This window comes from Aplidium turbinatum, chromosome 7 (genome assembly GCF_918807975.1).
Source record: "Aplidium turbinatum chromosome 7, kaAplTurb1.1, whole genome shotgun sequence".
NCBI classification, from domain to species: Eukaryota; Metazoa; Chordata; class Ascidiacea; order Aplousobranchia; family Polyclinidae; genus Aplidium; species Aplidium turbinatum.
The window spans coordinates 1904640-2048818 of NC_137478.1; the positions used below are offsets into that span (position 1 = coordinate 1904640).

The following is a 144179-nucleotide window of genomic DNA, read 5'->3' on the forward strand; positions in this document are numbered from 1 at the left end:
GACCAAACCAACAATACAAAGACAGGTTTAAATGATATTAGTAAAATAAAGAAAATAAAAGTGTCAAGCGTAATTCAGCCATAGATGTCGTAAAAAACTCAAACCGATGCGTCGATGTTGTAAATTTCCCCAATGCTTTAGAAGCATGCTCATTGCAAATGACATTAGCATAATGTTGGCACACCAATTGTGATACTGTGACCATCGTATTCCAGCAAACTTTTTTAGGCCATCAAGGCTGTGATAAAATGTTCAAGAAGAAGGTATAGCCAAAAACATTTTGTAAACTATTTTCTGGTTTGTTGCTTTTGTAGCGATCCATTATTTCATCGTATAAGTTTTCCTGCCTCTTACTAAAGTTTCTGTAATTTTCCATGCAACTGCTCCCAAAGAAAATAGAAAAAAGGGCGCACACAATAAAATGGTTTGTTCGTCCTTTGACGAGAGCTCTATCACACGAAACCAGCTCTATCACACGAAACCAGCTCTATCACATCAAACCAGCTCAGTTAGACCAGTTCAGCTCTCAGAAAAACATTAAAATGATTGTTTAATTAAAATGTAATAACTCGTGATAATGTTTCACTATCCTGTAATTTCATTATTCTGTACTGTTTAAATTCAAATTGTGTTATAGACCTACAACATTATGCGAACACCTTCTGATAACTTAAAATTATAATTCGAATAACAATTGTGTGGAAATTATTTCATGGAGTCAGATAGCCAAACTAGATAAATTAGATAGATAGAAATTTCATCACCCAGTCAGACAGCCTTACTATTAATTCTTATCAACAACACTTTTATAAGTTACGTAAAATAAATGTTAACACATTGGTTACCCCGCACGTAAGTAGGTTTTTAAAAATAAAAGTAAGTTTAACAAGATAACCAAAATTATGGAGACTCTGGTAAGTACATTATGCTACAAAACTTTTATTTCTACGTCAATAAAAAAAAAAAAACACGAGCTCACAATTATTTTGTAAAAACATGTCACCTTTTATAATTTCACGCGTCGGTTTTTAACAATTTTTCTGTAGCGTATTGTAGCCTACTTTTTTAAAGCACCATGCCAGCAATTTATTGCTTGTTAAACGTAACTGATTTTTCTTGTTCGCTCAATAAAGCGAATCGTTCAACGGCAGATTACTCCTTTCAGCAGCCGATGTCGACAATTTATTTAATTTTATGCCGAAACGCCAATTGCCAATGTAATGTTTTTAAACGTTGCTTAGATAAAGCCTACTAATTGCCAACAAGTTGCCTTTGCAGGGAAACATAATTATGTAATTTTTTGTAGAATTATTGCAGTGTCAAATGTTACTTAAATCCTTAGCTCATTTTAATATTGCCTTAACCTAAATATGCAACTAGCATGGGAGATTGCCAGGTTCGAGCCTCAATCTCACTTTTTATGCAGACGTACACGTGCAGGCACAGCTCTGCAAAGCGTTATGGTGTCGCTTCCAAGCAACCATCCGTGAGTTTGTGCGTCTTTTTACTCCGACAAGGAGCAACTCCAAATAGGAGAAATCATTGTGAAGACTTTAATTCACAACTTTGCCACCCTTATGTTCTCAGCTGAAGCATCAGTTTGTATAACTCTGTGGCGCAAAGACAGGGGAAATTATGCGAAGCCGCCCAAAGAGGTTGTAGTCTTCGTGTGCCCCAATTTTTTTTTAATATTACTAGGAGCTAACATGATTTAAGAAACGTTGTTTCTGTTTTTTGTTTATTGCACTACTGAATGCACAGGTTTTTTTTTACCCTGTAATGGAACTTTTGTGTAAGCTTGCTTGGCATTTGGACATATATTTTCTTTTGTCTCTTGAGAAGACAGAATCGCTGTCACGTGTGCTGGTGCTGAGATCGACAAAACAGCACTATCCATCACACTTAACTTTTACTCAGCAAAACCATCCATTGATGACATCACTCGCCTCGACTCAACTGACACTATATAATTTCTTTCATTTGTAATTGTGTATCGAAATATGGCTGATCAACGTTGGATAACCGTCTTGTAGCATATTGCTGAAAATCTTCCCGACAACCCATAGGGTTGACTGCAAATCTTAGTGTTCAGTGTTCACGTTGGGTGAACAGTTTTCGATGTTTTATTGTGTTACTGTATAACGTTTTTTTTTCGTCAACAGTGCTATTATGCCACCAATGATGTCACACGCTGTGAACAACAGTGATGGACCTTCGAACCCCAGAAATGTAGCTAAACAACAACCTCATCAATCAGTGACGTCATCCGCCGAACAGTCGACGAGCAGCTCATGTGATTAAAAGCTGCAAAACCTTGCGTTTACGTTGTATTTTAATATTGTAATTACGTAACTTTTTACTGTAGTGTTTGTGTATTTTTAACAGCGCCAAGCTGTTGTGCTGAGACGAATGGTCTTAAGGATTGTCCACTCCAGCATTCGTCCATTTGTTTATTTTGAAGTCTGCAGACTCGCAGCAATTTAGGTTATTTTTGTTTGTTCTAAATACATGTGACTGTTTAATCATCCTATGTAGTTCTTTGCAGGACAGTACAGCGACTTCCAGTATAGCCATCTCAAGTACGCCTACTTCGGAAAGAGATGCATCTCAGCCAATTGACAATTCTTTTTCAAGTCTCTTGTAGGCTACAAGCTGGCCAACCTGCTTTTCAAAAGCTCTTGCCTATACACTGTAGGTTATATAGCTTCATCGCAAGAAAAATGCAAATATTGCATTAATACGAAATCGTTGTCTTTTTCTCCACTGTCTGCATCTTTTCCAAGGCAGATCCAGTGGCTGTCTATTTCAACCTTTCTCTCTTTATAGGTTGTCTGCTAAGCGTTTTTGTTTATTGTGTATGGTTGAATATGACTGCGAGTGGCATGCAAATGCGCGCATCTAACAGTTGGCATGGCATGTTACTAACCTATTTAACCTATGTTGGGCAAGCATGCATATGTCCACGAAACATTACTTTCCATACTGCATGAAACAACCGCATGGTTTTGAATCATGTAGCCTACTGCATCTTTTTTATTTCTGTGTTTTGTTTGCAGTTGCTGAACGACTGTTCAAACTTATGCACATTTACGATTTTGTGAATGGTATTTAGACCTGTCGATGCCTATGTTCTTTTGTTTTAATTAGTTTTGTTTGCCTTTCAAATCGTATCTTTACATGTTGTACAGGTCGACTTATAAACCAAGTCGCTCAATATTTTAAAGTTGAACTTGTAATCAATTTGCTTTGCCTTTTTCAGAAATCTTACACCACATTCATTCATGAACACCAGAAGGACGTGATTATGCGTACTGCCGCCTGAAACGAAAAAAATGCTCCAGAGCCACCTGCACTCGACTCTCTAGCGCCTCTCAAGGAATACAAAAAGCCAAATGCCAACAATTAAATGCTACGACGACCTCAATGATCTCCAATTGCGATGATCTCTAGTAAACAAAAAGGAGACAAGGCTGCTGCTGCATTTGCATCAACTCAATCGGCATGGTCTGCTTTTCAACAGAAAAAGCCAGACAAACAATGAATGCCTGCTACGGTTTTCAACGGCGCTTACAAAACAATTAATGTTTCTACGAGGTGGACTCTTCAACACAGCACAAACTCAGACATTCCTTTGCGGAAGGCGGTGGACTCTTCTTATACGGCACAAACTCAGACATTCTTTTGCGGAAGGCGGTGGAACCACGCAGAATCACTTCGCGACACGATATCACAAACACAACACCACATTATTATCATAAACACTAAACATACCTATTTCATACTATGTCTGTTACAATTGTGTTAACGTTTTTAACTCCTTAAATTTGAACTAAACTTGGTACCCTTGGTTCCAATTTAGCCCAAATTTGGGGGGGCCTCTGTAGCGATCCATTATTTCATCGTATAAGTTTTCCTGCCTCTTACTAAAGTTTCTGTAATTTTCCATGCAACTGCTCCCAAAGAAAATAGAAAAAAGGGCGCACACAATAAAATGGTTTGTTCGTCCTTTGACGAGAGCTCTATCACACGAAACCAGCTCTATCACACGAAACCAGCTCTATCACATCAAACCAGCTCAGTTAGACCAGTTCAGCTCTCAGAAAAACATTAAAATGATTGTTTAATTAAAATGTAATAACTCGTGATAATGTTTCACTATCCTGTAATTTCATTATTCTGTACTGTTTAAATTCAAATTGTGTTATAGACCTACAACATTATGCGAACACCTTCTGATAACTTAAAATTATAATTCGAATAACAATTGTGTGGAAATTATTTCATGGAGTCAGATAGCCAAACTAGATAAATTAGATAGATAGAAATTTCATCACCCAGTCAGACAGCCTTACTATTAATTCTTATCAACAACACTTTTATAAGTTACGTAAAATAAATATTACCACACTTTAACCCTATCTGAATACGACCTGTTTTCGTACGCGGAAAGCACGTCACGGGCTATCTTGGCTGCGTGCTAATTAATCGCTAATAACGGGAGCTATGAAAATCAGAGAGCCAAAATATTTTACAAGATAATAGCCATGTGTATTGTGCATATAGAAATTAAATTTTTATTCAACAAATTGATTGAAGTAAAGTGTTTGAGAAGAAAAAACGTCCGAAAGTTGCTTTTTATTCTATTTTCCCAAAAATAGCTTCAAAATTGAAATATTTGAATTATAGCGTGCTAAACTAAAGTAATGCTAAACTAAACAAAAAATTATATTTGCTCATAAACTTAAGACATTTTTAGGTCTTTTTAAATTTCAAAGTAATTGCGCTAGCATTCATACTGCACTTGCATTAAATTATATCACATGTAGTTATTATACTAACTTATCTAAAACCTCTACAGCCTGTTTCACCTAAACGGAGGATCATCAGAAGGTCCTTATTTTTTACATATCTAGCATTGTACGAAAATGTCTAGCCACCTGAGGCTAAATGCCTAAATGCTTATAGTGAAGGGCAGAAAGGTAGAAAAATTACCGGTGTAGGTTTAGAAAATTGGCAAAAAACAAAAACTAAAAGACAAAAAAATTCACATTTCTAGCATATTTCCTTCTGTGAAATATTTCACTACTAGAGTGGGGCGTCCTCATTAAGCCCCGTGTCGCTACAGATAGGAATTAGCTTTAACTATAAGAATTTTGTCAAGTTAGTGGCCCCTCCAAAGACACCCCATACCGATTACTGACTGGCCACTCTTGAATGGTTGCCCCAGGTTTTCCTGCTCGTGGTTGCTCACTTCATTAAAATACAAATCTTACAAAGCTAACTCTTTCAGTTAATCCCCTAATCATCCCAAGAATCAAGTTCAAACAAACTAATGTGCGCTGACAAATTGAGGTGTAAGAAATTATTACAGTAATCACAGAGAAGTAGCAAATCAAAAAAAACTGAACCAAGCAAATGTAAAACAATGACAAAGAATTCTTACTGGTTGTCCTGTCCTGCTGTTCAACTTTTTGCTGGAGCTCATAGAAAACCCCGTCTCAGCATATTCCAATTTTAAAGCGGCTGTTGAAGAGCTTTTTGAACCTGGGTGATCGGCAATAGACAATAACAGCGATTGAAAGACAAAATTTATATTGGAAGCAACTTTGAAAAAGGAAATGTCAGATGTAATGTTATAGTTATTATCTATCCAGTTGGCATTATTGATTTTATCATTGTTGTATACAGGTATGGTATATCCTTGTTATACGAATGTTATGTTATTATTTCAGTGTTAGTATAGTTATGGCCACCTGGAGATGCGGCCTGATTTGTCACATTTTGCAGATTTTGATTACAGCTACTGCTAGTGCTTGACTGACATTTTTTTAGATGTTTTTACTTTTTGACAAAAAAACTTTTTGTTGCCTTGGGGAAGCAGTAGCAAATGAGAAAAAGTAAGTTGAAAAACGCAAAATCAAACTGTTATTGAAAATTAACAGTCTGACTAAAATCTTCGAAATCAAATTTTCTTTGTTTTTTAACATGTGAGGATGTTAAAACCTATTGTGTCATTTGGGGAAAAGAATAAAGAAAGCGTAAAAATCTAATTTTTAGAAAAATTTATACGTTTGTCCAAAGTTAGAAAAACCTGGAAATTTCTGCAAAATGTGACAAATCAGGCCGTATCTTTAGGTGGCCATGGTATAGTCATGATGGTCAGTTATAGCTAATGATGGCACATGGCTATAAAGATAAGGAACAGTGTCAGCGAATAAAATTAAAAACCCGCTGTAAGATCTGGTTTAAAACAATAAAACAGTGACCTACCTTCCAAAACAACAGTGATGATAGCTTTCTTCAGTTGGTTGACAATCATCTCCAACTGGTCGAAATCTTTAACGTTGAACACATTCTTTAAAGTATCCGTTCCAGTTGCTATCGTCTGAAACGTCACAATTAGAATTGAACTATCCAAATATAGGTTAACCGGACAACCGTTTAACCGGCACAATTTTTGCTATTTGTTATCCTGATATAATGATATAATTTTGTCGGTTAACCGAATAGCATAAAAGTGATGTTGTGACACCTTTTAGCAACTTTAGGTACCCTTGTCTGTGACTGTGACAATTGAGTTTTGTGACTCACAAACACAAAAGACTGAAGTTATTATTTTTGTTGATGCTTGTATTCTTGGGCGACTTCCAGGGTCAGAGGCACCGGGGCTTCCACGTTTGAAAAGTTTGATTTATTTTTAACATTGACAAATAAGAATTTTTTCAATTCAATGAGAACAATGTACAATCGATCCTTGTAGTTAATGATGGTAGCCGAATTTTTTTTCTTGATGATGATGCACTCTAAGATTCTGAGATATTGAAATTGATTTTAAACATGTTATGAGTAAAAACCCTGTATCGTGGGGCTACTTTGTATGATCAAGAAATGGCAATAAAAAATATCTGAAATTACAAGTGCTGTTAGGCTAAGTTGGATTTACAGGAACTCCTCCTCCCTTGTTCACACGATTTAACAATGTATGTGTTGTGCTTCATAAGAAATGCGTTGCAGATACAATAAATGTTGAAATGCGTGACTTTTTCATTCACATTGCTTGTGTGGATATTCACAATAAACTATGTGACGGTTAAATGATTTTGTTAGCCGCTATTTGTGAAGAGCATTTGTCTGATAATCACCGTACATTATCCGGTTAACCAGTTGTCTAAAATATAAACATCCGGGTATATCCGTTATGCGGATAGTAAAATTTATTGATATCCGGACTAATCCTAGTAATCGACAAATAGCGACAGATGCAAAGGTTTTCTCAAATTTACCACAAAAGCGTTTAAACATTTTTTCTAGTTTTGTATGTCAGCATAGCCCCGTGCAATTATTACTAAGCAAGAATATTTGCATAAAAACTAACTCCGAACCTAAACTCATAGTTGAGCCAAGTTATTCTTGGAAGCTCGTATGGAAATAGTATATCAGTGCACTATTGACAAGTGGAGTGAAATGAAATGCGTCAGTCAATGATTAATCAGTCTTTAAATGTCAGTCATTGTGGAAGCGCACGTGAACGCCTATTTTTGTGTGATATACAACCATTAATGCCTTGGAAAACGTATTTCTTCACATGTATCTCCAAGGGTTTCAACGTGAAAATAGTTTTATGTAGTCTTTGATGTAATCTGAATCTTTTTACAATTATTTCCTGCACGATTTGTGTTTTTTATATTGTATATTATTTGTGTTGTGCTTTTTTTGGGGGGGGTTTTGGGTCAAAATTTGGGGGGTTTTGGGTCAAAATGTGGGGAAGCATTGGTGTAATGTAGACTATATTTTGTTGATTTGTAAAAATATTTTACTTGTATTGTTTAAATGCCACTACAGTGGTATAGTTCTGCACAAAAAACATTAAGCCTACAAATAGTAGCGTGACGCAGGTCAGACAATTTACAAGTCGTGTATAGAAAGAATATTGCTAACTCCACTTCTCGCCATGGGAGTATTAACTGTATTTTATGGAATAATACAGTATATCATGATAATTAATCAATCCAATCAAGCTATTGTAAATGATGAATTGATGATGTTACTTTTACCTTAAGTTCACCTTCTTGGGCTTTTCCAACACCAACAGCAAAAGTGGTGATGCCTAAAGATCTGATGTAAGATGCACTGCTATCCAGCAGATCGTGGTCGCTGGATCTGGAGCACCAACAGATGAAATGAATTAATATTTGAAACATTTGGAACAAAGAAGCAAGAGTGTAGCCTATCAATATGTGCAACTTACGCTATTTTGGTTGTTCTGAGAGTAAGTTGGGTCATACAAATGTGTTATTAAATCTTCTGTAATTTACCAGACAAAATGTTTTTCAGTCAAACTTACAGTAACACTAATTTTTGCAAAAATATTAAAAAATTATCAAACGTTATTTTTTATTGACTCACCGACTAGGTGTAAGCCTAGAAACGACGAAAGATTACTTTTGATCAAGGTATCGATGTTGATAAATTTATGTTTGTTAGCCCAATAGAAACTTTACTTCGAATAAATACTAATTTTGATAAACATTACACTATGACTTGGGTTGATCTACAGTAATGTAATGTTCTCTACAGTACTTTAACATCAAAGTTTTAAGAAACAAACATTGCGAGATAAATAATATTGTTTCAATGTTGTAATATAATTGCTTTGAACTGCTTAATTTTCCAAGTAGCCTACAAAGCTACTGCAAGGATAAAGTAACGTTGTGCGCTTTCGCCAGTTTTGGAATATTTACCAAACAAGCATTCGTTTACTGCTGAGCTAGTCAAGAATGCCATTTTGGCTGAAAAAAATATAGTTTTTCATATCGTACTTGTAAAAATTCCTGATTAAAATCACTTGCAATTTATTAATTATAAAACTATGCAAAGCGACATTTGAATTGTTAAGCAAACATTTTAAAACTGAAATATCTTAAATGAACCAAACTCTGGGTTTCGTTTTGAATCTTTATCCTCAGACTGAATAATTCTTTGACAGGTTGTTCCTGGCAGTTGCACATACTTGTAAAGGTTTTGAATCACTGAAGCAGGCCCGGTTACCGAGGTTTGCAAAGTGAAATTTTCCAATTGTCGAAATGTTGTTGTCTGTAAATTACTCCATCCACTAGGTGCCGTGAATGGAAATCAGTTCTTGAAATGCGCTGCTCAAGCGCACACCTCGAGTGTTGAACCAATGCCGCTTGGAAAGGGAAAAGATTTTATATAAAACTCAATGATGTTACTCAGCTTCTTCTCATTATACAGATCGAAGGCATAACCGAGTGGTGAGAACCATGATGGTAAGGCGTCCGAAGGAACGCCGGTTCGACACCGCTCAAGAGCGTAATGCGGCCGTGCTTTAAGCGGCAAAACACTTAAATTAAATGGATGCCAGAAGGTGAAGACTATAAACTTCCTTCCTTCTCATTCAGACAATTTAAATCTCCAGTAACCGGGCGCTAGAATAAGATAAAAAATACAATGTTAAAAAATCATATAGTGACGTCATACATTCCGTCTGTAAGAAGAATCAAAACTTTCGGAACCGAATCGAACCGATCTGAGTCCATGAAGTCACTTGCTGTTTTGTTCAGCGCATGCGCAGTATATGTCGTAAACCCGGATCCTTTAATTTTGTTTACTGCCAGCTGAAAATATTTTCGTAATCTACATGAACAAGTAAAAATACAATTTTTTCATTTATTCTGGCAATCCAGAGAAAAGAGAATAGACAGAACTATTAAATATCATAAAAAATTGTTAGAAAAGTATAAACTAAACGTTGACGAGGGATAATTAGAAATTGATTAATTGAATCTTTATCGTCGGACTAGGAACACTTCTTTGAGAGCCTATCCTGGCCGTTTCGCATACTAGAAATAGCTTTGAACCGCTGACGCAGAATCAATATAGCCTATATAATTTTATTTCCCATGTTAAGGCCACTTTTCTGGAAAATAAGCTGGGGTTAAATTCTGAATAGATTTTCAATGCTGAATTTAAAACTGATGCTATTTTTTAATATGACTTCATCACGAGATGACGCCTAGAGGATTTTTATAATTTTGGCCGCATCTTAGTAATGGTAAAAGGTATATGGCTGCAATTTGTGCCAAAATAACCGGAAGGGTCGGTTTCCTATTTGCATTTAATACATTGTTCCGCGCAAACTGAAGCAAAAGTAGTTATTCAGAAAAAATAGTTGTTTAGAAAATTGTTCATTCAAAATCAGAAAACCGACACGCAATCGCCTAATATGATCTACGACCATACTGTATATGGTAATCACTCTGCGACGCAGAATGTGGCAAAACTTCTACCATTTATGGCGTAATAATATCATCTGGGTGTTGAGCATGAAGTCCAATTCTCATCGTTGTAAGTATGCTTGAAGAGCTGCCGGAAGTGTTGGGGAAACAACTGGAAAGACCAAGGAAAGATGCAAATATGATGGAACAGGATACTACGTTGGAGAATGAGGAGAAAAAGAAGCGACAGATGACAAGGAAGAATATTCCTATAAGGCGGAGAGTGGTTAACTGGTTATCCTGTGTAGTTTCGGAGCAAAGATTTGTGACCAAGACTATATGTACACTGACAGATCGACGCTTCACTTCACTGCAACAAAAAACCTACCAACTGACTCCCGAAAATTCTGAAGGACCTGAGACATCAAAATCAAAAAGATTTTGTCTTGAATGCTTAGAACAGCTAAATCGAAATTAAGTTCTTTGATACTGGGAAGCTATGCTATGACGAAAAATTATAGATTGTATTGAAAGATATGTGTTCATAAGTCGGTATTTCAACGAAGATACCCGAACAAAAATGACGAAGCCATGCATGTGAACTCATGTCAGAAGAAAACTTCTCGGTGGTACCGTTATTAGTTTTAATGTTGTTTTTTAGACGGAAATGAACAAAAATATATTTTTTTTTAAATAAATCGTTTTCTGTTGCAGTTAGCGCTTAGCAATGTAGTGAAAGCAGATAGGAAACTGATCATTCTAGTTATTTTAGTGCAAGCTAAAACTCTACAGTTTCTGCCATTGCTGAGATACGGCCAAAAGTGCAAAAGTCCGCTAGGTGTCACCTCAAGATGTAGTCATGATGAAAAAATAACATCATTTTTTAGTTTAACATTGAAAATCTATTCAGAACACGACCTCAAATCATTTTTTCCTAAAAAGTCGCCCAAAAATGGGTTAACTTAATAAACATATATAACAGCAGAGTGCAGACAATGTAATACCGTTTTAGCCTAAAGACCTCATCATTGCTGATACTTAGGTACAATGAGATGACCGCATGTGTGTATCTTCCACTATACTGTTCAATATATAGGCATATACTCCAGTTGGCAATATATCTGCTATCAGACAGGTTTTATTGATAAGTTAGGTAGCCTACACATTATATAATTATAAAGATATTATACATATATTAAATTCCAGATGGCTCACAGCAAATTTTGTTTGATCTGAATACTTTCCAAGAGGAATTTTAGTTTGAATGTAAGGCTGGTCATCTAATTCCCTGCAAGTAATGAACAAAATAATGTCATTTCAACTTTTTCAAGATCCTCGTTTTATATTTCCAAATAGGAATTCGGATGACGCAGCATGACAAATGGATGTGAATTTCAACTTCCTTTTTTGAAAATTTGTAAGGGTTATTACAGTTGAATCAACCATAATAACTATATTGCTATTTATTATCGACTTAATTCTGTGACGTCACTCATAGGTCTCAAAAAGGGATTTGAAGATCACAAGCCCCGCTGTCGTGGTATGAAACCCCCCCTGACCTGATGCTATACTGGGTAATGTAACGACGTAAAAAACAAACAAAATCATAAACTTGTAAAGAACCGGTGTGGCAAGATTGTATTTGAAAAGTGGAAAGTAGACCCATGGCCACCTGGAGATGCGGCCTGATTTGTCACATTTTGCAGATTTTGATTACAGCTACTGCTAGTGCTTGACTGACATTTTTTGAGATGTTTTCACTTTTTGCGGTTTCCTAATGACACAAAACTTTTTTGTTGCCCTGGGGAAGCAGTAGCAAATGAGAAAGTGTAAGTTGAAAAACGCAAAATCAGACTGTTATTGAAAATTAACAGTCTGACTAAAATCTACAAAATCAAATTTCCTTTGTTTTTTAACATGTGAGGATGTTAAAACCAATTGTGTCATCTGGGAAAAAGAATAAAGAAAGCGTAAAAATCTAATTTTTAGAAAAATTATTTAAACGTTCGCCCAAAGTTAGAAAAACCTGGAAATTTTTGCAAAATGTGACAAATCAGGCTGTATCATTAGGTGGCCATGGTAGACCACAGCAAAAAGTTTATAAAAATCTTCAATGTGTATCCCACCTAGTATCTAATATCTAGATGTGTATCCCTCATGGAAGTTAGTAAGATGAGCGCATTATATTACTAGAAAGTTTGATTTTTACTTTGTATAATTGCTAAAACTTTGGTAGAGAGTTTTCTTTGTTGAACCATAGAGAAATAAAACAGAGTATTCTTAGCGGGTTTAACATACTTTTTTACACACAAAAAATCCATCACTTAATTTTCTTTCTATCATCTTCTTTTCGCCATTTTTTACGTCACTTAAACCGTAGCTTGTGATTGGTTGGCGGTTTCATTCTAGTCAAGTTTAGTGGCAGAATTTCGACTTGTTAAAGTGGCTACCGTAAACTACAGGCATTGAACAAACAATTAACACAGTTTGTTCAATTTGTTCAGTTTGTGCTTTTCTGTCCAGAGTGTCGTTAGTCGTTACAGTTATAGTGCAAAGTCAAATTTATTTTAGGATTTTTCATTTTATGTGTATTGCAGATTTAATTCCTGATGAGGACACACGTAGGGGAAGGCGGGGCAAGTTGTGCAATGGGAAAAGTTGTGCAAGTCCCCGTTTGAAAGGAAATAAAGAGCGTAATGAATCTTTAACGCCATTACTATATTTTCCCTATAAGGCCTTTGAAGCACGTGGATCGCAGTTATCAGTTTTTTGGGCAGGTTAGGCTTCATCAACGATATAAGGTGTTTAGGTCTTTGGATCTAAATTCGGATGCAAACGAAACTTTGATTGTTTGGATGCACAGTAGAACTAGTCAAACTGTAGCAGTGGGGGTGAATAGACATATGATGTAGTTGTATTTTCGCAGGAAAAATTTTTTCGTACATTTGTTAGTTTTCTTGAAATTTTTTGTTCTTTAAAAAAAGTGTGAATGAAGCAAGTTGTGCAATTGATGACGGGGCAAATTGTGCAACTGTTCCTGTAAACCGCCTTTGTTAATTTACAAATGTTGTAGCCTATTAGCCATTTTTACATAGTTTCAAAGTTTGGAGATAAAGAATGAATGTAAAAATAGCTGATTTTTTACAATTGTCTGTACGTTTGCTGGCCGTAATATGTTGCTCAACTTGCCCCTAGTGTTGCTCAACTTACCCCATAGTGCTACACAGCTTTCCCCATGGTGCTGCACAACTTGCCCCGGAAAAATAATCCCGGTCAAGTTATGCAATCGTTACTTAAACTTAAATACAGTGCAAAATAATAAATATAACCAACCAGTTTTTGTCTTAAAACTTGGCTTATTAGCATGTTTTTGAAATGCAATACTTGAGTCTTCGAAAAAGTTGGTGAAATAAAAAGATTAGTTTTAAAAAAAAGACTGTTCAACTTGCCCCGCCTTCCCCTACGTGTCAAAAACGTTTGAGTTAATATTAATTATGTTATATTTTTTGTGTGTAAAAAAGTATGTTAAATCTGCTAAGGTTACTCTGATTTATTTCTCTTTGTATAATTGCATGATACAAAAATTAACATAAAAGCGAACTATTTAAAAGGATGAGAAAGTTTCTAGAAAAAGAAACGTTACATATAATGCTCTGGTAGTACTAAGAAATGGAAGCTGTAAACAACGTACAAGGTTTTAATAGCCTACCTAGTGGGGTAATATCCCGAATATTCTACAACCCCAACTCTAACAGATCCATCTGAGATATCAAAATTGCTGACAATTTCTTTCACCCATCTCTTTACAATTTCGAAATCGTCTTCTTTGACAGAGCCTGAGCCGTCTAATGTGAATATCAAATCCAAAGAATAGGATGGACATTCTGAAAAGGAAAATCAGAGTAAAGCAAAGACATATATTTTTGTGGTACATACAAATTCAGGGTTGTTAATTTCTTTGTTGGTATCATTATTTGGCGATTATGAAAGAGCTGAGTCAACTACTTCTCACCAGCTTGAAAGAGTCTGGCTGTTTACCTCGAAAACCATCATGGTTACCTCGTCGATTTATTGCCATTTACTTGTCAATGTAGCGTACCTTCATTTTTTTAATTGTGAGTGTGTAATTTGGTAGTTCGATAATTTAATTGCAATTATTGGTAGTGTGTGCTTTGTTCCTTCATTGTAAAGGTGTTATTATTATTTGCTACAACGAAACACGTTACGAATCAAACTAGACCTATACAGAAGACTGCAGTGAAATCTTTAGCAGAAAGTTTGCTTGGTTGCGTGACAGACGCATAAATCTAAGCAAACACATCTTTTTATGAGTAAACAAAAACGTAACCTATATAATTAATCATTGCTACTTCTTTTTTTAGTTACCGTATAAAAAATATTTGCACTCAAACACGATACATACATGGTCGTTTATAAATTGTATGCTATTGTGATGTAAGTTTATTGTGTCCTATTGTAGAACCTCACTGGAAAATACAGTAAAGTTATTTCTCTTATTAGGATTTCATCACATCCAAAGCTTTACAATGACGTAATGTTGAGAAAAATGAAGTTTTAATTGTTCTTGGCCTGCCTTTAGGACTGTTTCTTCAAATCAAAATATTACCACATATCGGCCGTCCAGAATACAATCAAAATAATAAAACTCGTAGTTAGCAACTCTAGATCAAAAAACTAATCAAGAGGCATCTTTCTTCAACCGTGAACGTGTGTTGAAATAAAGTAATTCGTGGGCCTTTCTAGTAATTAAAAGCTAACGCCAAAGTTTTGTTTGCAGAGAATAGGCATATATAGTTGATTTTTTTTTGCTTACAAGTGCAAGCAAGCAGTAGAGCGTATACAATAAACCAAAGCAAACTTTAACCTTTATTTTACTGCGCAAATTTCCACCGGTCGGATATTAGTAAAATTTACATATTTTGTTAGTTTTGTGACAAAAGGTCGTTTTCTAAAGTTTTACAGCCTAACATGTTTTTCTCGGAAGTTACGTCACGTTCCATATATGTGAGACATTGAATAAGGTTATTGAGAACCATAAGTGATGTAGCCCACCAAAGCGTACATCCTGTGGTAGTTTAGCAGCAACAATGTTTGCTGGTGCACGTTGCTCTTGAACTTTTAGTAGACACAAAGTAGCTATTCGTCGTCAAAAGAAAAATCGGGTGTTATTCCAATCCTCCAGTTTTTAGTAAATCTTCTGTGCAGCAACAACTGCAGCATTGCTATCAAAAGTGCCCGATAACACTTGCTGCAACCCAGGTTAAATGTTGGACGGTGGATTGAGAACCAGAAGTGCATGGGAGCGATGTTCCCATTCATTTGTTATAAGAGTTAAATAAAATGAGGCTGTGATGCTTCGTTTGCATCTTCAGTTACTCGGCGTCTGACTTAGTGACCTGGAATACGTGACTATGCGACTTGTAATCTTCGCAGCTGAGTTGTGTTGCTACAACATCACACCGCCGGCTCAGAATGTCTTCCATAGCGCCACCAACACCTTCATTATCACTCTCCTGACAACGAGAGTTTCCTGCTACTTCAGGCAGTAATACAACAACATTTACTGCGGGTTACTCGCATTTTCAACAGTTTTGTGACCTTTTGTCACTTTTGTTACTCGAGTGACTCTTTTTGCACCATACAAAACATCCATATTTGTCAAGTTCACTTTAACATTTTTAGATTAAATCTTGCTGCTACTATGCCTGAAACAAACTGTTCAAGTAAAGTTGATTCTTTGCTGGAAGAGTTATAAAACTAAAGGTTTCGAGGTCAGCAAAACAATGCAGAACAGTTACGCAACAATAACATACAGAGAACAATCATGCAGTGGATAAAATGTGGTTTGAGTTTGGTGAATAAGACACCACCTCGGTGGTCGTAGCTTCAAAACTGCTACTTCTTTGCTCTAAAACACCACAAAAGTCTTTATCCTGATTCAGGCCGGGAGGTTGAAACTTAACAAAACGTCTACAGTAAGCTGCTGTTGCTTGACAAAGGGAGCAATGTGTTTGAGTTGACTTCTACGCAGAGCCTCTATCCCCACATAACAGCCCTTTATCAGATTTCTTTGCACATGGGGATGGAGAAGGGATCTGATGTGTCTGCTAAAAATGATAAGTAATGGCTATGGAATAATTCCTAAACCATACTAACTTTTATGCACTTATTCTTGCACCTAGTTCGTAAAGCACAATTTGATAAAATTAGGGCTCTTAGAAATATTTTTTCAAGCCAGTGCAAAACAGCTCTTCAACATCACACAAATTGCATGACAACATTAGGTTTTTATCTTACATCGAAATGTTTTCCTTTTGTGGAACAATGACAGGAAAAGGTTAACTTGTAGTTAGTAAACCTCACCAGTATTAGTCGTATACGGATCGGGTATCCAGTCAGAACTTGATTGTTCCTTATTGTAACAGAAACCTGGACTATGAACGGAAAAAGTGCATGTTTGCGTTTTCGCTGGAGAGCAAGCCTGCGTGTTTAAACATGATTAAGCAGTGAATGAATAGTTTTCTTTATACACAATATACTTTAGAGTTTAGACTAAGGATACGTGATAAAAAATAGTACATAGTGTAGATATTTTGCTACCATTCTTGTTTTCTATGAATTTAATTTTTTTTTAAATTTGATACTTGGCTAGTACGGCTCCCAGTGTTTATAAAACTATGCAAATTACAATACAACTTCACTTGCAATTTATACACGTTCTACGCATTCCACACGAGCTATAATGTACATGCGTCAGTTACAGAACCAAACAATACAAGGTCTGGAGTTTTCCGGCCAAGAATTTAAACGTTCCACACAAGACTGAACCGAGTTTAACGATAGAGCAAGCAGCCTGCGTAATGCTCTGGGTTGCGGCAGTGTGGCGCATAGTGATGAGGATTGAGGAATTGCATACAGGATTGGTTATATAAACTATGATGTACTATACTAATGTACTACTATGTAATATACGAACTATAAATAGTATCAATGCTACAAAAAGTGCTCAATGCCGAGCAAAAATTCCAAGGAAGCAGAGCGAATTATATCAAATATAATGACAATTCACCTAACACCTTAAGTCACTACCTGTGCCAACCGCCCGTTTACACGCGGCATTGTGATGTCATTTGACGCCCCATGACATTACAATGCCCCAAAAAGGCCTATTATGTTGCCAATCTTGAGGCCTGAAACGTTTCACCCTTGTTATTGGTATCATCAGAATATTCTTATTCAAGTAGAATTTAGAGATTCTATTTGAAAAAAAACTTCTGATATGTGAATATTGAACGATCCTAGTTTTCTCACAGTTAATTTTCCATCTGGAGAATCTTCAACTGTAACACCGAAAGCATCCCCTTTTGCGGCGACATTAGGAACGATCGATTGACAGTTAGAGGTGAATGGTTCATTGAATATGTCTCCAATAGCACAGTAACTGATGTCTCCAGTTGCTAGGTGAAAAAAAAATTCATAAGCTACGCTTGGTTGATCCCTTACGATTATTAAGTGCAAGTTGACAACATACAAATAAATATAAACTTTAATAAAATACTGAAAGTTATCCTACCTTTTGTTGTAAAATATCATTTTCTACAAGAACGATCTCTGCGTTGCTTTTATCGTTATCGCAGTTGGTACAAAGAAAGTACACTTAAAATAAAGCAATAAGGACAGCAGCTGAAGAGGGACTAGGGGGTGTTCTTAAGCTAGGACCAAGAACGTGTTTAGGGTCTGAACTTTTCCATGAGCTCGGACAGTTAATAAAAATGTCGCGTATATTTTTGTTACAGTGCATTTGTTTGGAGGTGTCTTGTTTTAGGGGCGTGGGAATGCCATTAGTACCAGGCCTAATGTATAGCCTCTTTATGGGTCTGAATAGACAACGCACCAGGTCGAATGCAATAATAAACGGGAAATAGTGGCAAATCTTGTACGGTTAAACAAAGTGGGTATGAACAGCTATTCGGTTAGTATGGTTAGACATAACTCTGCAGCTGACAACGTACAAGTTCAAACAGGAAATCTTTTCATACATAATACTGTGCTTATACAAGTTAATATATTTAAAAACTAGCTAAACGACAACAATCGAGCTTTAAATGTCAAAATGCCACCCCAAACTACTGTACTGTAACTTACTTGAGCTGTCAGTAGCATTGCCTTGAGCTAATCGATCAGAAAAATCCAACGTTTTTGGAGCGCCTACGACAAGACTGCAACAAAAATTGCCTTTGTTGAATATGCATAACATTTGGTTCTCAGGTATAGTATATCTTATGTCCTAACAGTTCCTCATGCACACTTACCAATTCATTCACTGTACTTCGATGGATTTAATTGATCATTATTTCCATCAAGTGTTAAACTAGAAATAGGCATCAAGAAATGTAATCTAACGTTTTGTTGACATATTTTAAATTCCTAAAACTTGTAACTTCAAATGTGTAACAAAGTTAACTTTTGATTAATTCATTCACTGACGCAGTACAAGGTTATACAGAACTATTTTAGATACATACAGTATAGTAATCCAGTTGCTACATACAGTATAGTTGAAAAGCGACATATAATAATAGCTGTAATTCTTCTGCAACATACTGTATCGTGTCATTGATAAATTTAGTCAAGCTGTAGTGTTATGTGGTATTGATTTTAAAGTTTTGTTTTTTGGTTGCCGAATATAGTAAAAATATCTTATTAAAAATAAATTAAATATATGCATTGAAAACAGAATAATGTTTCAAGAATGTCTCTTACCCTTGATCAGGTCCGGAACTGATAATAAAGTCGTAGCCGAAGAATGATGATGCTTTCTCAGATGGTACAGGACCTTTCCAGGGTTCTTCATCAGTAGCTGAATGACTTCCGTCTTCTTTGGTGAGAGGAATATTTACAGGAACCTTGTTCAGTTCTTGTTGTAAAGGAGATAACAAAAATTTGATTGATTCTTTTTCTACATTGATGTTGAAGGAAGACACAGATTGCTTGAATACTGTTATCATAAGCATTGTTAGCACAATCTTGTTCATATTTAAACCTTTGTTGCTTTGTTACTATATTATTGCACTATTTAATCTGCAATATATTGATTGTCGTGAGACACGTACAGTTTGTATAAGATAACAACGATTGCATTCGTATGTGCGACAGGATGATCTAAGAGGAGATTGAGTTTTCTAACCCGAGGACCTGATTATGCAAAGCAACAAAAATACTTCAATCATTGATTTGTTTCCTGGTGTTAATTGAATGTAAGTTCCAAAACATCACACAGATAACATGCGGTAAAACATAAAATTTTCAATCTACGGATTACTTTATTTGCAATAGCAAAAACATTTTTTATATACGATAACGGTCTCTATGGCTGTCATGATGCGGTAAATGCAAGGTTTCGATGTTCAATCCAAATTGAACTAATACTGATAAAAATAATGTTTTTTTTATATCAGCGTGGTATCCGTCGCAGATATGCATTGCACCTCAATCGCTTTACAAAGCGGACAGTGTCAGCTCAGCAGCTGTATATGCAGCGCCAAGAAGGCTGCATTAGTATCCTGAATCTATTCCTTTTCCTGAATGCCCAGCAGAAACAATATTCAGTAGCAATTTCAAAATGTCTAGACTTTGGTATGACTTATCAGAGTATCGAACCGTGCGTACCGATTTAAAGGCGGACACACTACCCACTAAGCCAGCGAGCTGGTTGATGTCAAGCAAGGCCTAGTGTTCTACGCGGCTAGTGAAACCTCTGCTGTTTGAATCCATTGTTTAGCGATCTCTGTTGGTTGGTTAAGAATAACAAAACTTCACCAGCCTACGTTATACATTTATTTCTAATCTTTTTGCGACAGCAGTTTAGATTATCTCTCTAATTTTTGCAACAAATGTGTTGTCTCAACATTCACTATAGAAAGCCTAACGGTCAAATTTTTTCTCGATTAACTTATACACTGGTCTACACGATTTTTGCTCTATGAACTTTGAAAACTGATTTAGAGTAATTTCGGGGTGCTGAATCCGAATCTGACCTCAGATTTGTCCTATCACATCATGTTTGTGAGATATGATAACAAATTGTTACTTTTGTCAAAAGTGGAAGATTTGACGTTGCGTTTATTGCACATACTCATTGTGCTATATCCAGAAATCCAGGCCATGTGGTGCATAAGTAGCTGAAATACACTCCCCAACAATAATTTTGATACCAATTTTTTTTCTAAGCAGCATTATTAACAAACCAATAATAACAAGCTAAAAAGAGGCTAAAAGTATAACTGACCCCCACCTCCGTCAATCTTTTGCATAAAACCACAAAGATTTAAGCAAGCCTATGGCAATGCTTGTCCAGTAACTTTATTTAAGCTGTTTTGGCCTGTCTAACACTAACCTTTCGTTATAGCACTGCATATGTTGGTGGTAAACGCAACGCCAAACCATCCACTTTTGTCAAAAGTAACAATTTGTTGTTATCACATCTCGCAAAGCTGACGTGATAGGATTAATCTGAGGTCAGATTAGGATTCATCACCTCAAAATTACCCTAAATCAGTCTTCAAAGTTCATGGAGCAAAAACAATTATTTTTTTGTAGACCAGTGTTATCTTTGTTATTCGATGAGTTTTTCTAACATTGTTAGGTGTATCAGGAATTAAAAACGTTGATTTAAAAACGTACTCACTAGCAGACTGCACCTAAAAATGCCGAGCAGTTAAGCGCTACTTCTGCAATGTATTAGTATTGGAATAGCTTTTAAAAGTGTTTTGTTTTTCATGTTAGACACCCAGCCGTTCCCAAAATAAAGCTTGATCAGCAAATGGTGGTTTTCCAGCTGTGAAATCGCTTTTTACGTTGATTTGACGTTTACAGAAATTAAATCAATAATGCAACAATACTGCTATATCTATTGTTTCGTTCTAACAAACTTCATAAATGGAGTTTGTTTGAAAGAAATTTGCATAAAAAGAAATTTGCATACTAAAGTTAAATTACGTCCATTAGCCACGTAAAATCAAATTTACAAAACAAAAACAAAACTAATTTTAGCATACAGCATAATAAAGCTTGCGAGGTATTTCTGGGGTAAAGTAAATAAGCTCTGAAAGCTTTATTTTGAATGATTTCAATGGGATGTAAAATAAATTTATGAGCCCTACTAGAAAAAGCGAAATATGTTCTGATAGGTCGATCAATTTCATACGAAGACTACACCTATATCAGACTACATTAATAATAGACAACAAAATAATGGTAATTTGCATTTTCTTTAACAAAACATTCCGGCGGCTCAGAAAGCAACACATTAACGTTTGCTGATCAATCGCTAGTTAACCCACCACCAGTTAAAATCTTATTTCATATCATAAACTAAAACATCTTTCAAGTTACTATAAAAGAAATAAATGAGTGCAGTGCAGAATACCTTGTGTTGAAATTGACAGAAAAATTAAACAAAAAGCCTTGTCTGTGTTCTTCCTGTTAACAATACAGCGACACCTGAACAAACTTGTTTTACAATTGGCAGCTAATAAAGCCATCGCCAAGTGTTCACCTGCAGACGAAACCACGTGCACTGCAAAGTTTATTATAAGTCAACAAAAATTTTTCGATTTAGCCTAACTCCACTTGTCTAGAAGTTCTAAACAACCCTTTCAAACAAAATAATAAAACAATTCTGATGTGGTTAACAATACTTGTTGCACGAAAACACTTCGCAAACGTTTTTTAACAAACACAAGTTTTAATTTTGCACATTAACGATGTAAGTGCAATACAGTAGCCTATCACTCTTGCTTAGCCTCTTCGGTTTACGCCTAAAAGAACTTAATTGACAATGTTGGAATTCAGCCAACACCTAAAATAAATACTACAGTCGAAATACAATAACTTGTTCACCACTCGGCCAATTGAGTAAGATAATATCTGCAATTCCTACATCTGCAATATCTGCAGCTAACCAATATCTCTGACAACTATCCAGCGTTCTGTAAAACCACGTGCAATTTGGCTTTAAGTCTTCAAGCGCGAAGTTGCACGTTTCTAAACATAATCCATGATACAGCGTAACATGATATCAAATTAACGCAAATGTTGCCTTGGCTGATTGTGCTCAGGCTCAAATAAGTCTTCGGCAGGATGCGCTCACATCTGTTTCCCTCGCATTTTGTTGGGGAGTTGTCCTTCAGCGCTTTTTGGTCTTTCGTTGAGCTTGTCTAACCAGATAACCAGTTAGTAGCCTACCTTCGCTACATTCTGGTAGCCTTTCGCCGGTTTCCAGATCAAGTGACGACAACGACGTGAGAACTAAACCTCCGTCTAGATTGTACTACGGTGTCCAGTTCTTAAACAGTTCCCACTCGGCCACGTCTCAAGGCAATGAAGCTGTTATTTACTGTAGTCTTATTGCGTTCAATGCAACAACACTAAGGAGAAAATACTTGGATTTTCCGAGTACGCAGAGACGCATGAATCCACCAGGTTGATATATAAAAATAATGCTCTTTTTATATAGCGTTGTATTCATCGCAGAATGCTTTGCTCTTCAGCGCTTTGCAAAGTAGACAGTGTCAATACAGTCCCATAGAGGCGCAACTGAGTATATTATCACCCGAATTCATTCCATTGCTCAGTGTCAAGCAGCAATTAGATTCAGTACCATTTTTAAAAAGTCCTTGGTAACCCGACAAGTTACCGAACCCATGCCTACCGATTCAGAGGCGGTCGCACTAACCACCAAGCCACCAAGCCGGTCAATGTTAATTGTAATGTTATGGTTTCATTTATCGTTGCTCTACAACTGCTAATGTCTTTTAGCGACAGGTATCATCTTAAATTTGTATTATATTTATTTTGTATTTAATTTGTATTGTCATTTGGATGTCATCAGTCACATTATTACCTGACTATTCCTCACTGCGTTATGCAAGAAAGAAACACAATAGGTACCGTGTTTAAAGTCTTTGGTATGACCTGACCTGGAATCGATCTCAGATCTACCAGTACCAGAGCTAACAGGAATAATCACTCGGCAATTGGGCTGGTGGCTGTCGCAAGCAAAGTAGAGTGGATGTGGCTTTGAAGTAAAATCAACATATAGATAAACTGAACAACTTTCTGAAAGAACAAACTCTTGCACTTTTTCATTGCTTCTGTGGCAACAATTAAGTTGCCAAATTGCTATTATACAAGGTTCTTCGGACAACGTAATCTTGTTGAACAGCCGTGCAAGAAAAAGTAGAAAATCTTTTGAATTGTTGTGGAAAAAATCAGTGCATTAACATGAAAACGAAATATTGAGTGGAAATTCAGATGCGTTTCTAGTGGTCAACTTATTTATAGAACAGAAAGATGCAGATTATAGACATGGACTGCATTGCAGATCAAAGTTGCTGACAAAGAATAGGCTATCTAGTCAAGTTGCAAAGTCGACAAATGAGACAATGTAAGTTTAAAATAATTTCTCCGGCTCTGTTTTAGGCAAATGCTCAATCAATTATATCAATAATTTACTTAATCCTGAGCAAACAACGGAAAACCTTTTTACTTTTTCCATCCACTTCCCTGTATAAAACCAACTTTTCAGCTTAATTTATAATTACAACCAAGTATCGCAACCAACTTCAACCATAAGACCAGGGGTCACCAAACTACGGCCCGCGGGCCAGAACCGGCCCGCGAACTGATTTCATCAGGCCCGCCATGTGCTGCGGAAATTACAGCTGCACTACAATTCTGTACATGTGCTTCCCTTGGCATTAGCAAATTCTTTGGTATTGCCTTTTTGTGTAAAAGACACTTCTTTGTTAAAATTGTTCGTTCTTATAGTTCGTTGTTGTATGTTGAATTTGTACATTTTCCCACCTGGCAGCCTACATGTTGGTGCTATGTTTTTATCATTAGGCCACCACAAATGGCGACAGCCTAGGCCAAATTTGGAAAGATGTAATGCTTTTTCAAGAGCACGATGCCCTGTAGAGTATCACAGCAGGGGATAACTTTACCAGCAACCTTTCGATTTTCATCACAACTTTGCTATTCCACCGCTGACTTTGGTATTTATTGTGTTCAATTCAAGTCAACGGAGATTCTAAATAGTTGTATAATTATCTTTTCGCAATTTGCATCCGGCACGCAGCTTTTAATCTCGCAGCAATCCGGCCCTCAGAGAAAAAAGTTTGGTGACCCCTGCATAAGACGGATACATATTTTAGGTGTAGCCTACATTGTCAGTCGTGACCCTTCAAAGCTTGATGTTCTGATTTATTTAACCATTCAATTCAAATTCAGTTTAATCATTCAATAATTAATTTAACTTAATTTGTGATTCAAGTTGGCCTATCGCCAGTACCTTCAACCAGAATACGGTTGCATTATTTACTAATGTTTAGGTGTACAGCTTTAACCATAATTAAAAACTTTTAAAACTACTTCAAGGACAGGTTCTCATTAGGATTCGTAGTGCTTGTGGGCAAGAACCCACTTATTTTGAATTTACGGTACTTTGTTTCTTGCAACTTGCGTGAACTTTAGTTGAGTTTGCGAATATTTATGCTGCTGAGAAAAGTTCACAGTCTGAAAAGATTGAGAACCACTACACCATCTGTTTCCAAACAATGTTTTTTTTCTAAAATATGAAGTCTAAAAGAAAGAGTAGGTTATCCATTAATATTCCTTTCCTAACCCTTTATGTAACTCTGCCAATGTTAAATTTACAAGTCTAATCTGACTCGGATCTTATAAGTCTAATCTGAGCGTAGCTCGTAGCTGATGTAGTAGTAGTCCAGTTTTAATCCGGTGATGTCCCCGTTACCGAGGGTGGCCGGATTCACCTCCAAACAAAAAAATCCTTTTCTTGGTTCAACATCAAGCCATGCTGAAGGTTGATTTTATGCAACCTTAACTGCAACCTGCAACCTTAACAAGCCTTAACTTTCACAGGAACTCTGCAATCAATCGTGTCAGCAGATCTTACATCATTGGTTCAGCTCAATGCAAGTGAATTGCAACAATTGTAACAAAAGTAACGTTGAGTGGAATACAGGTTTGAGAATGCTTTTCTTCACCAAAACGCAAAGTCGTTAAATAAGCAAACTTTTTCTGGGATCACACATGAAGAAGGAATTATTTGTTTATCTTAAACTCTTTGAGAAGAAACTTTAAAATACAACTAAAGGTATTTGCATTTCTGTCTTTTAATAAAAAGATAAAGCTTTGGTAGAAATTTCACTTTGTGGCACAAGAGATACGAAACAAAGTAACACCAATGGAAAAGGTAGAGTTTCACTTTGAGCAGCATGATCACTGCTTACTTCACAATGTAGATACGAACGACAGCCTGATACTGCAAGTTCGCTGTGGTAATAGCGAATTCCAGTAGCTTTCGGAACACAGTTCCCTGGTCATGTGCTATGACGAATGGTGTTGAAGTCAGTGAGTCGTTCTTTAATGCGGGTCTTTTGTTTGGCTTGAGGCTGCTGTCTGTTGAGTTTCCGTGTTGTTAGGCTTTATTGCTGTGAAATTTTGTTGATTCAGTTGATTAATAGATTAAGGGACGTAGTTCTTCCCTTTCAGCAAGGTTCTTGGTTTTTGGATTCTGTCTACTTATGAAAATGGCCTCTTTGAAGCGTAGCCTAATTGTAAGGCGTCATTTTCTCGTTTCTAGCACTAGTTGCTACGTTCATCTGATGAAATTGAAAGTAAAATTAACAACAAACAAGATGGTTTATTGCTTCACTGACGTTTCGCGCACCATGACAGTGCGCATCCTCAGAGCGAATAATATACAAAATAAAATTTCACCAGGTTATATACTGCAGTGCGATTGAAGGCAAGAAAAAATAAAACACGCAATATTTAAAAAAATTGGCCAATGATGTGTGAGCAGTTACTTTCCACGTTAAATTACGTAAAAACTTCCAACAATAAACATAAAAATTCGAAGCAGTGACGACCAACAGAAAAAAGTGCGATTGAAGGCAAGAGAAATAGAACACAATGTTTTAAAGATTGGCTAATGATGTGCGGTTACTTTCGACGTTAAATTACGTAAAAAACTTCCAACAATAAACATAAATTCGAAGCACTGAAGACCACTGGAAATTCGAGACACAATTAGATTGCAATAACGTTTCCAACTGTGTTTAAGTAGGCTTGAAGCATGCACGTCGAGACAATAATGATTTATAAGGTTTTGGTAAAAGGTTTCCGTCGTTCCGGTTGAGTACATTGCAATGTTTGGATGTGATGTTGATGAAGCAACTTTCTGCGGTGGTGCGTTGATAATAATTACTTTCATTTTTCAAAATTTTTGTTTCTGACCAGTTAATTTTGTGATCCTCTTCTTAGTCTTCTAGCATGTGTGAACAAAGGGCTAACTTTTCATGTTCCATGTTTTTGACAGCTCTTCGATGTTCTTTGACCCGGGAATTTATACTACGTTCAGTTTGGCCAATATAAACTGCGTCACAGTCATTACACGGAATTTCATAAACAACACCACATTTATTGTGAAAAGGGGTAGGGTCTTTTGGTAGTGATAAAATATTGCCGATAGTTCGAAATGGTTTCATAGCGACTTTAACTCCGGCGCGATTCAATGCTCGTCTTATTGACTCAGAAACTCCCTGTATGTATGGAATGGTGGTGAAACTGTTATAAGTTTTGCTGTTGCTTTGTTTGACCTGACGTTTGGTCGAGAAATGAGTGTGCCGTTCTGTCATTTTCTTGGGAAATATATTAAGTTTTAAAGTGTTATAAATTTGTTTGTTTTCGTTTTTCTTTTCTTTGCAGAGGTGACCAAGTTGTTGGCGCGGTTTTAAAGTGTTTTGGAAATAGATATTTTGTGCTGAAGTGGGTGGTGTGATGTGTATTGCATGTACCTGTTGGTCTGTGTCGGTTTTTTGTAAATCTCTGTGGCTAATGTACCGTTGGTTTGTCTGATGACCTCACATCAAGAAATGCTATGCTTTGGTTGTTTTCAACTTCTTTAGTGAATTGGATGGAGTCTGATATGGCGTTTAAGTGTTGATAAAATTGATCTACTGCGTGTCTTTGTAAGTTTTAGAGTGCCAACCTTGAACCTTCACGCTAGGAGTTATATAGAAGTAATTGACTGGCAGACCGAAGATATCACTGAACCTCCCCACACCAAGAACCTTAGCAATGAAGATTTGATTACTATGATCAAAACAAATCCATCCACGATGAGTCTTCTCACAGTTGAAAGTTTCCCCTGTTATAACCAGGCTATGTTAAGCTTGTGACAGAGGCTTCAGGCTCCGTTTGTGGAGAAGATAACAGAGATGGTTTCATCAGGGCTCGATTAGAGAGCAGGCGCAAAATGCCAAAGTTTGACAGCAAGGCTGATTTCAAAGTTTAGAATTTCAATGAAGGTTACATTAAACAGGTCATTCTGGGGTGAAATTCATATCTCTTGGACTTCCCAGAATGACCTTGGGCGACGAAGGTATTGCATCCCCGGTGTATCCCCTAAAAGGTTCACATGTAGGACTGCCTCAACGTGGCGTGAACTGAAAACATTAATTCTACGAGCTTAACGGCTAAACGTCCTATCCTACTCTGTTGCAATTATTGAAGGTATTTTTAATTTCTAGATGAATACTATACTAAATAAATCTTCCATCTGTATTTACTATTATCAAGAGGAACAATCGTACCCACGACAGAAGGCAGCATAACCATATAGCCTAACTGTCAAACGTTGGAGCAAATCGAAAAAGAAGTGTGTAACATGGAATGGAAATGCGAAAAACTGAATTTGGCGGCCATATTGGATTTGGTGACGTCATAATTTGCTCACGCTGTCATCATATGTATTTCTAGTGTTTTATGACATGAACGAGGAAAGCTTGTTAAAAGAAAATTGGGCAAGTATTGGCAAAGTTATGGCGAATTTACTGTATTGGGCAGTCTTGTAGCCGGCAAGGTTCGGATTTTTGTCGTTTTTGAAGGGCGTATCGGAGGGTTCGTGAGCGTCAAAAAAAGTGAACTGGTAAATCCAGGTCTTTGAAGACTTTATTTGCTTTACGGTCCGCGTCGTCGCTCACAAAAAGGAAATTCAAAATGTATTGGGTTATAGCCTATATGGTGTCTGGGATGTTTGTCTGTTTTGCTGGTGTCGTCGTCGTCTGGGTGGTTGCTTAAGAAAGTTTTTGGGGTATCCTTTGTCCTCGATCGTCTTCTCGAATTCCATCAAGTGTAGTGTTGCTCGATTGGGTGAGGAACATCTATCTTGTTTTTTCTGCATTTCGTTTAGGAGTATGGTCTTTTTATACTTGAAGATAGGGCCGAGTCGAAGTGTGGGGGTAGTTTGTCTTTGTTTTTTCTGGTAGAACTTCTGGTGGATTGTGCCGTCTTTGTCGATCTTTGTGGCGAAGTCCAGTAGTAAGATGGCGTTGTCTGCTGTTGGTAGTTCCATGTCAAGGTTAATAGCTGGGTGGGCTTGGTTGAGAGCGTTTTGGCTGGCTAAGGCTTCTCTGTTGTTGACTGTCAGCAAGAATGTGTATCGTCTGTAGAGGGTGAGGTTTGACTGGTTCCGCAATGTCTGCTTTTCAAGGGTGTCCATGAAGAGGATGGTGAGGACTCCAGATACGGCTTTTCCATTGGTAGACTGTCAACTTGACTATACAAATTCTCCTTGAATGTGAAACCGTTAGGAGGGTGATCTCGAAGAGGGAACCGATCTCCAGTGTGAAACGGGCTGCAGAGTTGTTTTCTTCCAGTGGACAGTTTTTGGATCACGTTGTTGATCACCTCCTTTAGAGGGTCAGAGATGTAGCCTACATTGCTGTCACCAGGGCTGGATTTAGGGGAAGGTGGTGTTAGTTGAGTCAGTGGGTTAGTTGAGTCACCATTGTTTTCTGACTAGCCAAGCATGACTTCGTGAAGATTAATTGCTAGAAACAATAAGCATTATGGGTAACTGCGTCCATCTTGCTTTAGCAGCCGTGCAAGTTATACAGGTTATACAGTCAGCAAAATACCATTTTTTGGACTAAAAAGTAAATATTTTCAGCTCAAAGTTGATTGGGATGCTGAAGCTATGCTTGGCGTAAGCGAATATAGCGTCAAAGTTTCATATAGTTTATAGCTATCTTAAGCATAGTACATTTGTGTAAGACCGATAAAGCTTTACGTATAGATAATATGTTCAATAATTGTCACGAGGAAGGATTGGGGTTGGTTGAGTCAATAGCTGCAGGGCTAGTTGAGGCAGTGACTCAACTCACCCTACCTCAAGTTGCAGGCTGCTGAAATCTTACTTCTGAATTTGAATTGCTAAACGTGCATTATTAAATCAGTTACTTGGACAAAATGAGCTATTATTTGATTAAAATTATTCATTAGGCCTACTTTTCTATTTAGTTTTACACCCTCAGGCTCACACATCTCATTAATTACAGCCTTTGGACAGGGCTGTGTGCCTGTGTATGGCCCGTTTAAGGCCTACTACAACAGAGCATTGAGTTTCTGGCAAATAAATAATCCTGGAAAGGTTTGTAGTATATATGATGTGTCTAGCATTACAAACCAAGCCTATGAAAATGTTTTTTCCCACAAAAATATTGCTGCCGGTTTTGAGACAACAGGGATATATCCTGTGTACAGAGACATTTTCACTGACATAGATTTTGCTCCATCAGAAATGACCAACCGACCTTTAAAGTTACGTGCTGGGATTTAAGCTGAAAACTGTGCTTCAGAAATCAATGAACACACGGATCAGTTGTCCGCAACCTTCAAAACACCCAATGTTAGTGCTGCACATCAAGCTTGTTCCAGCGTAACTTCTGCTCGGAATTCAGCTAGTTCAGAGACCACTTATGTGTCTCCAATGGAAATACTTCCAATTTTGCCAAATTTGGTTCGCGAAGCAATACAATGTGGCCGCGGGAAAAGCATGAAAAGTATTAGATTTCACGTCACTAATTTCGATAGAATGTGTGAAATTTGGGTCTAGGCGGTTTGAAGACTTTTTTTAGAGAAATGGCGTGAAGTAGGGCAAAATCGAGAGAAATTAGGGCCTGGTTGCAGTAAAGATCTATTTTTATTTTCTTAGAGAAACAACATAAAGTCGGGTAAAATAACCGAGGAAAATTTGGGTCTGGTTGCAGTGAAGACTCTTTTTTCAGGGAAAGACTGTTGAAACGGGCGAATTTGGGGTCATGTGGCCCGCCTGGTATTGTTAATAATTTTTGTGGCCCACAGTACAAAGTAGGTTATTCCCCACTCCTGAATACAATAAACGTTCATTGATGGTATAGCTCAGAGGTGCCAGATGGAGGCGGTGCTCAATATAGACCCAAAAAGTTATGCATCTCATGCATGCCATTGCGCCTCAACTAACCCCACCCACTGACTCAACTAACCCTGCTTGCGGGGTTGGTTGAGTCAAACGGTACTCTATGTTTGAGGTAATAAAAATGGCAATTAAACATGAGATAGCATTTTGATAAATGGATAGTAGCAAGCATACTTCATTACCTTTGTTTCACTTAGAGTTTCATAGGTGTATCTACAATAGGTAAAAAAATATAAGGAAAAATCTGAAACAAGACTCAACTAACCCCGCTTTCCCCTACCAATAGGCAGAGTAGGCAGTTGCCTAGGCCGGCAAATTATTGAGGGCGGCAAAATATACGAAAATATTACATTGATAATACTGTACGTGAATATAATAATTCACAACAGATATATTCAGATATATAGCAATTAATAATCACATCACACACATTTGTAAACAGTGCGGCAAGTCATGTATGGCAAGTCATCACCCCTAGAGTACTTCACGCTTGATTGGTTTTCAACAATATGGGTTGCTTAGCGCTTCTTTTAGTTATCTGTCTCGCTTAGTATGGAGGACTAGGCTTTGTCTGTGCAATTTTTATTAATCTTTGTTCGGTTTATTTCACTGTTAGTAAATTTAAAGGAGCCTAGAAAAAATGTTTTTAGTCAATGTTAGGTTGATGGAAAAGTTGCAGGCTATTTTGTGTACTTGCCTTGATGCTTAAAGCATGTAAACAAGCCAAAAAGTAAGACTAGTTTACGAAAGAACTTTAGTTTCATGAAGTTTTATGAAAATGGAAGCATTGAGGACAAACGAGAACAAGTGCCTGTGTTGTATCGAAAAATCGAAAATCACCATCGAAAATTTTTTTTTTGGTGGGCGGCACTTTTCTCATCTGCCTAGGGCAGTGCTACTCAAACGCCGGTACGCGTACCGGTGCCGGTACGCGAGCACTTGGCTGCTGGTACGCGGTCAGTTAGGAGAAATTGTAAATTGAGCAATTTGTTTTATGTTGATCAGAACGTCTATAGAATAATTTTTAGGCAGCGATAATGTTCAATCTGCTTTCCCAGCTATAGACTGTTTGGTGGCCCGCTACTACGACGACTTCCAGTTACGTCACATCACAACGATTGGATCTATCTGCTGATGAAGGTTTGCGAAAATCTTTTGAATCAAACTCCCTTGCAAGCTTCTGGGTCAAAATAAAAGCAGAATATCCGAAACTGTGTACCATGGCTATTAAAACACTGCTTCCATTCCCTTCTACATATCTATGTGAAGCCGGCTTTTCTACCATGAGCTGTTTAAAGGGAAAACACAGAAACGCGTTGGATATCCATGCTCCTCTTCGAGCAGCATTGTCTTCCATTGAACCGCAATTGGATAAGCTGGTTGCAAATAAGCAAGCGCACACTTCGCATCAAAATTCGAAAGACCATTAATAAAAGTGTTTTTTACTTGTTTTTTTGTGTATTTGTTACAAAAGTAATAATGACTTTGCTCTTGTCTTTTTTTCGCAAATTGACCGGGACGCCAAGTGATGGAAGGTGCTCAGCCGGTACACGGCATAAAAAGTTTGAGTAGCACTGGCCTAGGGCAGCACTTAGGCTAAATCCGGCCCTGGCTGTCACATCCAGACTGAAGGGGAAGTTGAATTTTCTCGGAGTGTCTCGTGGCATGTCCCTGAGTTGGTTGAGTTGTTTTTGACCGTTTGTAAGGTGTGCCGGAACGTCCTTCAATAAGGAGTTGGGTAGAGTACAGAGTAGGTGTGACAGTTTGGCGGCTGGCCCGTTTGCACTTGAGAAGATAGGACGAATCTTGATGTCATGTCCTTTTTCCTGAGTCCTGATCATGTGGTGCAATCGTGGCATATTTGAGTTGTTGGTGATGTAAGATCTGGTCACTTGCTGTTAACTTGCAAGTCCAAGTGCATCTGACGACAATTGTCGTCCGAGACAGTCGCTCTTGCTGTGCGAAAGACGATAATTGTCGTTTTCTTGATCGCAGCTATTCATGGCACTTTTAATTTCGCTTTCCTCTATTCGCTTTGTCTGGAAGGCGCAATTATGACGTGTGAAGAAACATAGATGCATTGTTCACACTACAATAACGATTGCAGTTTGACGGAAATCATTAATCCCTAAATCACTCTATTACAATATTAGTTAGGTAGCTTCTGCACTCACCTACAATATAACCACAAATGCAAGAATAAAAAGATTTCATCCTAAATGTTTTTTTTTCTAATATGGCTTCCTTCTGGTGTATAAAATTCATACCACATCATGCGCGTTCAGTCAGTGTGAAGTCATTTTGATATAATGTTGCAAGCAGTTTCAAAAATATTTTGTTGTGTTCGAAAACATATTTTGTGACATATAGTCAACAAAACAATAGGGTTTTGTGTTGCTGCTATTGTTAGAACAAGCGTCAGAAAATGATACAGTTTGAATATTTCTAAACTAAACTCACGTGTACTTTGTTTAGTGTCCTATAAATGCTTAGAAATTATTCTGTTCTATGAACTGATGTATTTTTTTCTTCATAATAAACAACTAGTTGAATAATTTCACAATGGTAAAGGTATAATCACTTGAGAGTAATGCGATTACACCAGAAAACAATAGTCCAGCCGGAGACTTCTCCGTAATAGTCGATGAAAAGGTAAAGCAATAGAAGCAAAAGGAAATTGAACAAAAGCGTATTGTGCTGCGTCATGGGGGTTCCCCAATATCCTAGCAAGCAATAATGCGACGAAAAATACTGCGAGTGATCAAATTGAATACGCACAGTAAGGAGTGTTTCGAAAAGTTAACTACGCACTTAACAGGTTAAGCTTTCGTTTTATGGTTTGCGCTTTTGTGATCCTTGAAGTTTTGTATAATTTTGGGTCGCTCAGGTGTTGTTGGGCCGCTGCATCGTATCGTTCTGTTTCAATGATACAAAATTCACCGCCCTTATCGCTGGGGAGAAAGGTCATGTCCTTTGCTTGCTTTTGATGGTCGAGAAGTCTTTCTATGAGAGGTTACTGCGGATGTTTGATTTTTGATGTTTGATTTTTGATGATTTTTGATTGTTTTTTGATGTTGATGTTAAAAGATGTTTTCAAAATTTCTTGGATCTGGATTGACGCAATTCGCAGCTTGTGTTCTAGTTACAAACTCGCTTGCGGTGGTTTGTGAACATCGTTGTTGCGAGGAAACCGCGGTATTCTTGTCGATGGATTGTCGTCGTCATTGGTAGGTCGGCGCTTATTTTCAGTTCGTTCGTCTGGCTGCTTCTTGATTGCAAATTTCAAAACAAGATCATATGCGCAAGAAATGCAGGGATAGCTACACAGGCAGCAGGTTAATTTTGATTGTTTGGTCATTTGGGTTAAGTTGTTTAGGTTAGGTTGTTTAGGTTTGAAATAAACTGTTTTCTAAATAAAGTGCAGAATCTAACAATCAAAAGAGCAAGAATTAAGAAAATATTGTCACTGGGTAGCGATAAAGAGGTTTTTATGGGATGAAATGATTGATTGAATCTTTCCTCGGACTGGGAAAGTTTCTTGCATAGCTTAATCCTGGCAGTTTCGCATACTTGTAGAGGCTTTGAATCACTGACGCAGGCCCGATCACCGAGATTGACAGAGTGAAACTTCCGATTGTTGAAGTCTTGTTGCCGGAGAATTATTCTATCCATTAGATGCCGCTGAATGGAGAGCAGTCCTTAACGTGCGTTGCTCAAGCGCACACCCCGAGGGTGGAACCAGCGCCGCTTGATCTTGCAGCTTCTTCGTTCCAGAAGTCACGCGCTAACCAACTGAGCTATTTCGAGGTTGGATTGAAATGTTTTGGAGCGGACTTTTCCTGCAACAATTGGACAAAGGGATGAGCAAGTCTGAAAGATCACTTCAAATTTCAGATTATCTAATGGTTATCAAGTCAGTCTATAAGTCTGCACATAGACTGTACGTAGTGTGGTGTGTACAAGTAGGCTACTGTACAACACAAGCGACGTAAGCGTTATTGAGCAAAAGATTCAAAAAAGTTTTGTAGCAATTATAAATTATCAACCTGTAAAGATTCAGATAGCCAACAAACTGTGCATAAAAATTGACCATTCATTGTTATGTTAATTGATCACAGCTTAAAAATCGCAAGATCAAACAGCGCTGGTTCGACTCTCGGCGTGTGCTTCAACGTTTTTCAAGGAATTCTTTCCATTTAACGCCACCTAATAAATGAAATAATTAACAAAACACGTAATTCATAAACAATGCATCAACAACAATTGGAAAATTCACTGTTAAATTCGGTAACCGGGCCTGCATCAGTATTCGAAGCCTCTCAAATTATTCGTAGCTCTTATTGTCCACAGCCATTCTCCAAACATTTAAACATTGATAAGTTGTAAAATACAAGTTTTATAGGACAAGCGAGCTCAAAGTCATCTTTGAATTCCATTTTTTTGTTTGCAGATGAAAGAAACGTTCTGGCAATTTTTTTCTGTTACTTTCCAAAAATTTTATAAACACTTTTATCTGCAGATTTGTTGGAACGAATGAAATGTCAGTTCTATTCTAAAAAAGTTAAGTTTTAACTTCAGTGGTAAAGTCCGTAGACATAGCCTACGTTAAAGAATTGTAAACTACATACTGAGTAATAATGTTATAGTTTTATTTATTGTTGCTCTATGCAACTGCTAAGGTCTATAAGGGACAGAGCTCAATTTTAATGTTATACCACATGTTATCACTTTAATGTGATGACATCGTAAACTCGATATCAAATTAAAAATGAAGCCTGTCTCAAAAAGACCTTAGCGACAATAAATAAAACCATAACATTATTATTATTACAGGAATTGCCTAGTGACAGGCCGGCTGCGTAGCCGAGTATTGAGAGCCCTAGTTCGACGTTCGATAAGACGCCGGCCGCCGGTTCGACACCGCTCAAGAGCTTGTGGAGTGTCTTTGGCAAAATACAGGCGTGCCGTCGTTTGCGGAGTGTTGCAGTCAATTTACATAATAGGAGCATTAGTCAGTCATGGTCAAAACAAACCAGACAGCAAATCATCTGTTTTAAAAAACGGTTGATGTGCTGTTTGGGAAAGACCGTTTTCAGCCACAAAAAGTTCGCTGTAAGTTGCATGGAAATACTGAAACCTTACCTACTTAAATATCAACTGCAGTTTGTTGTTTGCCTTATCCAGGCTTACAACCAGTGGTTGAAGGTTCAGATTAAGTGGACAAGAAGGCAAGGAAGCCAATCTTCATGTCCACCTTCAGGCATACCTTTAAGTGTCCTGCCAAAGACACAGCCGCATGCTCTTGAGCGGTGTCGAACCAGCGCCCTTTCGATTGCCGTTTTAGGGCTATCACAACATGGATATGCAGCCAACACTTGCGACTGCAGTTGATCTACCTTGATTGACAAGAACGAAAAGCAGAAGCAGTTTGATAAATTGCAAAGAGCCTGATGCAAGTCCACGTGCGGTCTCATTGTGATCATGTGAGTCTACACTATGACATCATAAGTGAAGACTAGAATTGAAGAACCAATAACGAATAATGATTTTCAGCAACAACTCAATTGCCTTTGATGTTGCCATTTTTGGCCATCACTAAAACGGAAGCGTGCATTATGTTTCGCCCAAGCTCGAAAACAGTCAGTTGAGTTCATGACATAACAATGAACCATATCGCTGCAGGTTGTGCGTCTAAACAAAGGGTTGAAGAATATGTTGTTAAAATTGTTCGCATGTGAATAGTTTAACGATTGATCTTTGTATAAGTTACTGAAGCTGATGTTTCAGGGGTCTGTGCGCTTCCTGCTGGCTAAATGATGAGTTGAGCTTATTCTCTCTGTTATCTTGATTGTTGCATCACAGCACGATAAAACGGTTGTTTGTTAGAAATAGAGCGCTGTCGCGTCACTTCCGGTGTGACGACAATCGCGTTTGAATCATCAGCATCATGTGTTCGATGCATTTTTGTTTCAGGCATTCTGCGTACAGCTTCATAATGACAACCTCGACACAGAAGTACAGTAGTTGACGAGTTATGGGAGTAGTCAAAGAAATTGCATTTGAAAGCGCGAGTCCAATCGAGTCAATTCATTTCTTTCGCATTCGACGAGCAACACAAAGGGGTTGTCCACAACGTTGGAATACAAAACTTCTTTCGTTTTAGGTAAGTGAAATATTTTTTGTGTTTGTAAATATGTTTGCTTGTATCATCACTTTGCAACCTATGAGGCTCTTTAGCTATAAACATATGCAAATGTGTAGCAACTATTAAACTAAAGATGAAACTTTTGCTGACATTAGCTTGTGTCAAGTCTAAAACACCTTAAATAAGCATTTTGTGCTTCCATTCAACTAAATCAACAAGCATCCAAAAGTCATCAACCAATTATACAATTGATGCAGCTCTTTTAAAACGTTGAAAATTTGATGCAAAATAAGTTAAGGGTTAATTTCATTTCGAAGCGTTGGTGGATTACTAGTTGTTTTGAACAAAGCCACTTTGGTTTTGTTTCTTTCCATACAACCTTAATAGAGTGAAGCATTCAGTTGGTGTCGTCTGAAAGTTATTCCAATCAACTTTAACGATTTCTGTTCGTGTTATTTTGTTTTTCAAATGTGTTAGTTGTCGAGTTAATGTTGAAGGTAGAAACATAAGTCAGCAGCGCGCACATACCATGTAACATTTACAATTCTTTTCAAATAGTCTGTTGACATTTGTGACGTCAACAGTGGACTGTTTTGATTAACAAACAGCTATGATGCATCATCTGTGGTTGGCTGATTGTTATTGGAAGATAATTTATTAGAATTCTGTTTGCTTTCGTGTTTTTGCAATGGCTTTTTGTCAGCATCCTTTGATTTGCAAAGAATGATCACTGTTCGCATACAATAAATGCAACAAACTTTCATTGTTATCAAGAAAATTGTTATTGTTATCTTTCATTGTTGTCTTCTCTTGCAAATAAACTTTGGGGGATGGTCAATGGTAGATTCATCTTTATTATCTAAATTTCTTAATCATAAAAGACTCGGTTTTTTTGCAGATTCTAAGTTAAAAAAAAGAAGTTGTGGTTCATTTCCAGCATGCTGAGAATACGTGCTTCAGACACAACTCCGCATTTACCTCTCCGTGTTTGATTAACAGAATAAATTTCAAAACTTCATTTCTCAATGATCAAGCGGGCGTTCATAAACAGCCTATACCAAGGAGAAAGTAAGCCTCGAAAACTTTCTAAAAAAAAGCTTTCTTAGTCCCTGGAGAAATACTGTAAATAAGCTATCCAGGGATGGACAGTTTGGCGTCCCAAGTTCTATTGAGTGGGGGTTCGATTCCATGAGGGTAATTATTCCAAGATCGTTTAACGTAAAAATCCCACGTGTTAAACAGTTGTATAGACCTTTAAGAATATTCTAAGAAAAAAGAAGTTGTGCCTGCGAACATTTGGTGCATTGGCCCATGAAGTAAGAGAAGGGTCCACAAAGGATACACGCTAACTTACATGAGCGAAGTAGTGAACAAGTGGAAATACAACATTACGGTTCAGTTACAGATGCAAAACAAATTGCTAGTCTGTAATTTCACTGAAATCAAGAGAAACTAAAGTTTAAAACAGTCGGCCTCTATCTGCAGTTAGTGGCCTAATGCCTTATTAGGCACTTTTGGTTTCAAAAATTATTAATAATGTTTTAAATTCATCTCAGTTTGACTGAGTATAGAGCTTCATGTCGCTGACAACATGTCGCGCTAAAGCGTGCATTGTCATAATGAACACAACACTGACCCCAAAATGAAAACCATAATTTCCTAAACAACTGAATTGACATCAAGAGACAGTGAGTAACAAAAAGCCTTGTATGTTTCGTCGAGAATGTCACTTACGCACAGTTTTGTAAAGTTACGAAGTTAACTCAATAACAAATAAAAGGATTCCTATGCCAGATGTTTAACAATCGCTTCGAGTTTCATGCATTTGTTTCTACAGTAAATCTACAGTGGCTTTGTGACGTAGAGGAAATGACGAATGCGCACAAATCAAGCGCGAGCACCAATTAAGCTTATCAGCCACAGCGCTGCTGCACCGTTCAATATGCTCCGAAGAATCACAAAACAAAAATGTGATGCAATACCATACAGCTGATGCAATAACCTACTCATCTGTGGTATGGCAACATTGTTAGCAGGGTCGTTGAGAGGATAATTTGGGTCCGGTACCAATGTTGCCACACCAATGAGGTTCCCGGGTCTAAAACCAAGATACTTGAAACAAGTAAAACGCAGTTCATCGTATGAATACGCGGTGGTTTCTTCATATTCCTGGGCCATTTGGAAATGTTGTGGGCCCCTAAAATCAATAGGGTCCGCGTTCAAAAGTACCGCTTGAGCCTCCCTACCAACGCTAGTGATTGTGAGATCACCATCAGAACAACAATAAGTGACGACGTGGTCACTATAACTGTGGTAACTTTACAAAAATCGAAACTTCAAAATGCTTGTTTGGTTGCAGGTTTCCTGGAACATTGCCAAAAGGAAACTTCTATTCACTGTTGAACGAAACTGACGTTTGCTAGGAAGTCGTCACATCGCGATGCAAAGTGAGACGTTGTTGTACATGATTGTGATGTGACAATAACTGATGTGCTTACATGATATGAAACTTTGTATGAAATTCTTTATAAGTTACCAGTAAATTATTTCTAGGATGTGAGAGAGCTTCATATATTTCCATTGTTCAATTTAAACCACTTCACGTTTGTGAGGTCGTCTGTCTTGGAAAATAGAAAGTCATGTGTAAATTGTGAGTTGAGCCTAATGAACACATCCAACTGATTGTCTTCTATTTGACTTTGTTTTAAATTTAAACATTAAATAAAAAATGAAAATTAATGAAACTGCGATTTTGAAAAATTTTGATTATTTAAAATGTTTGTTGTTTGTTTAGTTCCATTTTCCAAGACGACTTTGATTTTCGTACGAACAATCTGTCTGTCAAACTTAGGCTAAAAGTTAATATGGATTGTGTAGTTATGTATTGCAGATACGTCGGAGGATTGGTTCTGGTGATGAGGACAAGGATATGCGAAGAACCGAATAAGATCTCTACTTTTATTTATTCTTTCTATTTCTATTTTATATTTTCACTTCCTGTAAATCTATTCAAATGATAAAATATCTTTCAGCTTTATTCTTCATTGTTACTTGCTAAATTCTTTAAACTTTAAGCTATTTTCACCTGCAGCTGCTGAATGCGTTAACTTTTATCTTATCTGATTTACTTTTGTTCACTTTTCTCTTCATCTTCGTTTTTCTATTGTGTTTTATTTATTGTGCATTGTTGATGAAATAAAACAAATCGTGTTGGCGGTCATTTTATTCTAAGGCTCGCGTACCGGCTAGGTCAATGTTTCGGCACAAAACGGCAGTTTCATGTTACATGTTATATGTTGTATGTTTGATATGTGTTTGTATTGCATGCTATATGTTCTATGTACTAAATGCTATCTACATGTGATGACTATCCTTTTATCAATTACCAATAATTTTTATTACCGAGAATGCAATTAATCTTACACCTGTTTTGGTGGGTCAACAGAGAGGGGGTCTTTACTTGGGTGCGGTTGGGGCCTACGATTGGAGCGGTACAATTGTCAAGTACGATTCTTCCGATGACCAGGTACCTGACATCCCAGACTTCGAACAAGTTCAAGATGTGCTCAATGACCGCACAAAGGAATCGTATCTTGGTTAGTTCAACTTTAATTGTTTATGCTTCAACGATTTACAAAAACGTTGCTTAAACATGCCCTTTAAGATGGGACAAGCTTTGAGATTTTGTTGAAAAGGGTTTTTTGTGGCAACAACTAATGTTTGCGTGGTTTCAAACATGTTTTTAAAGAAACAAACATGGCAATGTTTGAAAATGCGTCTCGGCTAGTTGTTTATGATAAAAACGAAAAGTGGAGGCTCTGTTTTAACCTCTCGGTATAGTCCTAAAGACACAGATAAATATTGGATGATAATAAGATGGTTACTCGACTTTAACGATTAACAGAAGACGCCATATTTTAAAATATTTTAAAATATTTTAAAATGTTTTACCAAGTTACTATGATCCAGCTTACATTATTTTGCCACTCATTGTCAGGATACGCGATTACAAGCGGTTATTTCGACGGGAGGGCGAATATCAACAATGAATACGTCGCGATTGGAGCTCCTCGCTACAGTCTCAAAGGAGCGGTAAGCTTCTTCAGAAATTAAGCTTGTAGAAATCAACAAAAGCTTGCTTTGCCTGTCAACAAAAAATCACAAAATCACCATGTTAGAGCATTTCATGTTTTCAATGTACTGTTGTGTAAATTTATTTCATAGCATCAATTTTTGTGTTAGTGATTTCTCTCTTATTTCAATGCTCAATTGTTCTTTCTGAGAACTTTGTTGAATGTGCTTTGCTGTTTTATATTGGAATGAAAGTATCTAATTCCCAGTTGCGCAGCAGGACTGTATGGTTAAAAGCTAAGCTTCTGAATTGTTTTGCTTTCTTGCAACTGCGAGAAGAATGTTGCGCATAGCTCGAAGATGCAGGTTTTTGTGTGACTCTCTGAAAGAGTGCAACCTTCTACTTGCAATTTTCAAGTTTTGTACCACCAATCAACTCTTTCTCGTAATTTCTTTTGCAAAATGCTTTTCATATTTTGATTTATGTACTTACAAATTTGTATGCAACCATTTTTAAAAATGTTAATAACAAAAGCATTTTTGTTTAAATTTTAAATTTTATAAATTCTATAAATCTTGTCCAAATTTTATAATTTATCTTGTCTTTTTCTTTTCTAAGGTTGTGATTTATCGGCCACAAGAAGAAAGTGCTGAATTTACACAAGCCCGCACTATTTACCCCAATAATCAAAATAGCCAACTGGGGAGCTACTTTGGGGGTGCACTGCTCGCACTGGACCTTAATAGAGATGGCAGAGACGACTTGTTAGTGGCAGCGCCTCTGTACAGCAGAAGAAACAGTTATGACGATGGAAGGGTATTCGTGTATATAGCACCACAAGGCGGACAAAGTCATTCGATATGGGTCAGTGGCCATTAATTTTATTGTTGAACTTGCGTGAGAATTTGTTAATTTCAGACATTGATTTTATAATTTAAAACGTAAATTATTATCATTGATAGTGTTTTTATCATGTAGCCTCAAAACCGCAAAGCGTTCAACCATATTGACAGCGTCACATTACACAGACCAGATCCATACATTACACACACAACTATTGTGTTTGGTGCAATAGACACATCATGCTTGAAGTATGACTATTTAGCTCCAGCTAGTGGTAAAATATTTCCAAACTACATTACAGAAAGCAAACCCACACTGTTACCAAATTATCAGAGACTTTAGGTCAGTGGTTCTCAACGGGGACGGTACCGGAGGCGTTTTGATTTAACAGGGGGGGCGGTATGATTACCTCGGCTTAAGGGGGGCGTTTTGATTATTAGAGGGCATTCTGGTTTAACCCATCTACCGCCCAGCGTAACGATTTCTTCAAAGAGCTCTCATCTTCGTGGTAGCATTTCCTACCTCATACCTGGTGGAAAAGGGATTCAGCTGTGTTGTTCTGCTACATACCAAACAGCAAAACCCACTTGACATATCCAGAACAAATGATCTTCGAATGTTTCTCACTGGCTTTACACCGGATGTGAAGTAACTGGAACCTTCTCACCAAGCCCAAGGTTCACACTGACTACCAAGAGGCCTATACTGTTTTCATGCTCGCAAATGTATATTTGCTTTTCATCAAATATAGTTATTAGTCTCTAAAACCCTTTCAGCCTGTTTCACCCTAACAGGGAGATCATCAGAAGGTCCTTATTGCTTATTCTAATAGAAATAGAATTCCATTTGAATGAAGACCTTCTGATGATCCACCTTTTAGGGCAAAACAGGCTGTAAGGGTTTTAGAGACTGGTAACTAGCCTATATTTGATGTAATTTGCTCTGCTTGGCTTTTTGCATAGCATTGAGCACATGTGTAGTATTAATACGCTAGTATTTATTGTTTTATATTCGCTTTTTGTAATTAATCGTTTTTGTTAGGGAAGTGGTAAAATTTTGCCAGTTCATGAAGGGGGCGTTGGGCCAAAAAGGTTGAGAAACACTGCTTTAGGTCATAGTAATTATAATCTTTATTTAGTGCACGAATGAATTTGAGTTGCAACACGGGGAATGAAAGGACCCAGTTCAGTTTATTTCATAAGCAAATCACAAAAATGGACATACAAATGCACATTGATAAAAATTTAATTGTTTCCACAGGCACAGCAGTAAAATATTAAAAAACACTTAGTTAGCTGCCTTAAATAATTTTGTAGTAGCAAAATAAATTATTCTTGTTTGCAAATTTAAGATATTGGTCACAACAACATTTTCATGACAGGCAAATCCCAACAACCCTCCTACAAACCTATTCAAAACATTGTCTCCTGGAACAGCCTCCCAAGGGGGGCGCTTTGGAACTGCAATGGCTTCTGCTGGTGATCTCAATTCTGATGGCTATAATGACGTCATAATCGGAGCGCCCTACGCAAATGACAACAGAGGAGCGGTGTTCGTATTTCACGGGAGCTCCGATGGCATCGACACAGAGTATAAACAAGTTAGTGACAATTTCTTGTATGACGTAAACACATGAACGGAAAAATGAAAAGTTGTATAAATCTGTTCAGAAGACAATTAATTCAAACACATGATGCGTTCTTTTTGGTGTAAAATAAGCAGAAGTGGGCATCCACTACTTTTAAAGTAGCGCGTTACCCGCTACACGGACAAAAGTAGCGCACGCTAAGGCTACTTTCTCTGAAGTGACATTAGGAAGCACTTTTTGAACACCTTTTCAAGCTACCCGCTACTTCATCAATAATTTTTTTAAAAACTAGCAGCGCTGGTAGTAGCCCTACAAAAGTTGCGTGCTACTGCTCACCTCTGAAAATATGCTAAACTATTACAGGCTGTTAAAGGTGGTAAACAAGAGTAAAAAAAATTGTTTGCTTTTGTCAAGGTTTTCTATCCCATTTCTGTCGACCAAAGTTAATGAGATCTTTTGAAAATGATTTTCAAGGAAACAAACAAATTTGTTTATGATGCAATCGATTATAGGTGATTCGAGCATCAGAACTTCCAAACACATATCTTCGATACTTCGGTTTGTCTCTTCAAGGAGGCCAGGACTTGGATGGGAATGGTTATCCTGACGTTGCAGTTGGAGCTCCGAAAAGTGACACAGTTGTCATTTTCAGGTAATACAACCCCGATAGCTCAGTTGGTTAGCGCGTTACTAAGTGAACGAAGAAACTTCAAGATCAAGCGGTGCTAGTTCAACTCTCGGGGTGTGCGCTTGAGCAACTTATTCTAAGGACTGCTCTCCATTCAGCGGCATCTAATGAACGGAATAATTCTCCTGCAACAAAACTTCAACAATCGGAAGCTTCACTCTGTCAATCTCGATAACCGGCCGTCCGCCAATGGTTCAAAGCCTCTACAAGTATGCGAAACTGTTAGAATTGGGCTCCCAAAGAAGCTTTCCAAGTCCAAAGAAAAGCAATCAATCAATATATGAAAATACCATAAGTTGTTTATAAAGTACTATAGATACGTGATATTTTTATAGCAATAGATTGGAAGCTATTAAAATTGATACCTCCGCCTACAGTAGTAATATGTTACTTAGCCCAAAACATTAGTTCCTATTGTACTGGTATATGCAAATACAACAGATTTTCAATCTTTAAAAAATAAGCAATGGGTTGAATCGAATGACTTCCAAACTAAGGTAAATTTTTTTTATATTTTGTTCTTTTCAAATATTCAACTTCGAATTGAACTTGGAATTCAATAGATTAATTGGAGTTATGAAATACCTACTCTCAAAGAATGAGAAGGTGTAAAGACATATGGAAAAGAAATATAGACTTAGACAAATTTCAATCAAACCTATTGTAGTTTCATTCAGTTTGTAAGAATTTTTCTGTGTAGGTAAACTTCAATGGGAACAACGTGCATTGAATAGAAAAATCAATAAATGAAATCATTTCTTTGTATACATTTGCAAAGTTTTGTTTCAGATCAAGACCGGTCGTGAACTTCCAACCAACGCTGGACTTTAACCTGAACAGCGTCAATGTCTTTGATTGTCTAACAACACCTGATCGCGACTGTCTCGTCCTCACAGCCTGTCTGACCGTGACCGGGTCCAGGATCGAACCCTTCATTAGTAAGTTCATTCACTTACAAGTATGATAGAGTAGGCTACTACGTAAAAAAATCCATGGAAAAGAAAAATATAATATAAACAGTATTATACAATAAATGCTGGCTGCTAATACTACAAAAAGTGACCAATACCAACCGAAAAATCCAAGCAGAGTAAATTACATCACAGTTAGTTAGTGGTTTACTAATAACCTCTACAGCCTGTTTCTTCCCGACTAGAGATCATCGGAAGGTGTTTAGAATAAAGACCTTCTGTTGATCCCCAGTAAGAGTGAAACAGGCTGTAGAGGTTATTAGAAAGTAGTGACTGATTTTGATGTAAACAGTATTATATGCTTGATAGACTTAGTTGGACTGACTGGTTTCAAATAATGTTATAATTTTATTTATTTGGCATGTTCGATGATTTGGCTGCATTCTACCTGATATATTTTGTATCCGTATAAATCTTCGTATCATCCAGAAACGATCAGAGGCAGTGGAAAATCTAGGGAGAGGCGATTGAAGAGGTCCCTGCACACACACTAAAACACAAAAAAATAGCTTTTGCAAAGTCAGATTGATGTAAACCGACACATTATTGTATTTGTTAAGATCTCATCCCCCCTAAGGCTACTTGCTGAATCTGCCCCTGATCAAAGGTTGACTTTATTACTCATAGTTGTGTTTTGTTCGAAAGTATACATCACAATCCTCATTCTCGGACAGGTGTCGACTATGGGCTGGATCTGGACAGCGGTGTTAGTGGAATTGCAAATAAAAGAGTTGAGTTTCGCGAAAGATCTGGAGTTAGTAGCATCATCAATGGCACACGAAACCTCACCAATAGTGTTAGAAATTGTTGGAACGCCACAGTGTTTGTCAAAGTAAGTTTCCTAGTGAATTGACAGTTCATTTGTTTTTTATTTACTAAACAAAATTTAATGCTTCGGTCATTAAGTGAATCCATTGCTTTAAACTTTAATTGGTGTAAAATTTTAATTACAGCGAAACACAATCACAAAACTTTCAGTTATTATTTGATGTAGCCTTCTCGTTTTGCAGTTTTGATCATATAATAATTATATCAATATCATTATCCTGTTTTAGAGTTACGAAAATATTGATTAGGCCTGCTGTGTGTTTGTTGAAATGTGTAATTAGTGCTTTTATCTGACCGTTGTTTTATTAGCAATCAATTCCCGACAATGTTGCACAAATTGAAGCAGTTTTGACTTACAAGTTATCTGAGAGCCATCTGAGGAGATCGTTGTCTTCTGTTCGCGATCCGTAAGTTAACTAAATATTTCTTGTTTTGTATTTGTTTTTTAAATATTTTTAGTATCTTTTGTCTTTTAATATCTTTTGTTTTTGTTTTGGCAAAAACAAAGAAAAAGAAAATCTTAAATTCGAGGACTTCACACAAAGTTGCTAATAAACAAAAGAGGTTTCATGAGAAAAGAGTGTTCGAAGTACCAACAAAATATGGCAACCGATTGCTGAAACTAAACATAAATAGAACAAAAGTAAACCGGTTCGGAATTACCGCACGTCCCAAAGTCATTACAGGTTTTGAAGAGACGGTTAACTAAAGACATAAAACGCCTCCAATTGATGAAATATTAACAAGTAGACCTACACACTATCAGTCACCACAATACCTCCACGTGTTATTTGAACAAACCTTCTTATAAAACGTCTGATGACAATCGATTGTCTATCAAAGTTTGGACACCGCTGGGCCATGATTTGTAGCCTATATCTATATCTACAATTCATTTCAAGTAAAATTACAAAAAATGACCAAACGTTTTTCTTTAAATGAATGCAATAGTAGTAAAGAAATTCAATCTAGAGGTTTGACATTTTAAATGATTTAAAAAGTTTACTTCATGAGTTAAGTGTGTCGACGTAGTCTAACTCTAAATCATATCAAATAATCCTGACCAGATGTCAAATTGAAAATCTTAATTATTGTGTTTGAATTTCAGAACCATCTCAAACCAAGTGCAAGCCACCTCTCAGATCTCCAGGGACTGTGGAGATGATAATGTCTGTGACTACAATCTCGGCCTTGATGCTCAGCTTCGCTTGCCTCCTGCTAGATTGTAAGTCGCTTTAAAAGACTCTTCTATGATGAACTATTAAGAGGATGGGGCGGCTGAACATATTGCCATTGTTTTCAGTTGCTCCCTGCAGTTTTATTGTCCAGATAGAGGCTCATTGTTGATAAGTTTCGTTTCGCAATTGCTGTGCAACAACAACACTTCAACGATCGGAAAACTTCACTCTGCCAATCTCGGTAACTGGCCCTGCGTCAAGAGCCTCTACAAGTATGCGAAACTACCAGGAATAACCTATCAGGGCTTTGTCAGTCCGAGGATAAAAATTCAAAACCAAACCAGCATTGTTGTTCACTCGCATGTCCAGAACAAACAAATTATACATAATAACATGTTTGTGCAAAGTGCATAATGTGAGGTGAGTCCCACACTTGATCCAATCCAAGATCCAAGCATCGAAGGATGAAAAGATAAGGTTCTCATTAGACTAAGCCTTCGGCACTAACGAGAGTAGGGTGACCAGTTCCTTTCTCTCGGCCACCTTTCCTTCAGCAACTACGCCCACCCAATTTATTACACCCTGGGTAGAGGTGAGCGGTGTTTTTCAACAACCAGCTTAAGCCGGGAGTCGAACCAGGATTGCATAATTGGAAAGCGAGCGCCTTATCCGCTGTGCCATCCCACAGCTGTGCATACTGTAAATGGTTCTAACTAAATAATTATGACTGTCTTCCTTCGGTGATATCAAATCATAAATGGCATTGTCATGTTTGATAAATGTCTTTGCTTTCTAGAAATTTTTGATAAATGTCTTTGCTTTCTAGAAATGGCAGGGACATCACCAACAATGGACAGACGCTGATTATTTCACAAGAAACTGCCTTCTCTCCCATCATAATGAAAGTTAACCTTACAAATACCGGGGAGAGTGCGTACAGGGTCAGTGTCGTGGTTAACTACACCGCGCAACTCAGTTGGAACAATGTAAGTAGGATGATGTAATAAACGAAGGAATGATGACATTATAATTGTTAGGCAATCCCAACTTCATAATTACACAAAGTAAAATAAGTAATAAAAACTGAAATCGCGTAAACATAAGCAAATAGATTATATATTTTAAAATAAGCCTGAAGGTAAAAAAAATTATTATTTTTAAAGAGTTGAATGCTTTTTTGGGACATTTGATTTGACGTCATACCTAACATTTGTGTTTAATTTGCTTAGCTCGGACGATATCAAAGTTCAAACAAACCTGCGGGATTCCCCTGTGTTGATGACGCACAGAGTGACGTCAACGGTGACACATGGAGAGTGAAAGTGTTACATTATCGTTTGGATCAAAACCGAATCAACATTATGCCTGAAGACTCCTGGGTAAGTTGGTAGATCGTTCAAGCCTGCTTCAGCAATAAATCCGCTACAAGTTACAAGATTGGTTGTTCCATTTATTTCCGTGAATCATTGCAGAGTTTTAAAGTGACACTTACATCATTATTCACCTAATCAGCTTCAATGTTTTGCAATAAACTTGCATCAGCAGATTTTGTTGGGTCCGATTAAAATGTTGTGTGCATGCTAAGCCAAGCAAACCAATAAACGATTATCTTAGAGTGGTGCAGTTATTAATTTTCTTGTTTTACACACCAACAATCATCAATCTACCTTGTCGCAAGCGTTTATAGTACAGTAGTTTGTCTTGTTGTGCATAATGACGTCACTATAAGTACTGTTTCATGTCATACTTCCCACCAAAGTTGGCTTTCAACCTTGAGGTCCTGTTGCGCTATCTATTTAAAACATCGCTAAGCGGAATATTGAGAGGCAAGAAGGCGTCATATGTTGATATATTGAACATGTATTGTAGAGGGGTGAAATAATTGCCTTTGTCCAATTGGAGACTTGGGTTTAGTATAATAAGAACCACTTGTACTCCTACCTCGAGGCTTAGTTGCTTGGCAATGCAATATCACATTGTCATTTACCAAAATAAGAGGATTAGGCCTAATAACTATCATCAGTTATAAAAACTCTTTTGTGGTAACACCATCTTAGTATTCACATTAATGTTATTTTGCAATTTCAGTGCTACTTCGAATTCAATCTTTCCTCAAACAGTCTTAGCGCAAACGGAGCCTTACCTGAAATTAGAGTGGCTGTATCTACTGGGACGGGGTAAGCATTGTTGAATAGCTTAAAAAAAAAACGATTTACTGTCAGGAATATTTTTAAAAGTTTGACACTACACTGTTTGTTCATTGCAGAAGCTTTCGTAGATAAATTTCTTTAGCCAAATGTTTTGTTTCTAATGATTGAGATTATTAAAACTTATGTCTTTAATTAAACTCCGATCGTAATATTGTAAGTTCGGTAAGTTTTTGATTCAAACATTGCACAGAAATGAAGCTTAACCTATTTCATCATTGCACGTGGAATGTATGTTTTAGAAATGACGTAAATATCCGTGAAGACACAGACCGAGATAATAATCAAGTTGTAAAAACCGCTCCAGTGCGGTACAGAGCGGATGCGACTGCTCAAGAGTAAGTGAAAGTCTTATTGTTTACATAGCTTTCTAATATGATGTAGCCTAACATGTTCGAGATTTGATCTGTATTCGTCTTGCAGTATAGCCTGCCCTACATTGTTGTGTAGAGAACCTTTTATTTATTTGTATTTTGTGTCCAATAAAAAACATGTTATTTCAAAGGTAGTTGTGCTGCTTAGATTTATCTTTTTTTATGAAAAAAAAAATTGAATTTTTCACAAAACTTTATTATTTTGTGTTTCAACATCTAATTGTTTCTTAACCTGCATAATCTATCTTGAACTTTTAATTCCAGGAGAAGCCCAGACATTCCTCTTCCTTTCAATTTCACAGACGAAACCGTGACAATCACTTCAGTAAATCAAATTGGGATGAACATATCCAACCTACAAATGACATATGAGGTACAACATACACATTTATAACGTGCGTGTGGATTTTCATTACTTGACTTCAATGTTTCAAATTCAATAAGACACATCAAAAAAAAAATACTAACCCAGCAAAAGGCCACTGTATGTTATGCGAACACTTTACTAATAACAATATTATGTTTAACTTTTCTGATGTTGTCATTGAATTTGCAGTAGCTTGGAAAGTGTTGAAAACAATCACCTCCAAAAGCAGGTGTGAACAGAAATTATTATGTGAACAAGAGTTGTTCGTTTTCCTGGCAAGCTAATAACAAAACAAAAAACTAATTTTATTTATCCTTCATCATCGTAAATATTTGATACTAACCGAGCCACTGCGTCAATTGCAAACTAGCCATCTTACTCCTGCATCTCTTGTTACTACATCACCCCCAAGTCACAGTGGAAACTTATTTATTTATTGCTGTTTTCATCATTAGATTGATGGAAGAGGTCATTCTAACATTCCGAAGTCGACCATTAGGTTTTCATTTCCCTACCGTCTGCCAAACACCACTGAAGCGGACATGATGCATTTGCTTTACCTCTACAGATACAGCTGCGAGTCAACCGAGGTGGCTACAATTTATTTGTCTTATTTGTTTTACAATGAGTCAAGAACCCAAGACAGAAAACTGTACTGTTATAAAGACTTGAGTTCTTTTTAAATCATGAAAAGATATTTTTCCCAATTACTTGAAGCTCACCTCCAAGATCATATTAATTTTTAGTTGCTTTCAAAATTGGTCTTTGTAAATTCAGTGACATTGCAATTTATCATTGAAACTGTTTAAACAAAACAGTTTTATTTATGTTGCAAGACCAAGTGAGTTTAAATACAAAATTAAAGTGAGCAATCGTCCGATCAACATTGTTCTGAAGTGTGGTAGTGCTCGTGTACATAATTCAATGAAGCCCCGTGTAAAGCCTTGCTACTAGTAACACTAACAGCAGATTCAACAGCAATCATTTGTACTTATCCTCTTCAAGAATTTAGTGAGTTTGTTAGCAGTAACTCTTCCACAAGTTTGTAAAGGCGTTTTATTTGCATGCAGGGTGAAGCTGAGTGCATATGCGATGAATCGGTGGTGAATCCATACAACTTACTGGAACGCTTTCCTAACGAAAACGATACTGGTCTTTCCAACATCACAATTACTCCTAATCCCAATAAGATAACGCAATCTGTTCTCTATGTAAGTTTGTATGGTTGAGATGTTTGGATTCTGTTCTACTTTATTATAATAATTTTTAACCAAATAAGTTTAATATTCAGAGGTGGTGGTTTTACATTGTGCTGTCATAAAGACACTTCAACTGTGTTATGTGTAAAATGATATTGTGACATATTCAGTGATAGCACTTTGACAACATGAACCCATGAAGTACATGGGTGCATTTGATCCATATACTTCTGCTACATAAATTGAGGATTAATCCAACTAAAACTTTATCCAACGTTCCAGGATTGTTCCGAGAATGGGAATGAAGCTCCAGGCACTTGCGCAACGCTACAATGTGACGTCATGGGGCTAGCTTCCACTGATAACATCATCTTCAGGGTCAACTTCAGATTTTGGTCTCACAGCTTTAATTTAATGGTAAGTTAGAGTTTTATCAAATTTAAATTAATGTGCCTAATATTTGTTCGAACAACACTTTTAGCAACACGCGGTTTACATCACGTAGTTATCGAGCCTGTTTTGAGCAGTTTTCCTATTCCAGAACACTTCACTAGCCACTTTGAGAACTGGCTTTCGATTCAGCACCGAAAATTCACCTCTCCTCATCAACCAACGAGGAGAGAACGTCACAGTAGCCACAGCGTCGGTAAGAAAGTTGAAGAGTTGTGTGCAGTGTAGGTGGTATGCGCCAGGGGTGGTTAACCATTTTTATTGCATGGATCATAAAATTTATCTTATTCCTTAAAAAACAAAAATAGGCCAATGGATCGCCAATTCTGATATAGCCGATGATGCAAATGCACCAAACGTAATCAGGCAAATTGTCGTTATCCAAATTTACAGTTTTCGAACTCACCACTTCAATTTTTCGTAGATGGAATCGTATATTGAAACATCTAAAGTATACCTTTAGCATTATACTGAAATCGTTGAAATTCTTTCTTGCAGACCAATGTTGTCGCCAGATTGTTTGTACCACCTGAAGTGATTATATCCAGCAACGACATATGGATTTACATTGTGGCGGCAATCGGAGGACTACTACTATTGATAATAATTATTATTGTCCTGTGGAAGGTAAGAGCATATCAAAGAAACTTAATTGAAGTTGTATTGTCTTTCAATCCAAATATATTTTGTAGGCAAGTATAGACACTGTTAAAGTATAAGTTGTTTGAAGCAGCTCAACACTTTTTTTCAAGCATTATATGAAACATTTATGCCAAACGAACGTTACCTACATGAAAAATAACTATAGATGAAAGTGCAATACACTCGCAAAGTCAAAATATCTAAATCTGTCAGAAATTCTTTAAATCGAGTGATGTTAAACTACGTTTTCTGTTTATTTTACTACCGGGTGGGTGTTTATTTTTTGTAGGTAGGCAATTTATTAACCCATCAGAAGGCAAGATTTAAATCAACTCATCACAGTCATGCGACTCATGCATGTTAGAAAGTGAACTAAATAAACGTTTCGTCGTAGCTAGAGTGGCCTAGAGGGTTAGAGATGGGGAATGGTCATTTTTATGGCGTGTATTCGATTTCCACCCCTGCCATTGCTCCTTTTTCTTCTGTAATTATCAAACGTAGTGCAAAGCAAGAGTCAGCTCTCTGGTTGGGTGCTAGAAGGCTTACAATGCTGCAGTCAGCTGGTTCAGAGTGAAAACTATCCATTGTTCAAGTATCTACCGCTCAAAGCACTCTATCTGTAGTAGCGACCTGCAGATTGCAAATACGCCTACCGGATTGGCAATGTAATACTTACGTCATCATATTGTGGTACAAAGGGAACTTTTTGTACCTTTTGTGATAAGCAGCCCATTTGTTATTCACAAAACTATATTTGACCAATTTGTTTATATTTGCAGACTGGGTTTTTCAAGAGCAAGTATGCGGAAAAGAAGGAACAGCTTGAATGGACAGAAGCTAACGCAAGTGGGGGATCTAACGGAGACGCAGCATCTACTGCGGATATTGTGGGGTCTTGAGAATGTTCATCAAATCTGCATTTTCCATAGCAAGATGTAGAACTCTGCTCGATATCCAGAGTTGTATTTATGGCGTGGCTATGACAGAATAATTAGCCAATTGTTTTGGATAATTCGCTTTAATCATTACATAATAAAGCACACAGTTTTAGAAAGAAATCGTACTAATTTGTAAGTTTCATTTTTTTTAAATGGTCACAATTAAGTTGACACTTGAGTTCCAACAAACGTTGTACACTAAAAGCAATTTCATACAAACAGCCTAAGATGCAACTTGCACAATTTTCTTTTTTGTACATAAAAAAATTGTTGATTGTTTTTGATCTTATAGTTTTATCGTTAGCTAAAGCAAGTCTCAATTATTGTCGTGTACTGTGTTGAAGTGTGCTCTTTAATGCATTTTTGTGACTTGTATACAGACTTGGTTTGATATTATAGCATCAAAGGTAACTTGGAATGCATGATTTTGTAAAGTCTTGATTCTAAACTATTATCGAAGGGCTTGTTTACTTTCAAATTTATTTATAGATAACATTCGAGAAAGTTAAATCCAAATACTTAATAATAAGACGTTTACCTTTTTGTCTTTTTATATTTCGAAAGTACTTTGATAATGTTGAATCACTAAAAAACCTCGCCTGTGTTTGTGTTTGTTTTTAATATGTAAAATCAATTTTCCCCTGTTACTCTACCTATGGGGCATTCGTCGAGTCTGTGAAAGCTTTTCTTTGTTATTTATAATTCAGAATATTTTCAACAATCATGGCCTGACGTAATCATCATCGATCGATCGATCGCTAGTTGTTATTGTTTATTATTGTGGAAAGTAACCTAATACGTTAAAAGTACGAAATGTGTTGTCGCAATTTCAATCGCTTCCCTTAGAGGTTGGATGAAATTGGAATGTGTATTGTATGATAAATAATGCTCATTTTCTAAACATCGATTGTTAATTATGACATAATCAATTACGTAGAGACACGGAGCGCGGTTTCCCTGACGCCAATGCAAGATACTAAACACAATGTGAAAAAATGGTCACAATTTGACAAACTAACTTGATGCCCACCGAATTAACCGGAGCCGATTCAAATCGAGGGCGGAATATGGTCAGGTGCCTTTAAATAAAGCAGCATGCCATATGTTATAACAGAACAATGCAAAAGTTTCAAAAATGTTGTGGTACAAGGTTTTCTAGATCACCCAAGACTTTAATTATTTCAGACTGACTTTTTCCATTAATGAAACATTGTAAGATTGATGGAACAATTAAAATGCTGAAGTCATTGCTATTGACTGAAGTCGTGTTTCACAAATTTCGAGACAATATTTACATTGTGCAGTTGTACGGTAAAAGGGTTATTTTGAGTCCAAGTTTATTTTGTACTTGGATTCATTTGTTACATCAAACGACGCGATATCATTCAACACGTGCTTAATTGTTACAACTTTATAAAATTGTGACCACATTTTTATCAAAAACTCTTGCTTGTGATTTAAGTAGTTCTAAAGACTCAAATTTTCAGTTGCAATGTTATCGGGTTTCATTTTTTTCAAGTCCCATTGTGTGGCCAAACCGTCCAATCGTAAAAGTAAAACTTCCAGATTGTCTTTCGTCTTGCTTCTTTTAAAATTAAGATTTTTTGTAACTTTCCAAAAAAGAAAAAAAGCTCAATACTCGCTCCACTCATGTCTGCTTGCTTTTTAATGCCACATATTGATGTAAAACCATTTTACAAAAGATCTATGGGCGCTAAAGCAACTTTGAAGTAAGCTAGGCGTAAATTGCGTGTAGGCCTATTTTGGGCTGCCATGTAGGTGCACTCAGAGGCGTTGGTAAGGGTGGCTTTGAATCAGGAAACAAGATGATTTCAAGCGCCTGTAACCTCTCCAATCTGGCCAGAGATCTTGAAAGACTATCGCGTATTCTCTAGACATAGTGCGCTTTTCTTCACATTCTTTTGATTTAAAGCCCAAGGATTTAATTGGTACCGGATCAAAAATATCCTCTCAACGGCCTTAGATGTAGTTAATATTTGTCTAGAGTACAATACGCATCATAGCAAAAACATTAAACAGCTAAATAATCTTTTCGAAAGTGATGAAAATACTGATCCATGGGCATGTGAAAACTGACATCGTTTCAAGTATTAGAAAAACTAACAATTGTAACTGTCCACATTCCTCATAAAAACTAACTATTTTTCGTTTGCATTGTAATTGCATGAACGCTATTTTTTGCGTTAACTTTTTTTTTGCTGAAGTTAGAGCGCTCAAATTTTTAAAGCATTTAACATAACTATTGGGGCAGATCATGGGCAAGTTTCAGATTAACATTTTTAATAGCGTAACTGTTATAAACATTTTCCTGAAAGTTTTCAAAGTGGCTCAAGGGTGCTGCTGGCAATGACCCATGAACCACCGCAATTAACCCATAAGCCACTGCAATTAAATCAACCAATTTTGTTTGATTTCTGTTATGAAATGTACTTTAGACGCAAAAAAACACAAGCATACAAAAAGTAGACTACAAAGGTACTGTTAATGGACCAACTAAACAATCCCCCAGTGAAATTCGTAGTTTTTTCGCCCCTTCTAGCATTACTCAAAATAAGGGTGGAGGAGGGAAAAGTTCGGCTGGACACAAGTGGGGGAAAGATTTCAGCAGACCATTTTCCCTCCCCCACCCCATTTGGGACTTTGCTAGGAAGGAAGGAAAATCTACAAATTTTGATGGGAGGGAGAGCTTTTTTAGTTGATCCTGATTAATAAAATACATGAGATGCTGCTAAAGAAATTGTCCTCAGTTTATGCATTTAACACAAACCTATTCAATGTTGTAGCAGGTTAAAACTACAGAGAAATGTTTGATCCCTTGTGTCCGTTTAGTGGAGTCACAAGGATTTGGTGGAGGAAGCAACAATACGACATCACATATTTGCACAGTGTGAATGTCTTCAACAACAGGTTCAACAAAATCATTTCCCTTCGGATTACTTCTCAAAAATGACACCTTTACATAAACCTCATCATTTTTTTCTTTAGTGATCTTTCCAATATAGTGCACGTCTCGCTTCTCACAAAACTTAAAAACCACAAAGTCCCCAATACTAACCGTAGTGTCATCTTTCGAATCATTGATCGTGTCGTCCCCCTCACTTTCATCCGAAATATTGTCATTAAGATGCAGAACAGTTGCATTTTCAGCTTCACTTTCCAAATCTTCTGACAGCACTTTAAAAAGATTTATCTTTTTTCTTTGTCCCATCTGAGCAGATTTTCTTGCAGCAACCTGGAGGTTTACATCTTCAGCAGCATTGGGTGTGGTAGCATTTTATGCTGCTTTAGCCGGCGAGTCAGTGATGACTGCTGATTTTACTCGCTTAGACTTACGGATTGTCACTTTTTTCTCAGTTGAGCATGTGGAAATGGCCTCACCTCTCCTGGTGTTAGGCCTGCCTTGTTTGTGCTTCTTTCAAATACCTTGATAGCGTGGTTCGGTCAACATTGTTATCTCTTGTTGCTGCACGTATTGCTTTCTTATTCTGGAGAATATCTTGGCTGTGCCATTGACAAGGCCAGTGAAGTCTTCCCATTTTTTGCTTAACTTTGGTCTAGGACTAGGTGACATGTTTTGATTTCTATACTAATAACATATAAGTAAGCTATAAATATATATTAAAAAGTGATTAAAAAAATTGTTAGTCATTGTGCAACATTTTGAAAATAGGCCTACAGCTTTGGTCTGTTGGTTTAACTACAGGAACAGGCTAGTACTATTGTAGTAGTAGATGAGTAGGCTAGCCTACCAAGCTAAATTACACTTAAGACTTACAACATAATACACATATACAGTCCTACATACTATGAAATAAATGGCATCACCAATAAACAATGGCTCAAGAGTCATGCTCCTAGGTGGCTCATGGGTCAAGACCAGCCTGATTGGCATGCTTTACATCAGAACTAAAAAATGAAAGCAAGTTATTAGCCACAATCTGACTAAGATTCAGCACTAATGCCTACCATTGCATATCCGAAATACAGCTTCCTGCACTGAGCTAAACCTTAAGTACCAGAACAAAAAATCAATGGCACCAAAAATTTACTCTGAAAGGCTCAAAACAGAACTTTCTTTACAACTGGAAAACGCCTTTCAGCTCTAACCCAGAATTTTCCAGGGAACCTTCTGAAACAATAACACGTTCAGAAATAGTACACGTTGGCGCTAGAGTGCAACAGATTTTTTTTTGAAGGGGTGGCTCATGGGTAAACCCGGTTCATAGGTCAAGACCTTCCCCTACCGCAACGTCCACGATGTATAAATTCAACTTTTCAGCTTACCCTGTGATTAAAATGAAGTAGGCCTATCGCAAGTAACTCCAACTAGAAGATGGATGTTTTTAGGATGCATATTTAAGTAACACATTGTTAGCCACAATTTAAAAACATTGTCGGCCATATTTAAAAGCCTTTTAAACTAATTACGAGCACTATATTTGAGTTTGCAAATATTTATGATGCTGTAAATATAGTTCGCACCCTGAAAAGGTTGAGAACCACTATATCAACTGTTTCCAAACATGTTCTTTTTCCAAAATATGAAATCTAAAAAAAAGATTTTCAACCAATATTCCTATTCCATTTACCTATGTTAAATTTCTGGCTTAGTGTTCTGTCAATCTTGTTGACCGGACTGACGCAAGCTCAAGCCCCCTACAAGAATGAGAGACTGTCACAATTAAGACTTGTCACAACTAAGCACAATTAAACAAAGAAGCTTTCTCAGTTCGTGAAGGAAATTTCTCACAATCAAACTACCGTTGAAACACTGTGGCGATCAGCTTGTATAAAACAAATGTACGAAAAATGGTTCTGTGCCTGTATTGTTGTGTGGCTCTGGCCGTTGTGCTCAACAGCGACAATGATGTAGTTTAAGTCACCTTCCCATGCTACAATATCACCGCATTGATAAAAACCATAAAAACAATTATTACCTTCTGTCTTTGTGGATGAAACTTTTATGAGTATTATAAAGTATGTTCATCAGTCTGCTTCATTATAATATTGAAGTTAATTTATACAACATCAGTTTTGGTTGTAAGTTCACTACAAACGCACAGTTTTGGTAAACTATGGGTGTAACAAATTTATATTGCATCGCAGTAAAAAGCCTGATATCAACTGATTAAAAGATTCGATTCCGTGCGACTTCTGTAATGTGACCTTAGCTTGATGCTCGCCCTTATGTTCTCACTGATCGCTCAGGTGGTGAAGCGTCCAACTGTAGGGACGAAGAAACCGCAAGATTGTACGGCGCTAGTTCGACTCTCGAGGTGTGCGCTTGCGCAACGTATTACAAGCAGGCAACTGTTTTCCTTTCATCCGCACCTAAGGAATACAATGCAATTTACAAACAACACGTCAACAACAATATTCAATAAGATACTTTACTCTGTTAATCTCGGTGACCGGGCTTGCGTCATTGTTGAAAGGCTCTACAAGTATGCGAAACTGCCGGGAATAACCAGTCAGAGGCTTTCTCAGTTTAAAAAAAAAATCGATCCAACTAACCATGCATACTTCTGTCCACAGACATTGTGTAAAGTTTTAAACATTGATAAGTTGTCAAATCTTGCTGGATATGATGCCCTCAGCATTCAGTTGTAAGATGGTTGGATGACGATACTTGTCGACAGTGGAATTGCCGAGCTGTGAAAAGAGCGGTTCTCGTAGGTTCTTGTGCTGAGCGTTCCGGGTAGAGGCTCGGATGTGACAGTCTTCGTTTCGCATTTTTATAATGCTACTTATAGAGGGGACCGTGTGAAGTTTCGGCTCTGGTGCTGGTAGATCTGAGATCGATTCCAGGTCAGGTCAAACCAAAGATTTAAAAAAAATTGTGTTCTTTCCTGCATAACGTAGTGAGAATGGGTCGGGTAATAATGTGATAACATCGTAAAACCTGATATAAAATTAAACATGAGCCCTGTCGTTAAAAGACCTTAGCTGTTGTAGAGCGACAATAAATAAAACCATGACATTATTATTATTATTATTCAGACTTCAGACCACCAGCTCAGTGGCCAAGCGGTTATCGCCTTCGGCTCTGGTGCTGGTAGATCTAAGATCGATTCCAGGTCGGGTCAAACCGAAGACTTTAAAAACGGTACTGATTGTGTTTTGTTTGTTTGTTTATCTTTATCCTGCATTGCGGGAAAGCGGACTTGAGCGCTATGCATCGGTGTACGCCTTCCGACATACACCTGACCCACGCTGCAGCCGACGGCAATGTCAGTTTCCGGTTGTCTACTCTACTTATGACTTAAATTTGGTACTACCCATTACTCGAAATCGATCACTAGGTAGAGACAATTATCGTTAAGTTTCTTGCCCAGAGAAACAACAGCAAGTTCGGGTGGCTGGAGTCGAACATGCAGGCTCTCGACTGCGAGCCCAACGCGCTAACCACTCGGCCACGGCTGCCGACTTCTTTCTTGCGCAACGCAGTGAGGATAAGTCAGGTAAATGTGACAACATCGGAAACCTGATATAAAATTAAACATGAGCTCTGTCGCTAAAAGACCTTAACTGTTGTAGAGCGACAATAAATAAAACCATAACATTATCATTATTCAGACTTCAGTAATGTATTGCAGCATGGCATTGTTAGGATTATTAATTTCTGGATTTGGGGTTAGCCTTTGGTTCTGGCGTTATCTGTTCAATGTGTCAGTTTCTGGATTCCGTTATACTTGATATCATGCTTGCTGTGTTACACCTTCGTCTCCATACCTGAATTTAGAATAAATGTAATACTGAAGACCACCGTGTCTAGATCACACCTCACCACTATCGTGCCCAGTGGTGTTGTCGTCCTAGCGCCTGGCGTTTTCATTATGCAATACGCTACAACACTTTACGCCAAACGAACCAAGCCCATCTCACAATAATTGCCATCAACGAGACATGATTCACAAATTCGTAGTGGTGCCAATACAGGAATTACCTACAGTGATTCGTATGAATAATGGCAATCCGGTGTTGCAGTCAATTTGCATAATAAAAGCATTGTGAAGCACAATAGTCGAAAACAAAGACCGCTTTCAGCCATAAGAAGCTTGTTGCAAGTTAGACAGAAATAAACCGTTGACTGCATTTGCTTTGATTGACAAGAATCTTAAACGGAAAGAATTTGACAACTGTAAGGAGTCTGTTGCAAGCCCACGCGCGGTCTCATTGTGATCAGGTAGGTGATCTTAATCGCTGGTCTGAATCTTTTCCTTGATTTTCTAAGTCTAAAAATGGAGATTCAAACCAACTGTTAAAGCATTGAAGAACCTCGCTTGTGTTTGTGTTTGATTTTAATATGTAAAGGCAATTTCCGTTAATTACGCTACCTTTGTGGCTTCATTAGCAAAAAAGGCACAATTTTCGTAAGTAGGTAATTTTCTTGAACTGTAAGAAATTTTCTGTTAATTTTCTTGTAACTGTCTGGTAATTTTCTTGAACGCATAGACGAATACAACCTAGCAACCACAAGGCATTTAACATAATTCAGTAAAATGAAAATAAACTACAAATTATGAAAGTTTTGGCCATACTTAGAGTGCATCAAACCCCCCTGATGATAAAATTTTCTTATGGCAGTATATTAAAGATGTACTACCCTTACATTAAATCAATTGTGTAAAATATTACCAAATTTGAATGAACTCTGCCGGGTCCACATCGAGTTTGAAAAACGAAAAATAAGGTTATTCCACATGAAAACAACCAATATGAAAATACTTTGAATACGATGCCTCTCAGATTTTGCTGAAAAGTTGCCATACTATGCCGTTGGCTACCAAACGAAACAATCCCAAGTTTTAGATCAATACTTTGAATGGTACGTCCATGGTGGCCATTTGAATTTCGAGTACCACCCTCGTTTTTGACTTTTGGGAATAGCGTATAGCAAGTTCTGTTATTTTTAGGGCCCCATAACTTCTATTGCAAATGTAATGGAAAACTAAAATTTGCTATGCTAGCTCATTATAAACTATATTGCACAATCCAAAAATAACAAAACAACATTTCTTGATGCATAGGTATTAGGTGGGTTACCAAAAGCTTAATATTTTGTCCCGTAAAGGTGTTATTTTCAATTTTTGAATGCTTCTGACATTCAAACCAATCAGAATATTTGTCTACAACATGATTATTTGTAATACTTGGAATCTTTGCTTCTACCAAACTAAGTTTGAAAGTTGTGGTACCATTAACAGAGATCTTATGAGGGTCTAAGGATCCTAACAGACAGATAAGACCCTTTTTAGAGCTCGACCATGTTGCATTTTATGATCGTATGGTCGTCCAACTGCCTATTGCAGAGTAACACAAGACTAAAGATTTTATTCACTGCTAGACGATCATGGAAACTTTTATCCTTGCCACCCAACATTACAAGAAGCACATCTACATGATGAGCAAGATATGCATTTCTTTGAAGAACCTTAGCCTAACAGCAACCTTCCGAACATTATTTCTTAAAAACCAGATTGCTCGTTCAACAATATTAAAATGTTCGTTGATCCATCAGTAGACCTAATTTAGTTTGATTTGAAACCAGCTGGAAAAAAAAATTATTGTGTGTTCTGCTAATGTAGGCTACTCAAAGCAAATGATTCAACTGACTGACAAAAGCAGCAGTTGAGAACTATGTGGCATGAATTAGAGGTGCGATACTGATGAGCCCAGCCTCATGGGCGAAATACGTGTCTATCGCTGTCAATTCTTGCTATAGTCGACTGCCGAGAAACACGTGATTGAAAGTGATGATGAAAGTAATATTTTCATAAGCCAGCAGCATTGTTGAATATTATACAAAGTCAGGGACTTGTTATCAGAGTAGACAAGCCAGTGGAAAATTTATACTAGTAAGCATTTTGTCAAAAAGCCAACTAACATTCAACTACCATAATGAACAATCAAATACGTATCTCACAATTTGTCCCTGCAAAGATTTAGGCTGCTGTATGTAGGCTGGAAATCTAGCTCATCAGAAAGATGAAATTCATTACATGATATTTTTTCAAGTTTTGCGGTTTTTGTTTTTGCTTCAAGAGAACACTTGTGCTTTTAATAAAAGTTTCAATCTCTCTTGAGCTTGCACAGAAGTAGTCTCGCTTGTAGATTCAGACAATACATTGTATACGTAGCTATCATTATTATTTTATTAGAAAGCTATCATTAGAAGACTCAATAGGCCCTATATAGTATACTATACTGTAGGCTACTATGTATGTAGTATTGTAGTGTAGCCTACATGTACATTGTATAATGTACAGAGATGTACGTATGCGCCGCAAATTCTACGCCACATACCTGCGGCGTAGACTTTTTGTTTGCGCTAACGCTTGCGGCTACATTTTTTGGATAGTTTGCGCTTGAGGCTGCGCCGTAAAGTTTTTACGGTTTTTTAGCGTATAGCGTCAACGCATACTTTTTAGTGTCTTAGTTGTTGTTTGCAATTTTTTTTGTCAAGCTGCGAAATGTTGACGTCTTGCAATTGCCCATTATTCTAGTGTTGTGTCACAGTGTCATCTATTGTTCAGTCAGCTGGAGTTTGTTTGTATATCGCACTACTGCCTTTGACGCTAGAGTCCCACGTGGAGACTGAAGTCTTGCAGAAAAAAAGAAAGAATTAGTTGTAATGAGTCCTGTTGCTGCTGCTTTGGATATTCTTCAGGGAGAAGAAAGAGCATATATGGATCTTCTTCTGCCCACAATAGCAAGTCTGCTAAATGCGTTTGCTGGAATAAGTGGCCTCGAACACTGTTCTCCGCTTCATAAAAGCCTTGTGCAGGGTATAAAAAACAGGTGAGTACTGAGCAATAGTTTTAATTCACAATTCAATTGCATCAACAGAATTACACTGTAGGCTACTGTAAAAGTAATGTAAGCAAGTTTCTTTTGTGAAAAAGTTACCATTGACTTTACAGGTTTGGACGGTTGTTTACTGATGCGGATTCCATACTCGCCAGCGCCACACATCCGAATTACAGGCTTTCGCGGTGGCTCGATTGGTTGCCTGATGTCATTCCAGTGGAAATTCGAAAAATGGCCACTCGCCTCATATCAAAGTTGTTAAAAACCTCTGAGGCTGAGAGCCACCGCAACCAGACGAAGGAAGCCAGCGACAACGAACCCCGTGGGATACTCCATGCTCTTTATGAGGACACTGGCGAAGACAGCATAGACGAGGTTGTAAAAGCGTACTTGGAAGAGAGGCCACACAAAGGACCATTAACCGTGTGCGATTTTCCAACGAAAGATTTCCAAAATACTTTTTTTCGCTACAACACGCCAATACCTTACAGTGCTGCGGTTGAAAGAATGTTTTCAATGGGCAAAGACATATTGAAACCAAAACGCAGCAAAATGTCAGATGAACACTTTCAGATGCTTGTGTTTCTTCGTGGAAATTCAAAATAAAACTTGTTTGTTTCGAGTGGTTTATACCGTGTGAATGTTTGGCACCTATAGCAAACAAAATGAGTTTGCGCTAGTGTATGCGCTGACGCTGACGCCGCCAACTTTTTTCACAAGTTGCGTTGACGCATGCTGCGTATGGTTTTTTGAACGTTTGCGTTTGCGCTGACGGCGTCAATATTTTATGTATGCGCGTACATCACTGATAATGTACATGAATGTTGTTTAGTCTGCAGTTTTAATACAAGTGTTAGTGGCAACCAAACAACTATCATCCAATCTACCTTGAGCCAGCGGATAAGCAGCATGGCTAACCACATCACATGACGACTATTGATGACATTCATGTTTACAAAAATCATCACTCTGTGAGTTGAGACTTTGAAGCGCCGAGTTTTGTTGGCGTCATCTAGCAAATGCTTGTTAAACAAGAGATTTATGTATCGAAGGGGGCTAGACTGCGATGATTGTGTTATGTGCTAAGTCGCGAATAAAAGCGAGTCTGGAACAGATAATCAAGTTTTTGTTTATGTATTATTAACTACATGTTTTTTTACTACAGCACATAGATACAAATCAAGGATACTAGCTTCGATGATGCTAAAAGTATCAAATGGCAACAGTAACTTTATCTTGAAGTCTTCACAAGAATGTTATGAGAACAAGAAACTTGAAACCATAATTAGTTCTCTTTGACAAAAGGTGACACTGACGCTTTTCATCGGCATCAGGCTTAAGGGGTGATGACTAGTGGCAAATGTGTAGCGAATTTCGTTGAGTCGGTTAGTCCATTTCAGCCAGAGTTTTTGCTACAATTTTGCAAAGACAGGCAACTTACTGCAGCACGTGTTTTAATAAAATATTTTAACTTTCTCTCAGTAAAAACTTGCAGCAGAGATTGAACAATGACTTGCTGTGTTGCGGAAGTATAACCTTTGCCATTGAAATACAACTTGTGCGAATAAGTCGTGTAGAATTAGCAGCATGATGGAATAACTATTAGAAGACTAGGCCTATCACTGAAAAGGGAAAATAAAGTTACTTGTTTGTATTAATTTCAGAATAAGGCAGTGCCCAGAGCTTTAATCGTTATTTGACTTTTTTTACACAAAATAATTCACAGATCACAACAAAAACAAGAAACAGTACAGGCAAGCAATACAGGCTTTAGGAAGACTGGAATATAACAACGATTACAATTGCTTACAATGTGTAATGTTTTTTTAAATTATGTAATATTTGTATCGTTCGGGAATACAAGTTATCGCTCATCAGCTAGTGACAGTTTCAGTAATATATTGAGTTTAAATAAATTGTTGTTAAAGATTGTTTGCTCAAGAGCCGACGTGAACGTTTCTTGAAAGAAGGTCACGCTGTTCTCTTTCTTTCTTTCTCTATGCTAGGCATTCTCCTAACTTATCTTTTGTGTTTCTTTTTTGAAATCATATTTATAGTTTATTGGTTCTGAGCGGCCCAGCATGTCAACAGGCAGATCAAACAATAAATGGAGAAAGCTGTTTAACATCTATGCTGTTCCCTTACGTTCAAATGTCAACAATGTTATTTACACATCAGATCCCAGATAGAAAAAAACGTCATTTTTACATTGATACAACGTATATGACGGGTTTTACTGTCTGGGTTGTGACGCAGAAGCTGTTACCAAGGTAAGTCTAATCAGTAGCTTGAAATCGAAGTCTTTTATGAGATAGTCGACCTGAGCAATTGAGACATGTACCACTTTATCTTGCCCACCTGTTTCACAAACTGAATTTTGAGACTTGATCTTTTGCGAACTTTTGCATTCAGTCGATGTTACACAAGAGTTGTCAGCATGGAAGTTCTACCGTACTTGCAATAATTTGGGAGAGTAGGCTACTGCCACAAAATCTTTGACAGATGTATTTGTATGTGAGGATTTAAGAGACCTATCTAAGCAATTATTAGGCAAAACACTGAACGCTGCTTAATCCAGTTGGTAGGCCCTTGACTTACAAAAGTGCTTGACGGAGAGATGAAATGAAAGCAATAAAACCAATTGTTACAACGAGTAGAGCGCTGAAGTTATTGAGTCGGCATTTATAGAGTAAATATATACAATTGTACGCCATAAACAATGGGTTCTATCTGGCTTAATTTCAAAGTACTTGAGGCTGTTTGAAAGGAAATAGTTGTTTTTGTATTGTCAATTTTCATGATAAGTGCCACTCACTGCAGCTTTTAACTTTTCTGCTTAATAGATTAAGCCCACCAGTGTTGCCCAACGAGCGTCGACATGTAGTTATTGGTTTGTCAGTTACAGGTAAATTATATAGTAAAGCTAAGATATATGTTTACATCAGAGATACATACCAACGTTACTACATAGCCATTTTGAAGCTTTTGTGTTACTTCACAGTAAGATGAGAACCTGAATTTTTAAACTAATTTGTCATTTTAGCCAATTTGTATTCATTGCCATCAGTTTGCTTTGCTTGAGTTAAAGTCACAAATTTATGATTTTATAAAAACGAATCGAATCAGCTTTGAAGCTAAAAATGTAATTGAATTAGTAAATCTAACTGAATGGAACTCAATGGTGTCTTTATTCGAAAATAAACTTTACGATTCATCTAACCCCAAAGTTTTTTTTAAATGTAATCATAGATGAAATGAAAATTATGACTGCTCTGATGGCTGGGTCAACTCTCTCGACGACCCAGCTTGGAGACCTTCCTGGAAACAAACTGGCAAAAGCTTTGACCTCTGCAGCTACTCGAAATGATGTCGGTTACAAAACGGGTCTAAAAATAAATATTCGTCGAGCTGAACCCAGTGAGCATTTTCTCAAAGCAACTACTGATACTGAGGCTTCGTCTCCAGAAATTGAAGATAATGATTCAGTGGAAGAAGTTGTAAGCAAAATAGAAAAGCAAACCAAAATACATCTTTCGGACATCAGAAGAACGTCTCTTCTAAGCAGTAGGTCTGACATTTCGTCTATTCTTATCAACTCCAGCTCACGAAAGAATTCTTTAATTTTCGATGCGAAATCTTCAATTGAATCAACATCAGCAATTGTTCCTGCTACAGAAGATGTTGGTTTAGAAAAATCTGTTGTTCTTCGTCCTCATGCATTGAGTGAATCAAAAGAGCGACGACTTCTTGAAGATCTTCAGCAAGTTGATGAAGATGAAGAAGACAGGATTAATAACCTTCAAACAGATGAGGATGCCTACTTGTTATGGAAAAGCGGAGAGTCGCGGAGATCAAGCAAAACTGGAATTGATTCAAATTCAAGCAAACGGAGTAATACTGCAAAGCCAGTTTCAGATGCACCCCGACCAACTGGAGCCGCGTTTGTTTTGAAACCTGGTTCCAAGTTTGGAGTTTTGAGCGGTTGGGAGACAGTCACCAACCGCAAGCGACCACAAAGATCGCGAGATTATCGAAAGCAGCGACCAACTACCAACTACGTGCACACAAATAAGTTTATAACATCTGGAGAGAAGAACAGTGGAAGTTTGGATTATCCCTCTTTTATGTTTTTCCACTACACAGACACAGCTCGCTATATTGAACAGTATAGAAGCAACCACAGCTGTGAGAATCCTCATCTACACCATCCAGCATGTAAGATCAAATATAATTATTTCCAAGGCAACTTTGTTCCGTTTTTTTTTTGTTTTTTTTTTATGTCAATCAACTGAGTGTTTTCTACATTGCATCACTGTCGGAATGCTTGAGCAACTTAAAAAAGGCATCTTCTGTTAAAAAGTTTTGTAAGTTGACAAAATTGTAAAGGTTAAGTAAACTTATTGCACCTTTTCTTTAAATACATTTTACGTCATATTCCTTATAGAATATTATCGAACTCCAAATTTGAGATGTGTTAAAATGTCTACTCTTTTAATTCAACATAACAGAATACAATCTTGCAAATGCAGAGATATTTTTATTCCTTTTGCAAAATTACAAACGAAAATTGAACAAGGACTGTGACTAATGGCTTTGTAGTTTGGTATTATTTTGCTTTTCAATGGCAAATATTGATAACAGACCCAGACAAATCTTGGATTGATTTTTTATCATGTCACGTTTAGGTTGTCATGAAAAGCCAGCACAAGCCTTACAGGAGTTTCGAGAGCCGGCTTATCCGTTCAAGTTGGATTTTCAGTCTAATTCTCTCCGAAGTCGCTTATCCGCTTTTTCCGGTTCATCTCTAGGATACAAAGGAACAGGAAATGACGGCAGTGAATCCTGCACAAACTCCAACGATCACCGAATGTTGAAAGTAGGTTACTATCAATGTTCAAGATACATTCGTTTATATTTAATATCCTGAAGGTAGAATTGTTAAAAATAACCTTTGCTACCATACATTGGTTCTACTAAAAAATAAAGAGCCCAACATGTAGATACTAAACTAATTTCAGTAAACGTTAAAGAAACCAGACTGTTGTCATCTTTAGTGCTATTAAATGAAAACGTTTTCAAAACGTTTGCTAAACATTAGTTCATTATTTTCAGTTTAAACTTTTTATTTTTTGATGTGATTGGCCAGACATTCCAGCCATTTGTTCTTCCATTGCCTCTGTTTCCTTGTATAGTTTCCAAAAAAGCTTATTTTTGGTTAATGTTTAGTGCAACGATTGCTTTACAGATTTCAATAGCCAAAAAATAAGGTAGAAAACATTTGTTTAAATTTGCCTTCGAAATAAATTTCAGTTTCTGGGACAAAAAGGATTAATCAGATATCGGCCAAAATAGAATCTTCTAGATACTGAAGAGGCCTTTACGGTGGTGAAAGCTTTATCAATAAATTATATAAGTTTCCACACCTGAATGGTTTTGTTTACTTATATGTTTAATTGTTCGGTTGCTGCGTAAATGAAGGATTTTTGTATAACTTTTCATCTTTAATAACATCGAAAAACCAGAACAGAGATTGAGAGACATCAGCTCCTGTTTCTATTACAGAAGCTAATACAGCAGTTTGGCAATATTTTGTCTTAAATATTGAAGAAACGAATATGAATGAATGAGTAAAGATAAAAACTAGTTTCGTGGACTTTGTTGCGTTATTATGCTTCAAGCCTAGCATTTCAAGCGTTGTAGTTGTTAGATCACAATTACCATCCCGATTCCTTTTATTTCGCTGGACAAACTTCCCGAGCGTAGCTTTACTGTAGTTTGAATCGCCTTTGTTCAGCTTTGTAATTCGATTGTAAGTTAAGCTGGCTTAGCTATTACTACAAACAGTGCCAATACGTACAGGTGGTTACTGATCTTTTGAGCTTCGTTGTACAGAAATAATCCCAACCGATTGATTTCACAACAATTGTCTTTTTAAAAGGGTTGTACTCACGCTAAAAGGAATAATCGCTGTGTGATAAACTTGTCGTTAAATTTTATCTTAACGGATTTCTGTAAGTTGCCCTTATATTGATACATAGGTTAGTTTATTTACGTCCGTTGAGAAAAAGTTTTAATCCTGTACCAATGGGATCTTCGGAACCTAAGTCAAGACACTTTTAAAGAAACGCACACTACGCGACGGCTTCTTAAAAATTTCTGGTTCTTTGAAGAGGTTCCGGGTTCAAAACCAACCCTGGGCTCCCTGTCAACGTTCTTGAGTATCAACAAACCAGTAGTCGTAGCATGCGTTGACTTGATTAATGATCCAAGGTTTGTTGGTTGACCAAAACCCACTGAAGTTCTTGGTACTGTTGAATATTCTTTGCATACTTTTGTGTAAAAGTGACCATCTTTCATTTATGATTTTTTTTTCAAGGTTTTTGTTGCTATGAGATTAACTTTGAAACTGTACGCTTAATGTTTTCCCTTTTGATGCAACAGTCTATTCATTATAGGGACGGCTCCAGGAAGTAGCCTTATGGGTACAACTTTAACAACATACAATGATTTGTAGGCCCACATTAATCCAACCTTGCCAATACATCGTAAATAAAATTAGTCTTCTGTTTTAGGAAATGGAGATCCCTCAATCGCAGCCCTATATCTGTCACTTATCCATTATTGACTTACAGTCACATACTTTAGCGTTTTTTATTGCAAAGACCATCTTCCTCGAAGACGAGGGATAGCCATCACAGTCACACTGATTAGGAATTATTTCTCATAATGGTACTCTTCTTTCGTAGACAATGAAATCCCCCACTGCGGGTTATTTATCTCCGGTTGCATTTCGCCCAACCTATCTCCTGAAAAGTCCACCACCCGAAAATTGGAGTCAACTACCAGAGAGTCCATCCAGGTAGGCCTGTGCAATGAAGCAAAAATCATTTTATTACATCACTGTTGAGTTTTAGTTGTGGTACCACTTGTAGTTCTTTTTGCATTTACAAATATTTTGAATTTTCTAGTTTTTTATGAACAAAGATTGGTTGAGAAAAGTAAAGATTTAACAACTTAGCACAAGTTTGTATTTGGTACAGAAGTGCAATAGATCGCTTAGCTTTGCTTTATACCAATTTAGTATTAAAAGCGCTATGAAACCCTTAAAACGATTTTACCCAGGGAATTCTACTTCTAGGAATTCCAGGTTTTACCAATGCTTTTATCAGTATCCAATGGTTACTTACATTTTTCAAATATGGTTTTTGTTTATGACGAGCTAACAAGACCATTATTTACCAATTTGTTTGTTGCATTATTATAATCGCAGGCTAAAGTACCAATTAAAGAAGATGTGGCATTCTTTCGATCAAAAGCCACCAAGTGGGTCCCAGCAGGAATCAGCAACAAAAGCGATGAATGGAATAGAAGCTTCCAATGAGCCTCAGGTGGGAGTTTGATTGCTCACTAATACACAACTAGAATGCTGATTCTTCCACTGTTCAATGCATTGTTCAATTAAAGGGTGCCAAGTAAATCGTCTGAAATCGCGAAACGCAGCGGGAGGCTACTTACGAGTTTTATCAGTTGCAAAGGTTTTGATGGTTTTTAGCAGAATTTGCTTGAAATATTCTGCATAGGCTCTTAGTTTTGCAGATTTTCATTGCATTACTACAAATACAAGTTATACAACCCAGCAATTGCATGACATTATTTCTATAATTAATACAGCTTGATTTTGCTTTGGTAAAAAGTAAGTTTATGGGTCATTTGCTGGCCATTGTAATCAGTTGTAGCAAATAAAGTTATTTTAACTTTGGAAGTCTTTGGGCCAATCAATTTAAAAAAGTGAAATCACATTTTTAAATCAAATATGGTTCTGATGAACTTATACAATTCATACGTTTGTTAGGGACACGAAGCAAACAAAAGAGGCAAAAATGGAAGGAAACACTCGAGAAAGATTAACGAACTCCACAGCAACTTACAAAACGGTGGGAACAATAATAGGAAAGCAAATGATGACTCAAACAGCATGTCTTTCAACAGCACAAAAGGACATCAAAAGGATTGTGACGAGTCATCAGAGAAAATGTTAACAGTTCCTAAGCTGTGTGACATGAAGCTTGATGAAACGTATCATCAGCACCTCAATACCCATGTCTGTAAAAATACATCAAAACGAAGCAATGTGTTCCAAGAAGATTACTTTCAAATTGAAGAAGATCAACAAGCGGACGGAAAGTATAGCTTCAGCGACCACATGGGGACGTACAAAGACCTGGATGCAAAATCACGTCACGAGCACGACAAAAATTTAAGAATGAAATCATTAATTGCTGCTGAAATAACAACGTTGCAAAAACGTCAAGCCATCAACGTTGATCAGAAAAGAAAACTGGACAAGTTTAAGCAAGCTTTGTCTACCATGTCCAACCCTTCAGCAAAGTCTAATTTAATTTCAACACTACCACCTAACGGCAGTGCCACGAAACGGTTCATAGCCGGTAGCGTACGCGCGTACTACACAAGAACTGCAAATCAAGAACGCTACGTCACTGAATGCGTTCGTCCCGATCCAAGTGACAGATGGTGTGATGACGTCACTATGGTAGAAAAACAAGAAGATAAACCGATGATAGTGGTGAGCCAGCCTCACTTGCGCCACTTAGCTACTGAACCGGTCAAACCACAAGAAAACAAACCAGTGAAAAAGAAACTGATCGGAGGAAAGATCAAAGACAAGAGACAGTATCATCCAGCTGATGCAAAGCAGTTCACGCGAATCACTGATCTCTTGCGCATCAAAAAAAGACAACAGAGCAGTCGCCGCGTATTGTCCGGATCATCCACCATTGTTTCGAACGCTTCTGCCAAGCCACGTCATAGTTCCGCCCACAGTCACGTGGGTAAGAAGATTCGTGACGTTACTAACAGTGAAAGTACAGAACTCAAAAATCTTAAAAGCGAAGAAATCTAATTTATTTTCATGACGTTGCCTAACGTCGGTTACGAATCTATTTTGTGTAAAGTTAATTCATTCAGCTTACCTTGAAACCTGTCGCTTTTTTATATGTTTTTTTAGATGATACGTGTCCAGAAAATCAATTATATTTTTTTAAATGAGTCCTTTGCAAAAATTACGCGATAAAGAAAATGGAACATTATCGAAAATGAATTTTTTTATTATTAAAGAAACTCAGTAGAACTGCATTAACGGCAAAAACTTTAGCATGCCACGTGGCCCAGACTTGCACAAATGTGGTTAGATTTAAAATAATGTGTATTATCAGAACAACTATGACGTCACAATGATTATTATATCAGCGGTTTTATGGTCGCTTTGTTTCTGTTGCTGAAAATATTAACCGCATCCATTCGCTATTATTTTATTAGTGTATTTATTTTTATTTACTTACAAATTTTTATATATAAATCAATATATTCCTTTTGTAATCGTTATAAATTGAGAGTTTAAAACGTCCAGATAGCCAAGCTAAACGTTCATCTTCTTTCTATTCTTTGCTAATAAACCTAAAGACAATGCTGATACTGTGTTTCCAACTGTAAAAAAAAGTAACTGAGTATCAATTGCAAACACATGTTTGCTTGCACCCTGCGGCCTACAAGGCTTCTAGTGTTTTCATTAGGTAAGTTATAAGCCACATCTGAAATGCGTTGGCATACTTCAACAGACACGCAGGCTTTTATATTATGTTTAATTTACTTTTTGAACATAAAATTTGCTAAGAACTTTCAATATGCATTAGACTAAAGCAGCAAGTATCAATCTCTCTTGGCACATATTGTGAGCGACTTCGCGACAACATTGATTTTGCTGACCTATGGATAATACTTATTCCAGCACAAAAAAGCTGGTTTGTCCACAATGAATAACGCAAATAGTTTTGTGACGCCAGCACATGCCAGCAATTGATAGTAACTCAATTCAAACCTTCATGTACTGAAGAGGATGCTCATGAGAAATAGCTTCGTTGTTGTAACAGAATATTGCATATCAGTACAAAGTTTTGCAGAAAAACGTTTGCCATGTGACAAGCGTAATAATGCAACCAACATAGCGTAGATGGCAAGAAATTATTTTGTGCGAAAGTACTGTACATCTATTCTCGATTTCAACAATAATTGCAAATGAAACACTTTAAGTGCATGACTGCGTGAAAACACAACAAAGAATGGCGTGTGCGGAGCGAAATCTGTTCGAGGTCTGTGTGGATTGACAAGATGCAAAGCTGGAATCTCTTCCCAGTGAGACAATAATTCCTTTTCCTGAAAAAAAAAAAAACAATTTTAAACTTGACACAGCTTCAGAGCAGAGTGGTTGAAACGCCTGGTTATTCTAACCAAAAATAAGACACTAAACTCATGTTCAGCATACGTTTTGAAAACTATACTGTATTCATCTTAATTGCAAAACATTTTGGTTCTTTATTTTTGATCAGAATGATACAGCTAATTCTGGAATAATTTGTAGTGCTGCAACTTAAAATGTTAAACCAATTTTTCAAACCGTGAGCAACATAAGATGCAGAAAAATATTGTTCCTTGCAAACATTTCAATTTTTAAAATTTGTTCTGTTTAAATGTGCAAAAGAGGAATATTTTTCTTTGGTTAACACTTAGCATGGAATGATGCCTTTCTACCACATGTTGTTGCTTCATGAAACATATTATTGGAAGCTTACACACACACAAGTGTCTTCAGTGTTTACCTTATGACGTGGGTGTTTCACATGAAGATTGTAGGTGTTTTGTGAAAAGACCTGGCTGGTCTAAAGCAAAAGTATCCAAATTATCTGCAATATATATTTGCGTTAGCAAAAACACCGAAATAAACACGTAAAAGTAGTCTACAAAGAGTGAACGAAAGACTTTAACTGACAAATTGTTTTGTGTACATAGTAGTCTATGTTGGTAAAAATGCAGAATTAACTTGCTTTATGTAATTGTTTTTCGCTTTAGGAAATAAATTCAACGTATAGGCTTACACAGCAAACAAATGTATCAACATTACAGATCATTGAGTTGCAATGGAGTATTGGAGTAGGGTATTATGGAAATATTTCTTCTCGTCACCAAGATCCAGGTAAACTCCCAGACAGCAAATCAACAGTTTCAACCCGTTGATTTGCTGATGGGTAGGCATATCATAGCAGTTCGTGCTACGTCGTATTGGTATACCAAATGCAAGAGTTCTTTTTAGTCAAAGGAACTTTTCTTGCATTTTTTCTTTAAAGTAAAAACGTAAAGAGGCAAACATCATATCAAACAATGCTTCATCACATATAACTTTAACTTAATCAATTCTTGCAATTATGCGTTCTTCTGTTTAATTTTTTAACATATAAACTCCCAACATATTGACTACATAACACAAAGTAACCATTGCGAAAGGGTCATGCACAAATAAGCAACGTTACCTGCGCAAGCTGAAATTGTTAATTCTTCAAGAGTTTGTAAAGCGATTCTTGCAACGTTTATTAAATAGCTCGCAGTTGATGAAGGATATATTTCGTGTAAAGTGGATTGAAAATTACAATTTGTTTGAGCTGTTCGAAGGAACCACGTCTTGAAACTTCGAAAAGCTCTGCAAAATATATAACGTAAAATTATTATTGCCATAACATTGTTTTGCATATGGAGAACAACTCTTGTTTATTCCTTAGGCGCTTATGTGGACAGATTAGAGAATAAAATGTAATGTACAGTACAGTAAATTAAAAATAAAATAACAAATGTGTGTAAAGATAAGCCGCAAAAAATTGTTTCAATTAAAAACAGCTACTTTGCTAAATACTTTCTCAATTTCATATAACAACGTTGCTGTTTTGGGAAAATTACCTACAAACATCTTTTTTATTTCGCGCCCACACATATCGATAATATAAAGTCTTTGTTTTGTCGAGTAGGGCGTCCATGGTCCCATTCGTACACCCCACAACATTGCCCTCCACCGTGTGCGGGTACGGAAGGTTCAATCCAGCGTGGAAACAGAATGCGTTGATCTCAAAGTTTGGTCGTGTCAGAGTTTGTGTCGTGATGTTGTACAGCAGAGATATCATCCTCTGAAAACAAACGCTGTTACATTCAGCACATAAATGCTACCACACTTTCCTAGTTCTTTAATGGATGATAGACTTGGTCTTAGGCTATTTATAAAATCCAGAAAATTGAACAGCAGATATCTAGTTTGTTTTTATAAAGTTGTATGGTACAACGAATGCTTGTTCAATGATAGTAATGAAACAATTAAATAAAATCATGTACGTACAATTCTCAAAAGTGTAAAAAATATTTATACCATGCTACAGTTGCTATCGGTATACTCAATACAAGTATACTGTGTTTAGTAAGCTACAGCAGCGACGATGCAGCAGCAATTAAAGGCAATAAGTTTAATATATTCAATGTAACTTAGCTTAATCGTCAATTGACCTAAATAACAAATTTTATCGACGCTGGTTTGGCTCTTGGAGTGTGCACTTGAGCAACGAACTTTAAAAACAATTCTACACCAGTGGCATTAGTAGATGGAATAATTTACAGACAATAATAAAGCACTTCGCGTCTGACACACCATAATCATTTGTTTAATCAGCCTCATCCGCTGCATCTTGTTTTAGTAAGTTTCAATACAATCAGCAACAACACATTATCCCCACCTGGGAGTTAAACATTGGAAGGTTGTGCCTGTCAAGTACATTCCTACCACCTCCAAACCTGCATTCCAACAATTGGTTTCCAACACATCGAATCACTTCATCAATCTTGTCCCTTCAAACAAAAGCCACGTTTGTACAATTTGACAAGAAAAAATTTAAATTAAAGCGAACTCAAACGTTCACCAGTGGAAGAGTATGGGTATTGAAAAAGAATTTCAATAAAAAAAAGTCAAACCAAAAAGTAGCACAACATTACCTCGACATGTGTTATAGGTTTACATTCAATTTTGTTGCAAACGAAATGAGATGAATTTCAAGAGAGCTTGTAGGCTATGGCGGCAGTATTAATTTTTTTTTTCTAGCCTGAAAGTCGCCCTAAAGCTAAAACCATACTACTGTGTATTGTAATGAGGTAGTGCTTAGAGAAACAAATACGTTTTGGAAACATTAAACTTAACATTGGAACTCCCTTAACCAACAACTCTGAATATCATTCAAATTTAAAAATTAAAATTGTGGTTGTTGATGACAAGAGCGTAACTACAACAAACTTAATTAGGCTTGAAACATTTATGGGCTCGAAAGTGGCAAGTTTCATTGTACTGTATAATACTGGAAAGATGTTTTAAGTGAAAAACCAATCCCACATGCAGTATCGTTGACAGGGAAGGTCCAGGGAGTAATTTTAGACCGGGATCCAGGATGATTATAGAGTCTTATAACCTTTTCAAACTGGCTCGGAACATGAAGAAACCACCGCATGTTCTTTGAACATAGGGCGTGATTCTTAGCAGTATCTTTGATTTAGGGTGCAAGGATTTCATTGGCACCGGGCCAAGATTATCCTGTCAAAGGCCCTGTCAATAAGTGTTTGAAATTGTGCTGCATGAAGTACAGCAAGAATTGTATTCATTGATATTTATGACAAGAAAATACTTTTTGTTTTACCTGCAAGATGCAGGGCCTGTGTAGATCCGTCGTCGTCTGAACAATCGTTCGCATCTGAAGACGCTTTGTACGGCCCCCTTGACGGTGCAGGATGGCAGAAACTCCATGTCTGGGATACGTGGAACTGTAAAGATAAACGTAATGTATGATCAAGATATGCACTCAATTCAGCATGCTCTGTATGGAAGGCTTACAATATCCGCAATTACGTTTTTGAAATTAATGAGATTAGTAATTTAAGTGCTGCATTAAACTTGTCGCCAAAAGTGAGCTACAGCAGACTGCTGTTGAAAATTGTTTTGAAAAGAAACAAAACTTAGATTATTGCTGTTTTGCTTCATCTTTGATAAGTTAAAAAAATGCTTTCAGGGTTTTATTTCGAAGTGTAGGCTACGCATGACGTCCTTATAATAGACTCTAGCTTTTAAACAGGGTAGTGATTAATTTGTGCTGTAAATGGAAAACTTACTTGTACAAATGTAGCCAGAAAATACTCAGCCTAAGACAGACAGTTCGCAAGAACTTATCCTTTCTATTGCAGAACTATTTGAACTACTTCACAATGTACAATAGATATAAACGACCTATTTTAGCCTGCTGCTACGAGTTCGCTGTGGCAGTACAGGTTTTAACTAGGTTTCGAAACACAGTTTTCTTGTCATTTGCTATATTTTAACTACTTTAAACAACTGAAACTAAAAGAGCAAAACTGCTAAACACTTTTGTAAAACATAAATCCCTTTAAAAAAAAATTTTTTTGACACACTTTTGTATATTCTCCTGAGTTTGTTACCTGGTACTGTCAGTCCAGCTTGACTAGTAGATGATAATGACGTAGTGCTGATTGAAGCTGAAAATTTTGTCCAATTAGTAAACTGTGTATAACATTAAAAAATGCAACAACTTTCTAACAAAAAGCGTTCGATAGTCCAAGCGCTCAACCAAAGATTAAATGCCTCAACTTGGCAAGTGATAGTTCTTGAGTAATATTTGTGAGTAAAAGAGACTACAGTATCATTGTGATAGTGAAAAACACTGTACCACCTACGTGGCCTAAATTATAAATTAGACCTACAGTATATCCAAGTTGAGCACAGGTAAATGTTTATTGACATATTGTGAACTAACCACGTATTTTAGTAAACATATCTACTTAACCTTAATTTAGCAAGGCGTTGAAAATTATACGGAATAACTTAATATATTGACAATAAATTTTTACTTTGTGCTGACGTTGTATCGGATTCCATTGTGGTCGCACTGTTAGATGTGAAGGCATCTGTTGTTGGTATTGGGGTTGTCACTGCGGGGGAAGTTACTGTTGTTGATGTTGTACTTGTTGTTTCTGTTGTAGTTGTTGTTGTAGCTGGTTTAGTTATAGTAATTGGTGTTGAAGCAGCTGAAAAAATGGTTGGCTTTATGAGAAGCGTTAACGCTTTCTAAAAAAATTATTGAGTTACAGTCTACCCGTGAAAATTATCGAAAAATGTTTTTCAGATAAATTGATGAAATAAGAAGAAATTATTTTATTGACAAAAAAACAAAGTCTACAAACCTATGGGAGGTTGATATTCAGGATCAAATGTATTCCTTAGAACTCTTCTAACTTCGTCATTTGTTATGACGTTGGAAGGATACCTACAGTACATGACAAGCACCAACCGTCAATGTCGTAATTGTGAGCAAATAACTGACGGTAACAATCATCATAATGCATGTTCATTGTTCATACATGAACAAAGGCCAACCATGGGCAGCACTACAAACTACAGTAGATACTTGAAAACCTTTGGCAAGAAGTCACAGCTAACTTCTGGAATAAATACCTCTCAGAAAAATCTCAACCCAGACAGCAAAATCCTTTTTTTTTGATGGATTTTTGTTGTCTGGGAAATGACAAGTAGCGAATACTATCAATACTGTTAGTGAGTGTGACGTAAGAAATGCAACATGTACAATACAAATTATATTAGTGACTATATCAGTGGTTCTCAACCGGGGTGCCGCGGCACCCTGGGGTGCCAATTGCAATGCTCAAGGGTGCCGCGAGATATTGAGATATTGCAATACTGCGGCTCATTCTTTATTTTAACTTTAACCCGTTAAGAGCGAAATTTATTTATTTCTAACCGGGTTTCAGTGCGTATTAAGTTTGGCGTCTCCCAGTTATTCCCTGCTCCTTTCTGGAGAGTCGCTTAGTGGGGAAGTCGCTGGCGGTAGGTTGATAATCCGCGGTAAGCCTTTGTTTTCTCAACCAGGAAAAACAGTGTGAAAGAGATTTTAACTCGTTGTTGTTCTTTCCATAAAAACGTTTAAAACGCATCATTATTGCAAGGTTTCATGATTTTATTTTGCGAAGATACCGAGAAATCCATTTTTACTGGACTCTCATATTGTTTTGAATCTTAAAGAAGAAGAAGAAGAATTAATTGACATTCGTAACAATGGAAATTTTAAGCTTATGCACAAGCAGATGCCTCTCGACGAGTTCTGGATAAAAATTCAAAATGAATATATAACCTTGCGTTTGGAAGAAAGCTATTGTGCTTTTGCTGCAGTTTTCCACGTCATACCTATGTGAAAGTGGATTTTCTGTATTAACGAACATAAAAACTAAAAAACGAGAACGACTGCTTATAGTCGAGGAAGAAATGCGAGTGGCTTTATCGAATGTGCCTCCAAATATTAAGGGCCTTTGTGCAAGAAGTCATGCCCAAATTTCACACTAACTTTTGAATAAATACCTTTATTTACCCGCGCTATAGGCTACTGTACAACTCATTCTGTTATTTCATACAGTTATTTGAAATGCAGAAACCTCATAAAATTGATCCAGTTTTACCAGGGTGCCGCAAACTATTTATCTCTTTGATAGGGTGCCGCAAGGTCAAAAAGGTTGAGAACCACTGGACTATATGGTAGAGCAAGGAAACATTACAGGAACATTGCATTTTGATATCATTTATTAAATTGTTCATGTCTTCGCTTTTGCAATCAATTAATAGGAAACACAAAATATAATACACTTTATCAAAACACTTGATCCAGTCTTGTGGCGCCAAAACGAATTTATTGATGCGCTAAAGCTCCTTCGTTAATTTGAAATTTTCTGATTAGCCAAATTTACATTTCGTTTTTCTTCTACTATAAATACTTCACCACTTTTAGGTTTATTTTATTCTGACGATAGCTCCTGAACAGAGTCAAACGAAAACCTGCAGCTTCGAGCTATGTGCAACCTTCTATACTCACAAAATGTAAAGCAAATGAACCGTTACAAATTTTACAATAGCAAAACAAATGCATGGCTTTTCAAACGGTTTATGGGGATTTTTTGTTTTTTTTCTCCTTAATTGCTGAAAAAAATTGTTGCAAATAAGAAACTATGTTCCCACCTTGAAAGCAACATGTACCCCACCATGATCCGGTTCGGTCGCCCAGTTACTATCACTGTGTTGTTTGTTAGTGAACTTCCTTCGTGATATTGAGAGAAGTCAAATGAATCGTAGGCGTTTGCCTGGGTGTCCTAAAGGCAAAAATGTCCATACAAAATTAAGTCCAATTAAAATTGCATCTAATAGCCTACACCTCCATTAAGATAATTTCTATATTTGCTTCCAAGTGCTGGGGATGAGAAGATAAGGTTCTCATTGTACTAACTAAGCCTTCGCCACTAAAGAAAGTAAGATGGCCAATTCCTTTCTCTTGGCCGCCTTTCTTTCAGCAAATACGCCCAACCAATTTATTACACCTTAGGTGGAGGCGAGCTGTGTTTTCAATAATCTGCTTAAGCTGTGAGTTGAACTAGGATTATATTAATAAAAACAAAGTTATTTTTCCGCTACACCAACCCCCTACCTTTTATAAAGTAGGCTATCTCTTATAAGTCAAATGGTCACTCAAATAAGCTACATATTATAATCTTTTGTTTAAGATTATTCTTAGAATAGAAAAGCCTTCTTCTGAACCTTAATTAGGCAGTACAATAAAAACACGATTATAAATTCAAATACTAGTTGTTGATTTGAACCACTCATCTATACCCTCAAATCGAGATTTATTTAAAGCAGATGGAATCACAATTCTAAACTGCACACACCGAGAATTAAACCAGCCAGCTTTTCATTCCATCATCACCGTCGTCTTTTTTTTTGCAAGCGAGTAGGCCTATGGTATTAAGTGAGGGACGATTCCCTGCCACTCCGATACGTTCAGTAGTTCTGGACCTAACCACATCGGGCTTAAAAAGCAGGACTGAGTATTTTTCAATTTACTAAAATTTATTATCTTACCGATAAGTTTTGTAAAGCAAAGTACAGCTCGCATATGGTGGCATCCGCTGTACCAGAGATCTGGAAGACATAGTATTCTATGTAGACGTCTCCCATGGCTAGGATGCCATCAAACTTCGTAATCGTGCCGCTCCCGTCTGCTCCAGTGTCGCCTTGCACCTGGTAGTGACCAACAAACAAATGGATATCATGTTTAACGCGCTTTGTGGACATCATGTACCTCATACAAATTTAAAATAGAAAAAGTAAAACATGAAACAAAAGAAATCATCAAAAAAGCTGTTAGGAACAACCTACGGTAAAATATTTTTAAGGTTTGTATAGATGGAGAATTGCTATGAAGATCGACTGTGGTGCGTTATCACCGGTTCTCCTATGTAGGCTATGCCCGAAATGGGTTTGAAATGATTTAAATATTAATTTACTAAAATGTTATTTCCAACATAGCAGCCATAGACAATCATTCTCACCTGAATCGCATACGTCAGAGGCTGGAGTTGGTCATTCTTTATGTAAAGCAAGGCAACAAACGGGATTCCGGCTTGTGTTTGAAAGTCGAAGTTTTCAAAGCTGCAGTTCAAACAGAATAAGTGAAGTTTCTACCGTTTTACAATGAGAATACTAAAGTTCATTGTGTCATTTTTTCTGTAGAGAGCTCTTTGTAAACTCGAGAAATAACTTTTTTAAGTTTATCATTAAAGATGCATTAATTACCTGTAGGCTTCACCGTAGATAACGTTGACTGTTCTCCTTCCATTTTCAAACACATTTATCTGCACAAAGCAAAGATGGTTACTTTATGTGACATTTGAAACAAAGAAAATATTGAATGTCATCTCCGTGTATATATCCTTAAAATGCACATGCCATGGAACCGTTATAAAATCAACCCATTTGTTCATTGGTCAGAGATCTATTTTGTTGAGTTTTTTAATAAATTTATACTGCTTTGTTCTTTGCTTTGTTCATTGGTCTGTTCTCCAACAACAAGCTGCAGTTCGCCTACCTGAAGGTCTGTCTAGATATTTTGAAATTCAACGTGGAGTCAGACAAGGCTGTGTGATGTCACCAGATCTGTTTAACTTGTATAGTGAAATGATTCTCAGAGAAATAGAAGGTATTGATGAGGGAGTTTTAGTGAACGGCATCTCATTAAACAATATTCGCTATGCTGATGACACTGTGCTCATAGCGACATCCCCGGATGGTTTACAAACACTAATTAACAAAACTTCAGACATCAGTGCAAAATATGGAATTCAAATTAATGACAAAAAAACAAAATGCATGACTATCTCCAAACAAAGTCCTGAACCCCACTTTGTACTTCACCAGGGAGGCAACACATTTGAACAAGTGTCTTCTTTCAACTATCTTGGTTCTCTCTTAACAGCGGACGCACGATGTAAGAAAGAGATACGAAGAAGAATAGGCCTAGCTAAAGACGCTTTTAATAGACTACGACCTATTCTATTGGATCGCAAGCTTTCTATTCTTTTGAAGGTGCGACTTCTCAAAGTGTTAGTGTGGTCTGTTCTCCAGTATGGTTGTGAAACATGGACCTTCAACACAGAAACTAGGCGTAACATTGAAGCAGCTGAAATGTGGTTTTACAGAAGAATGCTCAGGATTTCATATACTGATCACATCACAAATGCAGAAGTTTTGAACCAAGTACATCAAGATAAGGAACTATTGAACAACATAACTCAAAGGCAACTCAAATTTCTCGGCCACATTATCAGAAAAGAAGATTTCGAAAATCTCTGTCTAAGCGACCGCCTTCTCGGGAAACGTGCTCGTGGCAGACAAAGAACAACATTTATATCCAATTTCAATACATCAATCAGCCAACCAAGAACACTTTGGGACACTGCGCGACAAAGGGAACACTGGAAAAATTTACGAACTGAGCATCTAGTTCATCAAAGACCGCATCGGCTATGATACTGTTGATGAGACTGCTTTATGCAAAAGTATAACAGTTTTTCTAAGTTTAATTAACAATAATTTTTCTAAAGCAGCATTGATGTTGATGGAGCCTATTAGCTACAATTTTTTGTATAGAAGTTTGTTTTGTAAATTATTTCAACAAAACAAACTTACAATGTTTCCATTGTCGAACATATCCTTTCCTCCATCAGCAATCATCATTGCATTTCCGTCGTATCTATACTTGTGCCATTGATCATAGGATTCCATAATATCCTTTTGTCGTTGAGAAATGCGTTCCAGTATGGAAGTTATAGCTGATGAATACAAGAAACGAAATTAAACATGGAATTCTATGTTTTTGCTAACAAAACTCTGAGAATCAAAGGTAACAATAACAGGACATAAATATAGAAACAAGAAAGTCATGACAAGTGAATAGTTGCTTTTGCTTTGCATACTTGTGAACTAATGATGGAACAATTAAAGATGGTAAAGCCATCAACAGTTTTTTTTTTATATATTAATATATTAATAATTTTTTTATATAATATATATATATTAACAGCACAGTAAACGAAAGCGCTGCACAAGTTTGGAATATGATAATATTGCAAACGTTAAAAATTGAACGAACAATTTCTTGTTGATGCGAGTAACCTGGATTAGTTTGATGCCGTACTTCTGATTTGTATAGCCAGCAATATAAAAAGTTGCTTAGAAACATTAAAGGGGTACTAAAGGAAAAACCTGACTTGGCGATTTTCCACGTTCTTTGTGTCATGCTACCATAAAACGATTTTCAATAAAATTTTGCCCCATTGCGGTCTGACCACCATTGTGCGCGTGCTTTTGTCAGAGCTTTCAAAATGAGATTGGGCCTGAGCAACGAAGCGTGCGACTGTACAGTCTACGTAACAAAAGACTAGCAATCAACCGATCACGCAATAATTGTTACTGCGGGCGATTTGACTGTAGGCTATGTACGTATGTACATCAAAACAGCGCATTTCAACATCAAAACAGCAAACAGTTTGCTCAAAACATCAGATGTGGTAACGTGGCTTTTGTTATTGCTGTCTTTTATTACGTATTCTCGAGCAGTGTTTGCACGTTTTGGTCATTTTGAAAAAATGAAAATAAATGAAACACTGGACTTTGGGCCTTGCCAGCGCCATTGAAAACAATTTTTTTGGGGTAATTGTTTTTGAAATGTATTCTTGAATGTTCAGTTTACTCATTTTAATGCTTAATTCCGGTTTGAAATTTTCATTTAGTATGCCTTTAAAAGTATATTGAAAGGGTTATTTATCTCATGTCAAGGCTTAAAGCTTCATTTGTCAATCAATCAATCAATGTTTGCAATTGATAAACAGTTTATACCTGGTGAGATTTCAAATTCGCTTGGTGCAAAGTTAAAAGCAATAGCAAAAAAACTTTCTATGTCAAATCTTCCAATGAGCGTGCTTGGAAACCTGAAAAATAAAACGAGATGATCATACAAGCACTCAATCCTAAAAAAGCTCTGAAACTTTTTCGTACATTCCGAGTCGTTGCTATGGATGAATGTTTGTAAACCAATACAAAAGTTAAAATTCAAAATAATGTTACATAAAAAAACAAAACAATCCATTTTGACTTCCATTAGTTATCAAAGCATGCATAAGCATTGCATAAAGATCCTCTGCCACACCAAGAACACTGAAGCCACATTGTAATCGAATAAGATTGCCTGAAGAAATGCTTAAACTATTGATTGATTGCTGCTACCATTTACCTAGATAGCAATGTGTATCCAAAAAGCACATTGAATGGCCTTCCGCTGATCCTGGCAGAGTTGTTGAGAAAGTCCAAATGTGACTCGGAAGTGAAAAGTTCAAACATGTCTGGTTTGTTCGACATTGTTTCCTGCAGATGATACGAAAACAAAATGATCAGTTTCTCATCTGAATATAATTTGATTCAGTCGGCAGTGGTCAATAAGCGTGCAGGTTTTCCATTATTTGGAGTGAAACAGATCAATTATGCAACAAATAAAAGATGCACGTTTTGGCAACAATACACACATTCAAGGGGTTAGTATATGAAGTAAAATGGATGGAGAATTACAATCACGACCTTATTAATCATTGATTATCTCAGGATGACCAACACAGTACAACAGAGCTCAAAATCGAAGAAGAACATTAAATTTTATTCAAATATTTTTTATAAAGCTACCACTCTTTGGACGAGTGTTCTAAATCACTACATTCAGTTTCAGCGTGACTATAGTAACTTGGAACAACACATGGCATCAAACTGTTCAAGTCCACTCACATTAAAGTCGGAGACAACGAAGTAGACTTCACAAATATTGCCATCACCGGCTCCGTGTATCTGAAATGCTTTGTACTCAATACGGAGATTCCCAACAACAACGACTCCTTGGAGGTGGGTAATCGTACCTGCACCATCTGCCCCAGGGTTGCTCACCACCTGAAATAGAATCAGCAGTACACCTTATTTTGTAGAAAGAATGAAATTAGTGTTACATTGTATGTTTTACATTGGTATGTATCGAAGTCTTCAAGTTTTGTTTTGAATTTATGTTAAAGCTGACCAACCTTTTCCAGACTTGCTTTTTTAATAAAATACTGATACAAAATTATGACATATCTTATGTTTCTATAATGCATCACCCCTCTTACCCTTATGGTGTAGTTCAAAGGAAACAGTCCTTCATTCTTAATCCATAGCATTGCAACGAAAGGATCGCTGGCCACGCTCTGGAAATCGAAGTTGGAAAATCTAAACCAAAGAATTCGAAATATTGCTGAAAGTGTTTCTCGGAATTACAAATCTTACGTTTACAAAATTACAACTTGTTCTATCTGGCATATGTCTTCAACATTGAAACGCAATAAAGCAATCTCTAATCCAATTATCATCCTGTAAAAGTGTTGCCGAGAAACAGACCGCAGACCACATCATCAACGATTGTACCATCGTCAAGTCACTTAACGGAGTGGAAGGTCTGCGCGGGTTGGATAATGAAATCAAAGACTCCTTCCAAGGTAGTCCAGGAACATCGTAAATCTAGAGTGGTAAAAAATAGACCCTTGGTCCTAGGGCCTAGAGGCTCACACGACGACGATCCCTCACAATATAATGATACAACCGACAGAAGATTGACGCAGACATGACACAAAATGACGCAACATGACGCAGATTGCAAAAACTGTTACTCTGTTTTATTTCTCGAAGGTATATCTCCGGGAGATATTTTCGTACTATCTCCATCTAATGATATCATTCATACACAAAACAAGCCCCGAAGAATATAAACCATAGCAATTTTGTTTGATTGTTTATAAGAGATCGACTTTAAAAATACGTCTAAATATGTCCACAGAAATCTTACATAGAAATACTGGCAACAAGCTTCAGGCATGAACATGTAATGTATAGGCCGTCAAAAGCAACAACATTAAAGATATGAAAAACGTAAAACGACGTATTTTATAACACAAATTTAGCAGTTCCGTGATGAAGGTTAATGAAATAAAACACAGAAAGTGATAGGGTTTTGCAAAATAAATTACTTTCGATTATAATTCAAAATTAGACTAAAATAGTGAACTCAAATTCAAAGTTTAAAAACAGTTGATCACAATGTTACTCACTCATATTCCCGGTTATATTCTACTTCTATTTTTTTCACCGAATTCTCAAATACTTCGATCTGAAAAGGGAAAATGAAAGATATCTAGTTTTCATAATCATCATTTAAATCCTTCCAAACTTTACATTTTTTATCCGTTTAAATCAAAAATGATAAAGTTCTATTTTTGAAACAACGGAAAATGAAATCTTTTTAGTCACTCTGTTGATTTGCACTTATTTGCTATAGATTTATTCGTTTTCAAATAACATTGCACACTGTGAAACACAAATGCTTACACTATTAGTTATAGTAGCATGTGATACTGAGATCCTTACTTGAAAAGGCACAAAATAAAAATTATCTATTTTTATGTAACACACCCAACATGCAATAGCAGAACGTCGATTTGATTATGAAGTTGAACTTATGTTTAACATTTAATATGTTTAAAATTTAATACATTTAACACGTTTAGCATGCCTGAAACACAATATATTTTTCCATTCAAATGAATGGTCACTGCACTAAGCCAACATCATCAATCTTAGCCAAATTCTTCATACCACATTGCCAGTGTCATATATATCATGACCGCCATCTTGGATACTTCTGGTGTTTTCACCATCGTATCGATAGCTGAACCAGTCAGGGAAAGAATTGCTTATTCGTTCTCTGTTTAACTCGATTATTTCAAAAGCTTGCCGAAGCTCTGAAATCATACAGCATAAAACAAATAATGTCAGAGTTATTGTAAACGTAGAAATAGTATCTTGGTTAGTCAAATCATGCTTCAAAAGCGCTAATTATAAAAATAAAGAAAAAATGCAGCAACTATTAGGTAAACAAAACTCAGCATTGAGATAGTTAAATTAAAAAAAGGGGAGTTTGCGACACTTTTTAACCTTGAATGGGCGTAAAGTCCACAAGGGATCCACGTAAAGCAGATACTTAAAGCTTGAAATAGTTACTTTGCTTAAATGTTTCTTTTCATTAAACGCTTTTGAAAATACGGCTAAATTACATACAGGAGCATACAATAACAATTATTACATTTGCCTTGTGTATGTAAGAGATCGAGAATATGTGAAAGCATGGCCACCTAAAGATACGGCCTGATTTGTCACATTTTGCAGAAATTTTCAAATTTTTCTAACTTTGGGCGAACGTTTAAATAAATTTTTCTAAAAATTAGATTTTTACGCTTTCTTTATTCTTTTCCCCAGATGACACAATAGGTTTGAACATCCTCACATGTTGAAAAACAAAGAAAATTTGATTTTGTAGATTTTAGTTAGACTGTTAATTTTCAATAACAGTCTGATTTTGCGTTTTTCAACTTACTTTTTCTCGTTTGCTACTGCTTCCTCAAGGCAACAAAAAAGTTTTTTGTCATTAGGAAACCGCAATAAGTAAAAACATCTCAAAAAATATCAGCCAAGCACTAGCAGTAGCTGTAATCAAAATCTGCAAAATGTGACAAATCAGGCCGCATCTCCAGGTGGCCATGGTGAAAGAAAAAAAATGTATTTTTGTTTGTAGCCAGAAGAGGTTAATTTTCTAATAACAATCGCCATTGTTTTATCACAAACAGTGTCTATGTGCTAACAGAAGTAATCACGCAAAGTATATAACAACAAAGACACTTACGACTCATTCCTTCAAATATTGACCCTGGTGCGGTAGTGCTGACTTGTGGTGCTGCGGTGAGGTCTACACCAGACGAAGTGGGGCGTGAGGGAGATGGTTGACGTTCTGTTGTAACTGTAAAAGCAAAGATAACTCTTAAAATTGTTATTGATATTGAGTTTTGGCTAATGTTAATTAAAACGTCTTAAACTCGGCTGCATACATTGCTTAAAAAAAAAAATGCATTGCTTCTTATAGCATGCTATTTGATTGTGAGCGTTACAAAGTCAATTTTGTTTTGTCAAACTCTCCAACAGCTTTGAAATATTACTTAAACTCATTTTTGTAATAACACGAAGTTTTATCGACCCTTTCTAATTCTTTCAAGGCTGCTGAAATATTACAATCTATTGTCTAATTTAGTATAGAAATTTCGTGAAAATGCTGATATTTCAGATTTGGGACCATCATTTTGAAGGTGTCGTTGTATCCATGACATAGCATTTACAAAAGTAGTAAAATGTTAAAAGTTTATTTTTCAAGTGACTGCCCGATATGTGGTCTAGCGATAAAACCACCTGACCAATGCTCCACCTGACTGATAGTGATAAAACCACCTGACTGAGAGTCTGTGGATACTAAATAAGTAAGCCTACAGCTTTACTTGTATTGTTTTGTCTATGCAAAGGTTTGTAAGAACTCACTTGGTGATGTAATAATATCAGGTTGACTTGTTCCAGTTGACGTAATTGAATCTCCCAAAGCTAAAAAGTTAAAAGATTAACTTAGCGTGAAATACGCTTTTTGTAACAAATACATGAAAAAATTGTAAAAGCTTCTGCAAAGATTTGGTTTGTATTGCAGGTCATGTCATACTAATGGCTAAATATTTAATAATGCTTTTATTTGCACCCATTGCGATAATGTACAGTACACTGCGATCACAGATGCGATACAACAGACGACAGGAAGCAGCGAAGTGACATATAGTCTTCGAGTCAGCTGCTCCCCTTATTTTGGCTTGCCATTTAGTGTCTTTGCCGAGCCACAGCCGCGTGCTCTGGAGCGGTGTCGAACCTCATAGAGCGAGCGAATATCATACAAACACAAAACATATTCTTTCTTGAGTTACAGCAGCTTGAGGAAAGGTGATTCAAAGTATTGATATGATGGTCATACACAGGCGCGGATTTATGGGGGGGGCCCGGGCCCCCCCCGAAATTTTGTAAAAAAATTGTATGTTTCCGCATCAAATGGTTTGATATGCTTCTAAACAGCTCATATTAGTCCCTCGGCATCACAATTGATGAAAATGGTTGTTTTAATGTCTATTTTCTAGCATATCGTATATGTCGTAGTATCATTGTTCATATCTGTTTAGCTTTTTCTTTCTTTTTAATTGATTTTCAAATTTTCTGGCCCCCCCCCCGAAAAAAACTCTTAGATTCGCGCCTGGCCATACATGTAATGCAAAGTTAGAAAACTTACAACTTCAAAAAACATTACTGGGGTTACAAAAAAATAGACTAAATCATTTCATTGTTATTATTTGTGTAATGTAATAACTTGCAGTTTTCAGTGTTGTTGAAGAGCAACACAGATTGACCATTTGTGATAGTGTAACAGCTGAAAAAAAGCGCAAAGAGGGCCAACATACTTATCTCATAGAAGAATCCTCTTAAAAATCTCCGAATGCTTTCACGTCCAACTTGACTTCCTCTTGACCTAGGTATACAATAGTAATGTATGTAATAGTAAAACAGTAGTAATATATGTACAATTGTACATTATAGGGAGTATGCGTAAATATGCAAAATTTGTACATATGCAGTCTAATTGGATATATCAAGTATGCTTACACATGCAGCATCTGTACATATGCAACGTGTGTACGTATGTACCTTGATAACAGAGCATATCCCATCAGAGCGTTTTGTGGTCTTCCTCCCAGGGTCACTGTCGTTTTGACGGAATTAGTCATTCTTGCCGATTCGTTCATTTCAAAATATGTGTCTCCAGAAGATTGCCATTCCTTTAAATTAATTTTGGATAAACCTTAAGAACCATATATTGTAGGTAAACATGAAAGAGTGCTATAGGTTTCCTTTAGAATTTAAATAATGCATTCATACAATGTTTCGTATGTTCAAACAAACAAATAAAAAAGTAGCCTACTAACAATTGTTTGCTTTATATCTATATAGAGCTCAGGCCTATTCAAATATATTCACTATACGTCGACTAAAGAAACAAAACAGGACTAAACTTTTTTCCTTTTAAATTATTTGTGATTTGTTTTAGTTTATGTGGTTTGTTTTTGTTTTAATTATGAAGTTATTTGTTTTAGCTTAACATGAAATTGAACATAAACTTATATTACGCCGTTTTAATTGAAATCTGCTTGACAAAATGGACAAATTCTTTCAGATATCCTACTTTTCCACTCCATCGTTGGATTGCCCGTTGTACATACCACCCCATATTTTGAAGGCCTAGTTTTCATTAACGGCGACACCAGACAATTCATAAGCAAAGGGCGCCCTCACATTTATCGATAACACGAGGAAAAAAACGTTAGAATTGTTCATTTATTTCAACAAAACTAATAGCTAAAACCATGTAACTTTAATGCGCTTGCCTTCCTTGTGATCGTAAAGAAAACCTCGCAAACGCTTGGATCTAAAGTCCCATAAACTTGAAACACGGAATAACGAATGACCCCATTCTCATCATCCAATCTTCCGCTGTCTGTGGCATACTCCCCTGCTCCATCAGCGCCCAGGTTTCCTGCCACCTGTTTAGATGCCACACGTGGTGATTATACTGCAATAACGATTAAGCTGTAAAATTTCCATTAACTTTAACTCTTTCGTTTGTTGAAGTTATAAAAAAAGTAACGTTTTGTGACATTTTCAATAGTTTACCTTTGAAGCTTCAACATAGTTAGTTTATGGAAAGTTTAACCAAGCTGTTAACATTGCGATTTTTTATGCAACAATGAGCGGAAAAAATGGTTAAGTTTTGTAGTTTCTTTGGTTAAAAACATGTTGTAGCCTACTTAGACGCGTAAGTGTCAAGTTATTTCAACTTAATCACAGAGCAATCTAAAGAATTAATGCTAGCTGAAGATTTTAAAAAACATGCAATATCAAACTAACAATTTAATTTTACTGAAAACTGAATGAAGCTGTTCACCAGGCATTTAGTTAAATAACATCGTGTGATAGTTTAGCTTAATTTGCTCCAGTAGAACGCATCATGTCATTTAATTTAATTTTAATCGAAGTATAATGTCTATCTTAAACAACACAGAAAAGCTCCAAAAATAGTAGATAGGCTACTGATTTTTGGAAAGCTGAAGTCGTTCTTGGACGACATATGAACAAAACGTTGACAATGCAACCTCACTTGTATAGAATACGTCTCTCGACTTCCGTTGTCATTTCGTATCCACACCAACGTCATAAACGGGTGGGTCGTGCCTCCTACAAGGACGTCATAAGAAGGATATCTGGCAAAAATATAAAAATACGTTAAAAAGTCTTGAAATTAAAAACTATTTTGGTAGCAAAACAGTGAAAACAATTTTTTTGCTTTTGTGGCTATCATTGACATCCAAAATATATTTGTTTGCGAAACAAACAAGGTACCAAAGAGAGAGTTCTGCTAGTGTTAGTCCACAAACACGTGGAACTGTGCATAGCGTACTTACGTATGCATGGAGTTGTATACAAGAGATTCAAGTGGTTCCTCTTCATCATGAAACACCTTCACCTAAATAGAAACCAACTAGAAGTAACATTTTAATAGATTAAACACTTAAAGAGTATAAAATAATATCAGTCTCAAAGTTGCTTCGAAAAACGTATCACATGCCAAAGCATTTAAGATGGAAAAGATTGACAGCATGAAAATGGTTATTACTATTTCTATAATCAGATGTTATCGTTTGTACTGTAATTTTTTTGCGAGATTTAGGATTATTTAGCTCACGGCCTACTAAAACACGGCCAAATATGTTGCTATTTGGGAAAATTTCTAAGAGTCTAAATTGTTACAATCATAGCCATGATAAACCTGTCATTTTCCACTTACAAAAGTATGTAAAACAAGCAACATTTGCATCTAGACATATTTTTGGCTTGTTTTTCCAGAGATTAGATATGTATGTTAAGCACAATTTTTGTAATAATAATGTAAAATATGCAACACTTTCCAACTGCATCCTGGCGGTAGTCTCATCATACAGTCGTTAGTTTTTTTTTTATAAAGCAGGATCTTTCGCCAATAGCCATATTTTACTTGCAAAACTAAACTTGGCGAAAAACAAACGAATTAAAATTTAAATTGACACATCAAATGAACACTGAACAGCTTACAACATAGAATCCATAAAAAATCCTTGATATTTTAAATGGAACATGCAATTACACCAAACGATACTACCTCCAGGATGCAGTCGAAAATTTTTACATATTACATTATTATTGTGTAAACTGTACTCAACGTACATACCTAATCTCCGGCTAAACAAGCCAAATAGGTGCAAATATTGCTTATTTTGCTTACTTCTGGTAATGGGAAGATGACAGGTTTATCATAGCTATGATTGTAACAATTCAGACTCTTAGAAATTTCCTCAAATAGCAACATATTTGGCCGTGTTTTAGTAGGTCGTGTTTAGCTTGTGTGATAGCATACCGATCATCATGGAATGAGAAGATTTCTCACTAGCAAATTATCGGCACTAACGAACGAAAAATGATCAAATTCTCTCCCTTGACCATTTATTTTAGTAACTATGTCCACTCAAATAATTGCGCAACCTAGTTTAAAGTCGAAAGAATTTTTTTAACAACCATCTGAAGCAGAAGTTCAACCACAGTCATTTGATGGAAGAAAAAGTGCTTTATATTCTGTGCTATCCTATCTTTTGAGTTAAGCATTTAAAAAAGTTTTCTCTTTTCAAAAATAAATATTCTATGATATTCGTCTTCATACCTGGTTTCCAGTGTCAAACATATCAAAACCACCGTCGTTGATGGAATTCTGAGGTGATATCAAGTCATCATAGGCGTAGTGGAAGAATGAAGGAATTATGTTGGCTATTTGTTGCCGAAGCTTATTTGCTCGTCTCCAGATCTCACTCAGTGAGACGTTGACCTTGTCTAGAAATGAAAAGGATTTTCACAAATAACTCCATGCTGTCAGACGTAACTAAGTTATATTGCATTTTTGGTACTCAAATCATTTCTTTTTTCTGTGCTATTAAACTTGTGATCAATTGAAAATCCTACGAAAGGTGACGGCAATGGTTCTATTCCAGTTTTGTCATTTGCAGACCTCGCAGCTGCCAATCTTTATCCTTATACTATCCCTTACTATCCTTATAAATTAAATATATTTTTACCCATGTATTCTTCTCACTTATCAAAGTTTTTAAAAACGATATTATCTAAATTGTCCACTCATTCATAGATACGTCATACCAAAGGCAATATCAAAAATATTACGTAATTTTTAATTTTTGATTGATCTTTTCGCATGTCAAGTAAAATACACGGGAATGAAACTATTAAGGAAATATCATTCGTTTCTGGCGTAGGACACTTTGTTCGCTCCAAGTATTTCGTCACACAGCTTATGGCGCGTGTTTTCAGACAAATTAATGAACCACCAATGCGCGATGTAATAGTACTTGTTTAACTTTCAACTACATATTCGGAAATCTGTCTGAAATCATGCCCAATTAATTACAAAAATATTGACCCAGTTTGCCTTGCAACGCAAAGTTCATTAATCTTTTGGACATGTGAGTTAGTGCACAGCTTCAGCACCTCAATCAATAACTTGACAGCATTCGGTACTTTCATAAATTAGGCCTGCTTGCTACATCAGTACATGTATTGGTGGTCGGCTTACTGTACATTCAGAAAGCCATGACGCAATCAAAGTTCATGAACAGTTTCCGAATAATGTAGTTTGTCTTGCATTGTAACCGAACAGCCAACCAAATTTCTTTCCTACAATAGGTTGTTCTAACTCAATCGTTTTATCCAGATCAATGATGAAGCTGTAAGGTATTTCTGTCCGGCATTGTGGATTACCAAGTTACCAAAGATATGTCAACAAGCTTGTGATATCATGCATACTTGTTCTATCGTTTTTTTTTGCGTTGATTAATGGCTTTGTACTGTACTTCGTTGATCAGTCCAGCCACGGCCTACTAGAACACGGCCAAATATGTTGCTATTTAAGGAAATTTCTAAGAGTCTGAATTGTTACAATCATAGCTATGACAAATCTGTTATCTTCCCATTTCCAAAAGTAAGTAAAATAAGCAATATTTGTACCTAGACATATGTTTGGCTTGTTTAACCGGAGATTAGGTATGTATGTTAAGCACAACTTATGCAATAACAATGTAAAATATGTAAGATTTTCCAACTGCATCCTGGAGGTAGTATCGTTTAGTGTGTCGGTTTTGGTGCAATTGCATGTTCCATTTAAAATATCAAGGATTTTTTGTGAATTCTATGTTTTAAGCGGTTCATTTGATGTCCTAATTTAAATTTTAGTTCGTTTTGTTTTCCACCAAGTTTAATTTGCAAGTAAAATGTGGCTATTGGCAAAAGATCCTGCTATACAAAAAACTTAAGGACTGTATGATGAGACTACCTCCAGGATGCAGTTGGAAAAGTTTTACATATTTTACATTATTATTGCATAAGTTGTGCTTAACATACATATCTAATCTCCGGTAAAACAAGCCAACAATATGTCTAGATACAAATATTGCTTATTTTACTTACTTTTGGAAATGGGAAGATGACAGGTTTGTCATAGCTATGATTATAACAATTCAGACGCTTAGAAATTTCCTCAAATAGCAACATATTTGGCCATGTTCTAGTAGGCCGTGGTCCAGCCTACGTAACTTATCTGCTAAATCTAAGTTGATGTGCACTTTATATTCTTTACATGCAAATAGACCTGTTGTTTGAGATGCAACACCAAAATATCGAAGTCAAAACGCATGGCAAACCAATTCATCACACACTATCATGCGCAATATGCGTGATACCACTGACTTGTGATGTAAAAGTTAATGGCCTAGAAGGCATTGTTACCTTACTGTACATACAATAAACCTCATGTCACATTGTGTATTAAAATGAACATAACTTATTGAGCAAATAACTTGGGTTTATATGAAATAAACATACGAGCTCTACGAACATACGAAAAGGCTCTTTGAAGAAAAATAATCAAGTTTAATTATGCCCTGAGAAAAACACGATATCTTTCTGCTGTGGAAATTCCTTTGCTGGAGGTGCTTATGCATTCTTGTTAAACATCATAGCCTCTCAAGAAAAATCCATGTTTCTAAAATGACCCGGAATCTGGGTCCAAAAGTACCCCTTGTTTCCCCCTTTATGGCTGGTGTTAAGAACAATAAAGTTGGAACTAAAGAGCCATTTTATCATTTAATTTTGCAAATAATAATCTCCTTGAAATACCGATTGGTTTACAAATTAATCGAGCAGCGAGTTGCAAGATACAAGTAATCTAATTAGTGGCTTAGGCATCTAATCCAAATGATAATTCCGGATAGGCGACTTTGGAAAACAATGTTTAATCTTATTAGCGCTTTTCGCGTGGGTATTATCACCAAACAATCATATGTCTGAAGCAGGCACGTTATGTTTAGCAACCAAACTCGACCTCTCCAGTGACCTAAATCAATGTCACGACAACTGGTACTGTATACTTGTGTTTCATATTAAAAGACATTATTTCAACGATAAAATAACGACAAGTTATGCATGAACACAAGTTTCTCAAGCCCGCCTGGAAATTTTTATAAAAAAAAACTAAAAACGACTTCAGATAAAAACGTCATAATGACCTCAAGGAAAACCGATTAGCAACACTTGTAAACGCTGGTTGTAGGTGCGGTTGTTTCATCTAGCAACCATTCATAGAATGTCACAGGTCATCAGAGAGAGACTTGGAAGCAACCAAGGTTGTGAATGATTCATTTTATGGTTGCTGTCACTGCTTTAACCCGGTTTGGTATGGGAATTTATCGCAGTCGAGTTTCATTGGAGGATATTACACTTTTGCACTGATTTTATAAATAAAGCAGCATACAATCAAAATATCTTGGTCTTACATACATCTAAAATCAAAAGAAAATTAACCAAATCCAAGAGCACTTCAGTGCTTTTGTACAGCAATACAAGTAACTAAACTATTTTAGCAAACCATTTTTACAATATAGAATACTGTATTTGCAATACGTTTTTATAAATTTAACTTGTCAAAATCGAAGCATAGTTGAGAATCAGAAAGTTTTATTGTGGCAACATCAAAGTTTCTTTCTTTCAACTAACTTACCAGACGTTGCCAGAGGGATTGTCGAATATTCAGGAGTAGTTTCAAGTGGGAGGGTAGCTGGAGAGGGTGTCGTAACAGCAACAGTATTTGAATCAGTCAACTTCATCCGTTTTGTACTTGAATGAACTTCAAAACAGACTCACTTTTAATACATGAGAACATCAACAGTTTCTAATATAAATTTTATCTATGTTTTATTAATTAACCGCTTGAGGCACAATGTTTCGACTTGATTTAAAAAATCACGATGCAATATTGCGAGCATAGAACGCAGTTTTTCCAAAACTAAAAAGGTTTTGCTAATAAAAGTGTACGTATTTTGTTCATACAGTGCTCTTTTCATAAGACTTAGTAGCTCATTGTCACTTTATTTACTGGTTTAGCTTTTTTATAACTCACAGATAAATAAATGGACGTTTTTTAATATCTGCAGTAGTTCAGTCGGGAGTAAAACCATCATAACAAAACTATACGATTGATATATCCTTTGCTATAGCACAGCCTCGACATGATGACACAGCCAAGTTAGAATAATCAAAAAAAGAGAAGACGTAGTTTTGGCTAAAAAAGAATAATTCCAAAAAATCCTGTATTTGCATACAGAGCCTGATGGTCAATGACCAGGCGCTGTCGTGTTAACAAACAGTTTAAACTAATTAAAACTCACAGAATATTCTTAGTTTTGATATATTCTATCCACAATATACGACCAGGCAAAAACATGTACTTGAAGTGCACCACTCTATTGCACAATTGATATTACTTGGAGTGTTAGTATTAAACTTTGTCATCGCTTTGTTTTTGAAACTGGATATTCATCATGTAAACTACAGCCATGTTCAAATAATTAGATTGATCAAAAGTTAATAAATAAGTTTTGTAGCCAAGACATCTGTCTATTGAAAGTGAAATCAATAAAAATGATTTGTAGTTGGGTGCAGGTTATCTGTATGCTGTTGTCATAAATCAACTCACCGTTGCTGGATAACGTTGATCGAAGAATAATTTTCATTGCTTCTATAATTTCGGCGTCAGGAATCACTGCACTATCCGTTCTGCATGAAATATAACATCAGTGTCTTAGTATTAGATCTAAAAATTGTTTTCAAGTTAACTTTTTCCACTTTTGATCTTATGCTTCTTCGGATGAGCTTCTGGGGCGGAGGGTCTATCATTTTACCCCCTCAGATTCACGATGTTCTCAGACAACTACAAATAAACGTTTTGTCGTAATCGTGTGAGCCTCTGGGACTGAGGGTTTATCTTAAACTATCCCTTAACGTTTGATTATGGTATAATGAATGAATGATATAGTTGTGAGTTTGGGGTGACCGTTGCATTATGAGAATTACCTGGATAGCAGGGCATAACCGAACACTACATTCCTTGGTCGTCCGCTCAATCGAACCTCATTGTTAAGGAACCGCGATGTCTTGGAAAACATCACGACAGAAAACGCGTCGCCTGCTTGAGAGCTCCAATCCTATTGTGAAAAAATTGTAGTTTTGGGGTCTTGCCACTGAAGTAACACAATTTTGGATACTGAAAAGTTTGGGTTTTTATCAGGACAAATAAATTCCCTGGTCAAAGAACATCGCACAGCGGTCAAAATTATGGAACATGAAAAGTCAGCCCTTTGTTCACATATGTTAGAAGAGGATCACAAAATTAACTGGTCAGAAACAAAAATTTTGAAAAATGAAAGTAATTATTATCAACGCACCACCGCAGAAAGTTGCTTCATCAACATCACATTCAAACATTGCAATGTACTCAACCGGAACGACGGAAACGTTTTACCAAAACCTTATAAATCATTATTGTCTCGACGTGCAGGCTTCAAGCCTACTTAAACACACTTAACTCAATAAATTACACTAAGAGGTTAGATTGTTGTGCAAATGCCAGCATTTGATGAATGCAAAATAGCAGTACCACCAGTAGGAAACGTTATTGCAATCTAATTTTGTCTCGAATTTCTAGTGGTCTTCAGTGCTTCGAATTTATGTTTATTGTTGGAAGTTTTTTACGTAATTTAACGTCGAAAGTAACCACACATCATTAGCCAATCTTTAAAACATTGTGTTCTATTTCTCTTGCCTTCAATCACACTTTTTCTGTTGGTCGTCACCGCTTCGAATGTTTATGTCTATTGTTGGAAGTTTTTACGTAATTTAACGTGGAAAGTAACCGCTCACACATTATTGACCAATTTTTAAAATATTGCCTGTTTTATTTTTTCTTGCCTTCAATCGCACTGCAGTATATAACCTGGTGAAATTTTATTTTGTATGTTATTCGCTCTGAGGATGTGCATTGTCATGGTGCGCGAAACGTCAGTGAAGCAATAAATCATCTTGTTTGTTGTTAATTTTACTTTCAATTTCATCAGATGAACGTTGCAACTAGTGCTAGAAACGATAATTGTCCTGATGAACACCCAAACTTTTCAGTATTCAACTATCGTTTTCTTACACTAATTTCAACGTTCTTCTGATGAAAACTTTTGCTTTCATTAAAGAAACGTTGCAACTTCTGTTAGAAGCGATGATCTTTGGATTCTAACCAGAAGCGCAGCACCTCAACCAGCTACCCTGGTATTCTTGAAATAATATTTGTTTTTGATACAAGCAAGATTAACAATTTCCCTTTTCATAATTCTGCGGGTGCTGCATCAGCAAATCAAGTTATTACATTTAATATAAAATTTATGAGCGCAAAATCAGATTGCTGAAAGAACTCAGTCTTTAACCTCAATATTCAATTTATACCAAATGCACTTTTTTATATTACAGCTTTTTTACAAATGCATCTTTGTTTTTGGTTGCGATAACTGCCACATGCTTTTATCAGTTAATCTCAAACTTCTGAGATGATAAATAAAGTTTGGGTGTTTAGGATAAAAACAAATCATCTAATGAAATGTAATTATACAATCTTGAAAAATATTTTGTTTTCAATTCTCAAACGATTTTTCGTCGTAAGCAAATATTAAATTAACATAGTAAACAATTAAATGAAAAAAGAAACAAACTTGATATAATCTTATATTCTTGAATGCTAGAAAAGCTTTGCGCTTTAGTAATGCTTGTTCGCTTAATTTGCTTTCCCAGGGTTCATTTGCGTATTAGTTCTAAACGTTACTGCTGCAAGTCACACAAAAGCCAAGCTATGTGGAAACGTGGTCGAAAAATTTAAATTTACAACACAGTTAATCAAATCGAAAGACAAGTATAAGAATGTGTAAAAAATTACGGTCAAATGACTGCCATTTGATTTTTTGCCAAACATGATTTAGTTCGTTGACCGATAAAAAGTTTGGTTTGTATTGCTGATTAAGATTTCTCGAAATCAAACATTTGAACAAATTTTATGACTTACTGGCCTAAAGTAGAAAACAACGCAGTTTTGACTTGAAAATATTTTTGAAACATCAAACATTTTAAGATCCTTGATACGTTATTTAAGTATTTTAAATTTGTAAGTTTTAATCGTTACGACAACAATCCTGGATTTCTCAAACAAAACGTTCTTTACGGTTGAACTGGTCTACCGTCACTTTAATTTTAAATGAGAAATTTAACTTTTATTGAATTGCCAAACTTGTACATTTACCGTATTAGTAATTGTGAAATAAACTTCACAAATTGTTGGATCTCCAGAGTTGTAAACTTGAAATGCATAGAATTTCAAAAACCCATTTCCATCAAAGAGTTTTCCGTCTGTTTTGGTTACATTCCCTTCCCCATCAGCGCCAATGTCTCCGGTAACCTTAGTATTGAAAACATCATGATGTCTGATTAATATTTTTAAAAGTCTTACTCGGATTAAAATAACTACATGAAAAGTTCAACGCATATGCATACTCTAATTTTGGGTGCACGGTCGTTTGGTCGACAGACATTTGGTCGACAGGACGTGTGGTCGACAGGACGTTTGGTCGACAGGACGTTAGGTCGACAGAACGATTTATTTTAGGGTTAGGGTTAGGGTTAGAGTCAAGGTTAGATTAGGGTTATGGTTAGTTAACTAACCCTAACCCTAAAATAAATCGTTCTGTCGACCTAACGTCCTGTCGACCAAACGTCCTGTCGACCAAATGTCTGTCGACCAAACGTCCTGTCGACCAAATGACCGGGTACCCTAATTTTGTACGGTCTAGACTTTAAAACAATTAATTTTCTAATGAACTGCAATAACTAATTAATTGTTAGAGCTTTGGTTGTCAATTTGTTACGATGGAACATGAAAATGTAGGCTACAACGTGACAACAAGAAGTTACTAATCAATCTACAAGCAAATCGGAGGCTAAAATATTAAATTCAAGCTCCCATGTCAATTAATAAATCAAATTCTTAGTCAATTCAATACATATTTTTCATTACTGGTGGGAACAGTCATTTTGAATAACACAAAAAGCCTGATAACCACAAAGCTGATCACTATTGATGTTAAGACTATTAAAAAACGTACGTCTATTTTAAGTTATTTTCTGTTAAAACTGTGCATTGTGCAATCATGTGGCATTAAGATGAGGACCACTGGCAAACTATTGCAATCAACTAACGTGTAAGGAATTGCAGCGTACTTACTCGAATGCTGTATTCATGTTCTTCTTCGTTAGGATTTTTGATGAATGCCAATGTAACAAATGGGTGGATTGATCTTGTTGTTACGTCATAGCGTTCAGCGCTAAAAACACATTTAATTGTGAGCAAAATTGCCACAAAATAGTTAAAATCGCTTTTTGTTTAGATGTAGTTGAAGTATTTTTTCTGACGAAAGCAATGTGGTGGGCTGAAAACGTTCGATTTATTTAATTGTTTTTACAGCAGTTGTTTTTTGTTTCTCCAAATAAAATAAGGTTTGATCTTCTTGTGTTCATTAGTTTTATAAGATGTAGTTTAGCTCTACAAACGTGAATAAATTAAGTTAAAAATGCGTAAACTTTTCATTATTTTTTGTTTATAAAGTTGGTTTTATTTTTATTGATAATTTGTAGAAATAGTTGGAAACAGTTGAACCAACAAGTCCAAATTGTGTGAAGTGTTTATCCATGGACTTCTAAATACTAGACCATGGTTTATCAAAGGTTTGTCCGAACTTGCTGCAAGGACCAAGAAAGATTATCTGATGAACTTTGCATTTATTTTGGTTAAGCTTGGAGATTTCGAGATTTGCAAATTGAGGTGATAAGGTAACATGCAATTTAGGTAGGTCATCTTGATCTTGTCTGTGAAGGTATGATTAATACGTTAGAAGCATGAAAATATTATACTGCTGTGACTCAGCACATCCAAAGAAACCATCCTAAAAAAAGAATAAAACATTACTAGTAGTTCAACTTAAAACTTCTACTAAACCGAACTTTTGACACATTTTTTGTCTCCTTTACGTAGAATGTTTTAAGAAAAATCAACTGAAAGCTACTGAAGCCATTTACAACAAAGTGCAATAGTAAAGCTTCACTTGAGTTCTTTGCAGTTACCTTACGGTGCGATTGTACATTAAATGCTGCATGTGTCCGTCTTCAACAAACTTGACCTGAACACAACAATAATGATATTAATAATAATGTTTTATTTCGCGCCACTTGGGTACAAAATAGTGTCAATTAAAAGTCTGAATAATTGTCAATTTTCAGTCAATTGTGGCAGTTCTTCTGAGCTGTGCTCTGTGAGGGATCGAACCCATCGCATGAAAGGTTGTGCTGGTCGTCCTTAGGTTCTTTTGTCTTGGATCATTTTCGATAAAAATAATAAGTATATTTGTATTTTATTTCAACGATTGTGTTTTGTTGCTTCTATTGTGACAACACACAGTGCAATCCAAATACAAACAATACTCAGTTGAAAGCCGGACACGATCATCGAGTTATCGAGACAGCTGTTTTCATTCGAGCTTATCATTGTTTTCAAATCATATGTTGAATGAAACAAATCAAGCAATAGTAACAATATCTTGTAATAATGAAGCTAACTGCTCTTGGCTGATGCTGAGCTGCGTCGGAGTCTGCCTCGCTTTCTGACCTAGTCTTATTCTGAAACAATCCCTGTTCCATATCTAGAAAGCTAAAACCTCAATTGCTAAGGTAACAGGGATCAGTTGTCAGTAGATGTTACAGAAAATATATTTCGCACTTATTCAGTGCATCGTCAGTTCTGATGAACTGACGATTCATCAGAACTGACCATGATTCAGAACTGACGATGCACTGAATAAGTGCGAAATATATTTTCTGTAACATCTACTGACAACTGATCCCTGTTACCTTAGCAATTGAGGTTTTAGCTTGTAATAATGAAGTTCTAAGATTGATTACTTCACTGGTGGTAAACATAAATTTATTTACACTCAAGTCAATTAAATTCCATTTAGTTATTATAATTAATTTCGACCTAATAAATCATCTTCAGTTAAGATTATTCAAAAAGAATGATTCAATAAATATTAATTTATAAAATATTTTATAAGACCAAGGTAATTTGTGTATCTCGTGATGTGAAAAAGTTACAGAGTAACACTTCAACTAATCCATCATTGATTTTACATCAGTGTTGCAATGTTGAATCAACGTAAAAAAGGACATTAGCTAGTTAGACCCGCACACAAAATAAAAAGAGTATTCTAAACTCCCACAGTTTGAATAACATATCAAGAAATATCTTATTAGATTTGTGTAAATAGTCATGTTCTCATTTATAGCATAGATTCTGGTGGGTTGCGTGGCAGAGTGGTGACAACGACTGCCCGATGTGCCAACGGACGTGGGTTGATCTCGGGCAAAGACACTTATGGCATGCCAAAATAAGCGGAGCAGCTGACTCGAAGACTAATATTGCTGCCTCCAGTTGTCTCTTGCATAGAGCAAGTCGCAGTATGTTGTCGTAATAGGCTCAAAATAAAACATGATTATCTTTAATTGAACATACAGTACCATAGAAAAAAGCTTTGCTGTTACTAATGCACTTTCGTTCAAACCGTATGGTTTTTGTTGTGGGACCTGCCGTTAACTTATGGCAATCAATGTAATATTTCTCACAAATTACAAAAACGTTTTTTGAAAGAGATTGTCGTTTATCTCAATCATGCAAATGACTTTCAGTAATTAAGTGTCTGCGCGGTTTGCCATGGTTGACTTGATTAGTTTTATTTTTACAAGGCCATTGAATTTACAGTTGAAGAATTGCTGAAAGACCAATTTGACTCACAGCCAAGTCGTTTGGAAAGTATGGCTCGATATCGATGTAGGACTATTTTCTTTTTAAAGTTTTTTCTCTTAGCAAAGACAATTAAAAAACTACAGTATGAGATTCAGAGCAATTGATTTAAAAAAAGCACGGACTTGGATTAAATCAAAACTTTTGTTTTTTAATTTTTAAAGTTGGTAAATTATTTTTAGAAACGCGGTCCTTTTTCATTTGTTGATACGTGTAATTTTTAACTACAGTACGTTAGACCTAAAAATTACATTAATTGGTTCTGCAAACGTGTAATTACCAAAAGCATCTGTATTGATTTGCTTATTTTCTCAATGTTTTTCATAGTGCTGTGGTAGTAATATCATAAATGATTGAAAGAAATTAAGTTGAAAAAAATAATTATTTATGAAAAAGTTAGTTTTCTTAACGTCCGTTTAAAGAGGGTAACACTGTGCAGGTGTATGCAGACGAAGTACTTCAGGTGAATCATTCTGAAATTACCTGAACCGCTACTGCAGGTTGGTTTACGTCGTAATAACGTCACAAATGCCTGGTTCTTACGAGTAACAAGTATTCAAAAGACTGAAGCTGTTAATCATGTGAAAATAGGGTAGTTCTCAGTTAATCTTGAAAATTTAGCAAGTAATCTTTTTGAAACAAACTTGAAATTGTCCAGATTGTCATTACAGGTTGTCATTTTGCTTCGAACAGTTTTCGAAATACGTTTGTTTTGAAAATCTTTACAGATTACAGTGTACACAAAACTTTTGGTACTCTGACTTCAATCGTTCTTTATCAAATATCATATACTACATTTTATCTTTTCAATTTAGTATAAAAACTGCAAATTTTGTTGTTTTTGCATGCAGGGCGAATGCAGATCCTCACGGCCCAGGTTTGGCACACTGCCCTGCAGTTAAACCACGCTGGTAGATTATCATTATCACGCAACAGACTGGTTATTTGCCAAAATTATTTTGCGAATTCCTCGAAAGGAAATGGTCAATATCCTTACATGCTTAAGTCGTAGCACGTAAGCAGACCTTTGTGACCTCAAAGTTATTTACGTAGGCTACATTTTGTGAATTGTAAAGTATTTTAATCAATTCTAAACCAAGGCTAACAACCATTGACAAGCACATTTTTGTGGCTACAAAGTCAATGACTTATATATGAAAAGAGTATGCATTATTTGATTCACTAGTGCTCATGTAATTTATCCACTTATTTGCATTCGTAGATGTTCGCAACGCGCAATTCATCACTGCAGAAATATTTAAATTCGTCACTTAAAAGTGCTTGCTTAATTTTTCATTTGTCAGGGTTTTGGCCTCACAAACTGTGCCCAGCGTTCAATTGTTGCACATCATTGGAATTTATGGCAGTAACGTAAGAACTTTCGTTTGACATTTCGTGTGCAATAAAAATGCTCACGTTCGCAAGGATTTTGTCTCAGCTGCAAAAGCGATTTGCGTGATTACTTCATTACAAACTATTTCCGTTGTCTTGGCAAGGGCCTTAGTATACTAATACTGGCACTAAGGAGAGTGCTTAAAACTTAGACAAAAACTATCAAATGCATTTTTAAGAACCTCAATCGCGGCTGGTGATGGTACTGTTATGTATTAATCATTGATATTTGGACAGGTTTAGGTTTATTGATGCATTCTAAAGGATTTGACCAGATTTACACTTAACCAAAATTGCTAGGTTGGCAACACATTTGTAAACTCACACGCCATAATTTAAGACCTTAAAGCATTATTTGTTCATTGGCAAATCGAGGAAGAAGAAAGGGAGAAAAAAAAATACTTTCCTTGCTAAACGCGGTGCTTTCCTCTAATTTTATTGAATATTCAGTGGCAGCTTCAGAAAGTTTGCAATTAGCTATTTAGCTTCTCATTATTGCATTTTTAAACTTCCATTTCTGCACAATAATTGTATATCAAATTACATAATTTACTGAGCCACATTAGCTTAGCACAACATACACTCCCCATTGCCTTTGTCATCAATTGCTCAAATGAGCTTTTCATATGAGAATAGTAAACAAATAATGGTTTCTTGCCTTAAATGAATCGTTTTACTTTTATGCGAAAAATCAAGAACGCTTACCAAGTTTCCGCTGTCGTACATGTCGTTTCCTCCATCCCTTATCATGTTCATGGGGTCACGGAAAGTGTCATAATTGTAGAAGTAGAACTGTTCAATGGCGTTTGTGATATTCCGAGAAGCGTACTCGAATCTTCGGACAAGCTCTTCTAGCGTAATGTTTGCATCATTTGCTAAAGTCCATAAATAAACAGTAAAAGATTATTCCTGTGCTATTGTTTGAATACTAATTCAAACGACCTTTGATTCTTGACAAGTTGAACCAGTTCTGCAAAGTTCAAAGTGTCTTAGACCACTGCAGCACTTCATCAATATGTACATCGCAACCCGATTTGTATTTACAAGCATTATTATTAATTGTGCATATTCGTAGTATTTTTTTTGTTGTTTACATTAATAATTATTACTCTATTTTTTCAATAGTAAACCCAGACAACCACTTTATCTGGTCCAGACCTGTTTGGCCAGATAAGTGCCAGATAATTTAGCTGTCTGGAAAACTTTGCACCAATATCTAGACTCCGCTACATTTTGTATTTAAGCTTATTCAGACCTACCTAGATTTTGACTTCTAAGATTAGATCACCTTTTCATCATTGTTATGTCTAGGAATAAATTTTGTACCCAATCGAGAATGATAAAAACTATTTCAAAAACTTTTAAAATTTACTATTGGTAAGATAAGGACTGCTTATAGTTTGCAGATTGTAAATGTGAAGTGTTGTTGTTCTTGGTGAAAGTTGAGTTATCATCTCTAAACGTAAAATATTAAATGTAATTGTTTGAAAGGACAAACAACTGCGCTGAAATATGCTCCGTCACTTAAAAATTGCGTTCCTAAAAGGTAAATTTCATGGCTATAGTTAAGGACTTGAATGAAGTAAGGAAAATATAAGTTTCAATTATAAATTTTACTTCAGATTTACATCCAATTTAAAAGTCTTCAACATGAAAAGCCTCGTAATGTTTTTAAATAGACTTTGGTATTGGTCACAGCTTGGTACATACGCCACTGAGAGGTCAGAGGACAAGTTTAAACCTCTGCTTAGTTGTCCAGTCAGAAAAATCTGCCTTTTATGTCGTTTCAACGTTTTATAAAGTTACATCAATTCAATAAAAGGCAAGTTTTTATAGCTGCGATAACTACAAATGGTTATGCAGTCGCTTTACAGCAAGGGTTAAATCAGCTTAAAACTTGCAGCAAATTGTGCGACATTAAGACCTTAAATCACTCTTATCACTCAAATTGTCGCTCATAATCACGCAAATACTCGGGTTATTTCTAATGACTGTGATACTTGATCGTATATCAGCAAACCATTCAAAGAACATTGTATTGTGTTCTATCATGAAAACCCTTCTGGCTTTGTTGCAGATAAAATTAAGAAGGTAACAGTTTCGCATAAAAACACGCTTCATTTCTGGATGTCTAAGGAGAAATGTTGTTACATTAGGTCTAATACGTTTTCTAAAAACCGACAAACTAAAACAGCTTACCTCTCAAACACCGCTTCATCGGTATTAAGCTAGTTAAAAATTATTTAGTAACCTTATTAATGACATTTTTGGAAAGGAAAAAAATTAATGCATGTTGCATTTGTAATAATTTCATCAATGTAAGCTCAGTGTTTGCACAATGAAATAAATACATTAATCTGTTTACACTTATCCATCAAAAAAAAAATGCAAACTAGTGTTTAAAGTTTTACATTCCAATGTTTAACTGATGTCTCCCTAGATTATTGTTTGCAAATTCAAAAACCGGATGCAGTGACCATATAGCTATAGATTTGTGCCTTAACTAGAGAAAAAAACAAAAGTTTGCTCAGTTTTTTAATTGGAAACTTACAAAGCTTTATTTTAGATACTAAAATTATAGTAAATATCTCAAAAAACATACACCTATGAATTTTGCTTTCAAATTTAATGTTGAAGGCCTTGGAGTAGCCTATTTCTTGATTAAATTGAATTTTTTTTTGGTCTATCCTAGTTATTAACCGTTATAATTGTTACGCGTTGAATTACAAAGACGTAGGCCAACAGCGACGACAGCTTACGCTCTCTCATGTGTTCCATGAACACATTGTTGTGTGCTCAAAAACTTGCTTGACCAGACAGTTGTGAGCTGAGTCTATCATTGTTGTACCGTACAATTAAGCATAAAAGAGGACATGCGAATTAACTGTCGCTCGCATTCGTATAAACAGGTTTATCGAAGATTTATTTACTGTTCACTGAGCGATAACTGCTGTACGCCGCTGGTCTGACAGTCATGCAGTAGTTTGAGCATGTTATTAACTTACATTCCAGTAATATTTCAACTTACATAGTGTAAAGCAGTAACAAAGTCCAGAGAGTTTGTTTGTTTTAGAGTACGCATGATCAAAATTTAAATCCACTTAACCTCCAACAACAGATTGCATATAGTTTGTTATGTTCTGCAGACATGAAACTGTTTGGTATGTTTTTCGATTTCAAGAGGCGCATAATTTTCATACGTTTCAAACGTCAGATACAATTTTTACTTGTAAATCATCAAATATCTTCTGAAATCAAAACACAATTTTATCTAAGTTTCTTTGGCAGCTACAAGTACTATAGTTTTTGTACCTTCCTGAGGTGTCGTGCTGAAGCGAGGAGTTTGTACTGTGCCAGGCTTTGTTGTTTCTTGTGGAAATAATCCAGTCATTTGTTGAGGTACAGAGGCTTCTGTGAAGGCATCTTGTGTTGGTGAGACTGCTTTCAAGAGTAGTCGCATAACATCTCTTATTTCATGATCCGGAATTAACTCACTTCTGCGTCTGAAGAGAAAAGTAAATTTTTAACAACATTGCACGGAATTTGTTACAACTTTTTTTATTTGCAATTAGTCAATATGCAAAGCAAGCACTGCGTCTGACCTAGACAATACTATAAGACGGGTTGAATTTGCAATTTCTCTTTTTTTATGTATCGTAGCATAGAACATGAAAACTACTTTCTAGATGTTTTTCATAGTGAGCAAATAACCATGTTTATACTTCAACTTTCAACTTAAATTCAGTTAATAATTTATCAAACTTAATTTTTTCTTCCTTCATAACTTTTTATCCTATTAATTTGAATGATACTTTAAGATCACTAAACACAATTTATCCGAACTCTTTGTGACTGACTTGAGGCGATGCAAATGCTTTCCATTGATACAAATCATCATATTAAAAACTTATTTTATTTCCAACACCTCAATGAAATCACGTGAAAATTCTATTTCAAAGTATTCTATTACTGTTTTAAAAAATTACAGTCATTGAAAAGCACGAGTCACCTGGAAAGAACAATCATCCCAAAGTAGATGTTGTGTGGTCTTCCAGATAGCCTGACGATGTTATTTGTTACTCTGGTAGAAGTGGAAAAACGAATAACTCGAAAGACTGTTGGAGCCACTGAATAAAAGTCCTGGAACAATAAGACACACAAACATAGTAAACGTGAATCTTAGAACGCAAGCACAGTGTATTACTTTATTATTACAGCACAATTCGAGTTACAGCAGGCTACTGTATAACTCAGCATAGATTTCGATATGCTTGAAACTGTCTCATATTTGTCATGTTTCCAAGCTGAATAAATAAAATAGACGTGAAAATTGCGGTTGGTTACCTTATTCGATATGGTAAAGAACACTTCACACAAGCTCGGGTCATCCGAGTTGTAAACTTGAAACGAATAATAATCCGCAATTCCATTTCCTTCCGCCACTTGGCCTTTTCCGGTAGCAATTTTTCCTTTTCCGTCAGCTCCCAAGTCTCCATTCACCTACAGATAAATTGTATTCAAGTTTTATATGTCACAGTGTTTACTCGAAAGTAGCATAGGCCTACTGTTTCTTTGCTTTCTCGTTTGTCGGGTAAACACAGTAGTCATTTGATAAAAAAGGAAATAGTTCTGATAAATGTTTTGACGTTTCAATACCAAAACGTCAATACAGTAGTTCAATTTGGTACAGATACCGAACACATTCTAAAGACAATTCGTTTTGAGACAACTTAGTCCAAATTGAGAACATTATTTTAACTTGATATGAGGGAAGTAAAATTGAATGTGTCATGTAAACAATATGATTGACAATAAACCTGCGTTTTGTAAAAGAGAAATAATAATAATCATACATAGCTACTCAATGGGTAAATGCATCTACTGTCTGTGTTTCAATCATCAACATTACAAAGCACGAGTAACTATTAGATGTTCTTACTCTAAATGTATAAAAGTGAGGTTCTTCTTCAGGGTTGCTGATGGCTGCAAGTGCCACAAATGGATTGATGGCCAAAGTAGTGACGTTATATCTGGTAGTTCTAAAATAATACCAATATATTTTTAAGTAGTGATAATACATCATGTTGTGTTTTACCGCCATTGCGACAACAGACAGTGCAGTACCATTACAAGTGCAACACAACAGAAAGCAGTGAAGATACATGTAGTAAAACTTATTGTTATAACGTGTCTTGCCGAGACACAGCAGCGTGCTCTTGAGCGGTGTCGAACCAACGCCCTTTCGAACGTCGAGCAGACGTTCTCACAACCAAGCCACACAGCAAACCAGAAACCAAAATAGAATCTTCAAAGCAGATGTACAACTTATGAGTCAATAGGCCAGGTACTAGCAATGATTCTGAAATTATGATCCTCATTGGACACCAGAAAGCAAGTATGACGAATAGAAATGGCAGTTTGGCTTCGAGTACAATTCTGACTAATTTTGAAACAGACGAGTCGCTACGTTTGCTTTGCATCAACAAATTATGCAATCAATCCTGTGTTCGTTTTAAGCCGAAGCAAAACTGATATCAGATCTGAACTAAATGCTTAAACCTACTAGTGACAATTTCATCAAATCTGTTCAAAAATCTGATGCTTGTAATTTTAACGCCTACAGTGATGTTGTCATAACAAAATACAAAACAAACAAGAGAAACTCTGCAGCATAACTGAACTCTAAAAAACTATTTGCTTTGATGTCTTAAAACATAATAAAATTTTCAATTAGGTTTTGTATTCAGTGCTTTTCTTCGGTAACACTCCCAGAACTGTAGGCTAACCAAAATAAGATGCAACTACATTATGCAGTAACCTACATCGCCGTATATCATCCAAACACTTACGTAATTGTGGCGTTATATTCTAGATTATGACGCCGTCTTCCTTCAACAAATCTTATCTGGAATTAAAAGTTTATCTTGTGAGAAAGTAATTAAGCAAGTCATCTATAAACGTAGCCAATTGCAGACCATGCATTTTACAAAAATAGTCTACTCTATGTGCATAACACACTTTTAAATTATCGTAATCATATTTTGCTATTAAAAGCTAGATGACGTAAATGTGACAATATAATAAATTGATGGAAAAAAATACGAATAAAATTAAACACAAGAAAGGTATTTTATGCATCTTGCCTCAGACGGCCATATGAAGGGAACGGCTTACTTGGCTTTCAATGCGAACAATCTCATTTATGAATTTTTATATAGTTGTGAAGTTATATTGTTGTTGTATCGTCCAAAAAGAGTTTCAAAAATAGACACGTGGCTTGTTGTTGTTATAAACAATTGTGAATTGATTAATTTGCTTTACCTTGGATACCACGCATTTTTGCTGAGGCACTATTTTATAAAACCATAAATCATGTCATTTCACCCAAATGCACCAGCGTTGAAACTTGCATACCAAAACAAGAAGATTTATTAAACATCATTTTTTTTAATTTAACTATTTATAATCGGAATCCAATCTTTTTGAAACAGTCAACTATCAAATTGACGTGTTTTTATATTCAAACACATCGTAGCCGGCAGCCTTTAACAATCAAACGTCGCTATATTTTGCAATGCGCTATGAAATCTTCAATCAAGTTTGCTAGATAAATGTCATTATTGTGGCGCTCATACCTTTATCAAGTCACAAAACCGGTTGTCGTAGATTAATCGACATTGTAATTGTACAAAAACCTGATTGTCTGAGAATGACTAGACAGATTTAAATATTCTAACTTTGTCAGTAATATTACAAATAAATATAATACTTGTTAATGTGGGAAATGTTTTGTCCCAAGTATAAATTATTGACACTCTTGAACGAGAAACTGCCAAAAACTTTAGGTTTGGCATTTGACGTATTTGCAAAGCTCTCAGTGATCAATTTCTTGTAATAGCACGTTTGTTCCAGAAAAATATATTTTTTGTGCAAAAATTGAAGTATTTTGTAGATTTGATAAGTTTTGTCCATTCAAAAATCATTAGATTTTCACACGACTTTGGTAGATTAATTGAAACAGGTCAGGTATATATTGGCTTTATAGAGGAAACTTTGGTCGGCCAATATATTTCATCAATAAAATTCAGGATGTTTTCTGCCACTCAATCACTAAATATCTTTGCTGAAGAAGCGTAGTAGGCCTACTTGCTTTGATTTTTTGTATGTTAGTCCAGCATATCGGCAGTCATATCACGTTTTATAAAACTATTTGTTTATATATTTGCAGCGTCTTTCATAATTGCGACTGAAATCATGTCAATAGCGCTGGATTGGTTACCATCACCCAAGCTACACTGAAATTCATCATGGTCCTGTCTTTGCGTATCTAAACGATAGTTAATTTTTGTTGCAACATTTCACAAAGTTTGCCCAGATACCTCAGTTGGTTAAGGGCCTGACTTTCTGCACTTTGAAACAACCGCAAAGGTAAGAGGCGCGGATTTCATATTCAAGCTGACAAATTTCAGTCTAAGTGCTTGGGTTTTTTAAATTAGCCTAATTGTGACATGAATAATTAGATTTTAATCAAATCGTTCTTTACCATATTTCCATTGTCGTACAAATCGTGGCCTCCATCTTTAATGAAATTCATTGGAAATTTATTGGAATCATATCGATAAGGTTGATATGACGTCACAGCGTTGGTGATGTTGGAGGATAGGGCTGCCAGGTTTTCAATTACTTTGTGGAGTTGAAATCCATTGCTTTTAGTAGCTATAAAGGATTGTAAATTATTATGTCATGAATGAGTAAAGTTTAGTTTTGAAGACACATGAGAACTTTTGTTTTAATTTTGCATCATAAATGTGAAAAAATATAAATCCAAAACAATCAGTCTCGACAACATTGACATGCAACAAGAGATCTGCGATGGAATTTACTTTGAACTGCGCGGCATTAAAAGGACTTTTATGAAACTAATATAACAACTATCATTCAAAGTGGATTCACAATCGACACTGTCTTTGTGTACGTCACAGGAATAATAACATTTGAAATTAATTCACAGATGCTTCATTAACTCGTGTTAAATGGCAAGTGTTCCTTCACTGTGGACTGTTCGGGAAATCACTATACTGCACCTTCTGCTGCACTATTTCATCATGCTATTATTAGAAATAGCAGATTGTGTGTTCACCGTAATACTTGTTAGCATGTTACCATATACAGACAAGTGGTACTAAAGTAAATTCAAGGAAAACATTGAAAGTTACAATGTAAATGCAAGTCATATGTCATACTTTTTCCGCTCCAAAATAAACCAGTGAAGAATATAGATAAAAGAATTGCCTTCATGTTCTTTATGTGGCGTGTTAACTCCAAATGTAATTAAATCCCTAACCTAGAATTCTGTTTAACCCAAAGAACCTATTAATAAATATAATGAACATAAATGTCATTAAAATTTTCTTCTAACGCATATATTGGTAAAATGACGCACAGGAATACATTCGATTGACTGGAATTATTCAGTAAATCCAGATGATTTCAAAAGTGGCCCTTAACATTTTCGAGTTTGCTTGTTCACAAGAAATACAGTAGTATCGCACGACATCTTAATGGTATTAGTTTAAACCATGCAATAATGGAAGAAAGTTTTGGACGACTGAAGTGCTTCAAATAATCGTTTTGTTATGGTGACAGTGCATTATTATTTCATTTTTGTTGCTTGCTCTTAGAATGCATGTTTATTCTGCGTTTGCTTAGAGAAAATCACTAAAACGTTCCGAGAAATTAAATTAATGGTTTTCTTAAAATAAATTCTAATTTATTAGAAATTTTATTTACAGTAGATTTACAATAAGACGCGTTTTCAATTCTTTCTTTTAGTAAATCTACAGTATGTATATTTGTGTACCATCAGCATTATGGATGGAATTCTTTTCATGCCTTATCCAATAAAATTTAACAAAATCATAGGAGTCCTACTGCTTCTAAACTAAGCCTGCTATGTTTGCTAAACTAAAATGCTTTGGCTTATAACTGAGCGATGCAAAGCAACACATTTTTAAAACATGTCACTAATTCTAAAACAGGCAAACTAAAAGCGAGAAAAAGTAAAAACTATGCAAGTATTGTTTACGTACGTCGTCCATTATTAAATCTATTTGTAGTTTACACCAACAAAGCAAATGGAACCTGGTACGCTTTATGACTCCATAAACATATTTCATCGAAAACCAATAAGTTGTTTTGAAATATGAAAAAAAATTTCATTTCAAAACGGTTCAATATTTATTCATTATAAGTTTAGAAATTATATGAAATTATAGCAAAAATAGTATAAAATTAGAATAGAGTCTGTCTTTCGAAAAACAGCCATCCTTTGCAATCTAAGTTGTACGTGGATGTCCTTTGTACGTTGTTCTAATAAATTTTATAAGAAAAGAAAGAAGCTTCCAAATTTTGAGGTATTTTAATTTTTTTTTTTCTGACTTTACTGAGCATTAGCCACTGTACATTGTAACAATTTCTATTATCTTGTTTTTGCTCTTCTGTCATTACTGATGATCACAAAAATATGACTGTGGCTTTCTACAGAACGAATGCATCTGTGGCTCAAGCGTGGCTACTCCAAATGAAGAGTCACGCTTTTGAATAACGTTTATATTCGCCAACTGGCAAAGGCTTTCTTGCACTTTAATTATGCTTATTGTGTTTGAAAGGTAGCGTAAAGGCCGCATTGCACAATGTAGACAAAGTGAAAATAAGCACGTGAATTCCTCGTTATTAATTGATTCGTGATAAACCACATGAAACTATCCGCTCGTGTGATAATGAAGCTTTCTAAACAGTTTCAACCACTGTTACGCTAATTGCGCTTTAAGCGGCACTTCTGTGGATAGATATATTAACAGACGGCAACACTTCAACAAGCAGACACCTCACTTTGTCAATTTCGGTCACCAGCCTAAGTCAGTGGTTCAAAGCCTCTACAAGTAAAACAAATTGTCTGGATTAAGCTCTCAAAGAAGCTTTCTCTGTTCAAGGAAAAAAATTTCGCAACATCATTTACTTGAAGTGTTCCGTTTGCAGTTATTTATTTATCTTATGGCACTGATACTGTCTGTTGCAAAATTTTTATATCATACTGCAGTAACCAGTGATTCAAAATTGTCTATCACCTTATCTGAGCTGCGGTCTTTGGCACTTTCTCATTGGATGCACACTGTAGTTTACGTTTTTGTTTTATGTACGTTTTATTTCGCATCCAAACAAAACTAAATGATCATCCATCCATCCTATCAATAACAAATTCAAACCGAAGTCTTTTTATGCAACTGCTCTTATAACAAATATTTTTGTAACTTGCTGCCTCATACGCGGCATCACTGACTACAACCTCTTCTTCATATTGGCTCATTTATGGCAATCTTGTTGGTTAGTTTGCAGTATTCTACCCTACAATACTTGAGTTTTATAGGTTGCTCCTGTTTCGATATGGCAGCGAATTGACCAGAGAAATAATCCAACTTTAAGAAATAAAGCAAATTAATACTACAGTGCCCTTGAAATCTTTTTACACAACCCGATCTTGAATCGAAGTTGGGTTAATCAGGTGCAGCTTTAGTAATATTAATCCAGTCATCAGGACCTACTTCGAAAATACACTTTTTAATTTACTAGCTATGCCTTTACGAATTGTTCAAAGAGCTTCGTACTAACTTTGAAATCAATGTCTTGCCTATCAACCAAGACCTGAGGCGCTTTACCGCACTTTGTAAGATTAATCAAAGCAGAAGCTATCATACAGCTCTTTGGCAACATTTTTAATACACAAACATACACTCCAGGCTAATCTAAGTTCACATAAGCGACACAAGTATGACTTTTAATCATTGAAATTACTGTCTGTAGACAACTATGATCCAAGTAACACGAAGTTATAAATACACCACCAACGCGCTAATGTTGACATTGCAAAACACAGCTCTGTGAAAATCAAATTGACATTGCATTACACGATTTCCATATAGCCACATTCGACTGAACCATGCAAACAAGTGCAAGTAAGAACAGTAAAGATTTTTCAATTAAGTTTGTGTGCATTTTCTTTACTGAAATTTTTTGTAAATTTATTTATTGTCTTTATCCTCTTTCCATAAGAACTTTGGGTCCAAGAATTCATCCAATTCATTGTACACATCTTATACAATCATTCACAGACCAAACCATGCAACAGGCATTTAACAAAATATACAGGAATTAATTAAACATTTCAAATTTTATTTTTTTGTTTGTTTTGTTGAATACCATGTCACTGCTTGGTTTTATCGGCTTAGGATTCAATAAAGATACCTCTCTGCTAAATTTGTATTACACCATCAGTGGCGGATTTAAAGGCTGGAAAAAATGACACGTTTGGTCTTTTAGTCATAAAATATAATGATGCTTCACAAAAAATAAAAATAAATAGAACATTCAACTCGTCACCTCTTGATAATACCTACAGAATAAACTGCACCAGCCTGTCATACTAGAGTAAACCACTTCGGGATTTAACCTAGCTCAAAGATTTACAGATAGTTATACATTTAATAGGTATACAGATACAATAGAAATTATTTCACAACAGTAAAATAACTTTCCAAGAATAATAGAATGAAGCTTTGCGAAAACGTCGGAAAATAAAAGTAAAACATTTTTTTAACCACAGGCTTATAAATCTAAGTGACACCTATTCCAAGCGTAGGTTATTATGGTGAGTTACAATTACAACGCATCAAGGTTTTCAAAAAAATCCTTATATATAAAAAAAATTATATACATATTTTATACAATCATACACAGACCAAACCATGCAACAGGCATTTAACAAAATATACAGGAATTAATTAAACATTTCAAATTTTATTTTTTTGTTTGTTTTGTTGAATATCATGTCACTGCTTGGTTTTATTGGCTTAGGATTCAATAAAGATACCTCTCTGCTAAATTTGTATTACATCATCAGTGGCGGATTTAAAGGCGGAAAAGAATGATACGTTTGGTTTGGTCTTTAGTAATAAAATATAATGCTTCACAAAAAATAAAAATAAATAGAACATTTAACTCGGCACCCATTGATAATGCCCACAGAATAAACTGCACCACCTTGTCTTGCGAGAGTAAAGCACTTCGGGCTTAAACCTAGCTTAAAGCTTTACTTTTCCATAACAATAAAACAACTTTCCAAGAATAATAAAATGAAGCTTTGCAAAAACATTGGACAATAAAAGTAAAACAAACTTTTAACCACAGGCTTATAAAACTAAGCGACACTATACCAAGCGTAGGTAATTATGGTGAGTTACAACGCATTAAGCTTTACAAAAAAATCCTTTTATATGAAAAAAATAATTAAAAAAAGATTGCAAAAAGTTATTCTCCTACAACAGACACACAGCTACATAGAGAACAAAATTTTTTTATAACAATTTTGATTTTCTACATTCCAAGTAACGACTCATTGCTGTGATCCTTTCACTGACTTTGAACGATGGTTTTGTTTGCCGGCGTGCTGACCCGAACACTATAAGACTGCCACAGGATTGTATTGGAAACATGGCTTAGCTTAACTCGCGGCTTAATTTTCACATAATAATCTCTACAGCAGCAAGCACTCGGATGGCTTCTCCGCCTTTTCGTAAAATCAAAAGAGAAAGGCTTGTTTCAGCGCCACTCGCTTAGGTTGACGTAAAATCAGATAAAGTACAAAAAACTAAATAAACTAAGCAAGAAAAGCAAGCTATTGCAAAAGGATACCACAACCTACTTTAAAAGATTGAGTTTGAAGGTTTTGATTAAAAAAGATTATATTGGAAACCTCATTTTTCGCTGTAAATAAAAAACTGTTTTTTATTATTATAAAATGGATAAACTGCTGTTTTAGCCCCCTCCCTCGACTACATCAAATCGGAAATGACAGAAAATATTTTTAACGTTATTGCATGGACTCAGTTTAGAAATAACCAAAGTGATATACTAAAGATACATGGTCCAAACCTAGATCAAACACGAAGATAATGAACCGATGTATAGCGAGCAAATATAGCTCAAATTTTGAGAAGCAAATTTAATTTTTATGATGAGCTTCGATGTTATCACAATAGTCTAAGCCCACATTAGCACCATCAATACCATATCGTGCAATGTGGTGCCCTGTCTTCATCTTGTGCGTGCGGTCAGTGTAACATCGGTAAGAAACATGCTTGAAATTCCCGCTGCTGAACGTGTGTTAGATCAAAAACAACACAAACCAGTTCAGCAACATTCTAAATGTTCTTCGTCAAACTCACCGTGTTAAAAATACTTTCTGTAAAAACGGTACCTCATAATCAATCGCACTTCTGCCACTGTAACATCTTTTTTTTTTTATCTGCAATGAATGACGCTTTTGTGATTAATAAAGTGGTCTATCACGTTTATCCAATATTCGCTCACCAACTTATCAGTCAAGGATTGAAGTACTCTGCCTTGTCATCAAGCGTCTAGTATTGATGGTTTCACTAGGAATCATCTTCACGTCTTTAACCAACCATCATTGATTTACCATCCAACCAGTGGTAGGATTCGGCCGGTTCGCACGGGTTCGCGCAACCACTTCCTAAAATTAAAACAGTTTGCAGAACCGGCTTATCTCCAATTCCTGAACTGGACCTGGTATAATCACCGTAGGCTTACGCAAGGTTGCTGGATATGGTTAATTTTAGCCAAAGGGCTAATCGGCGTGCTGAGTATAGCTAAAGATATTTTACAATGGATAAGTAGGTGAACCGATTGCTAAGTAGATTGAATTCTGTCACTGCATCCAACCAATATAAACCAAGCTTGTCGATTGGGATTTGATTAGTTCATGTTGTGGTTTGGTTCTTTGCTAAATGTTTACAAGCCTTTAATACTGTCATTCCAATGTGGATTTGCTTTAAAATAAAAAAACACAAGTAAAGAAGTAATAAAGTCATACTCAAATGTTCATAGTAGCCTATGACATTCTCAGCCGCTTCGGTATTGCCAAAGCGAAGATAGAATATTAGGTCTTCAATTAAGGTAATATTTTCATTTTTCTATTCATGATCTAATTTCCTGTGTGCGGTTAGCAGTTGACCTCTCGTTTTGGGGCTGTTTTTACTAGAAGGTTTGTGGTTTGTACAAATGATAACCAATAAAATGGTAACACAAGTTGTCATTATTCTGATTGCCGGGCAGAGATTTATCATATGTTTGAAGATTTTAATTTTCTACTGCTGTAGATTAGATTTGGCAAAAACGAAAAGACTATCTACCTAACAAAAACCATATTTTTCGTATTGATTCAAGAAATACAAAACGTCTACAGACGCGTCACTGAACTTGGTGAAAAGAACAGTTTGCTAATTGGGTAATTGGGTAACATCTTTTGATACCTCCATTGGCTAGATTAATGGAATGTAAAAAATTTAGTTCATAAACATCACAGCTGTTTAGTTTAGTTTTTATTTCTGACCATCACAACAACAACAAAAAACACATATGACAAACATAGCAGAGGTCTACAAAAGGTAGAAGCGACAAAACGCGGACGTTATAACGTGCATGACACCAAAGCAGAACAATCAGTTTGCACGTTCGCAGATCAAGCTGATCGAACTATTGAAGAAAAAAGATAAATATTTGTCTCCTAATTGTACATTAATTTTCACAAGCTTAATTGTGACTATTTCGTATGTCATAATGGTGATAATGACAGTGACAGGGAGATTTAGAGGTTACTTTTGGATCGGACCCCGGGATGATTATAAGGACCGAAATCTTTCCAAGGAGCCGGAAACGCGAGAAGCCACCGGGTATTCTTTAGATATAATGCGCTTTTCTTAGAAGTGTCTTCATTGGGTCCCGAGGATCTCATGGGCACTGGGCCCAAAATATTTTCTCAAAGACCCCGGGTATAATCCACTGCCCTGTACCACCAACTCACTTGTTGTAAAACAATTAGAAAAATGTGGTCACATGTAAGTTACAACAAGTTTAGTTGCACACATAAGTTAATGTTGGCAGGAGAAAATTGGACTATTTTGAAATGTTTATCATTGCAGTTTTTGTGTTTGAGTGTCATTGGATTCCGCAGTAATTAAAAATGTTGATACAAGTTTATGTAACAATTGCCGTAAAAAGTCCAAAACAAAATCTGATAAATCACGCAAAAAAGATACCATTGGTACCGTTGCTATTTTTAAAATGTAAATTTTATTTTTGACTCTTTGTTGACAGCGATTCTACTACAACTTTCAAACTAATCTGATAATGATGCTTTAAAGCTAATGCGAACTCCGGCGTGATGTGGTCTTATGCAATTGTGTTTTTTTATTATAAGGAACATACTTAGCTCTTTTTCACTTCCAGTGACCAACGTTACAAGAGGAAGCAGCCGTTTGATGGCAAGATCAATCATGTAAAAATAACAAAAGAAGTTCAAAGTGTGGTGTTGCATTGATGCGATATTGGACATAAAGAGAATGAAGTAGAAAGCCATTGTAGTTGAAAAAGACATAACATCAAATTTGATAAGTTTCCTCTCAGACTGAAAATAATTTTATGAAGATTAAGGCCTGGCAGCTTTATGCATTGGTAGAGGCTTTAAATCCTTGATGCATACCCTGCCATTGGTAGATTGGGTTGTTCAATTGTTGCTTAGTGTTGTCATTCACCAGGTTCCATTGGATATAAAACACCCTTTGAAGTGCCTTGGTCAAGCGCACCCTCAAAGATTTGAACCATTATTGTCTAACCTTGTCGTTTTTGTATGCAAATTTTCTGATCTGACGCAAGTCAGATCAGACAGCTTGGTCGTTTATAGTTTTTGCTTGCAGTTACGGTTGTTTAAGTCTAAGGTTCAACTGCACTCACCGAGCATTGAACCAATGGCGGTATCTTACCATCCATTGCTTTGTTGGAAGAGCATATAGCGATGCTTTGAGCTTGTGTTATATTAATGCAAAATGTTCAAGGACTTGCACACAGGCACCTACAGATCGCCTGATTTACAATGCAGCGAAGATTATGGACTCACATCCATCGCGCAAACTTATGATATCAAAACACTTCTCAGTATTGCCGCAACATCAGGTCTCTGCTTAAATGATTGATACAGTGATGATTAAAAATAGTTTGTTTTTTTTTTACTCAACAACTACTAAGATTTTGTTTGAGTTTATTTGATTTTGTATCTGATCTATGATGTTATCACATTATTTGTCAAATTGTTCTCACCCGTTTACAGAACTGTTAGACTCTTTAAATTTTTAGTACTACCCGACATGAAGTTCACCGATGCTTACCAACAGCAAAGAACGCTACAATGTGATGTTCCACAGCTGGTTTAGTATTTCAGTAAAGTTGCTTTTGGCAGCTACAAACAAACAATTAAAGACCTGATTTTACTCACACTTGATTGAAGCATTTACGTGGCTTCATCATCAAAAAATCAGCACATTGTTTTCCAAAAACCGCTACACATGACCAGACGGTGTTTGCAACCAGCTCAACTTGAGCCTCAAGCATAGAAAGGAGTCGAAAGTTTGCTGTTTGTTGCTCAGTTTCACAAGTTTGGAAAACATTTTTATTGCCAATTCAGTGAAGATTAGATGATTGGTCTTTCCACCAAACCAGGTTTACAAGACCTTTGTGAGCAGTCGCTGAGAGTTGTAGTATAATTCTTAAAACTATCTAAACAAATTGTGATAATATAAAATTATTACTACGCTTGGTAACACTAGCACAAGAACAAATTGTACTTGTGCTTTAAAACTGAGATTGAGGAGTTGATTGGTGGTACTAAACATGCAAATTGCGAGTAGTAGGTTGCACAAAGCTCAAAGTATGTGCTTCGAGCTGTGCGCAACCTTCTATACTCTCAAAACTGAGGCTGCCAAGTTGTTACGTTTTTTTACTGACATTTAAACATCAATTGCTCAACCAGGTGAAGATTTAGAAAGGAAAGACTGTGGTGATGCGAAGGGACATAATGCCATCTGAACTTGTCGATTCCCAGACAGCAAAATCAATTATTTTTACATTGATTCAACGTCTCTAGACGTTGTAAAAATGACAAGATTTTGTTACCTAGGTTATAGCTGACTGTAAAATTCCCAAACAGAACAATCTGTCATTTTTACATTAATTCAACGTATGGAGACATGCTTTTTATTCTGTACATGCATCACTAACTGTCCTTTGAGGCAAAGATTTTCAACCGGAAGTACATTTACCCCGGAGGGAAATTTCACTAATTTTTGTCAATGATGTAAATTGATGAGAGCAAACAGCATGATGAATGTAAAAACCTTGATTTAAAAATACCAGTGAGTGATTTTATTTTTTTAAAGTTTGTAAGAGGTAAACAAAAGAAAACAATTGATACTCCCTATTTTGGGGTCAAGGATGCGCGCAATGTTCACGGAGCAGGAATCTTGGTGTGATATACAGAGAGGGTGCTGAATAGCGTTCAATGATAAGTCGTATGAACTTTGCTTACATTGAATGTTAATATCTAACTTAATTTTAATTTTGGAAGTGGCTATATTTACGCTCTTTTCGTCATGGTGTGTGATCAAGGCCGTGTTGCCAGATAAAAAAATTATTTCAATGTTGATTAATTTTTCAAACCTGGAAAAATTCCCTGGCTAGGTTTGCTCTTTGGTTAGCACTTTATAATTTCCCAAATATTTGTTTTTGTCTTCAACCATTTTAAAGTTTTCCCAAATTAAGGTGAATTTCCTTTTCTGATAAAACACAAGGCAAAAGTAGCCATTAATGTAGCCACGTCCTTTAGTTTTTATCTCGTAAAAATGTCAAATATCGATGTTTTTTTTGCAGGATTTTTGCCGCCAAGAGGCCGTTTAGTTTAATTACTTTGGAAACAAACACTGCATAAGAAAAATTGCATATGGCAAGCAACCAACCTCCAGAAAACGACAATTCAAATACAAGAAAGCGCACTGGCAATCTTGCCCAAGAGCGTGAAGATTCGAAACGAGCAAAAACTGATGCTGAAAAGAACTTAGCCAAGCTTCAGAGATTTAGAAATCCAGACTTAACGAGTTTTGAAGCACGCAATATTAGTAATAAATACAAACCATACACTTGCATACTTTGTAAAAAAGAATGTCTTAACAGTGCCATGTTCCAAATGCATGTATTGTCGCAACATGAAGCACAATACATGAATGATGAAGAAGCAAGAAAAATCCAACAGGTTCCAAAACAAAAAGAACAAAACACACAAACGGAAGATATTGCCAATCGCTCAAACTTCAAAGGTATCCCTGCAACTTTCATGGCAGCACTCGCGGAAAACAACAGACCAGATCAACGCTTCTCAAGCATTCGCCCACAAAGCTCCCAACAATCAAGCAATGCCCAATTGTATCCAAACAGAGGAGGAAAATGTAACGTTTGTCAACGTTACTATTCCTGTTTAAAACGACTAAGTGATCACATGATGACTCATACAACAAGTTTTGAATGCGTGAAGGAAAATTGTCGTTTGTGTATCAGCTCACCTCGACCAAATTTATCGAGAGGAGCAATGCCTGTGAATGGGTGTGAGATTTCCCACAACGGACTCCAGCCTGGTAAAAACGATTATTTCACCAAAGGTGGCTTAGTGCCAACAAACTCAGCAAAGGAAGTACAACAGCATAGATCACAGGAAGAGGTAAAATTATGGTTGAGGTACTTACGTTTTTACATTTCCAACACGGCATGCTTGATGAACAGTAGGGCTACAAATGGAAATTCAAAATTTTATTCGAAACCACTAACATGTGTTTATTGTATTGAAAAAAAATGTCCTTATTTTGTGTGTGATTTTTGCGGTAAGCATTTTGGCCATTCTTTCCAACTTATGGGGTGCTATAAAGGACATGCTGATATGATGCCATACTTTTGCAAAGAATGTGACTTCACGTGCTCTTATTCTCTCCGTGCTTCTCACCAGGTGACTCACAAATGCACGTACACTTGTGACGTTTGCCAAAGTAACTTTAAGTCTATGCCCGATTTGTTTGACCACATGAGGCGCTGTTTGCCGCCTAATAAAGTAGGACCAACATATCAATGATATTCGGGGGATTTACCACATTTATGTACATTTCGTTTTTGCTTGAAATTTTTCGTCCTTGCATGATTGCTTTTTAGCGATGAGAATCTTTTATTCAATTTTATCTCCGTCAAACAAAACGACCACATGGAACCGTTGCATTGTTTTCAAACCATTTGAGCCAAAAAGAAATGTTTACAACAACTTTGGGTCAAACTTCAAAACTAATAACCGTTTAAAGATAGAGAGTTACTGATAATTTTATTGTGAGTTAAGTTTTTTCACTTGTAATAAACTGTTTTATGTGATCTAGTTTAGTCGCAGTTTGAATGACGAAATCGCGTATAACCGCAATGGCAAAAACGACCGAATCAAGATCTTGGCAGGTCTATTTAACAAAGTAACAGTTTATTCAAATATAAAGCGAAGCAAATCCGAACTGCTTCTACACGAGTTGGACGTCTTTCTCAACTATTAATTCTTCAGAAAGTTAGACACTTTGTTAACGAATCAAGGACGTGTTTTATTCCACGATTGCTTCCTCGCTACAAAATAGCTAGCTGTAATAACAATACATTACTGGCCGAATAATTTATGCTCAATTGCACATGCTTCGTTTATTAGAAACAATAATTTGAAAATAGTCTGAATAAAATTGGATCCACGCAACAGAATAGGCGATGATACAAATAAAAAACAGTTTTATGCTGCAGGGCTCTGTTTGGACTTGGCTGGCATTTTGCAGTATATGGTAATATAGTACAAACCTAAGCAATAAGGTTATTAGTTAATTTCACCAGTTATTCTATTATAATTTTATTTAAGGGTACTTTTCCCAGATACAGCACTGAAAGCGGCCTTAACAGTGGTGAAAGCTTTATTAATAAATTGTGAAAGTTTCTTGAGCCTGGCTGGTTGTCTTTACTTGTTTAGCCGACAAAGTTGACAAAAAACAACAGCAAGGAATTCGATGGTTCGACTCTTTAGGTAAGTGCACGTGCTCTTAACCCTTTGCTTTTCAACGTTTTTTTGGAAGTTAACTGCTCAAGGGGGGGCCGTTTTTGGATCAAATTCAATCAGCTGTTACGTGTTATCCGCTGATGCTATTTCGACAGAAGTTGCACTGGTGTGAAAGCAAATCATTTGTCTATAAGTTTGAAAAGTCATTATTTTAAAATTTTATATGTTAAACTTGATATTTCAATTTTTGCAAAGGTACCCAAAAACGACAATTTTGATTTAACTTGCCGCTATTTAATTACTGTGCTAATCCGATTTCATGCAAACTTCTGAATAACAAAGAGCTCGATCGAACGCACGAAGTGTGTGTGCGGTGTGCCGAATCATTGCATTGATTAGAATTTACGACTTGCGAGCAAATCTCATTGTAAGCTACTCACTGATTCTAAAATAGTTACAATCAGAGTAACATTGTTACACCAATTTGAAAAAAAATCAAAACTGCGTTTGTTGTCTTACATTTTTATCCTAAACTAATGCATTCCGAAACTCATGGCTAGCTTCTAGTTTTATGGAACTAAATTTTTCATAAGTAACAGCTTAGCCTGCTTGAATAGCTATTTACATCTTCGTTTGTGTATTTTAGGTCTACAATTGAGTTCGTAGTATGAATATTTTTAGTAGAGAGAAGATAATTGAACATGTTGTTGAAATTATCTGAAATTTCTAAGTCCAAATTAGGTGCTTTTGAAATTGTGGATTTGTGTCAAGTCGCATCACAAATATCATGCAGGCCACATCATAAGTCATTTCGCTTACGGGTGTTTATAAACATGACTCATAAATTACATCCACAAAAAATACAGCATTTACATCAACAAAGCTAAGTTGGAAGCTCACTTTTTATTGAAGATTGTGTCAATCAATTTGAAAATACATTTTTAGTCCGCCAGCGTCGTAATAATGCAACAGCGAATTGAGGAACATGCGTAAACAAAGGAAATGTGAAATAACCCACAGTCAGCAAATCTACATAAATTTAACGTTTACAAATGTTGAATCAATGTAAAAGGACTGGATTGCTGACTGGGTCCTTATTGTTTGAAGCACTAAAAATACGCGTAAAAGCGACAACATCAGCAAGGCAGTGATTATGTTTCTGGCCAAAAAAAAATAACTTTTGACTTCAAAGATAAAAATGATTAAGTTATAACAAAGCTTCAAAGTTTGTCGTAAAAAATTTTACAGAGATACAATAAACATAATCATTTTGTGCCAGATTGTGAGAAGATTTCCTAGATTCTTTCCAATCATTTGCAGGATTGCAAATTATTTTCCATAACTTTATATTGCTAAAAAATGGCTTCTTTGTTGAAACAACGTGGCTACAATTTTATAAAAAATTCTTAGGCCTACTACATTGAAGTAATGAAATTTTTTTTGTGATTTTGCTGATGACGTTTTACAATATCCGAGAAGTAAAAAATAATAATGATGAATTATTTTACAAAACCGTGGTTTGCAAGTGCTTCACAAAAAATTGTTGGGGGAAAATTTACTATTAGACGTAAAACGTTTGTAAAAGAAAATTGTCGGTTTACGTATTTATAATGTTTATTGCGCTGTTATCGAATTATAAACTGCCTGTAGGCTATTGTCTACCTTTGTAGTTGCCGGCCAGCTTAGAGCAGCATGCAAACTAAGCGTTTATGGTATTTGCATCGTGTTATGATTCTCGAAAATTTCCCACAAGGTCTTTATTTTTATCGTGATATTTTGTGCCTCTTCTGTCCTAAACTTGAAGTTATTGTGCAGCACAATCCACATCGGTTTTTAGACTCAGTCTTCATTGAAAATCTTTTGTGTGGTGCATCATTTCAAGTAGTGTCTTCCCCTAAACTGTTACACAAATCGCCCAGAACCAGGTTGATTATTATGTATCTTACAGCAGTTGAGAGCCCATTATTGTATGTGTGGAATTATTACTGTAGATGTCTGACTAAATTCATGCCAAAGTCGAGCAAATTCTGCTTTCGGGATCCTTGCCGTTATTTACGGTATTTTTTGTTGATAAGTTTAGGCAGCATTTTTCCAAGATAAATGAAGACATCGGTATTGTTCGTCACTTAGATTTAGTTTTCTCAGCATTGTTTATTCATTCTTTGATCCACTAGTTTGTCCCACTTTTGGTATAATCGGATCGTTTATAAATGGCGGGTCTTCACAATAGCCGGCCTCTTATACATTGGCGCAACGTATTCAGATGTTGAATCAATGATGAAGAAAGCTGATTTGTTGTTTGTCTTATGTGACGCCTAACTTTATGCCTCGTCTACAGTACAAAATATTTTGTAATGTACATTGTGTACATTGTACATTTTGTTTGTAGGCCTACATTACAAAATATTTTGTAATGTAGATGAGGCATTATCATCTTTATTTTGCGCTCTTTGGAACAAAATACAGTGCACTGTGAAACAAAAATACAGGACATAACAACAAGTAGGCGACATAAAGCATTGAAGGGACGCTATCGAGTTAGCTGATACGTGTAAATGGAGCCTATTTCATAATTTTGAGTGTATCTCACAATTACTGTTTGCAAAAACGCTATTTCTCCGGCTTCTCCCAAAAGCATTTGCAGTGATACATTTCCTCAATTGCAAGTTTTGTCAATGAGAGCATTTCCATAGAACGTTTATTTCGAAACCAGGTTTTCGTGTCTTTATCCAAGAGAAGATTTCTTATTGTAACGTTTTTTATTCGTCAATGAATATTATCTGCTTGAAACAACTGTTTTGAATAGTTTGTGGCCTCCATAGCCTACTATTTTGATCGTGGATTGTTATTCTTCTTTGTAGAGCTGATAACGCAAAAAACGTTTGCTATTATTGTTTCTAATTAACAGCTTTACGATCACTGGCTTTTCTTTGTAGCATAAGAAATAACGCGCTTTGTATTATTGAGGTCAAACCAAACAAAGGAAAGCAAGAGGATGCTTCTCTCTGCTCGCGCATATCGATGCACGAAGCAATTATGAGCTTATGGCTTGTTATCGCAATGTAATCCATTTCACGCTTTGCTGGAAGTGAGCTAGAAATAGCAAAAATTCACCAAAATCTTGAATTTACAAGAAAACGGCACAACTTTTAGCATTAAATTTAATATCATCAGATCCGCCTGGCAATTTTAGGAAAAGTCAAGAAAAACCAAGTGCATGGCGTTAATGTGCTTCAAATAATTAAAGGAAATATGAGGGGGGGGCCAAATCTGGCCTCCCTTTGAGGAGCAAAGTGTTAAGCCACGCACTTTAAAAATAGCTTTTCATTCAGCGTTAGTTAGTAGACGGAATAACAGAAAAAAGTTGACCGTCTGTGATGATACCAAAAATAAAAAACAGTGAACTACAGCCCTCAACATATTTAGACAATAATCGGAAACTTCATTCTGTCAATCGCGGTGACCAGGCCTGCCTCAGCGGTTTGACAGCTCTACAAGTATGCGAAACTGCCAGGGGTAAGCTTGCAAAAAAAATTTCACTTTGATGATGGCGTATGAGTCTCTCGAGGATCTTGAAGGAGATGCAGAGCAGTGAGATTGGACGGTAACTCTTCGGGTCCCCTGGGGGCTTCTTCGGCTTAGGGACTGCAACCACAAGGGCTCTTCTCCAGAGTCTGGGAATTCTCAGGTGGCGCAAGCAGCAGGAAAGGAAGTCTTTTAACCAGGACTTTAAGGAGGCAGCAGCATGGAGTATCAACATGATAACAAAAGACCATTACACCAATAACAGCCAGAGATGGTCAAGCAGCCAAGTAGGTGTCCGCTGTATTATTTTTAAACGAACAAAACAAAATAACCTTAGCGATTTAACATAATGTAACTTTGGGTAGGGTGGTAACTTTTTGGGTTAATTTTTTGGTTTGTAACTAATTTTGGATTAACATAATGTATTACACACATGTGTGTGCAATACATTGCAATGTGTGTAATACGTTATGTTAAACCCGTTAGGGTTACTTTGTTTTGCTTGTGTATGGTTCAAGAAAGCAAACTCTCTACCAAAGCTTTATTAACCCATTTAAGGCCGGTGTCCTTTTAAAAGGACATCGTTTTGAATGCATCAGTATTGCATCATCTTATTTTGATTGAATCATTTTGGACTTGCTAGTAGTTGTTTAGGGTCTATTTTGGAAGGTGTTGATAAATATTTGCGAACAACGTACTTTTTCTGAATTTTGTGAAAGTTTGAAAATTGTTGAAAAATGAGAAGAGCCCGATGAAGTGAAGTGAGGAGGAACATGCATGTTTTATTGCCTATTAGTAATAGATATGAATTATGTTTCTTCATAGTTTGGCACTCTATAATATTTTGCTTTCTACTACACTGTAATTTGTGTAAGGTTTTGCTTCTTTTTTTTTTGTTTATTTTGCTTTATATTTATTGTTGCCTTTTAAAAGGACACCGGCCACATGGCCACACTTTTTTGGCTGTTTGTAACACTGTCAAAGAATATTGAACATCGTGTAAAAGCAGCACATAGTGCCTATGGAAGACTTAACCTTCGTGTTTTCAACAACCATGCTATATCTATCCGCAAAAAATTATGGTCCTACGGGCAGTCGTTCTATCCACCCTTCTCTATGCTTGTGAAACCTGGACGTTATACAGCCGTGACATCAAACGTCATGAAAATTTTCAATAGAGGAAACTGTGTCAAATGCTAGGCACTCGTTGGGAAGATTGTCTCAGTAAAGATGCGATCCTTGATCGCGCTAGGCTGGTTGCCCAGTTCAGAAGCCACCATATTGCAACACTGCCTTCGCTGGACAGGACATGTCATGAGCAGGCACAACGAGGAGGGACACCTAAAGACAGGAACTCCCCCCGCCAGAAGTCCAAAAATGAGATACAAAGATCAGCTGAAAGTCTCCCTCAACCATGCAAACATTGATCTGGATTCATGGGAAAACCTTGCTAGTGACGGATTACTCTGGAGAAAAAGATCTAAGGAAGGCACGAAAATTTTCGAAAAAAAAAATACAAAAAGCCCAAGAAAAACGAACACTAGAAAAGCTAAAACTACCACGTCTCTCCCTCCATACAATCCATAGCCCCCATACAATGTGACTTTTGCCCACGTCTTTTCCATCATACACTGGCCTCCAAAGCCATATATGACATCACCATCCAAAGCCAAATTCGATTTGATGACGAAACCAATGCTAGGTCCCGAGCTGAAGCCGACGACTGTCAGTGGCGTATCGCTATGGTTTGTGCCACCCGCGGCGGACCATGATTTTGCACCCCTGAACGCGTGAAGTAGGAGCCAGCGAATAGAATTCGAGCTAAATCTGTTTCAAAAATTATTTTTACTATGCTTTTTCGCTTAGGTTTAAAAATATTCTGCCGCTACAAGCTTCCGACCGGGGGGGGGGGGACTGCCTAATTGGGGGCGGGGCACCCTCCCACTAGCTCCGCCGATGGTTATTGTGAATATAATATGTTCATACAATAACTTTGAAACGTCCTTCAAGAAAGATCTGACAAATTTCTACCAAAACAAACACCTTCTTATGTTAAGGTATCGCGAGGTTTACATTTGACTATGTGGCCGGTGTCCTTTTAAAAGGCGAACAAAAAAATGCATCAAAAAAGCAAAAATCATCAAATTTTTTTAAACTAATTCAAAAGTTATGACAATACAACTTTTTGGCTGAAATATTTCCTAAAAAGAGCAATGGGAACTTGTGGCGGCTTTTAATGGGTTAATTTTAATTGCCAAAAAGAACTCAATAAAGTTGTCAGTGATTAAAAACCTGGTACTTTTGTATCTTTATGTTTTATCGAACCGATAAGCGCTGAACATGTTTACAACCGGTGACTGTAAAATCGACTGTAAAATCCTTCTCATGTTTTATGCATTACAATAAAAATGAAGTTTTATTTTTCAGTTCTGGTCTTTCCAACAAAGTCATTCTGTGCTTTTACTGACGAGACCGATGAGCAACATTCGGTTCTTTCCTGGTTGAATTTGAAAAATCGAGTTTTATCATAATAAATATTCACTATACCAAAACAATATTGACACGATTAGGCTAAATTTATTGCAGGATTGTAAACACTCAAACAGACTACACTACGTTGAAAGCGTTACTAAAACATGCGAACTTGCTCAAACGGTAGATTTTGTACTACAAAAAAAACCAAAAAGAATGGTGTTTTTTTAACTGACCTTCAGGAGGTTTTTAAAGACAATAAAATTGTTGACCATGAATCGTATAAAATGGAAAACTAAATTATTCATTTTCGACTTTTCAAAGCTTCGGTTTTATTCCTCATCGTTTATCTTTGCCTTGCAATTATCTTCTTTCGTCAGTTCAATTCTATGATCAGAGTTTACTTGTAAGTCTTTTAAAATCACTTGAACATCGTCAAAGACCCCTTTATGGAGCAACTTTCTTAAAAAGTCAAGTACCTAGAGATTCCTGAACCAGCACTAGAAAAATTGCTCTTGCTCTACCAAAGTAAGAAAAGTGTCAAAAAGTCAAAAGTCAATGACTGAAAGGATACGGTATAATTTCAATTGATTAATTACAGCAGCTTTTTATTTTGAATACTCGGTTATATTTAGCAATATATTTATTGAGTTTCATTATGGATAAGGGATCTCCTGACTAAGAAGCAGCAGGCCAGCGATTCTCCATCAAATATCAATTCAGTATTTTATTATTAAAAATGCATGGAGAATCAGCACAGCCCTACTTATGGCACACGCATTTCGCTCTACTACTGTAGAGCAGTGGTTCCCAACGCATGGGTCGCGACCCAAAATTGGGTCGCCTGATTATTTTTTTAAGTTGTTTGTTTTTCAGGCATATTGTATCTTGGGCGAAAAAATAACAATAAAAAAAATTTAAAACGTGAAGAGATCGATCACAAAAGTGGAAAGTATAAACACAAGTCATGAAGCGTTTCATGTCGAGACATCTGAAAGCTTTGTAGCATGATCATAGTGCAAGAACTTTTAACAGTTTTTATTATTGTTCGTTTTTATTATTGTTATTATTATTATTAAATGTAAACCCAACGAAAATTTCAGTCTCAAACATAACTTAACTTGTCAAAATTACGGGATAAACATTGTAACGTGCACTATATGTCACTAACGCTATGTCGGACAAACTATGACAAATTTTCCACACGTTGGGTCACACATAGTCTGATGTGGTAAAACGCTTCAAAGACAATAGCCCCAAGTGCTGTATGGACTCATTGCTTTCTCCACAGAGATGCCTTTGCTGCAAAAAAGCTGTCTCAAAAGCTGCACGAAGTGTTGAATGATGTGAAGTGTGCAAACTTCACCAAACCAAGTCCACTAAATCGGCGTTTGTTTTCGTCTTTGTGCACTGACATGGATTCTGATTATTATCAAGCATTGCTGCTGCACATGGAAGTGCGATGGTTGTCACGAGATCGTGTCCTGAAGCGAGTTTGTAATTTGCCAGAGGAGATTGCTATCTTCCTGAGGCAACAGAACTATGTGAGATTAGCCGAGAAGTTTTTGCAAGAAGATTTCAACGCAAAAGTTGCTTACCTTGCCGATATAGCCTATTTGACTCTTTGATTTCTCTAATTTTATCTATGCAAGGCAACGGTTTTACGGTGATTGATCGCGCCGCGAAAGTTTTTGCTTACTACAAAAAAACTCATATTCTGGAAATGTTATGTCACCAGAGATGAGTACGATATATTTTCTCAGCTAACGCAATATATTTGTGGCAAGGAAGTTGATTTTAAGCAAACAATAATTGGATACCTGGAACAGTTTGACAAAAAGTTTGTGCACTATATGGAGAATCTCTAACACTTAACAGCCAAAATGATTGGATAATTGATCCATTTGTTGAAAAAGATCTGCCTCAACTTCCCATCCATGTTGCAGAACAGTTGATGAACATACCGACAGAAGCAGCAAATCGTATTTCTTTTGCGTCCTTCAAAGACAAATACCCCAAACATTCTGCAAACATCCACTTTTGGGCTTCCATGTACAAAGTATATTCACAGTTTCAAAATTAATGATTCAAAAACAGATTCTATTTGCAACAACTTGGCTTTGTGAGATTAGATTTAGCGCCATGTGTGTATTGAAAACTAAAGAGCGAAACCGGCTGGAAGTTCAAGCCGACATGCGGCCATGCCTAAGGAAAATAACGCCTCGATTTCAAAAACTCACCAACAGCAAGCGAGCACAGCTATGTCATTAGTGATTTGGTAAACATGGTATTTTAGGGAAAAGTTAGGCTACTGCTTTTGTAATGCTGTTTGTTTGCAGCGCAATCTTGTATGGTTTTTAAAATACTACGACAATTTGCTTGGGTCGCAAGATTTTACCGAACTAAATTTTTTTCTAAATGGGTCGCCTTAAAAACAAGTTGGGAACCACTGCCGTAGAGCATCATTAGTGCCTTATTCAAATAGAATAAGTTATTCAAATCAAATATTCTATTTGAATAAGGCACTAATGATGCCCTACAGTTGTAGAGCGAAATGCATATGCCATAAACAGGGCTGTGCTGATTCTCCATGCATTTTTAATAATAAAATAGCCTACTACTTGGAAAGATTTTATGGTTTAGTTTACAGCTGATATCCATTTCGTAAGGGCTGTGTTGTACAAAATATATCAATAGGTTTTTCCTGATAAGGCTGAAGTAAGGATTATTTTATCAAAAAATAACGAGCCTAAAATGTAAATACTAAAGTTATGTTCAGCAAACGGTTCCACAATTAAACTGTCTTCTTATTTAGTGCTATAAATGTAAAAATTTAAAGTAAATATTTTAAATGTAAGTCGCAATTAAATTTAAAACTTAATGGCACCAATAAAAACAGTATGGTGTCCAAAACGTTTGCTGAACATGAGTTCAGTATTTACATTTTGGGATCGTTATTTTTTGATTAGATTACCCAGGCGTTCCAACCATTTTACTTCTAAGTTAATTTTGTTTCATTGAAGGTTGATTGGAATTTTTTGGGTTGAATATTTTGACAGGTCTGTCCCTTCCGTTCATGAGAAAACTTACTAAGTTGAAGGGGGGGCAATGGGACATAAATCGTTTTTTGAGAGCGATTGCCACCACGATGGCTTCATAAGAAGTCTTCAGCGACTAATTATGACGTCATAATAAAAATTAAAACAAAAGAAAACGAATTGGAAAGGTCACCGACATGACCTTAGGGCGTTCACTTTAAAGACACTTAGATAGAAATGCGTATTAAATGCGTAACTAATCTTCATCTACTTGAAAAGCAAAAAAAAATTAAAATTAGCCGTTTTTCAAATAAAGTTATGCTAGTCATTGCCATGGGCATTTTTATAAATTATGAATATTAGGCAGAGTACAACAATTCTTTGGCTGAATCTTCTAAATTTCCTCTGAAAACTTGGTTAAAAGATACATGTATAACACTAATTATATATCGATGAACTTGAAATGAAAGAATCATAATTATTAGTTCTTATCGGAAAAATTAAAATTATCCTATCTCTGAATAATGAAAGACAAGGTGGAAGAATATTTTGCTTTGGTCGTCAAATATTCTGTGACTTATGGTCTAAAAACAAGTACCATGTCACGTTATGCAATGTCATTTTTAATAGCTTTTTTTTACGGGCATCAGCACTTTTATTTTGCAAACTCTATTAAAATTCCATAAAGTAAGAAATATCCCTGGATTCAGTTCTTGAGTGTTTCAATTTTTTTTTACTAAAAAGACTTGACAGCTTTAGCTTCTATGTGAAATTTTTCTTAAAGTACCACCAGTTGTTATTTTTATAAAGTTACTTTTGCAACACATTCAAATTTATGCGTTGGGAATCAATGCATAATCTCCCGACTTGGCTTGTTTGAGCAAACACAATGCATATCCATGTTTCTCCGCAGTCGATTGTAGCAAGAATTGAGAGCGATAGACAGTATAAACACGTGTTTCGCCCATGAGGCTGGGCTCATCGGTATCGCATCACTAATTCATGTTATAGAGCTCTCGACCGCTGCCTTTGGCAGTCAATTGAATTCTTACCAGCGTGGAGGCTACACCGGAATGGTTGGCGAAACGCAATACTCGCTGTTCTGTGATAAGCACTCAAGTTTGTGCTGGATGCCAGGTAGATACCTCCTTACATGATGACATGATGGTTGTTACGTCACACCACCTCACAATCGAAGAGTGCAAATACAGAAACTGCTCGGTACTAAAGAAAACGTGTAATTGTGCAGTGTTACTGATAGAATTCAGTGTAAGTGGAAAATATAACAACTTGTAATTAACCAGAAAAGAACCATTGAAGGACTTAGATCAGTGATTTACATGAAAGCCAAGTTATTACCAGGTTCTTTCACACATAATTGCTATCTGTTCAAGTACTAGTTACTTTAGAAGCAAATTCAAGATGAGTCAGAATTCCAATTGCTGGATGCGGACGTGAACGTGGCTTTCCGTACTTTCTTTAGATAGTAATTGAGGTAAAGAACTGTGCAACTAAACGTTAAATGTAGATTTAAACATCCGCCTTCCATAACGAAGTAATAGTATTCTAATAGGAAATCATATTTGGTGTAATGCAAGTTCAAAAATTTTGGCACGCTCAAAAGTCAGTACCATGTTATATAGTCTTCCATAATTGAAACAACTGCAAATTACCTTACCTTAATAACAGTAAAACCCAGTGTAGGCAAATTGTATAAGTCAACATATAAAGACAGTTAAAGCATACGCATTCATCATGCAAATATAAACTTTTTTACCTCCAGTTCATCTAAAGTCACTGCATAGTGCATAATCAATCATAGATACCTTTCATACCAATAATGTAAATTCGAAAGTAAAAACAAAACTCAAGTGTTAAAAGCTACATAAACGCATAAAATCCATTATAATAGTAATATGCTTATGGTACAGTTATATGAGTTTAAGAAATAAACCAAAAAGTCTTTTATATGTCGAGCACACGTGTTTATTTTTAAATCTAAATTGTATTCGTGAAAATTATTTGAAAGTTGTAGGCGATTTTTTTCATTTTTCTCCTAATCTGAAGCCTTTTTTAACATCGTGTTGTAATGAGGAAATTTCTTCTCAAACGTATTTTCTATATCTTGGTAAAGGTTTTGAAATGTTGTTAGAAAAGCTCTTACTGTGGACACGAAACTTGGAGAAAACACTTTATCTTTCACTCTGAGAATCCGACACAATTTTGTTCTTCAGGAATAAACTTTGTTACTTTTTTGTAGTAAGTGAGAGAAAAACTTTTATTCCGTCCGTTGCGAGAATAGTATACGGTAGAAATATACAATACATAAACATACAGTGATCGCACAAATATTTGCGCATGACACATTTTCTCTTAATCTGATTGCATGTTGATACTTATCACAAACGAAAGACACCTTTTTTCTATCACTTGATTTATTTTGACCTATTTACTGTACACAGCTAACAATTGCTTTATTGCATGGTTTAGATAAATGCTAACCAAGTAACTTATGCATTGAGCCGAAATACAGAAGTAATTTTTGTTTATGTTGTTACATTTTTTAAACGTTTAAAAATATCAAATCACTCTGAAATTGTCGTATCATTGTTTAACGGCCTGCAGATAAACTTTCCAATTCAACGTAGCAATTACAGAGAAGTAATTTCTACGTTTAATCAAATGGCAAAAGATTTTACAGTTACTCCCCATAATTATGTTCTTTGACTGTTTCTTTGTTTCTTTTTATCATCGCCTCTTGGCTATTGGCTTTGTCGTCACATCATTTCAGTCACAACGAAAAGGATTCCAGCGTTTATTGTGAAGTTGGTCAATTTTCAGGGTTGAAAGATCACAGTTATAGCGCAAACTCCATTTTAATGAAATTATTTGAAACTTCACTCAAGAAAATTAAAAGGATTGCTTCATATTATAAATAAACTATTTGCAGGTAAAGAGGCTTATTTGTCAAATTTGGTAAATATCGCATAGAATGCTGTATACAAGCGACTGTCACAACACGATCATGTATACATGCTATCGACGTTTGTGAGGAATAAGGTCTGAAGAAAATGCATCTCCGACACACAATTATTCTTTCATCAGCTACTCAATAATACAATTAACTAATAAAAGCAGAAAAACAGCTGTAATATTAAACAGATTTCTTCGATGAGTTGAATAAATCAAAAACAAAGAGCTCAAAATATAGAATTGAGCAGTTTTAGTAAGCGTTTCCACATCAGAGCTGTTTTTATTTTCAGTGTCAGCCTATGAAGTGAAGTTAATTTCTTATGCACAGTTTTATTATTATTTTGTTCAATTTATAGCCTTGAACAAGGGTTTTGTTTTCATAACGTTTACTAAGATGCGTTTCATTTTTACTTTCGGACTCTTTAAACTTTGATCAGTGTTACTAGGCATCTTAAACATTTTGTTGCTTAGTTGAATGAATTATATGACGAGAAGAAAGGTTATTGGGAAGAGATAAGACCGTTTTGTGGCTTTAGATTTTTACAAATAAAAAATCGATTATGACAATATTGTAGGTTGACAACTGATACTAATAAAAGAATACTATATTCACGGATCACAAGAAATTACTGTAAAGTTTTGTTGCAAAAACAAACGAATGTACTTTACAATGTCGTTAATGTTTGATGTCACATTTTCTAAAAACAACACACTCTCGTGCTATGAAGTTTACTTGACAACAGATTATTATTTATTACGGAGATATTCTACTGTGAAGACAATTTATTTAAAGCTAACCAAATGTTTTCATGATAAAAATTCATCATTTTGTGATGTGTCTCGTTGAGTCGGATTTCTATTTGTCTCCAAATTACTGCTCCACATTCACTATGCAGTGGTGTTCATTTGCTTGTTCTAGAATGTGCGTAAGGTTTTGCAGTTTTATCATAGAGTTTAAATCAACCCCTTTCTACATTGATTTAACGTCCACAGGCGTTGAATTAATGTAAAAAAAGATTGATTTGCTGTCTGGATGGACAACCAATACTCGCAGAGCTGCCCGCACGTCAATAACCTCCATTATGATGAGAGAATGTTTGTGTTTTTATTGAGCATTGTGTACAACGCTGAGGTTGTTAATCGGCTTTGAAAATTTTACAAATCATTAAACAAGCACCGCCTTTTTACATGAGATTGAACAAGTTAAATAAATTGTCGTGAAGCCTCTGGCGAAAACTTTAAACTTGTCTTGTTTTGTAAAAAGGAACTTCAAGTCAGTCTGACACCTTGTTAGAAACGCGCTAAATATAGTTTTAGCAAAATCGCAAGATTATGTTTATTGTAAGCCTATTAATCGTAAATACGAAATGCAGTAAGCAAATGAATAGAAATTTGCTTAAAAACAATTTGAAATGCAACGATAAAACATATGAAACTCTATAAACAAGTTGGTCAACAACTCTGCCTATAATCGAATGAGATGTTATCACTAGAATATAAATTTATACATCTAATTTCTAACTCAGAAATGTACGTTACAAAGTGGACTAAGTTTCTTCAAACAGGGTCATCTTGTAAGATGCCCTATGTGGATAGGCAGTTACGTTATTAGTTAAAATAGCTGACGCTATTTATGCAATAAAAATTGGCTTTACTTTTTTTGTAATTGTAAGTGTTATAGTAAATTTACTGCTACAAGAGCTTGAAAGTACTTTTTATTGTTTGATTTAACCTTTTAGTAATCTCCATTTTTTTTCTTCAATTGCTTGAACTAGACATCCATGGCGTCGGATGAACAGTTAGACCAAGCATTCCTATGATAGGCCTATATTGTATGAATTTTTCTTTCTGTCGTTAAACTAATGAGTTTGTGTTTGCTTACCAGCTGCCCGCTTGCTAGAAATTTTACTCCTTAAATGGATATGCTTCAGTTTTTGCTTTCTTACTACATGGCAGAAAAATTTATATTGTCTTGTTTTAATATTTTTAAACATTATTCACCATCATTAATTTTTATTTGCTAATTGCGTATAAAAGTAGATATAACTTATGCAACAAAATTTATGGGAAGATACTTCAGAAGATACTTCATTTTCTTAGATATAACTTATAATCACTTTTACTTTTTTTGTTAAGAAGTTTGATTGTGATGCAGCACTATGATATATAGAAAATAGTGAATGCGATTACATATCATAGAAAACACCCAACTTCAAACCGTCGTGTTGGTAAGAGAAATTCTATGAAGATTTGGTTAAAAATCAAATTAAAAAGTATTGAAGCAGAATTACAGTAAATACATTACCACTACAACAGTGTTAGAATATTTGTTGCACAAATAAGTTCTTTAGGCTTGATAACAGACATTCTTTACCATAGTAAAGATGGCAAGTATACTAGTTTGACAATATAGAATCATAACATTTTGAAATATTGGCATTTTCAGCTTTACGATGTTGTTAAGAGTTTAGTAAACAATTAAACATGGAAGAACAAAAAATATTTTGATTACTGCTGAGCTCAGCTATGACTGCCAAAGAAGAGCCTTCTATAGCAGAGCTGCTAGTAAGAAAGAAGAGATTTGTATACAACGCAAATTCAACGTGTGGAAGTTTGGCATATTGCTCCTCAGAGCTCCACACCAATGACATCGTTTTAAATTCATCATTACTTTTTGATCAACGTTGTTCCAAGACTGGTTTTGCTTTTTCAATCCTCATTAATGTGTCTATAGCAATCACTGTTCTCGTTGGAAACGCTATGATTGTCTACATTATGTCGACAAATCGAAAATTTAGGACTCCACAAGGAATATTCAAAACTTCTCTTGCTGTCTTTGACTTCCTGGTAGGCGCCATTATCCTTCCTGCCACAATTCATAATGAGATTTTTATCATGGTGGTTCCCCTACACCGAAGTTACCTCTCCTACTTGGAGCCTTTTGCTGGGTCCATGATCAGTAATATATTTGGATGTTTATTCACTGTATGCATTTGTGGATCTTTATTTTCTTTGCTGCTTCTCACAATAGACAGGTTAATGGCAGTACACTGGCCTTTCAAGTACTCAACGGTAAGTTAATTAAATAAGTAATTTCAACAAAACTTATATGTAATATTTTAGTACTCAATAAATTCGTAAAATTCCTACCATCGGGTCACATTTGTGCCAGTGGTTACTTAGATATGTGCCTTGTTGCCCAAGCAACGTGTCATACACCTTGTAAACCCAACAAAGATTTGCCACCATTTCCATTTACTGTCGTATCATCTGTTGTGTTTGGTAGTGTATTTTTCTTTCGTGATTCGTTTGTAACAAACAAACAAAAAATTATTGGCCAAAAGTATATCAAGCAGCATTGCATCATAAATCTGACTGCATTGAATTAACTTTTTAACGTTTTTCCCTCACAATATAATTTAATTAAGTCCAGTAACAGGTTAGTGGAAAAGTATTATGGCAGAGTTGCATAATAATTGCAATAAACTGTTAATTTAATACTAAAGCTGTCTCAGCAAGTTAAGTTCAATTCTTGAAAGTTCGTGGGTTGAGTTAAACTTACCACTTTGATATTGGTTTTAAACTCGATAACAGTTTTGTGCGCTGACACCGACTCTAGTTTGACCTTATCTATTTTGAGCACTTGTCTGGTAATTACGTTTATAATCATTGAGTAGTCTGCATATAATTATAAATAGTCTTGACACAGCCTATCCCTTACATTTAAAGATTAGAAGACAAAAACATTAAAGTCATTGTAACAACGTTATGTAACAGCGTTTCGATTCTTACATTTGCTTTGAGATTTAACAGCTGCATCAAGACGAGAATATGACAAAAAAATGTAAAAATTTGTGTTTCTGACTATACCATCGTTACTTAGTAATTATAAGCCTTTCGTGCCCTAAACTCAGTTGTAACAAAATCACAACAATCCCGTTTATGATTTATTTATTTTTATTATCCAGGGTAAACTGTTCACAATGCGAAGAGCGAAGTACGCGACGGGTATTGTTTGGTTGGTTTCGATTATTCTGGGACTTCTTGGAATGGGTGATCCAAAAAGATTTCATTATGATCTCGATTATATGACATTGACGTTCATGCTTGAGATAAAACTTGACCCACATCAAACTCCTTGTGAGTACCAAAGAAATATTGTAAACTTACCATCGCAGCAAATGTTGATCATTAATCATAATAACATGTGGTAGCGTTGCAATTAATTTTGCATTCTCAAAGTCAATCAGCAATCAAGAATCCATTATTTTAAATTTTACATTTGAGTTTCCAACCGGTATTTTCCAAACTAAAAATCCGGGTTTTTATTTTGTGTCAAAAATTGAAAACATTGTTATACAATATGCTTCTATCTTCTGCCTAGTTTGATTGATACGTAAATACCGCAGTTGGATCCCAATAAACGCACACAAATGTGTCTTAGCATGAAGCTTTGTGATTATCTTGATGATGGACTAGGATTGGCATTCCTTCTCTTTCACTTAGTTTGAATCTTAAAATTATGACAAAGTATAAAGTGTATGCTTTTGTAAAAAAAACACCTGAACAATGAACATTCCTGAAACATTTGCGACTTACGACTTGCATTCAAGGACTCCATAGAAACGTTTACGTCATAACTAACAGGATACATCTGAAAAATGCTTCATTCTCATGTGAAATCTACACACACAGCACTTTTTGCTGAAACGTTTCTGAAACATCGGTACAAGCACAAGACGAACCTGTAAAAACAAATAAGTTCAAAGATCTAATATTCAACTTTCAAAGTATTTCAGCTATTATTTGGTCGAGTTTTTAATTTTGTCATTTACTTGTTGTTTTGGGTATTACTTACCTAATTGTTATTTTTTTAACTTTTCAGCTGATCTCTCCCATGGGTTATTTTTTCTGGTCTTGGTTTTCGTATTTCCATACATATGCGTCGTCATAGTAACATTAATCACGTGGTTTCTTTTCTGGTGGGCACGACTCAAGCACAGAAGGATAGTTCGCGCGATACGAACAGAAATCCGACATAACGAATTTTCTTTCTCCAGCGACGGTAAGGCGTTGGCACTATCACGTAACAATATACCTCGACTGGTAATTTCCATTTGTGAAAACAACAAAGTTAACTTTATCAAAAACTCCAAACAGTTTGAAACTTTCTGGAAGAAGTTTTTAATTTCAGAACTTTGTTGAAGTGGTCAGTAGTGTGTGCGTATTTTAAAGGGCTATATGATAAAATAAATTTCCTTTGAAAAGTGATAAACCTTAAATGTTAATTTTTAAGTTTTACGCATTATAACGACAAGAGAATTAAAGAAAGCCCAAACAAAAATGAATTGTGAACCCTGGAATCTTAGATAATGTATCTACTAATTAACTGCAGACAGCGCACACCGTTTCAGCCTTCCAGCCTCCAGTTTATATCTACTAATTATGTAGACTTGTTAATCAAATTCTTGTGCAATTCCCCCAAAAAATGTTGAAATCAAGGAAATGTTGCGACACCGCAACCTGTTTTGTTTGGTGTAGTATCTATAAATAGACTTATATTTACAACATCAAGCATCCGATTAATGTAAAGTTATAAATAGCCACTGAGAAAACTGTAACGTTTATACTGCAATAATTGACAAAAAGTAAACGAAAACTTTTGAGAGTCAGGTTGTTACAGGCATCAGTTGTTTACAATTGTTAAGATTAGTTGAAAAACAGTTTTAGGATAATTTGGAGGTTGTTTGGCAAGTTGACATAAAGTTTAAACATTAAGAAGGCGAACAATGTAGCCAACAATAAAAACATTATTTTACAAAACCTTGCATTGCAGACAGTGCAGCGTATTTGGCACTTTTTGTCTGCCACATAAACAAAGAAATATTCAATGCAAAATAATATATCGCTAAAAATGTACGTTGTATTACATCAAATATAATTACTTTTCTCTACACCTCTATAGCTTGTTTCATTCTAAAAGGGAGATCATCAGAAGGTCTTTATTCAAATAGAATTATTTTATTATATTTGCAAGAAATGAACAAACGATAATGACAATTTTACTTTAAATGAAGGAAAAAGAAGCAATGGAAACTTAAAATGATGTTGCTGTTAGAACTTACCTTACTCTCTTTACAATACCTACAAAATTGTCTGTTACTATTTTACTTATTTTTTTCTGAAGTATTAACGTGGTATTTAAGATTGACATTAATTTATTTCATTATGTTTAATCAGCAGACAAAGGTGGAACATTTGTGCATCGGCAGCGCGCACTCCCCGGTATCGGCAACTCTGAAGAACTCTCAGAGGTCAAAACTTACATCGATGACACGATTGAAATCCACACCTACACTCAGCCGGCGCCCTCTTCAAAGTCCGAAGACAAAGACATGGATCAATTGACCAAAGTTATCGTCATAATGGTCGTCGCGTTTTCAGTCTGTGTTGTCCCATTCATAGCTGTTCAAGCCAACAGCATTATCCCGTATACCGATGAATTAAAGTACATTTACAAGTAAGTTAAGGATACATGATACATGCAAACATGCAAATATTGAATTAGTTAAATTCATAGTTAACTATGAATTTAACTAAGTTAAATAAGTTAAATTCATAAACATATAATTTTTATTTCTTAAATAAGGTGCAATTGCAAACAAAGTGCGGCATTACAGGAGAGCCAATATAAATTACAAAACTAAAACCTCACATAATAACTTAGCCTAAGTGACACCTAACGTTTGTTGTCAAAGCATTTTTCAAATTCCAAATTGATCCAAATGAAATATAAATTTTACATGTTCTATTTGGACGCGTAAATGATTGGCAAAGTATTCAATTTCGAGAAATGTTTAATTTTTCCTACTGTAGCTGGGGTGTTGCTGATTTAAATATTTCAAGCATTTTCGCATCGTTTAATTTTATTGTCCCATTGTTATAAAAAAAGATAGACTCTGATCTCCAAACTTTTGTTCCAATGCTATGATGTAAAAACGACACTGTCAAACAACTTTGGAGCCACCATAATTCTTGATACGCTACAAGTGCAGTCAAAATATAAGATCTACATTGATGAAAAACTAACTGCATTTCCAAAGTGTCACTATACTTTGAAATAAGCACGTTGCTTTCTTTTCCTTTAAGCTAATCAAATCCACAATAA

At 36.0% G+C, this 144179-nt stretch overlaps 4 protein-coding genes across 5 annotated transcripts; 2 read left to right on the forward strand and 2 right to left on the reverse strand.

Moving 5' to 3' along the window:
- Positions 1-5104: 5104 nt before the first annotated feature.
- Positions 5105-19323, reverse strand: LOC145774490 (integrin alpha-X-like). The gene is made up of 11 exons (XM_082585748.1): positions 19020-19323; positions 18402-18475; positions 17568-17713; positions 16620-16737; positions 13945-14119; positions 11451-11523; positions 9499-9635; positions 8055-8160; positions 6271-6385; positions 5444-5544; positions 5105-5119 (listed from the first exon to the last, which is right to left on the reverse strand). The coding sequence occupies exons 1-11, from the start codon at positions 19289-19291 to the stop codon at positions 5105-5107; spliced, it is 1332 nt and encodes a 443-aa protein (XP_082441874.1). The 5' UTR covers positions 19292-19323.
- A 17275-nt stretch (positions 19324-36598) lies between these two features.
- Positions 36599-54644, forward strand: LOC145774577 (integrin alpha-6-like). Of its 2 annotated transcripts, XM_082585844.1 has the most exons (22): positions 36599-36745; positions 39087-39174; positions 40173-40323; positions 40725-40819; positions 41418-41663; positions 43024-43242; positions 43743-43882; positions 44708-44856; positions 45564-45721; positions 46027-46124; positions 46826-46942; positions 47722-47881; positions 48125-48274; positions 48984-49072; positions 49345-49440; positions 49741-49849; positions 50299-50433; positions 50914-51054; positions 51325-51459; positions 51584-51688; positions 51991-52119; positions 52914-54644. In XM_082585844.1, exons 6-22 carry the CDS (start codon positions 43108-43110, stop codon positions 53031-53033), a joined length of 2166 nt encoding a protein of 721 aa, XP_082441970.1. In that variant the 5' UTR covers positions 36599-36745; positions 39087-39174; positions 40173-40323; positions 40725-40819; positions 41418-41663; positions 43024-43107; the 3' UTR covers positions 53034-54644. The 2 variants fall into 2 exon arrangements, with proteins under 2 accessions (XP_082441970.1, XP_082441969.1); XM_082585843.1 differs by having other exon boundaries at positions 39087-40323.
- Positions 54645-66039: 11395 nt separating this feature from the next.
- LOC145774670 (uncharacterized) lies at positions 66040-72571 on the forward strand. The gene is made up of 5 exons (XM_082585963.1): positions 66040-67118; positions 67589-67779; positions 69650-69762; positions 70174-70291; positions 70756-72571. Exons 1-5 carry the CDS (start codon positions 66158-66160, stop codon positions 71821-71823), a joined length of 2451 nt encoding a protein of 816 aa, XP_082442089.1. The 5' UTR covers positions 66040-66157; the 3' UTR covers positions 71824-72571.
- Positions 72440-120476, reverse strand: LOC145774492 (uncharacterized). Its single transcript, XM_082585750.1, has 42 exons — positions 120326-120476; positions 112527-112699; positions 110833-110888; positions 109923-110022; positions 109328-109483; positions 108993-109123; positions 108296-108486; positions 105689-105858; positions 101860-101915; positions 100964-101063; positions 99986-100141; positions 97723-97853; positions 97346-97425; positions 96371-96496; positions 92972-93138; positions 91683-91744; positions 91379-91481; positions 90609-90764; positions 89872-90002; positions 89628-89695; positions 88675-88734; positions 87992-88105; positions 86908-87053; positions 86364-86422; positions 85389-85488; positions 85018-85176; positions 84476-84606; positions 84082-84173; positions 82873-83015; positions 81481-81539; positions 81237-81336; positions 80767-80925; positions 79870-80000; positions 78030-78112; positions 77697-77873; positions 77268-77324; positions 76475-76598; positions 75527-75638; positions 74706-74929; positions 74285-74451; positions 73577-73660; positions 72440-73133 (listed from the first exon to the last, which is right to left on the reverse strand). Exons 1-41 carry the CDS (start codon positions 120474-120476, stop codon positions 73578-73580), a joined length of 4944 nt encoding a protein of 1647 aa, XP_082441876.1. The 3' UTR covers positions 72440-73133; position 73577.
- Positions 120477-144179: the final 23703 nt, after the last annotated feature.

Excerpts from the sequence above, each read along its gene's own strand:
- LOC145774490 (XM_082585748.1), bottom strand. The coding sequence starts at position 19,291 with ATGAACAAGATTGTGCTAACAATGCTTATGATAACAGTATTCAAGCAA. Across the intron at positions 9,636-11,450 it reads CAGATCAAACAAAATTTGCT|CTGGCAGTAAACAAAATTAA; the intron begins GTGAGCCATCTG and ends AAATATTTTCAG. Across the intron at positions 6,386-8,054 it reads CCCAAGAAGGTGAACTTAAG|ACGATAGCAACTGGAACGGA; the intron begins GTAAAAGTAACA and ends GTGACGTTTCAG.
- LOC145774577 (XM_082585843.1), top strand. The coding sequence starts at position 43,108 with ATGGCTTCTGCTGGTGATCTCAATTCTGATGGCTATAATGACGTCATA. Across the intron at positions 46,125-46,825 it reads TTGTCTTCTGTTCGCGATCC|AACCATCTCAAACCAAGTGC; the intron begins GTAAGTTAACTA and ends TTTGAATTTCAG. Across the intron at positions 52,120-52,913 it reads TTATTATTGTCCTGTGGAAG|ACTGGGTTTTTCAAGAGCAA; the intron begins GTAAGAGCATAT and ends TTATATTTGCAG.
- LOC145774492 (XM_082585750.1), bottom strand. The coding sequence starts at position 120,476 with ATGGCTTTCTACTTCATTCTCTTTATGTCCAATATCGCATCAATGCAA. Across the intron at positions 112,700-120,325 it reads TGGAAGTGAAAAAGAGCTAA|CTACTAAAAGCAATGGATTT; the intron begins GTATGTTCCTTA and ends AATCCTTTATAG. Across the intron at positions 109,484-109,922 it reads CTCACTTTTATACATTTAGA|GTGAATGGAGACTTGGGAGC; the intron begins GTAAGAACATCT and ends ATTTATCTGTAG.
- LOC145774670 (XM_082585963.1), top strand. The coding sequence starts at position 66,158 with ATGAAAATTATGACTGCTCTGATGGCTGGGTCAACTCTCTCGACGACC. Across the intron at positions 67,119-67,588 it reads TCATCTACACCATCCAGCAT|GTTGTCATGAAAAGCCAGCA; the intron begins GTAAGATCAAAT and ends TGTCACGTTTAG. Across the intron at positions 67,780-69,649 it reads ACGATCACCGAATGTTGAAA|ACAATGAAATCCCCCACTGC; the intron begins GTAGGTTACTAT and ends CTTCTTTCGTAG.